Source organism: Oryctolagus cuniculus, chromosome 12 (genome assembly GCF_964237555.1).
Source record: "Oryctolagus cuniculus chromosome 12, mOryCun1.1, whole genome shotgun sequence".
NCBI classification, from domain to species: Eukaryota; Metazoa; Chordata; class Mammalia; order Lagomorpha; family Leporidae; genus Oryctolagus; species Oryctolagus cuniculus.
Genome location: NC_091443.1, coordinates 24,513,917 through 24,657,702, shown reverse-complemented (window position 1 = coordinate 24,657,702; position 143,786 = coordinate 24,513,917). Strand labels below are relative to the sequence as shown.

The 143,786-nt window shown below is 44.9% G+C and overlaps 2 protein-coding genes across 3 annotated transcripts; one reads left to right on the top strand and one right to left on the bottom strand.

Annotated features, from left to right (window-relative positions):
• Positions 1 to 56,819: 56,819 nt before the first annotated feature.
• Positions 56,820 to 137,403, top strand: FRMD6 (FERM domain containing 6). Of its 2 annotated transcripts, none has more exons than XM_051822842.2 (14): positions 56,820 to 56,966; positions 96,773 to 97,017; positions 106,060 to 106,150; positions 108,972 to 109,051; positions 110,066 to 110,142; positions 113,758 to 113,944; positions 116,428 to 116,583; positions 120,278 to 120,343; positions 121,093 to 121,161; positions 123,012 to 123,186; positions 127,452 to 127,787; positions 128,874 to 129,005; positions 132,191 to 132,282; positions 134,438 to 137,403. In XM_051822842.2, the coding sequence occupies exons 2-14, from the start codon at positions 96,919 to 96,921 to the stop codon at positions 134,720 to 134,722; spliced, it is 1,845 nt and encodes a 614-aa protein (XP_051678802.1). In that variant the 5' UTR covers positions 56,820 to 56,966; positions 96,773 to 96,918; the 3' UTR covers positions 134,723 to 137,403. The 2 variants fall into 2 exon arrangements, with proteins under 2 accessions (XP_051678802.1, XP_051678801.1); XM_051822841.2 differs by having other exon boundaries at positions 108,972 to 109,075.
• Positions 137,404 to 142,112: 4,709 nt separating this feature from the next.
• On the bottom strand, positions 142,113 to 143,525 carry LOC100348796 (large ribosomal subunit protein eL36). Its single transcript, XM_070053671.1, has one exon. The coding sequence runs from the start codon at positions 142,495 to 142,497 to the stop codon at positions 142,141 to 142,143; it is 357 nt and encodes a 118-aa protein (XP_069909772.1). The 5' UTR covers positions 142,498 to 143,525; the 3' UTR covers positions 142,113 to 142,140.
• Between the last annotated feature and the right edge of the window lie 261 nt (positions 143,526 to 143,786).

The following is a 143,786-nucleotide window of genomic DNA, read 5'->3' as shown; positions in this document are numbered from 1 at the left end:
CCCACATGCATGCTTATAAGAGCCGGAATGCCATGCGTAAAAGAAGGTAGTTTTTCATGAAGCAGTGTCACCGGGAGTGTACGTAGTCATCCGTGTATTTATCCTGCCATGTGATCAGTACAGCAATGAGCGAATGTAGGAGCTGGGAGGTAAATCAGACATGCATCCCACTGTAGAAAGCTTCTCTTAGGTTTATAAAGATAAAAACTATGCATTCGTGACTAGAAGATGGGGCAACATATGGTACATGCACCTATACAATTAAAATATTTCCTGTTTCAGAATGGGAGACTGACTGAAAGCATCAGGAGAGGCTTCCTGGAGGAGATAGCATCTACTCTGATGACTCAGTTGGGTTTGGACAATACTGATCTCGGAAAGGGGAGACTTCCTAGGCGAAAGGAGCTGGGGCCGGCGCTGTGGCTCAATAGGCTAATCCTCCACCTGTGGCACCGGGACCCAGGGTTCTAGTCCCCATCAGGGAGCCAGATTTTGTCCTGGTTGCCCCTCTTCCAGTCCAGCTCTCTGCTGTGGACCAGGAGTGCAGTGGAGGATGGCCCAAGTGCTTGGGTCCTGCACCCACATGGGAGACGAAGAGAAGCGCCTGGCTCCTGGCTTCAGATCAGCGCGGTGCGCCGGCTGCAGCGGCCATTGGCGGGTGAACCAACGGAAAAGGAAGACCTTTCTCTCTGTCTCTCTCTCTCACTGTCCACTCTGCCTGTCCAAAAAAAAAAAAAAAAAAAGGAGCTGGGCTGAGCAGAGGCAGGAGGGAGGAGACTTTGGCTGCAACATGCGAGGTGCCCAATGGAAAGGCAGCTCTGCCACCTGACACGGGGCCGCCCTGATGATCACTCAACCTCCCTGGCCCCAGTTGGGGATAATAGTGCCTGCTTGCTAGAGCTGTAGGAGGAGCCACTGAGCTAATCCATGTAGAACATTCCTTGATTCTCTGAACCTTCCATCTGAGTTACTGATGAGAGAGGTATGGAAACTCCAAGACCAGGTGGTCTCTATTTCACTCTGATTCTAAGGACATAGTATTTGGGGCCATTGAGAACTCGGGGAGGGGGGAACCTGAGAGTGGAAGCCAGCTCTCCAATGCTGCTGTGCCTTTAAACCTGGGGACAGTTTGGAGAATGGTGTGGAGAGAGACAGAGGCCTGGAAGCCAAGACACCTCTGAAAACGCAGGGCTGCCCCCAGCCCTCCGGCCCACCCTCTGCTTAGCATGGACTTGGAAGGAGAGGGAGAAGCCATTTCGTGCCATCTTTGCTTTATCTCCAGTGGAAAATTCCCCTGTTCTGAATTGCCTTCACCTCTCCTGCCTTCTTTGAGAACAAAAGGATTAGAAGAGAGGGCGAGAGGAAAACCTGACTTTGCTGCAGAGAGGAGAAAGCCACAAATAAATTAAAAAACACCAGGAATCAGCATTATAATCCACAGTCACGACACTGAGGGTGGTCCCCAAGCCTTGGCCCCTCGCCTCCCCGGGTCCTCCTGATTCACCCTCCTGAGACAGCCACCTGCTTCGGCTGTGGCTCTCCTTTTTGCTTCAGGCTTGGTGGTTGGGTTCTGCATTATAACCAAGTTTCCTGGGAAAATTCTCTTTGTTGTATGCTGGTACCCTGAAGGTTTCCTGGGTCTGGGGAGCCGCTGGGGTCTCCCTCCCAGCGCCCTCCTGCCAGCCCCATGCTCCTGATTTTCTAGCATAATAGAGGTATCAGAAGACTCCCAGTCTCAAAGCGAAAACCTCTGCCCTTTAGGAATTCAAGGGGACATTGTTCTAAATTTTAAAAAATTATAGCACTCTCACTTTTTCTTTGAAAAAAAATTTCAACATGCAGACAGGTCGGTTCCTTCCTGAAGCCTGTCTTTGACTTGCCAAAGGAAATGAGTTCATTGAACACAGGTGCAGTTATTACAGTGGACAGCAAAGGGAGGCTTGTTTCAGAGACATATTTCAGAAGAGCACCAGTAATTGGGACATAATTTATTTATCAACAGGAATCCAGAATACTCTGACCATTGATTTTGGAAATCAGTTTGTCTCATGCAGAGGGCTTTGGCCAAGGTGAGAAAGACTAGGAACGGATTTGGAATTACAATTACCAACAGAAAGTTTCCCGGTGGATAATTAACATGCACTGGCACTTGGCCACCAACATCTGGGTCTTCCTTCGAGGTTCCTAACACATCACTTTGTGTAAGAACTTATTCATAACATCATAGAGACTCCCCACAGTGAAATTGGCTTCCATGATAAGCCTTTATTTTTCTGCAATCTAGAGTTTAAGGCAAGGGTTTCATCGACCACATCTAAGTGCAGAATTTCTTTTTGGCTTATTCAAAACATTTGACTTTGCCTGACAATAGGAAGAAACATTGTTTTTAAAAGGACAGACCTTAATTATGTAGGCAGGTCGCCTTTCTCTGAACCATCAAACCCTGGCCATTGCCAAAGGCAGGGAGCCAGATGAAGTGGAACCATGGTTAGAAGCCGGGTAGGGGTGTCAAGGGCTTGCAGCAAGCAGCGGTTGCCAGTAGCCTGGGTTAGCGCTTTGCATATTATTTTAATGACCTATTAGCACTTGGCTTTGAAGTGAAAATTGAAGGAGTACCAGAGGCTATGTGGGCTACAGTTTTTAGAGCTGAAGAGTAAGGTGCATTTTTCATGCTTGCTTTCCTAAGCAGCCTGGTGCCCAGATGTTGACTTGAAAACTTCCTCTCCTAGCCCAGGAGTTTCTCCTGGCCTTTCCTGGGCACACCCTCCCCAATATCAGGGCGCTCTGGGCAGACCTGAAGTCCAGCTTTTAAAGACTGCCACAGGGTTGGGTGGATGGCAATCTGCCATTCCCCAAGGGACAGCCTGCTCACTTGCACCCCTAGATCTAAGCTTACTTATGTCCCCCAAGGCCACCTCTCTGGGACACCTCTCTGAGGAGGACTTTACTGGGCTTAGTGTGTCTTTCAGGACAGAAGACATGGGGCTCCAGCGGGAGGTCGCTTACTTTCCTGCACTTTCTTGGCCAGAGAAGACCTTGGCAGGAGGAAATGGTTGTACATTAAACCTGCTTTGCCCTGGTTCCCTTGCTTGTCCAGTGGTTACCATAGAGTTTGTGTCAAAACTTCTCCCTTCTGTCATTTGAAAAAGAACCTGGGAATCCATTCTGTTTACGGATTTGCATATTTCCAGAAATGTAGAGAGAGGCTCAAGAGCTGCCTCCCAGCTTGGCTGCTGCCTAATGAAAACCCAACTTTACACCTGTATTATTCATGAGACTGGAGGAAAGCCTGGAGACCCTGGGGATGTTATGAAGCCATCATCCATCCATAGAAGGCAAAGGTTGAGGTCCTGTATCTACCAATATGCAGATAAACATCCGTTTGGGCTTGGGCTTGACAGCATAGGGTAGTTGTACTAGTCTCTGTCATAGCTTAGCTGTTTCATTCATTTGATCATTTGCTTCGCCATTAATGGCCACTGATTTGAATTTTTAATTTTTGCTGCATGCACCACTCCTGTGCTTCCTCTGGATTAGATGGTAAACACCAGGAGACGGATCATTTTGTCAGGCCCCATAATGCTGAAAGTACCAAAATCAGCATCCTGAGCCGAGGGCTGGATTCCCTGCTACTCACAAATGCCTTCCACAGCATCCAGCTAGCCACTTCCCTGCGTGTTCTTCTAAATAGAAATTCCCAGAGGGTAGATTGGTCTCTGCCAATCACTCCTTAATGTGAATTACTTCCATTAGACAGCCAGATGCTCCAAAAACTAGAACTGACTAAGGAAAATGGAAGCACTTTCGATCCTGTGCAACCCTAGCCTACTGAGGAAAGACTTTGGGGCCCCCAGGCTCTTTGTGTGTGCATGGGGGGGTATGGGTGTGGTTATATGCAGGTATACGTGTGTGTGCATGTGTGCCAAACCCAGGAGAGGAAAGCATTGAAAAGAGATTTCTCACTGCTCCCTGTGACTTCCATCTGTGGCCAGATGCATGTAGAATTACATTGCTGTGTGTGAAGGCATGATTTGGAGCAAGGATAGGCAAGCTCTGTGCAGTCACGGTTTTTTTTTATACAGCACACGGGCTAAGCGGAGTCTTTGCATTTTAAAATGGTTGGGAAAACATGAAGAGAAGCATGCTGCTTTATGACACATGGAAATTATATGAAATTCGAATTTCAGTGTCTATAACTACGGGCTTGTTGGAAGGCAGCTGTGCTGATTCACTGATGTATTGTCTATGGCTGCTTTTATGCAGGGATGGCGTAGTTAAGTGGTTTCAACAAGCCCACATGGCCTTTAAACTCTACATTATTTACTACTTCCTCCTTTATGAGAGAAGTCTGTCAAACCCTGATTTAAAACAAAGGTTTTTTTGCTGGTTTCATTTTAACTTTAATACCTTTGAGTGAACAGCTTTTTAACATTCATAAAAGGAGCAAGCAGTGTTTCTTCCATTTCAAAAAAAAAAAAGTGTACGGAGATAGTTACAGGGATGTCCATTCCAATACAAAAATGAAATTTCCTGCCTAACCACAGGGTCTTAGTTAGAGTGTGGTACATCTCTACATTGATTGATATAGAATCATATATTGGTGCTGCAGTCTGAGTGTTTGTGTCCCCTCTAGAAAATCCCTTTGGAGATATCCTAACACCCACGGTAATGGAATTAGGAGGCAGGATTTTGGAGAAGTGGTGGGATCGCATGAATGGAATTAATGTTCTTATAAAAGAGACCCCTGAGAGCGAGCTCACTCTTCTATAGGGTGAAGACATAGCAAGAAGGCACCATCTATAGCCCTCTCCAGACCAAATCTGCTAGCACTTGATCTTGGACATCCTGGCCTCCAGAACCATAATAAATTTATGTGGTTTACAGGCCACCCAGGCGTCAGCATTTTGTTATCTCAGTCCTGAGAGAGAAGTGGCATGGACCTGTTCCCAGTATTAACCCTTTGAGCAGCATGAATCTGTGAGCCACGTTCCAATCAAAGAATCCATACCAGAATTTAGATGCGCTCTGTGCGAACGGTGGGGTCTCAAGTGTCTATTTTCTTCTTTTTGTTTCTCTGTATTTCTAAGTGGTCTCCAGTGAGTACATATTACTCTCATGAAAAGGAGAAATATATCAAGAAAAACATTTTCTTCTGAGTAGGAATGGATAGAAAGATAAGACAAAATGATAAAGCATTTAGGTGTAGCTTCCTTCCCTTGGGTAACAAAGTTGCACCAAGAGGTAGTGGAGCCATGGCCTTGGCCTTAAACTTCTCCCTGGGTGTCAGAAACCAAGTCTGCCAGTCACTAGCTATGCAATCGGGAGGGAAAACTACTTGTCATAACTGAGTCTCGGGTTTTCGAAGTTCTCAAATAAGGAAAATGACATCTCTTAGGGTTTTTTCAAGCATTCATTAAGATAATGCATACAAAACAACTTACACAGTGAGACATCTAAACATTAAAAGCTATCAATTTCTCACATATCTTAGGGAGAAAATATGCTATAAAGATGGCCTGCCTTCTACAGGTGATTTCTCCTATAAAAAAGAAAAGTCCCTGAAATAAACTCTATGCGGTGAGGATCGGGGAAGGCCAGTGAATGAGTAACAGGGCAGCAAAGGGGCAGAAACAGCATCTATCCTGAGGGCACTGGAGCCGTTTAGAAAAGGCATCGGCCTTGCCATTGAGTCTGGAAGCTTCCGTTACTGCTCACTGAGCCAGGGAAGAGAGAGTAGGCAAGGGAAGGATGTGTGTATGTGTAGGGCGGTGCGCGTCTGGCAGGAGAATTGCTCCTATAACTCACAGTAAGTAGTCGCACACGGTGAAAAGCAGCAGGGATCCCTGGGTGCACATTGCGCTGGAGTACAATCGATCAAGACATTGAGCCATCACCACGTATCTAATGCTCTTTTCCCAGTTCAAGTAATTCCCAAGGAATGCTTGCACACGCAGGGTCAGAAAGGAGAAAATGATTACTCCAAGTGTTGGGGCAGCTGTTTAGCCTGATAGCTATGATGCCGATTAAGACACCCACATCCCACTTTGGGGTGCCTCAATTCCATTCCCAACTGCAGCTCCCAATTCCAGCTCCTTGCCAATGCACACGCTGGGAAACAGTAGTGATGGCATAAGCAGTGAGTCTCTACCATCCACGTGGGAAACCTGGGTTGAGTTCCTGGCTCCCAGCTTTGGCTCAGCCCCGTCCCAGCCATTGTGGGCATCTGGGGAGGGAACCAACAGATTGGAGCTCCTTCTGTCTCTCTGTTTCTTTTTCTGTCTCTCCAACTCTCAACACATACATACATACATACATACACACACACACACACACACACATGTTAAAATAAGCTAAAATATTATTGGGCCGGGAATCAAAAGAATCACCAAAAGAATGTTCTAATGACGAGTTAGAGAAGGAGATCCTAAGAGCATGACACGGCGGGAAGAGGAAGGGAAGGTTCCATGGTCCACTGTATTGCTGCAGACAGACACCCTGGAGTGTCCCTTGGATATGACAATGCCCAGGGGAAGTTTTGCACTGTGCTATATCCTTGTCCATCTTATTTCCAGGAAGTACCGCTCTGAGAGTTCTCTTTCCACCCTGATGCTCTTCCAGGCTCTTTCCCTACCTACTCCCAGCCTCTAAACCACTGCTTGCTATTAATACTAGCTAGTAAATACAGTCTGTTCTTTGGGGTCAGATCCTTGAAGCGTCAGTGGCCTGTATGAACTGGGACCTCAAGATTCATGAGGGGTGACACAAACATGGATCGAAAGCACAGGCATCTCTTCAGGAAATCCGCTCTGTCTCCCCCATGCCCTAGTTTGCCACCTATCTAGTTCGTTACGAGTCATTACTTTTTCTATGTCAGCAGATTCCTTTACATTTGTTCTTCTTTGCGTGATGTTACTTATTTCAATTTTAGGATAAGTTTGCAAGCAGGATTTTGCTACATCAGAGGAGGGAAATAAATCCTTTTCTTAATGTATTCATGCCTGAAGCTGATAGGGTCTGTGTTATTACATTGTTTTTTTCTTTCCCTTAAAGATGTATGTTCTTGAGACAGCAAAGGGAGAGCATCTGTCTTAACAGGCACCCCCTGTGAGGCTTCCTGTCCTTATTTGCATGATAGGCAGCCAGTAGACCAAGGCTGTGCAGGATTAACTCCTGCAGGGTGTGGGCTATGCCTCTGTCTATCGCTGGGCCACTGCTGTAACTGGAGATTGTATGTGGCCCTTGCAAGGATTGGTAATGTGGTGTGCACTGTGTATTTTGAGATCTGCGAAGGGGAAGGCAATGGACTCACAAAATATCACTTTGTTCATCTCTAACGGGAACTGAAGTGAGTGGTTCGGGAGGAGCTAGAACCCTTGTGTCCCAGAACTTCCGTCCTCCCAGCTGCTGGGGACGGATGCTCTGAGCCACTGCAGAGTGATCGTTCAGGGCCCAGGTCCCATGCTCCTGTCTCCTGAAGCTCCGAGAAAGGAATTGGTGCTGTAACTGAAAGCTGATGACACAGCCAGAAGTAAGATGAGCCAATCCCCAAGGGTCAGAGGAAGTGGGTTCTGTCCTGGGTAGGGTGCGAGCCGTCCTCTGCCACAGCCTCGCACCCCAGTGTGATGCTACAAGGCGTCAGGTCTTTGAGTACCTGGGTGCACCTCCTAGGGCTCCTGGCATGGCAAAACAGTACTCCTCTCATTCCTCACATCGAAACTCACTGTCACACACACCCAGGGACTCATGCACACATATGAACACTCACAACTACACAGTCACACATGCACTTGCCTACGAAGCCTCACACACACGTGATGCATGCACACTGCCACACATGCAGTTATGCGCACACACTTGCCGAGCTCTGTGGAGTCCCAAGCCTCCTCCTCCCCCCTCTGGCCAAGTCATGCTCTGGCCTTCAGCTAATCTCTAGGTGGTGTCTTTTGGCCTTGGTCTGTGGGGTATTTCTTTAAAAAAAAAAGATTTTTTTTTATTTATTCAAAAGACAGAGTTACAGAGAGAGAGAGAGAGATCTTCCATCCACTGGTTCACTCCCCAAATGGCCACAACAGCTGGAACTGCGCCAATCCGAAGCCAGGAGCCAGGAGCCTCTTCTGGGTCTCCCACACAGGTGCAGGGGCCCAAGGACTTGGGCCATCTTCTATCCCTTTCCCAGGCCATAGCAGAGAGCTGGATCAGAAGTGGAGCAGCCGGGACTAGAACTGGTGCCCAAATGGGATGCTGATGCTTCAGGCTGGGGCTTTTAACCCACTGAGCCACAGCGCCAGCTCCCGTAGGGTATTTCTTCCCCAATGTGTCTAAGGTTGTGGCTGGGAAAGGAAGGCAGGCGAGCAGGCAGGTTGCAGCTGGGGAAAGTGGGAGGACAGAAGGAAGGGACTGACTTTCCCTGTCTTCATCGGCCGGAGTGTTTCCCCCTGGGGGGGGGTCTCTTCAATCCCTTCCGGCTCCAAGCAAACCACAAGACCCTCAGTCCTGGGTGCCTTATGGGAGAGTGTTGTGCATCCAGGTGGAAATCGAGACCCCAACCAGCAGGGCAGATTCCTAAAAATCAAAGGAGGAGTCAGCCCTGGCTCTCAGGTGCAATTCTCATCCTGACCGCCGACAAATGACAACTTCCATTTCCCACGTTGTCATTCGGTCTCAAATATATTTCTTACTTACTTTGCTCTTTTCATCACCCAGGATGATTAATAGAATAGAATACAGTTGTCATATCATTGTGAAAATTTCAAAAATATAGGGAAAGGCGGGGTCTCCCACAGCAGCCCCTCCTTGGAGATCCCACTGTTGGCGGGTACGTAAGTGGCTTGTAGCCTTTTTGGGGCCCCGACATGTGGAACCATACTACACAAATTATCGTATACTGTGCCTTCCTCCCCACTGAATCAGGTCTTAAAGGGCCTTTAATTGGGTGGTTTTTAAATAAGACAAGTCCCTGCCCTGCCAGGAGGGACCTCTGTGCCCATTTCTGCCAGTTGCCACGCTGCGCTTGTGGTTCCGGGAGAAATCCCGTCTCTACCTCTCCCCATGTGATGGTCACAGCCATGGCATTGCAGCGGCTCTGGGCTCCTGCCTGAGGGCTGCGGCCACGTGAGCACCCACAGTCATCGCACTGTAATTATCTGGAGGTTCTGGGCAGTTTTCTGTACATCAGATCCAGTAACACACAAACAGGAGAAAACCATTATGCCCCAAACCCAGCTATTTCCTCCCTCCCACGCAGCATTTTTCTGGGAAAAGGAGCCGGCAGGAAGCTCAGAGGAGGTGTGTGATCCCCAGCTGGGAGCCAGGATCAGGCAGCAGGCGGGGCCAACCCTGGGCAGAACAAGGACCATGAAGGCTTGACTTGAGGCCTTGGCCTTGCAGAGCAGCCTGGTAAGGGGAATACCAGTTTTAACCAAACTTTCTCCTCCAATCATGGTTCCATGACCTCCTGGCTGTAGAACCATAGGCTAGAAACTTCTCCTCTGCACCCCTCATCCTTCTCATCCAGGAAATGGGTATATGGTTGCCCCACCACCACCATGGTGTGTGCCAAGGGTAGAGAAGGAACCCTGCATACACGTACACAGGGTCTTCACAAAGTTCATGGAAAATGATCATTATGCAAAAACTATGCATGGACTTTAAGAATGGCACCAAAATATACTTATCTTTTATTTTCTTTAAGATTTATTTATTTGTTTGAAAAGCAGAGTTACAGAGAGGGCAGGGTAGGGGTGGGGGAGTGCTTCCATCTGCTGGTTCGCTCCCCAAATGGCTGTGACTGGGCTGAGCCAGGCCAAAGCCAGGTGCCAGGAGCTTCATCTGGGTCTTCTTGGGCAGAGGCTCAGACACTTGGGCCATCTTCCATTGCTTTCCCAGGTTGTCAGCAGGGAGCTGGGTTGGACGTGGAGAGGCCATTGAATGGGCGCCCACGTGGGAATGCCAGCAGCACAGGCGGCAGCTTAACCTGCTGTGCCACCACGTTGGGCCCCCGGAAACTCATCTTTTAATTCCATTTCTTTTGTTCTGAAGTCTCCTCATAGATTTTCTGATTTTTTTTTCCTATACAGGCATACCTATGATAAAGTTTAATTTATAAATGAAGCACACTAAGAGGTTGACAACAATAATAGAATAGAACAGTTCTAACAACAAACTGTCACAGAAGTTCTTTCAAACTTCTCAATTGCTTCTTTCTGGAATCTTCCAGATAATATTCTGGGATTATGGTTGACAGCAAGTAATTGAAACCAAGCAAAGTGAACCCACAAATAAGGCTGTGACTACTGTAGAAGCCATTACAGCTGCCCTGTGGCGTCCTGTGACGCTTCAGGGAGAGAATGCACGCAAGGTCTCGCACACGGTACCGGAGACGTGGCAATGGCCGAGGGACCGGTCACCTCTCCTTCCTTCTCTCGGAACTCTGGTGGCTCCACCCCTTGTCTGAAGCCACCCTTGCCCTGCCGGGCCCCTACCCCGGAGCGTGCCCCTGGCTGCACCCTCTCCTCTCCCTCTGACCCCAGAGCTCAGCCTTGAGCCTGCCGGAAGCTGGCTTCTCTCGGTCCACATCTGTGATCTGGTTTCTCACTACGAATGCGTGTTAGCACCTACTGTGTGCCAAGCATCAGGACACGTGTGAAGGTAGAGAGAGACGCCGCAGCGTGACAGCGAATGTTCTGGTGAGAAGGCGTGGCTGGGTGCCTTGGCAGGCATGCGCACCAGCCCTTCAGTGGCTTCTCTCTCCAGGGCATGCCTCCAGCTCTGCCATCCAGACCTCCTGATGAATGTGTTCTGGCATCCATTACATATTTCATCTCCGAGCGCACGTTCTTGTGTTCGGATCATCGTTTTCTCGTAGTGGTTTTTCAAGGCGCCTAGGAATCAGCCAGAAATGCGCTCTAGGGCCAGGACCCAGTCTGAGGTCCTCACCAGGACGCCTGGTTCAGGAAAGTCCGGGCTGTGAGGGCCAGGTTCTCACTAACGTCCAAGAAAACCACTGTCCAAGCTCATCACAACAGCCATCGCCCTCTCACTGCTTGTATTGGTGTCCTTCTTGTCTGCCATGTTCCAGGTTTTGATTTGGAGTGGGGAGGGGCATCGTCTACATTTCTAAGAGTTCACAGTCAAGAGACAGAGCAGGTGGACAGTTAAAACCCCCAGGAGTGAATTCTGCCTACTTGGCTGTATGGAGGGCTCTGGAAACTCCTGGGATGGTCTAGGTGGGCGGAGCCTCCAGGCGGGGAGGGGGCAGAGGCGGGGACAGAGGAGGCGGGGCATTCTTGGGCGGGAGACAGGGCGTGTGTTTCATCACAGTGGTATTAAGGAGCTTACAGCCTGCTTGAGACTGGAATTTGATGTTCCCTGAGCTGGGGAGCGCGGGGGAGACTTGGCTGGCGGGAGATTGGTTAGTCTGGATGGTGCAGGGCCTTGCCTGTCATGTTAGGGATTAGGGCTCCGTGTTTGTGGGTCTTAAGTATTTAACATGGACCTTTCTGAAAACGATGGATCTTCTCTACTGAAAGAATGCACATCCACACCAAGCTTGAAGACCTGAGGTCCGTTCCTGTGTCTCTGTTCAGGCAGGAGAGAAGCCCCTGGAAAGTGTTAGGCAGGAATGCCGTGTGCAGAGGAAGGGCTGGAGGCTCTTGCGCTGCAGGTGTCTCTGGCTGCAGAGTCACTCTGGTGTGAGGGTCGCGCACCTGCGCTCCACCTGCGGTGCCAGCTGACCTCGGGTTGGCAGCCCCACCTGCCTTGGCCTATGCCCAGGCTGGGTCTCAAGCAGAGAGGGGCGGCGGTGGATAAATGCCTGTACCCTGCTTTCTTCCAGGCTGCCACCCTCCAGCCACTTTGTCTTCCAGAAAATTCTCAAACCTTTCATAAGATGACAGCCCCCGTCCCATTCCCTTTTTTATAGCTTTTTTGCAAATCATCAATGTTTAGTGACTGTCAAGCAGAAAAAGAGATAAGGGCTTGTACCCAGCCGGCCATTACGAGCTAGATGCCTATTTAATTGTTTTGTACCACTTAGAAGCTTAAAATGTTAACTTTTGAAATAAATTTTAAGCTTAAGACAAATATGAAATTGGGATTAACTGATCCACATCCCTAAAGTTCCTACAACTGGGTTTAAACATTAAAGACTCTTAAAAATCACTTTTCACTGGCCAAGTATAATTCTGTGTCTGCAGGGTCCCAGTTTAACAGTCCCCACAAAAGCCAAAAGACCCAGAGGTATCTAGATTCCTGGAGTAGGGGTGATGCACACAGTTGGGGTGCTTGGGCTTCCATCCTGGCTCCCGTTCCTGACTCTAGCTTCCTGCTAATGCATAGCCCGGTAGGCAGCAGGGGATAGCTCAAGTCACTGGGCCCCTGCCACCCACATGGGGGACCTGGGTGGGGTTCGGGGTTCCAGGCTTTAGTCTTGCTCAGCCCCTGCTGTTTGCAGACATTTGGGGAATGAACCAGCAAATGGGACCTCTGCCTGTCTGTGTATTTCTCTCTGCTTCACTACCTCTCAAATGAAAATAAATTAAAAAATTTTTAATATCCAGAGTATGTGGTATGACTCTAGTTTATGTAAAACAGGGCAATAGCCCTGACTCTGAGATTTGCAAAAGTGTATATATTCCCTCTGATCCCAAGGGTAAAAACTATTTAAGTTCTCTTCAGGACTAGGAGGACAAAGCCTTCCAAGTTCATTCAGATGTTTGTTTTTGAAGTGGTCCATTGACTGGAAGGAAAATAAAGTGGTGGCCTTGACCTTGACTTTTCTTTCAACCTCTGGTCATGGCATTGTGTAGACAGGGTTTTAGTGGACAAATTGGACAGGGGCCCTGCCAGCAGGAAAGTGTGCCCAGACACAAAACGATGGGAAAGAAATCGAGTAATCTTTAGATTGCTTCTTGGCCCTGTGATTCAGGAAAACCACTGTTTGTGGTCTCTGAGTATAATCCTCAAAGACAGTCAAGGCCAGGAATCTTTTCAGGGAGGGTGGGGGTTGGAGAAGGGGTCGAGGGAGAGGCAGAAAGGAAAGTACACATGGAAAATTTAGAGAATTATTTTAATTTATATTTCCCTAAAGTCTTGTGGAGGTTTATTGTGTTTTTGTTGTTTTGTGCTGTTTCACCCACATATCCCATCAACATGCATAGAAAGCTCTGGTGCTAGAACGAGGGACTGTGGGAACTTCCTCTAAATCAGTCTGTGGCAGGGACTCAGTGCCTTTTTCTACAGGCATTCAACATGTTGGAATCACCAGGGCAGCGTTAAGAAAGACTGATGCACACAGGCGTTGGGCTCAGCAGTTAAAATGCTGCATTGGGGGCCATCATCTCATGTTCAAGGCCCAGCTCTGCTCCCAGTTCTAGATTCCTGCTGCTGTGCACCCTGGGATGCTGATGATGCTGATGGCTCGGGTACTTGGGTTCCAACCACGCGTGTGGGGCACCTGGATTGAGTTCCCATCTCCTGGCTTTGGCCTGGCCCACTGCAAGCTGTTGCAGGCATTTGGCAGAGCAAACCAGCAAATAGACAATGTCTGTTTCTCTTCCTCCCTGTCTCTCTGCCTTTCAAGTAAAATACATTTTTCCCCAAAAAAAGGCTGGTGTTTGGGTCCCCCCCTAAAGATTCTGAGTTAATCTGTCATGTGACATGGCCATCAGAATTTTGAAGGTCTTTCCAAAGGCTTTGAAAGTCAAGAACCTCTTCATTTTCTCACTAGATCTTCTACCTAAATGTGCACATGAATTACCTGGGGATCCCATTAAAATGCAGTTGCAAATTCAGTAGGTCTGGGTAGGACCCAAGAGCCTGCATTTCAAGCCATCTTCCAGGCAAGGCATAAGCTGCTGGTCTAAGGACCACACTCTGAGAAGCAAAGGTGTGGAGATAGCTGAAGTCTGTTTGAGCCGTTGACACCATTATATACCCAGTTGCCAGATGACCTGCTTTTGTGTATCACTGTATTAAGACTCCAAACTCCATGCATGATGGTGTAAGTAGCTGAGGGATTGTTATGCAGCCATGAAAAGTTAACACTAATGAACAGTATACAGTAATAATGGGAGAATGTTTATGTCATGTTGAAAAAAAAAGTGGCAAATAAATCTTAATATGATCACAAATATGTCAAACAAAAAATGCATCGAATAAAATGAGAAGAATTATATCAAATGTTTATAGCAATCATGATGATGATATTTTTCATCTATTTATAGTTTTCTATAAAAGTGTTCTATAGTGAATATAGTTTTTTTATTTAGTAAATATAAATTTACAAAGTACAGTTTATTGGTTACATTGGGTCCCCCCCCCCATAATTTCCCTCCCACTCACACCCCTCCCATCGCCCACTCCCTCTCCCATTCCATTCACATCAAGATTCATTTTCAATTACCTTTATATACAGAAGATCGATTCAGTATATATTAAGTAAAGATTTCATCAGTTTGCACCCACACAGAAACACAAAGTGTAAAATACTGTTTCAGTACTAGTTATAGCATTACTTCACATTGGACAACACATTAAGGACAGATCCCACATGAGAAGTAAGTACACAGTGACTCCTGTTGCCGACTTCACAATTTGACACTCTTGTTTATGGCGTCAGTAATCTCCCTAGGCTCTAGTCATGAGTTGCCAAGGCTATGGAAGCCTTTTGAGTTTGCCGACTTCGATCTTATTCCGACAGGGTCATAGTCAAAGTGGAAGTTCTCTCTTCCCTTCAGAGAAAGGTATCTCCTTCTTTGATGGCCCCATTCTTTCCACTGGGATCTCACTCGCAGAGATCTTCCATTTAGGTCTTCTTTTTTTTTTTTTTTTCTTTCCAGAGTGTCTTGGCTTTCCATGCCTAAAATACTCTCATGGGCTCTTCAGCCATATCTGAATGCCTTAAGGGCTGATTCTGAGGCCAGAGTGCTATTTAGGACATCTGCCATTCTATGAGTCTGCTGTGTATCCTGCTTCCCATGTTGGATCGTTCTCTCCCTTTTTGATTCTATCAGTTAGTATTAGCAGACACTAGACTTGTTTGTGTGATCCCTTTGACTCTTAGACCTATCAGTGTGATCCATTGTGAACTGAAGTTGATCACTTGGACTAGTGAGATGGCATTGGTACATGCCACCTTGATGGGATTGTATTGGAATCCCCTGGCACGTTTCTAACTCCACCATTTGGGGCAAGTCCGATTGAGCATGTCCCAAATTGTACATCTCCTCCCTGTCTTATTCCCACTCTTATATTTAACAGGGATCACTTTTCAGTTAAAATTTGAACTCCTAAGAATAATTGTGTGTTAATTACAGAGTTCAACCAATAGTACTAGAACATAGTTCTATAGTTAACAATCACTGTCATAGCAGAGTATTTTTCAGACATACCTAAACTCATAAGTTGAGCTAATATGTTAACATTTCATATATCCAATTTTATGTCTGCATCTGTCTACATCTTATATTAACAATTAAGGTAACTAAAGTAAATCTCCTCATGTAGCTGATAAGAAAACTCTAAGTGATACAAGTGTTCATAATTAGACAGCTAATCATTCACAGAGCTAAGATAAAACTCGTCTCACTGTCATCCTGTGGTCTTTTCACTGAACTATTCTATCTCTTTGTACAAAAAAAAAAAAAAAAAAAAAGAATTGTCTTTGCTTCTGTTGAATAACTCAGGTAGTGCTCCAGGTTACACCAGCCACGTGAGACAAAGAACAGAGGTCTGTGTCAAATGCGGAAGACCTGAATACTCATTTTGCCTTGCCACATAACCAGCTATGTGGCCTTGGGTCAATGCATTGCTTCAATTAACTGAAGCTTATATTTTTTGCTTGTGTAAACTGCATATTAACAGAAATGCCACTTTGATGAGAGGAAACAGTAGGCACTCAATGAATGATGACTCAGCCTCTGTAGACCTTGATTTGCTCGTCAAAGAATGCAAGGAGAGGCCTTCAAACTGGTAAGGTTGGAGAATGGAATGCCTAGAAGATCTATAGAAACAAGGCCACTTGGAATCTCTCTGTATGTTAAGTTCCTACCAGTTCTTAGCACTTGTCCAGGCAGCGCAGTTACAGTTAAATACAGCCCGTACAATAGGGTATGTGCCATATTGGGAAATATCAAGAGTGCTTTGAGAGTCCAAGACTGGCTGTAGTGGAGATGGGGATAAGGTGGATTCTGAAGGAAGAAAAAGCTATTCTGGCAGAGGGAAGCACCGGCCAAAGCCATGGCCACATAAAGTCAGGCAATGTCAGGGCCGGCTGGAGTTTACATGGGAAGGGGTGTGGAGAAAGAATCCAGATTGAGATTGTTTGTGGAGGGCTTTTTGAGCCACAATGAAGGCTTTACGGTTTAATCTTTGAACCGAGGGGCAATGCGATCAGATTTGTGATTTAAAGATTAACTCTAACAGCAGTGAGGAAGACGTGGTGGAGGAAGGGAGGTGAGTTGGGAGGTTATGACAATAATTGAGGCCGGGGTGATGAAGAAGCACACAGGGGTGTATTAGAGACCTGGACGGGGCTTAATGATTGTTTGCCTGTGTGGGTGTGGGCGGGGAATGAGGGAAAGGAATTCAAAGATGCCCATGACCCAGACAGGAAATAGAGGAGGAGGAGAGGATCGGGATGAGAGGAGTGAGTGTGTTCGGTTTTTAGGTGGAGCACCCAAGCAGACAGATGGGGCAGATTTGTGGTAGGCGTGTCTGTCTCTCTGGAGGGAGAGGGAACATGGGATCCGGGTGTGAGCGGTGAAGTGGTAGGCAGGTCCATCTGGATTTCTGAAAACACCAGCAAGGTGAGAGAGAGGTCTCCAAGGCAAAGTGTCTCCAAAGGTGGCCCGACTCAGCTCTGCCCGTGTCATGGTCCCCTGGAGCTGGCCTCTGTTCAAGGCCCAGTGAAATCCTACAGGGCACTTTCAAAAATTCATGGAAAGTAGAATTGAAAGATAAGTCCATTTTGTTGCAAAACATTTTTGAAATTCATATATAAGAGGGACCTTCAAAAAGTTTATGGACAATGACTATAATAAAAAAAAACTATGCATCAATGTCAAAAAAGTTTTTGTACCAAGGAACCTGTTTTAATTCAATTTCCATGAACTCTAGTGTGTCCAGAGAGAGAGATGAGCATTTTTATCATAGCAAGTTCCTCTTTTGCCCTTTGAAAACCTGAAGAAAGCCATAGACCTGGTAATAACCAATGGAAATAGAAATAAGGTGAGACACATATGGAATTTTATTATTGTAAATGCTAATCTCTGTTCAGTCTAGGATTATATATATATATGTATATATATATATATAATTTTTACTTATTTATTTGAGAGGGAAGGAGAAACAGAGAGCTCCAATCTGCTGGTTTACTATCCAAATGGCTACAACAGCCAGGGCAGAGCCAGGCCAAAGCCAGGAGCTGGGAACTCAATCTAGCTCCTCCACAGAGTGGCAGGGCCTTACCTACTTGAGCCATCACCACTTCCTCCTGGGGTCCACATTAGCAGGAAGCTGGAGTCGGAAGCCAGAGGTGGCTGTGGAACCCAGGTGCGATACACATATGGTCCCCTATGCAAATGTCATTTTAGTTTTTCTAGTAACCATGTTTTGAAAAAGTAGAAAGAAACATGAAATTTTAATAACATATTTTATCTAGTCCAATACATGCAAGATATTATAATTACAACAATAATCAATATAATAATTGTTAATGAGATACTTTCTTTGTGTGAACTTTACACGTAGAGTTGAGGCTGTGCTCAGACGTGACTACCATGGTGGAGGGGGCAGCTACAGACACCTCCCTCCCAGCCTCCCGCCTTGAGAAACCCACACACACACCACAGGCTCCTACAATTGCAGGGTTGCTCAGAGCTCAGCTGGCACATCTGCACTTGCTTAAGAACTCGCCTCTGGGATCTTTCGGGTTGTTGGAGGCTGGGTCTGAAATCAGTTGACATTCTTCAATGTAAGGCTTCCCATTAAAGATTCTAGTCACATGGCACATAACCTACGCCATAGAATAATTTGTTCTTGCAACTAAAAGAAAGGACCAAACAAGCCTTTGCCTTCTGTGATTCTGCAAGGGACTGTCTACTGCCAAAGACAGATTTTTCCATTTTTGTGGGGGCACACTGCTGGTTGCAGACTTGGGTTATTAACTGTGGGTATTATTTCCAGACCTATAGAAACAGTTACGGGCAGCCTTCTCTGGGCGAACGCCCTTAAGCAGGATTTTTAGTTCAGGGAGCTGTTTTCACTGCTTTTGGTGGTTTCCGTTCCCAAGACAGTGGACACAGACACATGTCAGAGAAATGTCCAAGAAAGTACTCTCTTCCCAGACTCCTTTGCGTGGTTCCTTAAAAGCAGCGCCCGCCCACAGAACTCTGCCTCCTGGATCTCAGGCCGACGTATTTTTAGACACAGTGTCATGTTGTATTTGAAAGAATGAGCCTTCCTGTAATTGGACTGTTGGGATGACTTGGTTGTGGTCTCACATAATTACAGACCCGTGACAAGGGTCTCCGGGCCATCAGCGTATTTTCAAAGCCTCTAAATCAAGGGTATGTGGTTAATTGCTCACAGGTGTTTTCTTGTGCTTTTGAATACACGCAGTCTATGAGTTCTACAAACTTGGCAGAACTAAGGGCCAAAGGCTGAGGAGTTTTGTAGATTTACTCAGCTAATTAATCAGCGGACCAGGGATTCGCCTGCTCCATCGAGGGAGTTAAGCATGTGAAAGATGATTGAAGGGGTAGTGTGTGCTTTTGAAGGAGAGTTTAAAAGGTAAACAAAAGGAAAGAAAGAAAAATCTGAGTATGTTTTAGGCCCTGAGAGCTCAGTGGCTGGTTGTGGCTGCTCTGCAGAGAGAGGGGGGCTCTGGGTTCTGCAAAAGCGCAGGCTGGATCAAGGTATGGATTTTCCCTTCCTTCCTTCCTTCCTTCCTTCCTTCCTTCCTTCCTTCCTTCCTTCCTTCCTTCCTTCCTTCCGACAGGCAGAGTTAGACAGTGAGAGAGAGACAGAGAGAAAGGTTTTCCTTCCATTGGTTCACCCCCTAAGTGGCCACCACGGCCGGTGTGCTGCACTGATCCGAAGCCAAGAGCCAGGTGCTTCCTCCTGGTCTCCCATGCGGGTGCAGGGGCCCAGGCACTTGGGCCATCCTCCACTGCCTTCCTGGGCCACAGCAGAGAGCTGGACTGGAAAAGGAGCAACTGGGACAGAACCGGCACCCCAACTGGGACTAGAACCCACGCCCCAACTGGAACTAGAACCCGGGGGGTGCCGGCGCCGCAGGCAGAGGATTAGCCTAGTGAGCCGCGGCGCCGGATTTTGACTTCTAAAACTGCATAGGAAGTCCCAGCCATGCTGATGACACTCCTTCTGGCTCCTACTTATTATTGGTGCAGTGGCCTTGGGAACTATAGGAATGCTGATGAGAGGCATTCTCTACTCGATTTGTTTAGAAATTCATCCTAAGCAAGTAAACGTGACGTTATTCTGTGGCCTAACATAAACCCCCAAAGACGGGCTCAGTAATCGCAGTGGCTACAGATAATTTCTAAAGCATTTATCCACAAGAGCGCCAACAGGAATGAAGTTCATTTGATCATTCCCTTCCACGCGGGGAAGCTAGGTGGAAAATTGTTTTGCAATTTAGTTCAAGGAGCAAAGATTAGAAGCCTAAGGAGAACTGGCTGCTGATGGTGACGGAAAAGAAAACTATGTGGTTCCTGCCCTCAAGAAGTTGACACTTGAGAGAAGAGGGAAAAGCAAATAGACAATTGTAATTGAAAGTGCTAAATGTTGTTGAAGAGTCTTGATGCAGCCAGCAAATTTTGATGGCATAGCAACTGAGCCGAGTTATGAAAAACCCGATATTCTAGGGAGACTATGAACCAGTCCGAAGAATTAAATAGGGAGGGGTAGATGTGAGACTGGAGGCACAGATAGGCTCTGGAGAGTCTTCCCTGAAGATGGGGAGACCTAAGCTTGCACACCCTCTAACAGGGAAGATCCACAAGAGATGAAGAGCCTAGAGAAATGAGGGTACTTCAAAAAGTTGATGGGAAAATGGATTTAAAAGACAAAGCCCATTCTTCATAAAGTTTTTGAAGACTGGTCCTACAAGCAAGTCTTGGGAAGTATGGGTAGAGAGGGCCTAGTTTGATGTGTTGTTTGGAAATGGAGAGAATGATCCGTTCACCACTAGGACTGGCCAAAAGGACACAGGGGGAGGGCCGATGCAGTGAAGCTTGTGAGAGGGCGAGAAGTTGAGATGTCTCGATGGTCTTACGAGTTTGGGTGACACAGAAGGTGATGTTAGTTGGTTAATGCAGTGGTTCCAGTCCTTGGCTGTATGCTGGAATTATCCAGGGAACCTTTAGAAAACTGATGGGGCCATTGCCAGGAAACCCATCTAATTGGTCTGAGCAGCAGCCTCAGCCTTGAGACTTTTAAAAGGTACTGGGGTGATTTTAATGGGTTGCCAAGGGCGCAAGCTACTGGCTTAGATTACAAGGGGTTGAAGAAAGTTTTGAAACAGCACCAAGGAGAACAGAAAAAGGGAGCCAAGGATCAGCAACCTACTTGTTGGAGCAATCTCAGAGATCAGCTGAGTCCTCAGATCACCAATTTATGAGAGTCCCAGTCTGCAAGAGGTGTTTTTCTCTTCCCAGCAGCAGAGTTCAAGTGCAGGAGGCCGGTTCCCGGGCGGGTGCTGGTAAAGTACACGGCCTGAGAGACCCGAAGCCCAGAGCAGGTTTAGGACATTTCCAGCAGCCTAGACTGTGCTTGGAAGAAATCAAGGAGGAAGCAGCCACCCCAGTTCCGCCATAATCCTGTGTTTCCATGAGTAAAACTCCTCATAAGCAGGAACACGGACCAAAAAAATTAAGGCAGCTACTAGAGCTCCTAGGAGAACCTAAGGAACCAGTTATTCCACTACCTATATAATTAGTTTCTGGATAAGCTAGAGGTGATTACGTGATCATTGTAAATGTGTACAACGTGACATGCAAAGAACTGCATTTCATTCCCCTTCCTTTTGGAATTTCACCTTTTATGCCCAAGAAATAAAAAGCCACGATATGGTTCAGGATGGGTGCAGCCTTCTCATTTGTTAGAAGCTTCTCTTAAATCTTTTGGAGTGCTGGGTTAGTAGCCCCTGTATTTTCCCCGGAGACAGACAGCAATGCTCTTGCTAAGGCAGTGACCTACTATTGAACCGTTTGCATGTACACAGTGACTCATTGTTCTGGAAAAAATTCCCTGTTCTCCACATGCATTTGACCTACCTTCGGAATGTGGGAACGCCGACCTTATATGTGATAGCCTGGCAGAAAAGCAGCTCTGTCGCAGAGTTCACTGCCACATGGCAGGCAGAAGGGGGGCTGCGGGGAGAGAAGGCAGGCATAGAGAGGAGAAAGAGAATGAAGACCAAGAAGAACCGAAGTCTCCCTTCCACCTACAGAATTGCCCAGTATGGGAGAACTGGTTGAGTAAAGGTCAATATGGTAGAACTGCATTACAGTGAGATGATCAACACGAATATGGATCTATTATGTAAAATACATTGAATGTGTCATATTGCCACAGATGCAAGGGGGCTTCAAAAAGTTCAGGGAAGATATGCAGTATAAAAAAGGTACCAAGGGGCCAGCACTAGTGGGTTAAGCTTCCACCTGCAGTGTTGGCATCCCACATGGGACCGGTTCAAGTCCTGGCTGCTCCAGTTCTGATCTAGCTCCCTGCTAATGTGCCTGGGAAGGCAGCAGAGGATGGCTCGAGTGCTTGGGCCCCTGCATCCACTTGGGAGACCCAGAAGAAGCTCCTGGCTCCCAGCTTCAGCCTGGCCCAGCCCCAGCCATTGAGGCCATCTAGGGAGTGAACCAGCAGATGGAAGATCTCTTTCTCCCTCCCTCTCTGTAACTCTTTCAAATAAATAAATAAATCTTAAAAAAATAATGAAGTGCATGAATGAGAACAGGCATTTATCCTAGCAGTTAAGGTGCTGGCTAAGATCCTCATGTCTCGCATCCCTATATCTGGGTTTGATTTTGGGCTTGGGCTCCAGCTCCTGATTCTAGCTTCCTACTAATGCAAACCCTGGGAGGCAGCAATGATAACTCAAGTAATTGGACTTATGACACCAGTGAGGGACACCCACACTGAGTTCCCTGCACCTGAAAAAGAAAAGTTAGGAGAGATAGTTTATGTTTCTCAAGTCCAGAGATTGCCTAATACATAGAAAAATAATAACAACAATGAACATTTTTGTCCTTGTATGTGTACAGAGTGTTTCAATTATACTAACCCATTTAATCACTTTCAAAAACACCATAAGACGGGTAATATTACAACCATCCTTTTTTAGAGATAAGGCACTGGAGGTACAAGGACCTTAGGTAACTTGTTCAAGGTCTCAAACATAGAAGGGTCTCCCATATGGGTGCAGTGGCCCAAGCACTCAGGACATCTTCCCCTGCTTTCCCCAGGCATATTAGCAGGGAGCCAGCTGGGAAGTGGAGCAGCTAGGACACAAACTGGTGCCCATATGGGATGCCAGTATTTGCAGGCAGCAGTTGTATCCCTACACCACCGCGCCAGGCATCCCCCCATTCGTGCACTTTAAACTGAAACAAGCCATGCATAAACGCATGACCATCATGAGCCACTTATGCACTAGTATTTACTGAACATGTATTATATGCCTTCACTGGGCCCCCACATATGTGGTATCTGCCCTCATGGAGCTATAGGTCTGTGGAGAATTCTAATATTGACACAAAACATGAAATGTTTAGAAATGTATGATTCATAGTTGTGGCAAGGAGTTTAAAAAGGAAGAACCAGGTATTATATTTGACAATAGCATTCTGTGGATAAATTGTCTTACCTTTATTAGTTTGGGAGCAAGACTTTTCCAAGGATATGCACTTAGTTAAGACTTGAGGGTGAAAAGAAACTTGTCAGTACCTAGGGTGGGGCAGGAGGGGAGAAAGGAGGAGATATGGCAGACCATTCCAGAATCCAAAAGAAGGCCAAGGCAGGTGATGTTAGGGAGCCAAGGGATTAGTGGTGAGTGATCTAGAATCATGTTTAAAAAAAAAAGTAGGGAAACAAGAGTACAGGCTACCCAGAGATACTTTTGGAAAATGTTCCTCTGGCTGCTGCGGGCAGAAGATATGTTAGAAAGGCAAGTGTGGACAGAGACAGGTTGGGAAGCTACTGGTGAGTGGGTCAACAAAGAAGTGATGGTGGCTTGGGAAGCCCGAAGTGACAGTGAAATGGACAGGACTTGAGAATGGTTTGAATGGGAAGGGTGAGGGCTGAGAAGTGTGGAGCATGACTCCCCAAGTTCTGGCCTGAGGTTGTGGGGAGACTGTGCAACCATGGACAGCCATGAAGACATCTACAGGAGAAAGAGCTTAGGTTGGGAAAATGCTTATGCATTATTTGCTCTCAGAATCACTTAATTGAAGTGGAAATTATTTTTATCTATCACCTTCAGTAAATTATTATTATTATACTATAAGGGCTTTTTATGAAAAATTAATAGTCTCATCTGACACAAAACATATATACGCATATATAACACATACACACATGTAACAGATACACACATATAACATACATGCACATATATAACATATAACTAATGCATATACACACACACAATATCGAGGAGGTCCAAATAATCCTTGGACTCCCTATGTTTAAAGAATTTCTAATAATTGGTTGTGTGAGACAAAAGCCAATCAGTCATCAGGTGGTTATTGATTATTTTTCTGTCATCATTGGAACTTACTGCTCTGTAGATAACAGAAATTCTCATGACAGAAGTTCCAAACTAGCTTCCCGGTCTTCATTTAGTAAAATGAAGAATCTTCTTGTCTTTGTATTAAAATGTAAAACTACATTTTATGAAGTAGCAATATGAAGGCAGCCTCACTTGTAACAAATGTCCAGGAGGCCAAGGAACAACGTGACCACTGATAGAGTCTCCCTTACACAAGCGCTTACTGTGAGTGGCTCTTTAATTGAAACAGGCTTTGATGGATGAAGCAGGAGGAAAAGGAAGAGGAAGACTAATGAGAAGAGGAGGGAGAGAAGAGAAAGAAAGAAAGAGAGAGGGAGGGAGGAAGAAAAGGAAAAGAGAAGAGGAAGAAAATTCCATTTTTCATCTGTAATAAGTCTGAGGCCAATAAATGAAGAAAAATAGCATCTGGAAGAGTTGTCATCAACACAGCAAGAAAGATTTGTTTCAGAGTACTCTGCGAAGCAACGCCCCTACCATCACTACCCCACTTCCCTACCTCCTCTTAAAATGCCAGAGCCAGCTGGGTAATCAGAGACTGTCCATGAAGGTTTACAGCTGAGGGACAGTGTGTGACTGCAACCTAGGATGAAGATCCATCCAGATGTTTGGGGAGTTTTGTGATTTCTGGCAGCTGGTCCCCTATAGCCACCCAAGCTATGTCAGCTACTTCAAATACTCTCTGAATATCTGAAATATTCCAACAGCTGGATTCCATGTGTTTTCTGTAGGGTATAATATTACTCCCTGGGGGAAAAAAAAGGTAGAATGTGTGAAGAATAATGATCTTGAGACTACTAGGCCAGGCCTTTCCTGATGACAACTGTATAGGACAACCCAGTAATTCCCCTGTGGTCTGTAGTGTCACCTACACCCTTTCCATGGCCAGAGATGAGCAGCAAGAAGCCATGTGATCAGACGAGTTAGTTCACCTGCGTGAGTGCCAGGTGTCTCGCCTATGAAATGAATGGTGGCTGCGAGGTTGCTTCCAGGCCAGTCCTGCAACTTTGCCTCGCCTCCCTGGGCATGCTCTGTTCCGTCACCCTGGGAATCGGCTGCCTGCCACTCAGCATGGTCTGTAAATTCTGCCTTTAAATTGGTCTGGGTACATCGCCTCTAAAATTTACAACTGGATGAAATAAATCCATCCAGGGCAGCTAATTAGCACAAATCCAGCTGCCAGCAGTAGCTTTGGGAGGGAGTTCTCTAAGGATAGGGGGAAACAATTCCCCCCAGACCATAAGGAAAATTCCACTGAGTTGGTGCCTGGTGGGGGACTGGTCTCCAGGATGGAAAGCAGAGGAAGGTGAAAAAGGCATCATTCCAAAGTAGCAATGCCTTAAAGGCCCCCTGTGTCCTTCTGTTAAAATGAAGTTAGGCGACACCATTGGTCTGGGCCCTTGAGCTGGCAGCCAACACGTCTGACTCACAGGGATGCCCCTCTTTGTGGGAGCCTTGCCCTCTCCACCAGCCTTGCTCTGGGTGGATTTCTTTGTTTTGCTGAATAGGGGCAATGCAGCCAGCAGAACCCAGCAAGACACAGAAATGCATAGCCCCAGGCCAGCACCACTCTTGAAAGCCTCCCGTATTTCCCAAGGGCTCCCCCTGAGCGTGGGTGACCGACAGTACCATGGGCTAAAGTCTCCAAGCCATATTGTTGTAGACAGGTTGCTGGTTGCAAGCTGGCAGCAGCCTGAGAGAGCTGGGCAGGGCACCCACACTTGTCTTCAGGTTCGGCAAGCACCAGGGCCAGCGCCCAAGCAGGAAGTAGCAAGTTCTGGGAGCAGCAGCGTGCAGAGTACCAGGCTCGCCCGGGTTTGCTGATAGATCCGACCCTGCTGGCTGTGACGAGGCTTTGCAGCACCACATTCCAGGACTGAAGTGTCATTACTTGAGACGCAGAGTGGCATGTGGCCACGCCACCGTTCATGGGCCCAGATCAGCCTATAAAAGGTGGAAACTGCCTTTTAAACCTGGCCTTTCTGAAGTTACCTGCACATTGCACGTGACTTGGGCAGGGGAAATAAGCCGGGCTGCTGGTGCTCCAAGATGTGCCGCAAAGGCCCTGAAGTGGCGGCGCTGGATCCCTCGCCTGCCCTGACGTCCCCGCTGGTTGGTCTGTGTAGGCTGAGGCTCCTCAACCCTGGCTGCCTGCATGCCTTTCTCTAAGGATGATGACCTGACAGTGGGAGCCCCTAAGGCTCGAACTCGCTCGGCTCCACCCGCACATTCACCCAAGGACAGGCAGGCAGGCGATCTTTGGCTGGACCTGCGTGATGGCCTAAGAGCATTAACTCCCCTGCGGGGATAGCATTGCTTCCAGATTCTGGCCTCTCTGACGGAAAGAAGCCCCACACACCGAGGGCTGGTTTCTGTGTTACAAGTCTTAGTTTGCATGATACCAAACCACGTCTTTTTATTTTTTTATTTGACAGGTAGAGTTTAGACAGAGAGAGAGAGAGAGACAGAGAGAAAGGTCTTCCTTTCTATTCGCTCACTCCCCAATTGTTTGCTACGGCCGGAGCTGCGCTGATCTGAAGCCAGGAGTCAGGTGCCTCCTCCTGGTCTCCCATGTGGGTGCAGGGGCCCAGGCACTTGGGCCATCCTCCACTGCCTTCCCGGGCCACAGCAGAGAGCTGGACAGCAAGAGGAGCAACCGGGACTAGAACCTGGTGCCCATATGGGCTGCCGGTGCCACAGGCAGAGGATTAACCAAGTGAGCCACGGCGCCGGCCCCAAACCAATGCCTGTTAAGGAGGTAGGAAAACACAAATCAACCCGTGTCAACGTAGATCGATGTGATGACCTCTGCTTCAAGATTGGAAAACAGAGATTCTGCATGGTCCAGCTGAGGCTGAAAGCCACTGAAGGTGCTCCGGTTAGACCTGGAAGCTCCCAGCTTGTGTGGTCAGCAAGGGGACAACATTAATCCTATCGTGTATCAAGCAAACCAGAGCTTTCTTAGACTGACAAGGGAATTATTAAAATATGGAGAAGAACAGACCTCACCATTCTCTTGCAGCCATCATCAGTGGTGCCACGTCTGGCTGAAACAGGAAGCCACTAGCTGAGGACTTGAGGAGTGTTACAGGTGCACTGTGAAAGCGAGATTGCCATCCGGAAGTGTTGCTGTGTAAGCACTTAGCTCCTCTAACGAGATTGTAGGAGAAGTCCTAAGTCTCTCAGGCTTTAGTTACCTGTGGTTATTTCTTTCCTTGTAATTATTCATTTCTAAAGTTAATTTTGCATACATTTTTTTTGACAGGCAGAGTGGACAGTGAGAGAGAGAGAGAGACAGAGAGAAAGGTCTTCCTTTGCCGTTGGTTCACCCTCCAATGGCCGCCATGGCCGGCGCGCTGCGGCCGGCGCACCGCGCTGGTCCGAAGGCAGGAGCCAGGTGCTTCTCCTGGTCTCCCATGGGGTGCAGGGCCCAAGCACTTGGGCCATCCTCCACTGCACTCCCTGGCCACAGCAGAGAGCTGGCCTGGAAGAGGGGCAACCGGGACAGAATCCAGCGCCCCGACCGGGACTAGAACCCGGTGTGCCGGCACCACAAGGCAGAGGATTAGCCTAGTGAGCCGCGGCCCCGGCTTGCATACATTTTTTTAATTCATTTTTTTTTAAAGAGCATCCTGTTCTTTACTCTCTGACTCCAGCCAAATTGTGAAAGGCTCAGGCTCTGCATCTGGGGCAAGGGCACCTGCTGGGTGCGGCAGTCTGGAGAGAGATGTAGGAATTTGCCTCATCTCAACAAGGTGCACATCAGACGAGTTCTGGCTCTCACCACGTTTATGCCGATGAGGTCAGATTGAAATGATCCCTGAAGGCTGCTCTGGAGAAAATCAACCTCCCAGCTTCAGCTGAGAGTTGCAGATGACATAAAGGGGATGGCAGTGATTGCGACTCCTGGCACCAGGTCATAGGAAGAAACCTAGAAGAAAGTGGCTCCTTGGGTGTTTGTGAGAGTAACATCCTTCCGTAGTATCCACTGATGGAGTTCTCTTCTGCCCTGGAGCCGCACTCTCGAGTCAGTCCCTGGCCAGCCCTGAACTCACACAGACAGTACAAGGTCAAGTTTGGTTCCAGAGTATTTCCTCTTATTCACAGTACCCCAAAGATTAATCCCAAACCAAGCATTGGGACTCCTTCAGTCTAATTCTTCCTCTACTCTGAAACATTGTGTGGCTTTGTTGTAAGATCCTAAGTTTTCTTGGATGCACAATGAAAAGACCTGCTCCTCAAAAAAAAAAAAAAAAAAAAAAAAAAAATAGGACATTAGCTTTTAAAATCAGCTGACCTCTGCACATATAGGTAAAAGCAACACCTTTGGTATACAAAAGGTGAGAAAGCAAAAGGCAGTTGTTAAATCAGAAATGGGGCCGGCACCATGGCGCACTTAGTTAATCCTCCACCTGCGGTGCTGGTGTCCCATATGGGCACCGGTTCGAGTCCTGGCTGCTCCTCTACCAATCCAGCTCTCTGCTGTGGCCTGGGAAAGTAGAAGATGGCCCAAGTGCTTGGGCCCCTGCACCCACATGGGAGACCAGGAAGAAGTACCTGGCTCCTGGCTTCAGATCGGCGCAGCTCCAGCCGTTGTGGCTACCTGGGGAGTGAACCAGCAGATGGAAGACTCTCCTCTCTGTCTCTCCCTCTCACTGTCTGTAACTCTCTCAAATAAATAAATAAAATCTTAAAAAAAAAAAAAAAACAAATCAGAAGTGATCTTGGGGCAGGCGCTATGGCTCAATAGGCTAATCCTCCGCCTGCGGCGCCGGCACACCAGGTTCTAGTCCCGGTCAGGGTGCCGGAATCTGTCCCGGTTGCCCCTCTTCCAGGCCAGCTCTCTGCTATGGCCAGGGAGTGCAGTGGAGGATGGCCCAAGTGCTTGGGCCCTGAACCTGCATGGGAGACCAGGAGACACCTGGCTCCTGGCATTAGATCAGCGCGGTGCGCCGGCCACAGCGCACCAACCACAGCGGCCATTGGAGGGTGAACCAACAGCAAAGGAAGACCTTTCTCTCTGTCTCTCTCTCTCTCTCACTGTCCACTCTGCCTGTCCAAAAAAAAAAAAAAAAAAAAAAAAAAGTGATCTTGCTGGAATTTCTGAGCCTAGTTTAAGACATAAAATGAGGTCTTCATGTTGTAGAAATGCTGCCTGAACACACACCAGTTCTCTGTCGTGTTTCCCATTCGCCAACTGAAGAAACAGCCTTTAAAATAGACTCCTGAATCCCACAGGTCCAAGTGCGCAGATGTGTTAGGTTTTGAAAATGAGATGCCCTGGTCGGTCATCCTGAAAGCCGTAATTCTGTGAATCACTCTGCTCCCTTTCAGCTCTGTCACCTTTCTGATTTTTGCAAAGGTCATGGACATTTCCTCCTGCCTCCCTGCCTCAGGACATGCTGCTGCTCCCATTAGAAGCCTTCTTGTTTCATCTCAACTTGGATGACACCTTGTCATCCTTCAGCTTCCCCAGAAATCACGGGTTCCTGGACGCCTTCCCACCATTGCAGTCCCTTCCCCACGTCACAGGCACCTGGGTCCTGACCGCAGGACCCTATGCTGTGTCAGCAGGTTTTATTATCTGTCCCTCCCACTAAGCAATGAACAACCTGAACGTTAAGAGACTGGGTTCACTACAGTCCAAGTAGACATTCAGTGAATGCTGAATAAAGGAACAAATGAATGAAAGCAAGAAAACACTGGCATTTATAAGGCAAGAACAGCCATTTACTGGCTCTGGACATAGATTTAGAGAATTTCCTATGAACTTAACTCTGGTGTTTCTCAACTTAGAACCGGTAGCCCTTACTGGGAACACCATGGGTGTTGCTATTCAAAGACTGGGATAGAGGGAAATTCGCAGGATCTGGGTACTCCAAGTGATGGAAGAAAAAGTAAATTAGCCACCAGTGCTGTGGCGTAGTAGGTTAAGCCTCAGCCTTCAGTGCCAGCATCCCATATGGGTGCCGGTTCTAGTCCCGGCTGTTCCACTTCCCTTCCATCTTCCTGCTAATGTTCTGGGAAAACAGTATGAGATGGCCCAAGTCCTTGGACCCCTGTACCCACATGGGAGACCAGGAAGAAGCTCCTGGCTCCTGTCTTTGGATGAGCCCAGCTCCAGCACTGTAGCTATTTGGGGAGGAAATCTGTGGGTGGAAGACCTCTCTCTGTCTCTTCCTCTCTCTCTAACTCTGCTTCTCAGATAAATAAATCTAAAAAGCAAAAAAGAGTTACTTAGACCTTTCAGTTTCTGAACTCTTTTCCTTTTTCATTTCTGGTTTTCTTATTGCTGCCTTCCCCAAAGCAAGATGAACTGTTGAGATGAGCATGTGTGGGTATGTTACCCCATTGTGGAATCCATAGTCCTATGTCTGTGCCATGGCTCTCTTATGAAACACCTTCCACAGGGCACTGCCTGGCCAGTGGACAAGAATACCATGTGGAACTGCTTCAGTGCAGTGCCAGGAGCCCAGAGACGTGCTGCTCACTCATCCTTCCAAACACAGCGCTGACACAGCTAAACACCAACACTGTATATTTTACACTCTGCAAGTTGGTAAAATGAATGAAGTCCAAATGAGAATTGAGGAAGATTGGGAAAATGTGTCTGGAAGGCTAACTTGCCTTCCTAAAACTCACAAAAATAATGGCTTAGTCCAATCTTGCACAAATTAAAACTGTGTAACTAAACACATTGGGAAAGTGTCCAGGTAGCAGGAAAATTGTAATGATAATAAAAGTTATACTGTGTAGCCTGAAAACTGTGAAGACAGTTAACATTGTCTCTCCTGTTTTGTTTAAAGAACCAACATTGTCATAATTTTTTGACATTTTGATTCATTTTTTAGAGATAGAGTGTGTGCCCATCTGCTGGTTCACTCTCCAAATGCCCACAACCAGGGCCCGGAACCAGCAGCTGGGTCTCCCACATGGGTGGCAGAGGCCCGGCCCGTTGAACCATCCCTGCTGCCTTCCACTATCTCCAGGAAGCTGGAGTCAGAGTTCAGAACCTGGGTGTTGAATCACCCAAGCCCTCTGGTGTAGACAACAGCGTCTTAACTGCTAGGCCAAACACCGCCCCATTATCGTAATTTTTAAACGGCATCCCATCCTCCCCACTGTGTCTCCCGCAGAGTCTGAACCAGAAGGGAGGGAAGCAGAGCGGTGTGAGGACACCTTCCTGAGCAGAGCCAGTGTTTTGACCCCTTGGAATCTGCAGCAACCTGAGTGTTTCCAGTGAGATGAACTTGTGTGTGTCGTGAGTGGTGGTGGTGATGGGGGAAGGCTGTTTATTTGTCTTACTTAGCAGAAACTAATTCAGAAGAGGTTCAATCATTTCTACCATTGTATCTTCTGAAAATAAGTGACTGACACTAAAAACAGAACCTAAAAGTTCTGATTTCTAAATCTATATCTGTTCCATGGTCCTTCTGCGGTTCCCTATTTTTTTTTTTTTTTTTTTTTTTTTTTGTGATGGTGGTTAAAAACAGTAGAACTTTTTCTCCCCATGATAGAAAGCAATATCCCTGGACCCTGACTGGAACTGAATTTTTCTGGCTGCACAATGAGCTGCTTTAAAGTAAGTTACAATGGACTTGGGAACTTGTAGCTCCCTAGCACCAACCCCATCACTCCAATGTGAAGGAGTCCTCATTGTTCTTTGCTACAAGCCATTCACTTCTAGTTCTAGTTCTTTGTAGAATGTTCTCTCTCTTAATGGTTATCCAAACCTTGTCTTCTATCAGGTCCACTAAGGGTCATATCATTCCAGTAAACTTCCCACATTCTCTTCTACACAGGCTAACTGTGCCCTAAATTCCCCCAGCACTGTCTGAGTCATTAATCCTACTCTCATTTTCTCGTTACTGAATTATGAGATCCTGAAGACCTCGGCCATGCCTTGTTTTGAGGGGCTCTCATAGCTGAGGCTCATGCTAGGCATTAAATAGGCAAGATAAATATTTGTTCAAGCAGCCAAAAAAATCATCTAATCCTTGGTAGTACTCCAAGGTTTGATGAAGGGCAAGATAGCGTGATGGAAAGCACATGGATTTCAAGTCAGACAGAATTTTCTAATCTCCCTTGGCCCCAGATTTTCTGTGTGTGTGTGTGTGTGTGTGTGGTGCTTTTTTCCTGTAAATAGGAATAAGAATACAGATTTTGCCGGGTTATCAGGATTAGAAATAATACATGTGAAATGGCAAGCACAATGCCTTCTGTATGGTAGGTACTGTAAATGGTGATTGCTGCTGTTTACCCACCAAGATAGGAAACATAGTTCTCCTGTGTGTGTTTGCCAGAAGGATGAAAGAATGTTAAGATTTTTCTGATCGAGGGAAAATAAAAATAATTAATCATATTATTTGAATGCATGATCGGGGAACTTCAGAGGGGAAGTGGGAAAGAAGGCACGCCGTTGCGGGTTTGCCTAACTCAGCAGCAGCAGGGCCAGACCTGGGGTTTTCTGTGCAGTGAGCGTAGTAGGAGCTACACCTCCGTGATGAGAGGGTTCCAGGCATATTCCTCTGCAAATCACTCATTCCATGCTCAGGACTTGTCACTCCTCCCTGCCACTCTGGCTTGACGTCAGATTAACAAAACACTCACAAGACATTTCAAAAGACGATCTAGAGGGAACGGGCTACATCATGATTTAACTTGAATTAAAGGACTAGTTTTAGTTCCTTAACATGTTGGCATATATGCCGGAACTTCAAAAGCTTCACAGAAAAATGGACAATGACTTCATTTTGGTGCACAAACCCTTTTGAAAATGCATACGGTTTGTTTATGATACACATTTTCCATGTATTATGACAACAAGTTTTGAACCTCAGGCTTTTTTTTTTTTTTTTTTTTTTTTTTGGCATCAGAATAAAGTCAGGCTTTTCATGCCACCTTTCCGTGAACTTTCTAAAGTGCCCTGGTCTGCACCACATGATAATATTCTTGGTGAGTAATCCTCCTCCTCTTTTCCTCAGTGGATCTGATGCCAAAACCTTTGAGTTAAATGCAAACCAAACACAATTGCTACTTAATCAGCTCTAATTACCTGGCAGCCTAAACACTTAGGGTCCTTTCCTTTCGTTTTCAGCTACTTCAGTGATTTGCAGCAAATGAAGAGTGTGAAGTGTTCTGGCTGTGTGGAGAGCCTGTAGCTTGAATTCAGGTAAGTACCCTGTGCAACAGAGTCCTGTCCCAGAGACTGAGCACTTTATAAAGCACTGGAGAAGAAGCCCACGTGGCTCCAGAGCAGAAATCTGCGAGGAACTGACTTGTTGCCTGTTCTTGAATCAGAGTCCCACGCACATGTCCCAGCAAGGTTTCCCCATTTATGAACGTGAGGGTGACTTCTTTGGAAAGTTATTTGTTATCAGGAGGTCTACTTAGATACATAGTGCAGGGATTGAAGACACTGGCTTTCGAGTCAGAAAGACATGGTTGTGCTGCTTATCAGCTGCTACTGTGGGCAGAAAACCTCTTTATTTCTTACATTTCTCACCTGTAGAATTGGGTTAATATTATACCTAGCTCATCAGGTCACTGTGAAGTGAAGACTAAATAAGGCACCTGGAACATCACAAGTACTCAATAAATATTAGCCAAAGTTTGTAAGCTTCTATAAGCTTCTTATAGGGGGGGAAAAACCCAAATAATTCAGAATCCAAACTATTCAACCAGTAGATAGGCATAGGAGGCCATTTTCGATTTTAAGGGAATTCTTAAGTTGGCTTTCACTTTAAATGGTCACAGTGTGCCAAAAGATCTGATATTCAGTTGATTCACAGAATCTCTGATTATTTTTAGCATGCCTTCAGAATTGCAACCATCAGTGTTCTCAGCGTATCATATTTCTCTCCATGACATGGAGCTCCCTCTCTCTTAGCAATCTTACTCTGAGATACTGGGACTGAATGAAATTGAAAGAGGACAATAGTACCAATTCTTAAGGTAGCCACTTTTCTTTGGAATTCCCTGCCTCACTTATGTTCTTCAATTATGTGAATTGCAGATCAATCATCTAAGTTTCTTAGATATACTAGGTCTTCAAAAAGTTCATGGAAAATACATATTAGGAAAAAACTCCGCATAGATTTCAAAATGATTTATAGCGAAGTAACTTACTTTGTGATTCCATTTTCCCATGTACTTTTTGAAGTACCCTCCTGTGTTTGTGAATGAGATCTAAAGTTCTAAGTAGCTGGAAAATGATGATTGACAGACACAGTTTTCCAAGGCTTAAAATGTTGCAGATGAGGATTACACCAAGTCCCTGGAAGGTCTAGCCTGACGGGGCACCTTGGTGCACAGGTGACTGAGGCAGCAGTCCAGAGGAAATCAGATTTAAGACAAGTAAAAAATGTGGAGGGATCAGACACAGAGAGACTGCTGTGCCAAGCCAGGAGATGGCGGGATGTGCAGATTTGGTGCTGGCTCTCCAAAGACCACACCAGGCAGGTGCTCTGCCATCTCCATTCCTGACGTTGAAGAATGGACGTGGCTTCTGGTCTGCTCGTCTTCCCACTGTGCCCTCTCTCCTTTGGCGTTTCCATCACCCAGACTGCATCTCCCCTTGGCTCGCCGCTCCATGCTTTACCCAAACAGAAAGTTGATGCATTAGGGCATTTTACCACCAGCCACTGCACAGTGAGTGTTTGAGTGGAAAGACAGATGGATGTCTATTTCCAAGAATTCAGCTGGATTGTGTTATTTTTCTTAACTTTTGATATGGAGAAGATCACGCCAGAAATTACATAATCATTTTTTAAACCTGAGACATAATTGACATACCAAGAAATTTACCCATTTTAAATGTTCAATTTAGGGGGTCAGCACTGTGGCTCACTAGGTTAATCCTCCGCCTGCGGCACCAGCATCCCATATGGGCATTGGGTTCTAGTCATGGCTGCTCCTCTTCCAGTCCAGCTCTCTGCTGTGGACCGGGAGGGCAGTGGAGGATGGCCCAGGTGTTTGGGCCCCTGCACCTGCATGGGAGACCAGGAAGAAGCACCTGGCTCTTGGCTTCAGATCAGCGTAGCGCTGGCCGTAGCAGCCATTTGGGGAGTGAACCAATGGAAGGAAGACCTTTCTCTCTGTCTCTCTCTCACTGTCTATAACTTTACCTGTCAAATAAAAAAAATGTTCAATTTAATGACATTTTGGAAGATTTTTAGGGCCCATAATCATCACCAGAATCCAGTCTGAGAACATTTCAAACATCCTCCAAATAACTCTAATGCTTGTTTCAGTCAGTTCTCTTTCCAGTCCCCAACCTCAAGGGACCACTAGTATACTTTCTTCCCCTACGGATTTTCCATTTCAGTGGAATCATAAAATGTGTGTTTTACACCTGTCTTCTTTCACTTAGCATGATTTTGAAGTTCATCTATTTTGTAGGGTGTATCAGTTTTCTCCATTTTATTGTCAAATAGTGCCCCATGGTTGGCCCCATTGGCACCCCATGAGTGGATGTTTATACTGTTTCCATTTGCTTTCATGAGTAATGGTGCTGTGAACATTCACATACCTATCTTGTATGCATATGTTTTCGACTCTCTTGGGTATTCCTAGTAGCAAAGTTGCTCGGTGATATTATAGGCTTAACTTAAGAAGCTACCGAACTGTTTTTCAAAATGAAAAATATTTTACATCCCCACCAGGGACATATCAGAGTTCCAGTTGCTCCACATCCCTGCCAATACTTCTTACTGTCTGTGATTTAAATTGACACCCATTCAGTGGGATCCTAAGCAGTCTACAGTGGCTAGCATCCACTTACCAACTTGAAATAGACTCTTTGGTGTCTGCACAAGAAGAAAAGGGATGCTTAGTGGTTATTTTGTGTTTTAGCCAAAGAATTAGAGTAAGTGCAAAAGAAATCACACACCTGCCGTGGGCAGGTGCGGTGGCTCAGTGCTAACAGTCTTCTCCCAACAGCCACGGGGCCGGCTGCTTCTCCTATGCAACTCCCCCTCGACTCCAGCAAATGGAAGTAGGTCCCCTTAGGATGAGCCTCTTGTGGCTGATGGTGTCATTTTAAAGAAAACAAACTACTGTAGAAGTTTCCTATTCTTTATTTTCCTCTCAAGAGGATGAGATTGGGTGATAAATTATACATGTAGAAGAAAAGGAAAAAGCAAAGAGCCCAACAAGTTGTTACCTGCCCACATTCTGCACACGAAACCAGCAGTTCCATTTTTTTTTTTTTTAATATCATGAAACGCATAGTTCTTGAGACAGTTTATAGTCCCCATTTCACAGGTGAAGAAGCGCAGGCTGACACAGGTCAGGGCAACTGTGTAGGATCACAGCAACAGCGAGCGAGGGCATCTGGATCCAAGTGGAGTTCATTTCACCGTGCCAAACAAACAGAGGCAGACATCTTTAAACAATGGGGAAGAGAAGCAAGGTCAATGCCAACTCGCCAGCCAGTCCAACAATGGGATTCCAGAAGGCAGCAGTCTCCTGGTTCAGGGCTTCCACTCATTTCCACGCGTTGCTCCCTCCGATGTATGAAACAGTCAGAGCCTGGGTGCCAGGTGTCAACCTGGAAGCCTCAGGAGGCTGGTGGGGAAGTGGACTCCTTGCTGGAGAGACACTGTGATGGGCTCCCCGCTGAGACGAGATGGTGTGTTCTGAGTACCTGCCCAGAGAGTGCAGAGAAGATCCACAGGGACGTTTTTACCACCCAAGGTGAGAATTTCCAGAATTAAACTGGTACATTTTTTGAGTAATCATTCTGTTTCCCTCGGGTATGAGGGATCTCTACTGATGTCATTGCCACCCACCACCACCTGGCATCTCTGCATGGTGGCAGCTGGAGCAGGCATGGAGCGTTCGCAGGAAGCTGCCCAGTGTTGGAAGGAGCTCTCCCAGAGACACACGGGTCCACACCGCCTGCACCTGCGTCCTCAGACTCCAGCTCGGGGAACATTTGGTCGATGTGTCCCTCGTTCCACTGTTTTTCATCAATGTTTATAGGGCCGTCATGGGGTGTTATCTTTATGATGTCTAACTTGACGAGCTCCCCTAGTCCTTAGAGCATCAAGTTAGGGGTGGCTCATGCTTAGGTGAGGAGTGTGATAAGAGGGACAGGCTATGGGCGATGAGAACATGAGTAATACACTGTGAAATCCCTTTTTCTCACAGTCAACACATACTCTGGTAATTGGGGTTCATTTTGGATTTTACCAACTAAGTCTTCCGGTTGTAAAGCTTTAGATGACGCTGTAGCTCTGGCAGCAGGCTGTGTGGCTCACTGCAGGTACTTAATAGCACTCACCTTTCGATGGGAATAAAAATACCAGTAAACACCCCCGGGTCTAACAGGAGAGGAGAAGCAGAGAGAAGGGACGACAGGTGTTTTTGCTAGAGCACATCTTATTGGTGCACCCAATAGAGAAATAATAATGGTGGCATGATCAACTCTGCCAGGAGATGTGAATGGGGACCTGTGGGGGTGGGGGGACCATTCCCATAACCAGCTGAGCTTGGGGAGCACTGAGTCAAGTTTCCTGTGGAACACCAAACGGTCTTCAGTGCACAAACGGTGCACCAGGAGCCTACCAACTCGGGGTGCTGCGGGGAGCATTTCCTGAGCTGCTAGCGAAGAAAACCGTTCCATCTCTGGGACATTATGTCCACCAGTGCAGGAGAGAGGCTGTGGAAACAGCGCAGTGTGCTCTGGGAATGCAGCTTCTCCCCGTCAGGTTGCCCTTTCCACTGCCACCATCCTGTCTTTCCAATGTCGCCGCGAGGGACCCAGGCTGGGAAACACACAGAGCCAGCGGATGCATTGAAAGGGATCCGTCCACAAACTGTCTCCTAGGAGCCCAACAGGACGGCTTCATCCAGGTACTCCTGAGGGTGGTTTTGGGTGAATGGAGCATTTTTCAATAAAAAGCAAAACTAACTTTATCTAATAACTAAATGCACGGAACCTGTCTGGCCCTGGATTCCAGCAGGCTCACTGTCAGGAGAGATTCCAGGGATGTGGAAATCTGGACGTACTAAGGAATTATTATTAATTTTATTAGGCATAATAATGGTATCTGATTATATAACAAAATGTCATTTATTTTATGGAAGCATACTCAAGCATTTAGTGGAATATCAGGATGTCCAAGATTTCTTTCAAATACTTCAAAAACTAAGTGAATGATGCAAATAAGGCAAATGTTAGTAACTGCTAAATCCAAATAATGGAGTACATGGGGGATTTTTTCTATGTCATTTTTCTGTAGGTTTGATTTTTTTTCAATATGAAAAAAAAAATTTAAATGCAAGATTTTCAGCCCCAAGTCTACCAAAACAAAGTCTCTGGAGATTGGGCCCAGGGGTCTGCTATTGTTTCCCTCCTTTTAAAAAATGTGCTATCAGGGTTTTTCAGTTGGGAAATCTGTGATGCCGGTTCCCTCTGGTCCAGTATGGCCTTTACACCTTACCTGGTCATTCACAGTCCAGGACATGGTCTTTAAGCTCCAACAAAGCGATGAATGTAGCAAAAAACCCATGTATCAAAAAACCCATGTAACGCCAGATACACAGGTTGAGGCTGCAGATGCTAGCTAGATCAACCATCTCATTAAACACGTTTAGCACTTGCTTGTTGTTGCTGATTAGTATTGATGTTTACTGTTTGCAATACAAACACAGCTGCACATCCTTGAATTAAAAATGAGAATGTGAATAACTATTTGCCAAAATTAAGAGGTAACCATAAAATTATAATAAAAAGCAATGCTATGTTTTACGAATAAAGCATGTTAAAGCGAACAACACAAATAACATCTCTAATCAATTCCCAGCATGTGTGCCTAAAAATAAATTCCTTAGAGACAATGAACTGTTTATGATTAGTGCTCCATGTCTTCCAGAAGGGCTACCGAGGTTCGATGTGGATGTAGCTTTTAAAAGGATGCAGTCAGGAACACAGGAACGCAGTGCCTTCAGAATCCATGATACTGATCCAGATCATGTATACTTTAGAGAGACTGTGGCTCCGCACTTCATGGATGCTCTGACAGAGGCCCACGGAAGATGCCTGTAGTTCACTCCATCTGCAGTGCTTGGACCCACAAAAGCAGCAGCCAGGTCCTGTGCCCTAACAGCCACTAAACCTGGTTCTGTGAGCTGTTCTGTTTCTTCTTTTATTATTATTTATTTATCTAAAAGTCAGAGTTACACAGAGAGAGGAGAGGCAGAGAGAGAGACAGAGAGAGGTCTTCCATCCATTGGTTCACTCCCCAGTTGGCTGCAATAGCCGGAGCTGCGCCAATCCAGAGCCAGGAGCTTCTTCCGGGTCTCCCACGTGGGTGCAGGGGCCCAAGGACTTGGGCCAACTTCTACTGCTTTCCCAGGCCACAGCAGAGAGCTGGATCAGAAGTAAAGCAGCAGGAATTCAAACCAGCGCCCATATGGGATGCCGGCACTGCAGGTGGCAGCTTTACCCGCTACGCCACAACACCAGCCCCTCTGTTTCTTTTGTATTGGAATGAGTATGTAACTAAACTGAACAATTAATATATTTTCATACACTGAAATGAATATATAATTATTTTTTTAAATGCTTGTTTGTTACCACTTAGAATTATGCAGCATACCACAAGCATAAGTAGTACCCTTATTACACCTTGGGTTACATCAACAGCAAGAATATATCATATCCTTTGCTAATAGGCAAGAGAGGTTACATCAATAGCAAGAATATATCATATCCTTTGCTAATAGGCAAGAGAGGGGAAAATTACTCTCTCAGGGAAAGAAGTATACTGTAATTATATTAGCAATGACCTGTATCTAACACGGTATCTAAACCAGAATGGGCACCAAATACCTATCTGTTTGAATAAATGAATGAATGCTTATCTGAATTTATATCCATCCCCTATTCCCAAAACCAATTATTTGTCAAGGTGAAGGCTTTGACCAGAGCTCTTAACCCATGAAAATTAAATCGTTGAGCCTGGCCCTTTTGTTAGAGACATAAAACTCAGGATATTCAAGTACTCTTGGAAAATCCAAACACATTTCCATTTACCAATGAAATTAAAAAAAAATTGAGAGAATTTACAAAATACATGCATATTAGTTTCTGACTTTTTTTTTTTCACACATTGGGAAATTCTCGGTCATGATTTTGGAGGCAACTTTGTGAACTGAAAGCTGCATCAGAAAGATGAGGCTGGCACCCTGGCCCTGCCACCAGTTAGCTCTGCGGAACCTGGCAGTCACTGATTGCTCAGCTTCAGATGTTTTCCTTTATAAAGTGAAAAGGTTGGAATGGGCATTTGGGGCAGTGGTGAAGCTGCCCTGTGGGAGCCCTGCATCTCATATAGGAGGGGCTGGGTTTGACTCCCACCTCCAATTCAGAGTCCAGCTTCCTGCTGATGTGCACTCTGGGAGGCAGCAGGCTCAAGTACGTGGTCCCGGCACATGGGAGACCTGGACTGACTGCCCTCCTCCTGGCTTCCAATACATTTTAAAACTATTCTTTAAAAAATGAAAATGTTAGATGAGATGATCTGTGTTTTCTTCCAGTTCTAAAATAGTCTATTTCCAGACTCACCTGCTCCCAGAGTCTCCTGACCAGGACCTGGTGTTAAGCGTCAAGTTCTTTACCAGTTTTACACTGGCAGAGTCTGGCAGACTCTCCATGGACCCAAGGCCAATCAGAACCACGTGAGCCCAGGTACTGGCAAACCAAACCTCTGGCCTCTCCGCCAAGGCTCTTACTTGTTCAATGTTGTTTTTCAATTTTTTTAAATCAAGAAACATGTAAATATTCTCATTTAATATTTTGAGTAAGTTTTATCAGGAGGCAGCATGTGTAGCTTTTGAGGACATACTCCATACTCAGGCTGGGTTTGATCTGACTTTAGAATTTAGGACACGAGACTTTGTGCCTCAGTCACCTCATCTTTTTAAAGTGATTATTAAAAGAGAATAATGCTGTGTGCTTCACGGGTTTCTTGGGAGGCATAAGAACTCAATGAAAAAAATACTTGCAAAGCACTTAGCAGGGTGTCTGACACATAGTAACGAATAAAGCAACTATCATTTATCTTTCCCACATATCCCTTATCTGGCGAAAAAAAATTCTTGTTTTCCTGCTACAGAACACAATGAAACATCAGTTGGCTCTCGCTGCTGACCTGTGCGCGCTCCCTTTGCACAGTGCATCAGGGAGGCAGGTGAAGGCCACGGCCGTGTGGCTCCCCCACCCACCCCACAGGTCCCATTGCTCTCTGCACTGACTAACCCGCGTTGCTCAGTGTGGCGGATTTACCTCCACTCGACTGATTTTCTCCCCAGCCGTGTGCTCTGGGCCCATCCTGGGCAGCAGTAGGAAGTGGCAATGCTGACTTGTGTTGAATGTGGCTGGGAAGTCCCTGCCCAACTGGCATCTTCTGTTTTCCCAGGCCGAGGAGGTCATCGCCTGTGGTTGAAAAAGGAGAAAGCGCCACTTACTCCATGGGAGTCCGCATTCAGATTAACTCTGGAAGGGAAAGGAGGAGGTAGCCCTGGAAGGTCTCCCACAGTCCAGGGACTAAGCTCATTCCCACGGGTCTGCAGTGGCTGTTTCCATGTTCCCATTTGTGCACCAGGAGTGGGGGTGCTCAGGCGAGACGGGGAGAGCCCCTTCCCAAAGGGCAGAGAATGATCGAGGCACCCGTGGAGAAGAGAGGGCCAGATCCATTCTAAACCATCTCACGTTCGTGAACGGTAGATGGTAATCGTATTTCACATTTAAACAATGAAGTTTCTTTTTTTCTTTAAAATAGCTGGCAGGAAATTCTATTTGTGTGAATGTCTCCTGTCTAAGGGAAAGAATAAACATTTTATCAACATTTTAAATACAACCATTAGATCAAAATGCTTTAAAAACTGATTTTACTCTGTAATAAACCAATATACTCCCATTAGTATATAAATGAATTATGTCAAATATGTCATGTGTCATGCATTTTGGGGACACAGTTTTACCATATATAAGGACACATACATATATTTACTTTTTTAAAAATAATAGCAAGAATGGGGCTGGCACTGTGGTGTAGCAGGTTAAGCCTCCGCCTGCAGCACAGGCATCGCATATGGGTGCCAATTGAATTCGCAGCTGCTCCACTTCTGATGCAGCTCCCTTCTAATGGACTGGGAAAGCAACAAAAGATGGCCCAACTCCTTGGGCCCCTGCATCCATATGGGAGACCTGGATGAAGCTCCTGGCTCCTGCCTTTGGTCTGATACAGCTCTGGCCATTGTGGCCATCTGCAGAGTGAATCAGTGGATGGAAGTTCTCTCTCTCTCTCTGTAGCTCTGCCTTTCAAATAAAAAGAAATCTTAAAAAAAAAAAAAAAAGGAATAGCAAGCATGATATCATGGGCTAGAAATAGTTTAGGGGAAAAGGGGACTGATCTAAAGCAAATGGCATGTTATCAGCACAGCACAGTACCGTTAGCAACAATATTTTACCTCCACAGATACTCGCAATGCCATGTATCTAGAAACAGTGGGATTGAAGAACAAGGAAAATGTTTTGTCCCCTGTTCATTAGTACAGTGAGTCACCGGCCTTACCAAGGAATTAAATTTTGAAGCAGGCATAACAAATGGTAGGGTGCTCCGGAAAAGTAAGGATATTCTCTCTCTTTTTTTGTAAGATTTATTTTATTTGAAAGGCAGAGTTACAGAGAGAGAGAGAGAGAGAGAGAGAAGGAGATACAGAGAGCTCTTCCACCCACTGGTTCACTCCCCAAATGGCCACGATGTCTAGAGCTGGCCTGATCCGCAGCCAGGAGTCCAGGGGCTAAAGCACTTGGGCCATCTTCCATTGCTTTCCCAGGTGCATGAGCAGGGAGGTGGATCGGAAGTGGAGCAGCTGGGTCTGGAACCAGTGCCTATACGGGATGCTGGCGTTGCAGGGGTGGCTTTATTCATGACATCACCTGTGCCAGGCCAAAAGTGAGTACATTCAGTTTACAAATTGGTATTTTCACATTTGCATGAATGTATTCCATAAATCCATTACAGTTTGATTCATCTTTCCTCAAATCCCCCATTAAAAGGATTTTGATGTCTATCTTTTCTTGAAACTTAGTGCTCCAAGATACTAAGAATGCTGAATTCTTTCCATGGGTAATGAGCAGAGTGTGACAAGACAGCATGGTGCCAAACCCCCACTTCCAGGGGGAGAGTGGCTGGGTCTCCACCACTCCTTTCAGACTGGCAGCCTCCAGCTCTGGGTGGTTCTGCATTGTTTGCATTCCTCTGGCCACTGCTCTAGAAGTCACAGCTCTTGTCACAGGCTAGATTTTACAACGTTGCTCCAGCAATGATAAATTAAATTACAGGGACTAAAGGCAAAGGTGATTCCCAGGATCTGCAAGTCAGTTTCCCATTTGTAACCTGAACTGTCTGACTTTGTCTAAATGGTGTATGTGGCCCAAAGGAAGCAATGGGAGAAACCGGAGGAGAAGGGCTGCATTGCAGAGAGAATGCAGAGGGGCGTTGGTCATTCTTTCTTTAGCCTGATCATTTGAAGACACCCGCAAGCTTAAGCTGGTGCAGTGGAGGGGGTGTCATCAGCACTGTCCTCCTGACTTCTTCTTGCCAGGTCGCCTCATGGTATTTTATCATTATTTTTAAAAATCGGAAGTGGGCTGAGAATTTTGTTCCCAGCCCTTCCTTCCTTCCTTCCTTCCTTCCTTCCTTCCTTCCTTCCTTCCTTCCTTCCTTCCTAGATTTATTTATTTATTTGAAAGGCAGAGTTACAGAGGCAGAGGCTGGTTCACTCTTCAGAGGGCTGCAATCGGCCAGAGCTGCACCAATCAGAAGCCAGGAGCCAGGAGCTTCTTCCAGGTCTCCCATGTGCGTGCAGGAGCCCAGGGACTTGAGCCATCTCCTACTGCTTTTCCAGGCCACAGTAGAGAGTTGGATTGGAAGTGGAGCAGCCGCGACTCAAACCGGCATCCATATGGGATGCAGGCACCAAGGGAGTGGCTTTACCCACTACACCACTGAGCTGACCCCTCACAGCCCTTTCTGTTCCATGTATACATCTGGGTGTGAATGAGTTTGAGTGGGAATATATCTTGGGTGTGTCCCCCAGTTCTCTCATCCATAGCTTGCTGTCTGAGAACCAGACACACTTGGCCAAGAAAGTAGACTTCCCAGTGTCCATTTTGTTGTTGTTGCTGTTAATGGAAACTATGTCCTTCCATCTTCTCTCACAGAATTTTTTTTAAAAAGAAAATTATTTGGAAACTCCATTACTAATGTGCCATTTAATTTTAAGCAACTTGTATGTGACCTGATTTCCTTGTTTGTGACATAGGAATTATGATGATAACTATCTTACAGGGTGGCTGTTATGATTGAATGATAATAAACTTAAACTTGGCACTGTACCTAGAACACAGTAAGTGATCAGCAAATCAGCCATCATTATTTTAAATATACTCCATTCCCAGAAACTACTTTTTTGAACTTGTCATTTGAATAACAAAATACTATCTATCCATGCTACCGTGTTTGAATCTATGAGATGTCACCTTCCAAAATCCTGAATAAGTTAGTGCAGTAGGGATGAAATTTATTCCTGTAGATATGAGATATATGGATGTTTATTAGGCAGCATCCAGAGTAAATCTCTGAAATGGAAAGAGGCAGGCACCAGGAAAGCTTGTATCTCCTGTTTAGTCTATATTCCATTTTCTCAGAGCTGCCTCTCAGCATAATTATGGAAAGATTAATTAAGTCTCTGATTTATTTATACACCATCGGATTGATGTAGAAGTTTCTGGGGGACTGGATGCAATTATGTTATTCACTAACACTGATGGTTTCTGTTGCTTTGTCTTTAGTTGAATGGCTTCTTATTGGCCAAATTAATAATCACAGTTTTGGTTACTCCATTCACATCACAGGACATTAAAAATAGGAAAATCTTCCCCATTGTGAATTGGATGTGCTGACGTCAATGTCCTTATTGTGATTAAAAGAAAAAGATTGCTAATCATATCTCAACACAAACCCTTCCCTACATGTTTATCTGTTGGAATACAGTGGTGACATCACAGCACCTGAAGCATTGGGGGGCTTCAGACATTTCAAAACTATTTTAAATTTGGCCTCTTCATGTGAGACTTGCTCTAGAGTAAGCATCAACAGGGCCCCTACCCATCCATGTGGTCATGAATGAGTGAAAGAATCCTTTGGGGTTTGCTGCTCTTACCTGAGATTCTCAGCCTTGTCACTGTTTCTGAATGGTTCTGATGCTTTGCCAAGTTCAGAAATTACTGTCTAAGAGAAACCAGCTAATAAGGCTACCTAGGAATCAGGTAATGTGGAAAAGCACTGAATGATCTGTTTTTATGAATATTCATTGGTTTTGCTTTTCATGAGAATTTGAATATATCTGATCACATAATATATTCTTTGCTATAACTGCCAATGCTGAGATGAACAATGGATGCTTAGAAACAAGAAAATGGGTTAGCCCAAATTACTTTGATCAACATGTTTGATGCAAACAATTTTTGGTAGCCCTAATAATCAACGTTTAATTCTATATATATGGCAGTGGCTATTTGCTTAAAACACACTATTTAATCTATTAAATATATTCCTACTATACCACTTAAAACTAAAGTTTAGCAAATTAAGTCATTGTAATTATTATCCATTGTAAGAGCTAATATCCACTCATGCCTGGTTATATTTTAGATTTTATAAAAATGCTTTATTAACATAACTCTTCTCCTTTGAGACTAATTTTAGTTCAACAAGTTGATTCTGATATTGATAAGTGAAAAGCTTGTGTTTCCAACTTTTTTCTTCTTTGACCTCATTATGATTAACCTGGGACTGAGATAAATCTTTCTCTACCTCTGTTAACAAGGATGTGTTCTGTCATATCAGAAATTCTGCTGTCAGAATTAGAAATTATATCAATGCAAAAACGAATGCTTTTGTCACATAAAGGAACCATCCTATGTACCTTGAAAATCACCACATGCTAAAATAAAATAAAATAAAGGTAATACAGGAAGATGTAAACTCTGCATCAGGTTTGGGGCTTAGGAGAAATCTAAGGGGGAGAGGAGAAGCAGAAACTGAGCCCAGACACCTACCCCCTGGTTCCATCTCCTCCAGCAACTCTTTTCCACAGACCTGTGGCAGCCTCAGCCTGCATCCCTGGATCGGATCCACGACCTATACTCTAACTTACAGCGTCCCTAACATCCCAGTCAAGCTGACCCTTAGGTCTGTGGTTCTTAAGCAGGGGCAGTAATTCTGCACTGTGAGAGGTTGTCCCCAGCACTGTAGGAGGTGTGCAGCATCCTTGGCCTCTCCCATCTCTAGCTGCTGGCCAGTAGCACTGCCCAGCTTACCCTACTCCCCACCCCCGTGAAGCTGTGACAGCCTAAGATACCTCTAAACAGTACCAAGTATTCTCCTGTGGGCCGTCAGCCGCTGCTTGGGGACCATAAGTGGCAAAGTAAGGTTTATAGACTCCCTCAAGTAACCCCCACCTTTACAGATGCTGTTATTTCTTTGATATGGCCATGGACCCTTCATCTCACAGGCACAGACTTGAAAGCTTAGACCAAAGGTGCCAGCTTGGTAACTTGGGTGGGAATGCATCTTAGTTCAAGTGCAACTGGCTAGCCAACAACTGCAAAGAGTTGGTTTTCAGAACCTTCTCTGGTCTGCTCAGCAGGGAAGTAATAAGAGGCAGGGGATTGCAGACAACATAAGTGGGCCATTAGTTTTTTTTTTTTTTTTTTTTTTTTTTTTAAGAGGGGGAGGCAGACACTAAGAACAAACATCCAAAGCTTGCTTCCTTTCCCTGGAGCCATTCAGCCATCTGTACCCAGCGCCTCATCAGGTGTGCTCCTAGAGGTAGTACAGAACGTTCTGCTGGTAGAAGAGTCTAGGAGATGTTGAATATTTAAGAGGAATAATTCAAATGTACGGTTCTAGGATAGGAGATTAGGTTTTGGTGTTTCTCTTTTTAAGCTCTGTGTCCCATAGACAGTGGGTCCTCAAACACCTGCTAAATCAATCAATAGATGAATGAGGGAGAAGGCCTCAGTGGGGGTTGGGAGAGGAAGATGGATGATGAAAAAAAAAAAAAAGCTGGTCAGAATGGCTTAAGAGAAAAGAAAAAGACACAGAGAAGTCTGGAGGTGGAGAGAACGAAAGCCCTCGTAAGAAAAATCCCTGACCAACTGCATGAGAAGCAAGACAGGTTAGGGACTAAGAGCAAGAGGTGAGAATTAAATTTCCTGGGATCAGATTCAGGTGCCACCACCTGAGTTTTTTTGTTTGTTTGTTTGTTTGTTTTTGACAGGCAGAGTGGACAGTGAGAGAGAGAGAGACAGAGAGAAAGGTCTTCCTTTTTCCGTTGGTTCTGTGGGGAGCAGCTGGGAGCAACTCGGACTAGACTAAGTTACTGGAATTAAGACTTATTCTATGCATCTGCTCTCCCACAATATGGCTCTGGGAGAGGAGCAAACAGCTTCTACCCAGCTGCCTTTCACCAACTTGACAAGCTGCAGGAGCTGCTCCTGATTGGAGGAGAGCAGCGTACTCGGCGTGTGGGTAGCAGAGTTGGGATTGGCGGAAGAGGACTATAAAGGAGGAGAGAGACAACATGCACCAGGAACATCTATCTGAAGGAACACCTGAGCAGCCCCCGAGAGAGCCGGCCGGCGGTGTGCCGCTCCCCCGCGGAAGTGGAGAAAAGTGGCAGGGGCAGTAGCCAACCCGGGAAGAACCAGCAGCAAACCCGGGGAGGGCCGAGCAGACGAAAGAACAGCGCAGGGTCCTGTGTCATTCCTCCACGAAGAGGGGGAGCGACATAATGGTGCTGTGACTCGGATATGAAGCCTAGGCAGGGTTTAGTGTCGTTCCTCCATGAAGAGGGGGAGCAACAGGTTCACCCTCCAATAGCCGCCGTGGCCGGCGCGCTTTGGCCAGCGCGCTTCGGCCGGCGCACCACACTGATCCGAAGCCAGGAGCCGGTTGCTTCTCCTGGTCTCCCATGGGGTGCAGGGCCCAAGGACTTGGGACATCCTCCACTGCACTCCTGGGCCAGAGCAGAGAGCTGGCCTGGAAGAGGAGCGACCGGGACTAGAACCTGGTGTGCCGGCGCCGCAGGCGGAGGATTAGTCTATTGAGCTGCGGTGCCGGCTCACCACCTGTGTTCTTGAAAGACCTCAGGCATCAGTAAATCAAGGATCTCAACAGTCTCCCTCTCAGGGTGCGATGGGGGACCTGTGTCTGCAGAGTCACTGCAGGGAGGAGGCTGGCAGGAGAGCCACTGACCGCGCACCTGCAGGGCTGCCCCTGGAGGAACTGTTGTCTTGGTGATGTGTCTCATCGACTCATTTACTGATTTTCCTTGGGCTTATCTCAGTGACTTGAAGGCAAAATGAAAGAAAATGAATGACTGAGTTGACCTGAATTTTGGAATTGTTAAGAAAGCTGGATTAGAAGATCAAGGGGACTGGGACATGAGGCTACCCCACGGATTAAACTGAAAAAGAAAGAAGTAAAGCCAACAACTGGCTAATAAACTCAAATAATTGGGAGGGGTTAGGAGACTGAAAGGCTGGGTCAGACGACAAGTCTGGAGGGAGATATTAAGGACAGGATGTGGCAGACAGAGCGACTTCCATCTGAGGAGACCCACCTGGAGCCGCTCCAGGCGACACAGGGTGTAGTTAAACCCCACATGCAGGGGGAGGACACAGCAAACGAGGCAAGGCCACTCTTGTTCCCTGCGCTGAACTCCAACCATTCTGTTGCCAAGAGGATCTCCTCAAAATGTTTTGCTGGCAAGGCATTCAATAATTAGTAACCATTCTCATAAAATCCCTCTGACACCTTCCTTAATATCTGTAAAGGCTGTTGAGTGGGGCTGAGTAGACATAAAACATACAATAAGGAACACTAATAATATATATAATATATATGCTGAAAACGGACATAAAACATACAATAAGGAACACTAATATAGAATACTGATCATGTATCACATACTATATTGAAAAAAATGAGAATTAATTGAACTGGAAGATACTTCAAAAAGTTGTGGGAAAATGAAATTTAGAGATGCTTATCTTGATGCAAAAACTAATTTGAAATCCATGTGCAGTTGTTTGACAATATGTATTTTTCCACAAACTTTTTGAAGATCCTTCATATAAGTTGTCCACTAAATCACCAAAAGTCTTTTAGGGATACTGTCTTATCAATATCTGCTATATAGGTCCAGGAAATAGCTCAAAAAACTATGAATCTTGTCCTCAATGTATCTCTCTTCTCTCTGCCCTATCTCCTACTCTCTCTCTCTCTCTCTCTTCTTTGGGGTTCATTCATTCATTCAACAAATACATGTCAGAAATTATTCAGATGGTAGGACCACAGCAGTCACAGCAGTTAGAGAAGTTAACTATGCTCACATAAAGCTTAAATTCTGTGTGGTTTTTTTTTTGTTTGATTTTTTTTTTTTTTTTTTTTTTTTTTTTAGGCAGAATGACAGAGAGAGAGAGAGGGAGAGACACAGACACACAGAGAAAAATCTTCCCACTTCTGGTTCACTCTCTGAATGCAAACAACAGCCAGAGCTGGGGGGCAGGCCAAAGCAAGGAACTCCATCCATATCCCATGTGAGTGGCAGGGGCCCAAGTACCTGGGCCATTTTCTGCTCCCTCCCATGTGTATTAGCAGGCAGCTGGATCAGCTGAGCAGCCGGGACATGAACCAGCAGTCCATTCTAATCAGCAGCTTAACGTGCTGTGCCATAATGCTGGCCCCAAGCTTAAATTCTAAAAGGAGATATCAGTTGATAAGCAAGTGAACATATTCATCAATAATTTCAGATGGTAAAAGTGGTGAAAACAATAAGTAATGTGTGAAATTTAATATTCGATACTGATTTGTATATTCAGTCTGCATTCTATGTAAAATTGTCATATATTAGGTATAGATCCCCATAATCCTAGAAGAAATTGAGGAATAAGCAACAAAAATTACTATCCAATATGAACTATTGACATAACAGAAAAGCAGTAGTTTGCGGATCCTTAGAATGTTTGGTTTAATTAAAGACGAATCACAAATATACAATGAAGTTTTAACAGAAAGCATGTGTAATAAGTGCCTGCCCCACTGAGAGTCTTACCTGTACAGATATCTGGTTAAGAATACCCAGAACTTTTTTCCTTTCTGTGAAAATTAACATCTGGATCTGAGATCCCTCAAGAAGAATCTCCTAATCCAGGATTTCTTTTTTTTTTTTTTTTTTCAAAAATTTTAAAAGGTTTATTTATTTATTTGAAAGGCAGAGTTACAGAGAGGCAGAGGCTGAGAGAGAGAGAGGGAGAGATTCTTCCATCTGCTGGTTCACTTACCAAATGGCTGCAATGGCCAGAGCTGGGCCCATCCAAATCCAGGAGCCGGGGCCTCTTCCAGGTCTCCCACACTGGTGCAGGGGCCATCTTCCACTGCTTTCCCAGGCCACAGCAGAGAGCTTGATCAGAAGTGGAGCAGCTGAGACTCAAACCAGCACCCAAGTGGGATGCTGGTGCCGCGGATGGAGGCACTCCGACAGCCCACTACACCACAGTGCCAGCCCCATCCAGGGTTTCTAATTCAGACTCCATCGTCTAATTACCATGTTCTTTCCTTGAAGAACTACAGTGTAAGATTTTTGTTCAGTTTCAAAGAATGATTTAGCAAACCACACTTGGCAAAAAGAGATCACTGGGGCCGGCGCCATGGCTCACTAGGCTAATCTTCTGCCTGCGGTGCCGGCACCCCAGGTTCTAGTCCCAGTTGGGGTGCCAGTTCTGTCCTGGTTGTTCCTCTTCTAGTCTAGCTCTCTGCTGTGGCCCGGGAAGGCAGTGGAGGATGGCCCAAGTGCTTGGGCCCTGCACCCGCATGGGAGACCAGGAGGAAGCACTTGTCTCCTGGCTTCAGATCGGCGCAGCACGCTGGCCGCAATGCACCGGCCACTTGGCGGGGGGAACCAATGGAAAAAGGAAGACCTTTCTCTCTGTCTCTCTCTCTCTCTCTCTCTCTCTCTCTCTCTCTCACTGTCTAACTTTGCCTGTCAAAAAAAAAAAAAAAATCATTGGAGCCTTACCTTAGAAGACCATGTGAATACTTTCAGGTGTTTGGTTCTACAGCCAAGACCGTAAGAGAAAATGTAGGTTTTCTCTAGGATCAAGGGAGAAGTAAAACAAGGATCCGATGGAGGATTTTCTCCTTTTAATCCAACCGGTTAGTGTAACTAGCGTACCAGCATCTTGCCTTACAATCAGAATCCCATCCACTCACAGAATAGTATTATGTCCCTTGGAGGCCCACCAACCCAGAGCCCTTTAGTCTAAGTGCTTTTCCTATGAAATTCCGGAGCAAGGATGATCCTATTTGTACTTTTGTTCATCCTTCTTTTTTAAGAAACTAAAAACATTTAAGGGCACATATGTTGTGCCTACTATATCCTCAAGAGAACCAAATTAAAACAGACTGGGCAGATTTCCTACACCCTATTCACAAATGGAACTTGGGTTAGTCTTCTCTAGAGAGCGGGCGGCGGCCAGGCTGGGAACGCATGTTCTAGAAGTCGGGTGTTGTCATCTCCTGCTTTCCCAGCTCACTGGTGTCCCAGGCACAAATCAACAGGATGTCCTAAAACACTGAAGAGAATCTCAGTGGCCCCTGGCATCCATAGTGTTGTCCTCTGTGTTTGACAGTGGCTCCTGCTGGAGTGTGAGCTCAGAGAAAGATAATCTGTTGGCGTGCACCAAATGGCCACAGGTCCTGCTGCCTTCCCTCGCTTCTCTCTCCCCCTCTGCAGGAGGCAGGCATGTTTGCTTCCAGCTCCTCCCAGAGCAATCAAGGAAAGAGAGCTGAAAAACCACCCTGGAACCTTTAGGACCCCTTGGATAGACGCAGAGACAGAGAGCACACATTGGTATTCTTTTTTTATTGTAGAACATGTGCTTTGGTCTCTCCCTCTGGAGGAGAGCCTTTCTACTTATCCTCAATCTTTCTCTGCATTATGCAGCAGTCCTATTTTTGCACAGAATTTCTCAACTAGTGTTTGAGTTAGCAGCAGTATCCCTTAGCCTGCCTCTGCCACTCTGCTTTTCAGCTCCTAGACCTCAGTGGAGTTCTTGCCGCCCCCATGTCATCCCACTTTGGACAACTCGCACCTTCTCACAGGAGTGAAGGGCAGGGCTCAGCCTTCAGAGCCTTATCTAAACATTCATCTTACATCTGTAGTAAGGATCCAAGCTCTTAAGAAGCCACCAAGTGAAGCTTGTGGTGGAAGCAGCATGATACAAGAATGGAAACAAAGCAGCTCTTTAAATATGTCCCCTGCAAACTTTTCTATTCTGTATAAAACGAAACTGTGCTTGGGAAATCAAGCATCCTGCTTTTAAATCTTTTCACAATAGGGGCACCACAGCAGAATTTAAGGGACTCAAATCTCTTTTCTTGAGGTGGATTGCCACATAATATTAATCCATGTGCCGTGCTGCCACTGCAAAACAGACATACACCTTGACTTCAGTGGGTTTATGGCCCAACACATTCCTCACAGGTTGAAAATAACCTTACGTCAAAAAGGTGGAATACACCTTAACCTGCTGAACACCTTAGCTTAGCCTAGCCTACCTTGAATGTGCTTGGATGGCTTACTTTCACCCTACACTTGGGCAAAATCATTGAATAGGAAGGCTATTTTACAGCAGTGCTGAAGAGCTCAGGTCATTTTATTGAATCCAGTAAACCGGAGACTGTGGGTTGCTACCCCCCCGCCATAGCATGGCTGCCTGGGAACGGTGCTCACTGCTGCTACCCAGCATTGGGAGACCATATCCTACTGCAGATTGCTAGCCCAGGAGAAGACCAGAATTCTACTGGATGCATCTTGCTTTCACACCATCAAGTTGAAACATTCTAAACCAAATCATTGAAGGTCCATCTATATTTGCAGTCCTGATAGTGGCTCCTGGTGTATGATACTTACAACTGATTTAAGTGACTGATGGTCAATTTTGCTGACTCTTCTTGAGCACAAAAATCTCTTTTGCTGTGTGTATTTTACAGAATGCAGCAATATACCAGCTTAGAATAATAACAGCATTTTAAATGTTAGTGAAAATCAAAACCTCGATTACTGTACTATTTGTTTCCATGTGTGATTCTTCTATCTTGTGGTAGTTAAAGGACGATTAACACCTTAGAGTAGAACTTAATAATATTTGTTTAAAGCACATTTTGTTTTGCGAAAAATGAATCTCAGTAATTACCAAAAAGAAAAATGTACACAATCTCTTTATCATGACCTTTAGTCAGAATGATGAACAGTATTTAATTTTAGTAAAGAATGCTTTAAAGCCCAGTATGCCAAGTCATTGACTTCTTTCTTAAATTGGAAGTTATATTTCAGCATTAAAACAGACTCTAGATTTCAAATAGTCTTGAACTATAAAGACGATAAGAATAATCAATTTTTTTCTAATATAGTAAACTAATCTTCTTGCCAACATACTATCCTGGTGGAAGTACTTATAAAAGAAGGTGAATTATGGCAGTTCCTGCCACCCACATGGGAGATCTGGATCGATTTCCTGGCTTCTGCTCAGACCAGTCAGTCCCAGCCATTGTAGGCATTTGAAGAGTGAGCCAACAAATGGGAGCTCTTCCTGTCTCTCTCACCCCTCCTCCACTTTATCTCTGTATGCTTTAACTGTTTACTTGCCTAGCTGTTCCCCCAATGTACTATAAGATTCTAGAGTTGGTGTTTTTTTTGTTTGTTTGTTTTTGACAGGCAGAGTGGACAGTGAGAGAGAGAGAGAGAGAGAGAGAGAAAGGTCTTCCTTTGCCGTTGGTTCACCCTCCAATGGCCGCCGCGGTTGGCGCACCGCGCTGATCCGATGGCAGGAGCCAGGTACTTATCCTGGTCTCCCATGGGGTGCAGGGCCCAAGCACTTTGGCCATCCTCCACTGCACTCCTGGGCCATAGCAGAGAGCTGGCCTGGAAGAGGGGCAACCAGGACAGAATCCGGCGCCCTGACTGGGACTAGAACCCGGTGTGCCAGCGCTGCAAGGCGGAGGATTAACCTAGTGAGCCACAGCGCCGGCTGATTCAAGAGTATTTTTAAAATTTATTTATTTGAGAGAGAGAGAGAGGGAGAGCGAGTGAGCAAGCACTCCCATTTGCTGGCTTACGCCACAAATGCCTGCAACAGCAGCGACTGGGCCGGACAGGGCAGAAGCTGGCACTCAATCGAGGTCTCAGATGTGGGTGGCAGAAACCCAGTTACTTGTGCTGTGACCACTCTCTCCCAGGATCTGCACTAGCAGGAAGCTGGGATTGGGAGCTGAACCCAGGTATCAAACCCAGGTACTCCTATGTAGGATGAGGTCTTCTCCTCTGGCCACGTGCCCACCCCTTGATTGAGGGGGATTTTTACCTGTGGATCCCGGGGTCTAATACTTGGCCTGGTACTTGGAGGTAATCTCTACATTTATGAAATGAATAACCTTTTTTTTCTAAGAAAAACATAAGTACAAAATAGAGTTGTATTGATATTTAAATGCTATGGAAAAATTAGTAGTTTAAGATGTTCAAGATGATGTTGCATTAGTGGGCAATGTCCTACATTTTGGAAAACAGCTCATCCTACCAGTGAAAATAAAACTATATCCCAACATGCAAAGAAATCATAAAATTTAACTGTGAGTTATCTACAAAATTGACTTCTGTTTTGGAGTAAACACCACAACACATTTCCTCTGATAAGAAATATCTACAACCATCCAACCTCAGCTCCTCTTCCGTCTTTTTCCAAATCAATTCTTTCAGCATTGTGTGGTGTTATAGGGGTTTATAAAAACTGATTTGAAGAGTTTAAAGTACTTAATTTAGTAAACATATTATGTAAGAGCATAGGTTTCATGGTTTTCATTAATATAACCTCAGAAAATATAATACTCAGAAAATATTCACATAAATTTTACTATGATTTAATTCTAGAAAATAAACTCGATTTTAAATGCAAGTTAAAAAAACCCGTTTAAAATATTTTGATCTTTATATTACCTATTTTATACTTGCAACAATGTTTCATATCTAACAATGTGTTGTTCTTCATCTGCTACATTTTGATTCCTGAAACCTTAAAATATATCAGATTTAGGGACTGTCTTCCAAGATGGTAATATACAAGGATGCTTCAAAAAGTTTGTGGGAAAAGTTAAAAGGTAAGTTCATTTTAGTGCAAAAAAAAAAAAATTGAAATCCATTCATTCAAGGGTTCTTCAAAAAAGTAAAGGAAAAATGCCTCTTACAAAAAAAAACACCCTACATTAATTTCATTTTTTTGCACCAAAATACTTATCTTTTGTTCTATTCTCCCAAAAACTTTTGGAAGAACCCTCACATTTCTCATTTATTTTTACACATGGATTGCTGGGTTAGCTCATTAAGCAAAGTTATTACCTTATCAAGTACTATTTAATACACTCATTCTGAATGCAGCCGAAAGGTAAGTTGCCGGGACAGTGCGACCCTCCACTTGTAAATGCCTACAATGCGGAAGTCCACTGTTAACCGACTTTTGAGTTTCCGTACCCTAGGTACAGCTAATTTACGAGGCAGTCCCTCTCCACAACGGAGTGAGAACTTTGAGCCCTGAGTGCAGTATCCTTGTGAACTGCCTGCCTCTGAAGGAATCACCCATGGTGAAGACAGAAGATGAGTTCCTAACCCTGGGTTCTGAGGTACAGCGCCTGAACGAGGCAATCATTCCAAGCGAGCTTCAGCTGTAATGAATACAAACTCTGTTTCTTTGGCATGCAAACAAGGCATCATTTCAACCAGTGACAGCCAGCTTCACGTTTTACGCTTGGATCAAAGGAGCAGGGCAATTTTAAAGTTGGCTTCTGTTAGCATAGGTCGGGTTAGGGATCCTGCGCTTTCTCAGGCCCTCGTCCGTCTCAGCCAGCTGGCAGAGCAGGACAGTCGTACAGCTCGGCCCTTTAGTAAACGGCCCAGCAGGGGCGTCTCTGTTACCTCCGGCAAGGCCAGGGGTCACTGGGTCAGAAAAGTCAACGGAAGCCCTAGGAGGGCCCCGGCCCGGGAGCTGGAGCTCCGCGAGCCGCGGGCCTGGGGTCTGGGCCGGGGCGGCGTCTCTCCCCCACGCGTGCAGCCCGCAGCAGCAGGTGCAGGCGGGCGGGCTGAACCCACAGGTGTCTCAGTGTTATCACAGCATCCTCCCGCCGGCCCCACCCACCGGGAGGGGGCTTAAGTATCTCCGACAGCCCGTGTCTCCCCGACGGGCTGGCGAGGCGGCGTTAGCCGGGGAGGCTCGGCTTCCTCGGCGGCGCCCCTCCAGCCAGACCCGCGACGCGCGGCGTCCCCGGGGCTGGGAGGGCAGGAGGACGCGAGGGGAGAGAGGAGTCACGAAACCTCTTCCGCCTCCTCACAGAGAGGCCTCCCCTCAGTTCCACGGCATTAGTCAAACGAAGCCCAAGCCAAACAGCCGCCCCCGGCCGTCGCGACCGGCCAGCTTAAGGAGCGTCCCAGAGGAGCAGAGGCCCCGCGAGGGATACACCATTCGGCCAGAAGGCGGGGGGAGGGGAGGCAACAGTGTCCCCTGGCGCCCAGGCTCTGTCGCACGGGGCAAGGCCGCCACTTGCAGAGCCACACCGCGGGTCCACGTGACGCTCGTCTCGTGGCCCAGGACCCCGGAATCGGGGCTTCCTCCGCTCGCTCCCGCCGCGGACGTTCCGCATCGCCCCCCGCAGTACGCTTGGTAGGATCCGGGGCGGGGCGGGGTGGGGTGGGCCGGCGCTCCACGTGCGACCGCGCGATCCGCGCCGGGTTCCTGCGGCTCCGCAGCCTCTGCCGCCACCTCGGGGCGGAAAGGGGCGGGGCCTCAGGGGCGGGCCGGGGGTGGAGCCTCGGGGGCGTGGCGGAGGCGTGGGCGGGGGGCGGGGCGCTCCTGTGGCTGCTCTGGCCCGGGCTCTGAGAGGAGCTGGGTAGGTTCGGCGCCGGCAGGAAGACGCTGGGGCTGACGAGAGTCCGACGCCCGGTGCTCGGGACTTTCTCCGAGGTACGAGCGCCTGGGGCCTTCCTGGACTCCCCCACACCCAGCCCGGCCGTGACGCCCGGGCCGCCCGCTGTGCCCCCTGTCGGCCCGGGGCGGCGGCGGCGCCGGGACGGGGTTCGGCGGGGTTTCGGAAGTCGGGAGTCCCGGCGCGGCAGAGCCCGGTCTCCGCGTCTTTCTTCGCCTTCCTGCTGCGCTGGGCGTCGGGCAGCGGGCGGGCGGGCGGGCGGGTCGCCTCTCCGCGAGTCGGAGCTCGCCCACGCTGAGGCGGGAGGACGGGGCCCCGGGGCAGCCGGGCCGCGGGGGAGGCGCGGAGCTGCGGGGCCGCCTGGGCGGCGAGGGCGGGGGGCCGGGCCGGGCCGAGGGCTGCGCTCCCGGGCCCCCGGATTTCAGCGCTCCTGGCGCCGTCCGTCTCGCTCGCCGGCTGGGACCCGAGCCCCGCGTTGTTGGCGGGGCTGTGCCGGGCCGCCTGTTGTGCGCGCGCGGAGGCCGGGCAGCCTGGGCTGCGGGGAGCGACCCGGACCCGCGCGCAGCCTCTGCCCCTCGGCCCCTGGAAGTGTCCGGCCGCGAGGGCTGGAGGCTGAGCTGGGACACGGGTCGGGGGCACGGCCTGCTGACTTGAGGTTCCTGGGGTGGTGGTGGGGGGAGCTGCGGCGCGCAGGCCGGACCCCGGGCTGAAGAGACCTCCATCCAGCCTGTGCTCCGGGCGCTGTCAGCAAGGACAGCTAGGGCCCCCCCTGTGGGCATCGCGAGGCTTAAAACCCCCGCCTCGAGCCCCGGGACGGCAAAGCCTTACTGGTGAGGCTGTTTTCTTAGGGCTTGGATGGGTGGAAAGCTGTCAAAACAGGCATATTGAAAAGTTGCAATGCTAGCCGGCACATTTTTCGGACCATGCAGTTGTGTAAGCACTGTCCAAAAAATGCTGGCTCGTGTACCCCCTTCCACCCTTGCCGGGCTTTCTTTGTTGTTTTCTTCTCTCGTTCTCGTGTGTGTGTGTGTGTGTGTGTGTGTGTGTGTAGCAAGTGTCTGTTTTGCTGCGTTTCCCTCGGGAGCTGTGCACTGCCCGCAGCGGGGAAGGAAAACTTGAGGCGGCGTTCTCGGGTTGCTTTTGACTTTAAACCTGCCTTCCCCTGCCTTTCTGAACGTGGAGAGAGAAGCTGTCTCTTGCTGGGTTTCCCACGTTATGTTTCCTTCCCCTTCTTCTCTGGGACCCGGGCGATGTTTGTTGCTGCTTTTGTAAGCATCTATTTCAATTTAGGTTTTGCACGAAATACTCCCTGTAGCCACAGGGTGTAGTTGAGGGATTAGAAAATACTGTTGGAGAAAGCCGCTGGTGGCTTCATTTTCCAAGAATGTAAGCCATTTCCTTTCTGTGATTTCGGGGAGTTGATATTTCACAGCATCAAAACTTGGTGGGGAAATTTTTCCGTAATACATCTGTCATTAAAAAGCCTTGTGACTTTTGGGTTTCCTTCTTAAAGCATTGCATAAATTTAGAATTGGCACTGTTGAAGGGTAAGCAGTTTTTTTAGTATCTGGAGCATCAGGAGACGATTGTGGAAAGTAGTTGTAACAAGCAGGCGGTACAAATGGTCTGCAGGTTGGAGTGTGGGGGAGGGAGAAGACCAGAAGAGGCAGGAAACCAGATGCCGTTGTCCTTTGTGGTATAGAACTCCCCACACCTAATCCTTTTCCTTGGGTGTGGTTTTGAGAAATCAGTTTTATTTTAAAAATGAAAATACTTAACAGTATTTTCTTGAATGCTGTTTTTCAGTGTGTTGGTAAACACGGAGGGTTCATAATTTCATATTAAAATGGCCCTTTGGCAGAAATTATTAGGTGAAAAGGGTCTCGCAGGGGCTATCTCGTGTCAGGTTATCTGCAGGATAGCTTCTCCAGAAAGCAGACTGACTGTAAGCTGAACTAATTTTCCGCGCTTTGAGTTGCTGGTGAGAATCCTGGTGTTCGGACGGTGGTGGGCCGCAGGAACCAGCAGTTCTTCCAGTGCTCAGAACATTCGAAGGCAGGGAAGTCCCTGTCTGGTTCCAACTCCTCCTTGTTGAGGGCAGCAGGGGAAGCTGCCAGCTTCAAGTACCTTAGTTGAATTTGAAGATTGAAATGCCCCTGGCTCTGCAGGAAGACAACAGAGTGAAGACAGTGCTTTTGAAAACAGAATGCCAGTGTGCTAGGTGATAGTCCTCTAGCTGCAAGTGAGTTCTCCAAATGATGGTCATTCTGCTGGGCTAGCGGTATTGGGGGAGGGGGTTGTAGAGTATTTTCTAGTTTCTGGAGTTTGCGCCCGCAGTTAACTCTGCTTATAAAGCTTTTGGCTTTCAGAACTTATGACATAATAGCTGTGTAGCCTTTGTGGCAGATGCTTGAAATGAAGGTTTCAGACAGAATTGTTTTTGACTGAGCTGTCAGGTTCAGAGTTGAGTGCAAAGGAGGCTCCTGTCTCAACTTACTTTTTTTTTTTTTGATAAAGTGCTTCTTTGTAGTTTTCATCTTAGATGCTACACATTTGATTTCTAGAGCTGTGGTTAAAAAAAAAAAACCTGCAAACAATTACTTTATTACATGAAGGCCAGTACCAAGAAAAGATTAATTCAGTCCAGATGTAAAAATGTATGTGAGTTTTAGATTTGGATGATCTCAACAAGTTTCCCCTTTTGTTGATGAGGCTGCCTGGATCCCAGATGGCATTCACAAATTATCCCTTAGTTTTCTGAGCTGCAAACCAAATTTCATGGCTTTCTCTTGTCCTTTTAATATTGTTTTTGGTCTTCTAAAGGGTGGAAAGCTTTCTGCATTTATACAGCAGTGATTTTTTTTTACTCATTAATGCAGGCTCAAAAATGCTTCTGTGTAGATGAGGAAAAATATTTCTTTAATAAGTGGGAAAGCAGGAAGTATTCGGTGTTGTATCCTTATGGGCAAAGCACAGCTTTGGCTTTCACTTACACCGTCCCGACTTTGTTGTTTGAAACACAAGGAGTTGTGATTGTGATTGGCATCTCCAGCAGCATCCTGCTGTAACACACTTTGTGGTTTCAGGGGTAGCAGCTGGTATGATGCTCCTCAGCCTGTACCTCCCTTTTTGTCTGGCCAAGTCTCAGCAAACACAACCCAGAAGAAAACTTGAGTGTAATGGAGTTTGGAAGCGTGTTTGTTGCATACTTAAAGTAACATAGTTTTGGGAAGCCTTAGTGTGATGATGTCATTATGCAGTTTGAAAGTTGACCACATTGTGATTGCGTATAATAGACAGTCAAGAGGAGGCAGGAGGATTAGCAAAGAATCAGTGAAGGAATCTTCTGAGTAATAAAATTTTGTCTAAAGTAGATCCTCCCTAAAGCCCAAGCGGGAAAACTGGCATTGTTGGTCTCCCTGGTTAAACTTTGATAAAGGGGCTGGTTGAGAGCACTTTTGTGAGTTGCACGTTATCTTTAGGAAGAGGCTTTGGGGGGCCTTTACATAAGTTAAAGGGATAATTTGAGAGCCTTGAAATCTAGGATATCTAAACTTAGAAGGGTGAGTATTCAAAACAAAGCCGAGAGGGAGAACTTTAGTTTAAAAGGAAATTAGAGAATAGCATCTTTTCTGCTAAGCAGGGAGAATTACAGTGGTTAGACTAAGGTGCCTTCTGTGCACAACACGGAGGAGGGCTGCTAATTGATATTTATGCTCAGACCCTTGCCTGCCTCGGTGTGGGAAGCTAAGTAATGTGCAGGGACTGGATGCTTAGTAGCAGCCCCCCAACCTGCTCCCCCAAGAGCCGCTTCCCCTTTCAAAGACTGGGAGCAGTTTTTGAGCGCTAATGGTTCTGCCTCCGATGCTGTGGGATCAGAGGGACTCTATAACAGTAATGGCTGGAAGTTTGTATCACGTTGTGGGTGAGAAGCAGCCTGCCTGCTGATCTTTTAAAGTGATTTAGTGTTGTAATTACTTCAGATGCACGCTTGTATCCTGTCACTTGTTCTGTGTATCAGATGGAGCAGTCAGGCAGGCAGTGTGCCACACTGATCAAAGAGGAATTGTGGGCCTCTGAGAAGGGGAAAGAAATCGTTGATCTGACAGCCGGTTACAGTGCTGCAGGGAGAGAAGAATGCTGAAACTCGTTCACAGGGGAACCAGGTGTGGTTCCCAGGTACAGGCAGCATTGGAGTTGTCTGTCCTAGCCTTTTCCTGAGTGTCTTTCCCCGCCCGCCTAGCCTCAGCCAGCACAGTTCAGTCTACACAGGCAGAACCTAGGCAGAGATTTGGCCAGTACCCACATCTTTGTATGAATTTGTTGGGTGAGTGGGATAATTCTGCTCAAAAGTATCTTTTTGAAACCCTTAGTATTCCAACAAGAGTGTCAGATTGTTAAGTCAACAACAGGAGTCACTGTGTACTTACTCCTCATGTGGGATCTCTGTCCTTAATGTGTTGTCCAGTGTGAATTAATGCTATAACTAGTACTCAAACAGTATTTTTCACTTTATGTTCTGTGTGGGTGCAAACTGATGAAATCTCTACTTAATATATACTAAATCGATCTTCTGTATATAAAGATAATTGAAAATGAATCTTGATGTGAATGGAATGGGAGAGGGAGTGGGAGATGGGAGGGGTGCGAGTGGGAGGGAAGTTATGGGGGGGGGGAAGCCATTGTAATCCATAAACTGTACTTTGGAAATTTATATTTACTAAATAAAAGTTTTAAAAAAAAAGAAACCCTTAGTATTCCAAATGGATCTTTCTCAGATATTTTTAGGTTTTTTTAAAAATATAACTGAATTTATAGCCAATTTCATGTAAATGAGAAAATTTTCATTAAACGTGAGCAAATTCTGAAGGAAAACTTGAGGAGATACAGTGAAGTTTCTCACGTAGCTTTTCGGGTGCTTTTTCTGTCTGCACATACTCAGTGCACTGTAGGTCATTTCCTCCCCGCAGGTAGCAGCATTTGTGCTGTATGGGTAGCTTTTCCTCTTTGGTTCCTGTGGCTTTATTTCTTTGAACTTGCTGCTGAATGATTACATACAGCCTGGACAAAACACAGATCAGAAGCATCCAGACCAAAGTGGCAGCTAGCATCCAAGTCAAGAAAGAGGACACTACTTGACCCCAGGAGCCTCTCCTTAGAGTCAGCTCTATCTGACTTCTGTTGTGAGTTAATTTTAATCTTTTTCTTGGGCTACATTTGAATGCAATCACATAGAAGTTCTTTTTTATGTCTTCCTTGGCTCAACATAATGTCAAGTTGTATATCCAGACTCATAGAGGTAGTAGTAGTTACTTTTTTTGTTATTTCTATGAATGAATATATCCTATTTATCTATTCTGTCAGCGGACATTTGGGTACTCTGGGCCTGCTGTATGGCAAGTGATCTTTTTTATGACCCTAAAAAAGTTGGGCACTTTGGGGTTGAGATTAAAGAAAAAGATGTAAGCTTAAAAGAAAAAAAATAACTTCAGAAATATGATGTGAGAGGAAAAACATTATCACAAAAATACTAAAGTTTCCACTCAGTCCACAGAATCTCAGTGTTGTAGGGGTAAAGTTTGGGATATACCAACTGGAGATTGTGAAATTTCATGGAGAACTGGGAAGAGGAAGGGGTCCTTAGGTGATATCTCTGCAAGCCCCATTTTTATGTGTTTTCTATTTGAGAGACAGGGAGACAGAGACAAACTCAGAGAGCTCCCCAGTGGGAGCAGCAGTGGGTCAGGGCAGGAGCTAGGCGCTGAGCTGGATCTCATGCATGGGAGGTAGGAACCCAGTTACTCTGAGCAGCCATCAGTGCTGCCTTCCGGGGTACACATTGGCAGAAAGCTGGAACCAAGGAGCTGGAGCAGGAACTGAACCCAGGTACTTCGGTGTGGGACGCACCTGTCTTACCAGGAGGCTAAACACCTGACTTGGAGGCTCTATGAGGTTGAGCGAGTGATTTGGAATCAGCCCATGGTGTTACCAAGAGTGGATGCTACTTCAGATTTGGCCTTTTCTCTTCTAGTGCCATCTGCTTGTTGGAGAGAGAAGAGACCAGATCAGGGCAGTGCTGTCCTGTATCGTAGGGAGCATAAAGGCTGAAACTCAGCTGCTGCCCTGTAGTCTAAGCAGTGAGTCCACTGGGAGGCTCACTGATTGACACCACGGTGTCCCGTGGCCCTGTTCAGATGGGTTTAAACCTGCCCAGAAGAAATGAATCTGCAGCCCAGTGAGGTAGAATTTTACTTCTACCTGCTGTACGGCTACCCTCCATATGCAGCTGTTGGGATTTGTGCACCCCCTTCTTCCCCTAACTGGTATGGCTCCCTAATGAGTCTTGGGGTTATGACTAGTAGGTGATATCTGAAGGTCCGTTTTGATTGGTTGTTTCATTAATCATCAGTGATCTAAGAAGGACACTCATTTCAAAGGATTGCTGTCTAAATGTTTTCAGGATAGTTCATTCTTAGGAAAATATTGCCAGAAAGATTTTTGGGAATTCCTCCTGCCTTTATGCTTCTCCCTCTCTGAACAGTTCCTCCCTTTATCTGTTCTTCCTTACCCCCTGCCTTCCCCCAGTCAAGTTATATTTTAAATATCCCCCCAAACACTCAGTGTCTGCTGAAAACACCAGTGAAATTCTGATGGGGGATGTCTGGTGTTCCCAGGAAGCACTCATTGTAAAACATAGGATTATGATCTCACTGACAGATCTGTTAGATGAAGTGTTTGCAAAGGAGAACTATTCATGTATTCTTTTCACATTTCCTTAAAGAATAAAGGATATTTTCATGGTTTAAGAAAAGGTCAGAGTTTTGGCTTAAGCTCGTTAAAAGGTGAAGAAAGGTAGAATTGCAGTTTTGTATATGTGTAATAAATATTTCCTGTTTGAATGAGATACTGCTTGTAACAGCAAATATTTATGGGTAGTGTTAGAAACTAAAATAGGCTTACTGTAGGTGCACAACTTTGAGAAGTTACTCAGGGCAGCTACTTCAGAAAAGACAGCATTGGAAAGAGGCAGTGAAGTATAATGGTGAGAGTGAGATTGCTGAGGTCAATCTTCTGGGGTCCGAATCCAGCTTTTTTTTTTTTTTTTTTTTTTTTGACAGGTAGAGAGAGTTATAGACAGAGACAGAGAGAAAGCTCTTCCTTCTGTTGGTTCACTCCCCTAATAGCCGCTACGGCCGGTGCTGTGCTGATCCGAAGCCAAGAGCCGGGTGCTTCCTCCCGGTCTCCCATGTGGTTGCAGGGACCCAAGCGCTTGGGCCATCTTCTGCTGCCCTCCCGGGCCGCAACAGAAAGCTGGACTGGAAGAGAAGCAACAGGGACCAGTACCTGGCGCCCCAACCGAGACTAGAACCTGGGTTGCTGGCGCCGCAGGCAGAGGATTAGCCAAGTGAGCCGTGGTGCCAGCCCTGAATCCAGCTTTTGCTATTCTCTAGTGGGACCCCTGGGGAACTTACCTAATCCTTTGAATTGCTTTTTCCTCATCTGTAAGATGAAAGGTAATAATCAGAACATCCTTCTGGGATACTTACTGTTACTAAATGAACTAATATGTGTAAAAGTAGTGATACAGCCTTTTTTTTTTTTTTTTTTTTTTTTTTTTTTTTTGACAGGCAGAATGGACAGTGAGAGAGACAGAAAGAAAGGTCTTCCTTTTCCGTTGGTTCACCCTCCAATGGCCGCTGTGGCCGGCGCACCACACTGATCTGAAGCCAGGAGCCAGGTGCTTCTCCTGGTCTCCTATGCGGGTGCAGGGCCCAAGGACTTGGGCCATCCTCCACTGCACTCCCGGGACACAGCAGAGAGCTGGACTGGAAGAGGGGCAACCGGAACAGAATCCGGCACCCCGACCGGGACTAGAACCCGGTGTGCCGGCGCTGCAGGTGGAGGATTTAGTCTATTGAGCCACGGCGCCGGCCATTGATACGGTCTTTAATATATAGTAAGTAGCCAAGTAATGTTAGCTATTGCATGAGACAAACAGAAATGATGTGAAGGACTTAGTTTAGTTGGTAGTCCTTGAGCCTTTGTTCACAGGTAATCTATGGGATTTTATCATAAATGTAGAGAAAGATGGCACTCAGCAGACAACAAACCCTAATTTTTCTCAATTACAGTTATTGGATAGTTCATGTTACTGCACTAGGAACAGCTGGTCTGTCTCACTGATCACTAATTGATCAAGTTATTTTTCTAGATTGTCCCCCAGTTTCCAGCCATCTCAGTTCCCAGCTTCTGCCTACTAAATAATAGTATTTTTATAGATGCCATAAAGCAAATCTGTAGACTTACAGTGATTAACCTGTGAAGTTAAACTTACAGAGTACCAGTGGCCTGCGTCTTTTTGCTTATGCATCCTGTAGTTTTATGTGAGCCTGTTTCAAGAAGCCACTTTGGTTGGTATGGGCAGTTGTTTATTCCTCCCCTCCCACTCCCACAAAATTGGCACAGTTTACATAACATGTGGGTCAGACCCCTTTACAGTTGGCTGTTGTGAGGCCCACAGTTTAAGATTTTAAACCACTTGTGTAAAGGAAATTAATAGTTTGAAAGTTTCAAAGGAAGCATTAAAGAAAAAAAACACTCAAGCATATTAAGAAGACACATTTACATATAAACAGTGCAATTATGAGCTCAGCAAAATAGGCACAGGTCCTCCACAAGAATCACGCTGGATCATTCAGATCTGCTCATTAAAGGAGGATCTACCCCAGATGACCCTGTTCCCTGCTGTGTGTTGAGTGTGTGAGGTCTTGAACTTAGTGATCTTTTTAAAGTGTTAGGTTTACTAAGTCCGCCAAAACCAGGTTTTTTGTCTTTATGAAGTATTCAGGCTGTGATGCAGACTTTGTGGAATTGCTGCCAAAGTACTTGATGTCTGGTCAGAGGAACAAAATACATGTGTGTGGAAGGGTAGTAGATGTACGTGTTAAGCTGAGCCCTGGTGTTAGGGAGCAGGATCAAAGATGGCCAGAGCTTAGAATGTCCTCAGCGTGCCTGGGGCTATTGGAATCCTGCTGGGCAGTGGAGTCAGGCTGAGATCTTCCCATCCTTCAGATACACAGGGGCTTCTTTTGGAACAACAAAATTGCTCAAGTTTGAATAAAAAGTTTCAAATACTGAAACACTAACTAATATGAAGTTTCAGTTCTTAAATTATAATTCATTTTGTTCTTTCATTCATATAATCTATGCCTAGTGTATGCCAGAGATAAGTTAATGAACAAAATAAAAATGTCCTTCCTTCTTAGAGCTTATATTCTATTAGGAGACAATAAAACTAACAACGTAAATTTAATGGTGTTTTGGAAGATACTCAATATGATGGGAAGAGGAAAGAATAGAGAAAACCAAGGGACATTAGGAGTGAGGCTTCGCTGAGGAGCTTTCTTGAAGGAGGCAGTAAGCCCCTGGGGGCCCGGGCAGAGGGGCTAGAGAGGACTTGAGATGGAAATGTGCCGGGGGCTGTGCAGGAACAGTGTGGAGGCCACTGCATGGAGCACAGAGAACCAGGGAAGCAGTAGCTCAGGAGGTCAGAGAAGACATCTGGGTGGCCTGTCTGAACCCTTGTAAGGACTGTGGTTTTGCTCTGAAGGGAATGGGGCACACTGGAAGCTTCTGAGGAGAGGAGTGAGGTGTTTCGACTTGGGTTTCAGTAGAATCACTGGCTGTGTGTTGGAAATAGGAAAATGGAAGAGCGTGGTCAAGGGTAGAAACAGGGACCCAAGTGATGCTGTTGGCAGTGGAGGAGGTGGTGAGAAATGGTCCAGATTTATTTTGTAGGTAGGACCGACCAATAGGATTTCCCAACCAGCTCTGGGGGAGAGGAGAAAGAGCAATTGTGTGTCATAAGGGAGTCGCCATCCACTGAGCTAGGGCTCTTTGGGAGTGGTTTGTTTGGGGAGGGTAGCCAAGAGCTGTTTTGAGCACATTATGTTTGACTTCCAAGTGGAGAAATTGAGTAGGTTGTTGGCAGTAGAAATCTGGAGTTGAGGGAAGAGGGCCAGATGGGGGATACAAGTTTGGAAATTGCCAACAGTGAGTAAGTTCACATGAGCAGTATGTGTAGACAGAAAGAGGTCCATGGACCCAGTTGGGTCATAGATGTATTGACAGTATGAGGAGAGTAGATGTCCCAAGTAATACAAGAAAATACTTTAAGCCAAAGGAAGGAATGCACATATTTTCAACATAGTGGACCAATTAATTGTCTCATTCCTGGAGTAACAATGTTATCATTAGAAGAAAGTGTGAACTCTGTGGACGCACACAGTGGGGAGGAGTGAACCATGAATTGTTTTTCTAATTGTGATGATGGTCTTGGACAAAACTTAGGTTGTTTTTATGCTGTTCAGGGTCAGGGAACCTTTCTTCTGCCATGGACCATTGGGATATTTATAACATCATTTATGGGCCATACAAAATTACCAGCTTAAAAATGAGCGTGCTATATGAATTTATCAGATTGCAAGTGCTGCCTGCAGTTGCCTCAGCAGGGCCAGACAAAATGATTTCATGGCCTTACCTGGCCTGCCAGCCCAGTCCTTCCCTCTCCTGCGGCTCAGAGATTGAGTTATAGGGGGATGAGCGGAAAACGAAGAGGATAGGGGAAATTCTGAGACCATTCCTGATGTGAAGTAAAAAAAAAAGTCTGAGTGAATCCGTGGGGTCACGTGCTGCTGTGAGAGGTCAGGGTTCGTGAGGACTCACGTGGCTCATTGGATCTGGTCTTCAGTGACCACAGTGAGCGGTGAGGATGCAAATCTCACTGGAGTGAGTTCAGAAGATGAAAAGCTTATGAAAAGTAAGTTATTTGCAATTCTATTTCTTCTGTTAGAAAGATTTAATATGGGTTGTGAGATACGGTCTAATACATCTGAGAAGATGTGGGGCGGGGCTTTGGAAAGTGCAGGGTCTTCAGCAGGCACTGACAGGGCTAGAGCCTTCGAACTTACCCCTGGTTATTACTGGCAAGACGCTAGTGTGCGGATTGCAGTCTGTTTATTTTGAAATAAAATAGCAGTTCTAATGCAGTTTTTGAATTCTTTATTGAATGTCTTTAGATGAGAACTGTAGCCTAAAAGCTCCTGCGCTTGTGTTAAGACGTGTTTCTTTGATTCTAACGAAGAAGATGTGTTTATTAACGCAACCTGTTGATTTTTTTATATGGAGAATGGGACTTGCCCTTGAAGTTGGCCTCTTTTTCAGCAGTGGTGGCAAAGTTGAGGTGACCAGACCACACAGGGAAGTGTTCTCCTGGCCTGCAAACTGTCATTCTCAGAGTGGTTGGCTCATAATAAGAGTTCTCAACAGCCAGAGCTTATAAACAGGGAAACTGCTTCTTTCATATTTCTTTCACAAAATTAACCCTCCGTGTACATGGGTTCTGAGTCCATGGAGTCAACTAATTGCAGATTGAAAATGTTTGAGAAAAAATTGTTATCGGTAATGAAGATATACAGACTTTTTCTTGTCATCAATTCCTAAACAGTGCAGTGTAACAACTACTCACATAGCATTTGCATTGTTTCAAGTATTCCAAGTAATCTAGATAGAATTTAAAGTAACCAGGAGCAGGCACATGAGTTACATGCAAATGGCACCCACGTTAGGTGAGAGAGTTGAGTGTCCTCAGAGGTTGGTAGTTGTGGGGGGTCCTGGCACCAGTGCCCCGGGATACCCAGGGATGACTGTTGATGACTTTGATCTTGAGTTGATTTCAAGGCATGTGATTAAGTAATTTTCATGGTTCTGTGTCTTAGATCATAATTATGTGCCAAGAATTTTCTCTTCTAGGTACTACCTTTGAATTCTGATGCTAGCTCTCTGTAATACTATCATCAAAACGAATCAACAAGTCTCTGATACTAATTACCTTTTCTCTTTGTAAGCTTATTAAAATGTTAACAGTTAGGCCTCTAATACCTAAGTAATGTTTTTGGATAGTTAAAAGCTTAGAACTATTGGTAGAATTGAAACTGTGTTACACATATTTGAGTGTTGTGTGGTAATAAGAAAATGTATAGTATTAGTCTTCAGAAAGTTGCTAATTATGGGAAAGAGCAGGAGAGGGCAAAGAAGATTTCATTTGCGGTGGATTATGGTACATGTTTTTTGAGAAGTGGAGCCCCAGTGATTATGTGTGTTTCTAGTGGGTTGTGGTATACACACATAATGTCAGCATTCTCTTAGGTACGGCTATGTCAACACTGTTTTATTGGTGTCATTTTGAATGTTTTTTCAGCTGCAACCTACAAGCCGTTCTGCAGTTAGTTAAATGAATGTAATTGGCCTGTAACAGAGAAGACTTACAAGGCCAGTGTGAAATAATTTGGCAGTGCTCAGTGTTCCATGGTAGATACCGGAGTGTGCAGAGGTGTAAAACTAAGCAAATTTTGCAACCCTTGCTGGGTCTTTTTAAGTCAGTGCCTCCAAGATGAAGTCCAGATCTCTTAGCTTGGAATTTACCATGACAAACCAAAGTTCCAAGCCTGTGGCCCACCAGCAAAATTGACTGCAGACTTGTTTCGGTTTTCACACAAGGTTGAAAGCATTGATTTGCCAGTATTTAAAGACCGAAACATTTTACATTATTAAAAAAATGAACTTTGTGCCTGTTCTTGAACTGTGGAAGGGCCTGAGAGTGATCTGCTGGAGTAGCATACCAGCTTCGTGCCTTACCTGGGTGTGTTCTCTGCCACCGCTTCCCGCTGCCTCAGCACCCAGCAGCAAGCCTCTCCCAGCTTTGAAGCCAAGTGGCTCTGCGCATTTTTCATTTCTCATGCTTTCTTTGTTGCCTGCCCCTTTAGGTACATGAATTTGCTGTCCTTGTGCTGTAGGTACACAGTTTTCCATTGTCATCTCAGAGTTCCTCAAGTCCAGCCAAAGTGTTCTACCATTGCCCTGTGTAATGCACGCACACTTAGTCTAGGTCATGTTTCCACTTCTGGCTTCTCGCACCCCTGCACCTGGGCTGCGTGTTGCCCACCGCTATAACCTAGCACGTGCTGCTTTCTATAGGTATTTCCTAACTCCCCAGCTGTGTTACACATTTCTTGAAAACAAAAACCATATAAATTGCTAGAGCCTAGCACATGTATTTTAGATTTGCTCGATAATTATTTAGATTTAGCTTCTAGTATATGTTAACCTGTGATTATAACGATATTGTGGAAGTACTAGACTATTTCAAAATCTTGTGTAAAATCTTTCTCAGATAGTGCTTTTGGGGCTGGTGCTATGGTGTAGTAGGTTAAGCCTCCTCCTGCAGCACCAGCAGCCCTTATGGGTGCCAGTTCTAGTCCTGGCTGCTCCACTTCCAATCTTGCTTCCTGCTAATGGCCTGGGAGAGCAGTGGAAGATGGCCCAGGTGCCTGGGCCCCTGTGCCCACGTTGGGGACCCAGAGGAGGTTCCTGGCTCCTGGCGTCGGATCATTCCAGCTTCAGCTGTTGTGGCCATTTTAGGGGGTGAACCAGCAAATGGAACACCTCTCTCTCTGTCTCTCCTTCTCTCTGTAGCTCTGCCTCTCAAATAAATAAATTTTTTTTAAAAATAATGCTTCCTTGGTTTATAGTGCCCATTCCTTTGTAACCTTGTAGTTCCTTTGCCATCACCTGTCAAAGTATTCTGTCACTAAACACCACATTTATTGCCAGTTCTCTGATTGTGAATGGACAAAGTTTCCAGGTAAAAGGGTCATTACTATGTATAACTCGGTTATTTTAAATATGCTTTTTTTGCTCCAATGACTGATACTATTTTAAATGTCTTATTTTTTTCATTCATCTAACAAAAATATACACCATCATACTTGACCTCATGAAGCTTCTTTTTTTTTTTTAAATCTGGAAGGCAGGTTTTAAAATAATGTATATAATGATATGATTTTGTTAAGTATACTGAGAAGTAGGGATGTTGTGAGACCCTATAACCGAGGGCTCTGATTTGGGAGTGGGGGCTGGAGTGAGGAGTACAGTAGAACTGACTTCTGAATTTCTTAACTTTCTCATATTCCATAGCCATTTGTAAAAATAATCAGAATGGAAAAACTTAACCCTAGAAAGGATGTAAGAGGCAATTTCTATAACAACCTAGTAGACATTTTACCCCAAAGAATTTGTCTGTTGTCATTGATTTGATGATAAAGAAAATTATAATTTAAAACTCTAGAATTGATTGTTTGGTACTTGAGTTAAACTCTTTAAATAGGTAAGCAGAAGACAAAAGGTGAATTGGGTTAGAAATTTCAGACATAGGGGCCAGCGCTGCAGCTCACTAGGCTAATCCTCCATCTGCGGCACCGGCACTCTGGGTTTTAGTCCCGGTTGGGACGCCGGATTCTGTCCCAGTTGTGCCTCTTCCTGTCCAGCTCTCTGCTGTGGCCCGGGAGTGCAGTGGAGGATGGCCAAAGTGCCTGGGCCCTGCACCCGCATGGGAGACCAGGAGGAAGCGCCTGGCTCCTGGCTTCAGATCGGCGCAGCGTGCTGGCTATAGAGGCCATTTGGGTGAACCAATGGAAAAAAGAAGACCTTTCTCTCTGTCTCTCTCTCTCTCACTGTCTAACTCTGCCTGTCAAAAAAAAAAAAAAAAAAAAAAAAGAAAAAGAAAAAAGAAATTTCAGACGTAGTTAACTTGTAAAGCAACTTTAATTTTATGAACCTATAATTATTTCAAAGGTATTTCTAGTAAGGACTTTTCTCATGGCTTTCAAAACTAGGGTATAAAAAAGCAAAGTTATTCTACTCAAGAGTCACTAATGAATAGTACCTTTATTTAATACTTCCAAGCTAATAAGTGAAAAATGTTGTTTATCAGTCTTACTTTGGAATGAAGTAATATGATATCGTGAAAAAACTCAGTTGTAAAGTTAATAACATGTGTATGTCAAAAAATAGAGTGGAATTTTGTGTGGCTAAGTTATTTTAGCACAATCATAAATATTGTATGTATTTTTTCCCAAAGGAAGTAGAATTCTATACTCAACTAAAGTCACCTAAATATAGTGGTAAAGTTAGTTTTTTGCATAGTTTGGTGTCACTGAAACGTAGGTCAGCTGCAGTGGTGCTGTTTCTGAACTCTCTGAGCAACTAATGTTACTTTTATTAGAGGAAAAATTATAAACAAATTAACATATATAGGAGAGTTTTAGTTCAAATATATCCAGGATTTTCAAATGTTGTATAAGTAAGATTTAAGGAACTCAAATTAGGGAATATTTGTTAAGAAATGTCAAATGCCATCTAGAATTTAAATTCTAATTACATATTTTAAAAATGAAAATAAAAACCTGTTTAGCCTCAAATAATCATTTTCTGAGCTCACAATCATTTTAGATCTGTGAAAGAGGACAATGAACTGATAATTTCTGAGACCAAGTCATTTGCTTTTATGGATGCCTGGAGGAGTATAAAGACAAAGTCTCTTGAATTTCTGTAGTTGAGTAAAACAGCAGAAAGAGCTCAGGGAGGTCATCTAATTTGTGACATAAAACCAAAGCGTCTTTACTTATGCTTTATGTGCTCTTCCAAACTAGGTGTTTTCTTGACCAGTAAGTGCTCAGGAAATTTGTAATCGGTGTATTGTAGGATCCAGAATAATGGCTTTTCATTATAATCTATTTTCTATTGAAGAGACTTGGGAATAAATTTTAAATTGCCAAGGGGATCGGAAAGGATGTGGGATTTCGTGGCAGGGCTTGGTGGACAGTATGTATGAGCTGAAATTTTGTGGCAGGGCCTGATGGACAGTGTGTATGAGTTGAATTGCATTTCCTAGTGCTCGAGTCCTGAGCAGGCAGGTGTACTCCTGACTACTGCTGTCACCAGCTTCTGGTCAGATGGTGTCAGTGTTAGGACATTTGTCAGCTTGCTGGTAGCCAGTGAGCTACTTGAGGACAGACAGGTGGCATGTTTGTACCTCTCTCAATTTCTTTAGCACCTAGGCCACACTGGCTCTTGACACAAGCTCAGCAACATTACAGCTTTTTTTTTTTTTTTTCTATCTTTGTGAGGGGAGGCATGACTGTCCTCTGGATGTAAACCTTCAGCGAGCCAGGTGTGACTTGATGTCCCATAAAAAATCCAAAACATGTTTTTGAAAATCCGTGTGCCTCTCTCTCATGTCTGACACCTGTGTAAAATATAACTCTTCCCACAGCAGCGATAAGTATCCAGCTTTGATGTTGGCACTGATGTATTTGCTTAGATTCTCAAGACTATAGAAAATGCCAGTTTTTAAAATTATCTATTTATTTGAAAGAGTGATGAGGGGCAGGGAGAAGAGACAGAGAGAGAGAGATCTTCATCCCTTAGTTCACTTCCCAAATGCCCACACAGCCAGCACTGGACAGACCAAAGCCAGGAATCAAGAGCTCCATCCAAGTTTCCCACTTAGGGGCAGGAGCCCAAATACTTAGGCAATCATCTTCCGCCTTCCCAGGCACATTAGCAGGAAGCTGGATTGGAAGCTCACAATAGCCAGGGCATGAACCAGGTACTCTGATATGGGATGTGATTGTCCCTGGCAGTGGCTTAACCCACTGCACAATTGCTGTCCCCTAAAATACAAATTTTGTTCCTTAAATTCTAAGACAGTTAAAACTGGGTGTTTAAACTTGCCAGTGTCGTGCAGCAGTAGCAGTTACCAGTGATCCCTGAGTGCAAGGAGGAAAGGTCGCTTGAAATGCCTTAGTTTGAGATTTCTTCTCTTCCCAGCCTCCTTTGGAGAATGCTTGTTATTTGTTTGCTTGCACCATGAGATTTCTGGGAGTTTAATAAACATCTACTGTGCACAAGTTTCCTCTGCTTTCCTTAGGTTGGCCAAGGCACTTTTTTTTTAATTTATTTGTTTTTAAATATTTATTTATTTATTTGAAAGGCAGAGTTACATAGAGGCAGAGACAGAGAGATGTCTTCCATCTGCTGGTTCATTCCCCAGATGGCCTCAGTGGCTGGAGCTGCACCAATCCAAAGCCAAGAGCCTCTTCTGGGTCTCCAGCATGGGTGCAGGGGCCCAAGCACTAGGGCCATCTTCCACTGCTTTCCCAGGCCGTAGCAGAGAGCTGGATCAGAAGTGGAGCAGCCGGGACCCAAACCGGTACCCATATGGGATGCCGCCACTGCAGCCAGCGGCTTTACTTGCTACGCCACAGCACCAGCCCCAAAGCACAGTCTTAACCCACTGTGAATACATACTTAACCATCACTGAGGTTTTCCTTCTTGGGTTGATCCGTGGTGCCATCCACTTTTGCTGTGGTAATCAAACTGTCCACGCTCTTAAACTTGGTATGGACCTCTGGCCATTTCACTTGACAGGGCCCTGTGGCCTGGGAATGAGATGATAACAGATGCTGAATTTTTTTATGCATGAGTTTTATGTTGTTCTTGACCCTTTGTTTTCTCCAGATTAAGGGGGAGGAAAGATGAAAAGGCTGGGATTGTTTCTAAGTGAAAGTCTTTGGTTACTGTGCCAGCCATCTTCTCTGCTGCCGCCTTGACCTCTTCAGAGATCTTTGAGTGTCACCTTCCCCTGACTTCTATTCCTTAACTCTGCTCTGTCTTCTGTGTCTGTTTTGTCTGATCACCTGTATCTTCTCTCATAGCTGGAAAAAAAAATCTCTGCTTATGATGTAGCCTATATTGAGATCGAAGGACTAGTAGAAAAGAAAATAGGCAAAATAATGTATGGAGATTCTGCCCCTTTCTACTTTATAAATAAAACAGTTAATTTTACTGTGTGTGTGTGTGTGTGTGTTATTGATAAAGTTATTTGATAAATAACTGTGTGTGTTAAATCCTCAGCAAGTCAATGAGGAGTTGAACTCAGGAAAAAATTAAGAGTATTTATGAAAGCTCATGTGTCTGTCCTCCACATCTGACTTATGAGCACAATATAATTCTTTACATAATATACTTAGATTTAATGTGAGTGTTGAAAATATAAATGCTTAAATTTTCAAACAATATAAAGATTAAGTTTTGATGATTTACCAAGCTATAAAAAGCACCTTTTCCTCAAAGAAGCCAATCAAGATGTTATTGATTAGGTCCATGAGGAATTTTTTTGAGAACCATGTAGTTTTGTCTTGTTTCAGAATTTTTATTTGTTTGAAAGAGAGGCAGACACAGAGAGATCTTTGAGCCACTGATCTGTTCCTGAAACAACTGTAAGAGCTGGAGCTGGGCCAGGAGGAAGCCAGGGGCCTGGAACTCAGTCCACGTCTCCTGCTAGGGTGCCAGGGACCCTGTCACTTGAGTCCTCTCCTACTGTCTTCCAGAGTGTGCCTTCCAGCAGGAAGCTGGGACTGGAAGCAGAGCCAGAATGCAGGATGTAGGCATCCAAAGCCATGTCGTAAGCACCTACCAAACACCCACCCCAAAAAAACAAATAGAGCATTTGATTATAATTTCAGTGATGTTCTCTCAGTTTTGAGATGCCAATCTATAAAATAATACAAGTTTTCATAAGTGTATATACATCTTAATTAATGATGTTTTCATGCCTCAGTGTAGCTAAAAATAGAGCATGATTAAGACTTCTAACTAGCATTAGAATTTACTATTATAATAAGTCACACTTCAGAAGTTGAATTATATATGATACTTGACTGAGGTCATGCTGGTAAAATATTGTTAGAAAGTGGAAGATGCTGCGGAGATGAAATAGCATATTTGAAAGTGCTTTAAGTTTGTATCACAATGACCTGTACGTTAATTTACTGCTAGTAAGTGTCAGCAAGAAACAGAAGAATATAGAATTATTAAAGAGTGCCAGCCTACAACAGAAAATTGATTCCTCTGGACTTCAAATCATGTGGAGGAGACGTCGCTCCTCTGGAACCACACTTAGGTGGTGGTACGGTACAGAGTAGCACAAATGACAGGGTGCAGTCAGGGTGCTCTAGAGCAGCAGAATTGATAGGATGTGCACTTAGGTATATGAAGGGGGCTTATTAGAGGAATTGATTGACGGGATAATGGCAGCTGAGCAATCCCACGAATGGTCATTTGCAGGCTGGAGACCTTGGGATGCTGGTAGCACTGCTCAGCCCAAGTCAAAGGGTCTTAGAACCGGGAAAACATAGTGTATAGTTCTCAAAGGGCAGCAACTAATGTCCAAGTCAGGAGTCAAGCGTGTCCCAGCTGTCAGCGAGAGACAGAGAGCCTCGAGCATTTGGTCTCTGCAGACCTCCAGCCGGTGATGCTGTCACCACATGGAGGCAGGGTCTTCCCACCTAGTCCACTCAGACATACTGATCTCTTCTGGAAACGCCCTCGGAACTTCAATCTAAAGTAATGCCTTCCCAGGCTTCTGTTCCTTAATCCAGCCAGACTGACAAATGCTGGTCACACACAGCACTGGTCAGGCTACCCAAGACCCCAGTAAAGATTAAGCACCATGAATTGTATATTTCCTTTTCTTAGAAACTGAAGGGATGTGAGCGTCTGTCTCCTTCCACTAGATTTTCTATCATTGTACTAATTTATGTGACATTTTGTCATGGAAAAGGAGTTTTTACTTGGATGATTGCATTTGATGTTTTAAGCAGTAGTCTGTTTTACAGATGAAGAGTTTAAAACATGTGAGTGGCCCTACACCTTTGCCTGAGAGAGTGATAAAAGCAGAACATGGTGCTCTTTTTCTTTTCGTTTCTTTTTTTTTTTTTTTGGACAGGCAGAGTGGACAGTGAGAGAAAGAAAGAAAGGTGTTCCTTTTACCGTTGGTTCACCCTCAAATGGCCACTGCGGCCGGTGCACCATGCTGATCCAAACCCAGGAACCAGGTGCTTTTTCTGGTTTCCCATGCGGGTGCAGGGCCCAGGCACTTGGGCCATCCTCCACTGCACTCCCGGGCCACAGCAGAGAGCTGGACAGGAAGAGGGGCAACCGGGACGGAATCCGGTGCCCCGACCGGGACTAGAACCTGGTATGCCGGCGCCACAGGTGGAGGATTAGCCTAGTGAGCCGCGGTGCCAGCCCGGTACTCTTTTTCTGACACCCAGGCCTGTGCTGTTGTTTTCCCCCATGGTCTGTCAGTAAAGCATTTCTAAAGTGTTTACAAGGTACGGTGCTACATTTTTATTCCTTGTATGTTTTTTTCTTTGATACTTCTTCCAGTCAATTTTAGTTTGTGCCAGATACCAAATCAACTTGCACTCTTCATTAGCTCATGTTGATTTTGTCATAAGGAAAGTTTTGTGTCTGAGCTGAATAAGATCATCTTTCAAAACCATCTCTCCAAACTCTACTTTCCATGAAATGCATTTCACCTGACATTGAATTTTGCCAAAATCAAGGTGTGTGCAGAATTTCACACTGTCAGTCCTTTGTTTCAGTGGGGCTGGTTACCTTGAAAGATTCTGTTTATAGGGTTGCTTAGAAAAGGGCAATTAAATTTAAATCAGTGTTTTGAAATGATTACACATTATATATTAAAGGGTGAGAGATTAAGAAGGTGGCTTGATTTACTCTAAGTTTAAAATCTTTAGGTTGGAATGAGGATCGCTGTGAGGTTCAGGTGACATGATCCTGGTGGTCATTATGGACACAAATCTGATACAAACCTTCTTAGAGGAAGTTTACGCAGGTGCGCACTTCACAGAAGAAACCCAATTTAGTAGGACAACATCTGCAGTTCTTTGATTCGGTCGTTTATGTGCCAGATGCTTTGCTGGCGGTTCAGTGATGACCAAAGCATGGGACTAGAAGCTAGATTATGGTTAAGCCGGGGAAGCAAGCAAGCAGTAATGCTGCGTGACGAGTTTAAGACTCTCCTTCGGCAGTTTTTAACAAGAAGTCTTGAATCATTCAAGAATTCCTACTTGGTGATGGCTTTGGTAAACGTGAGAGGCCAAATTTGTTTTTGTTTAATATCACTGAAAGTTACAGTCTTATTTTCCAAATCATTGTGACTTCCTATATTTTAATTCCAAGGTCTAACTTAAACTGCCTGAATCCATGAATTTAGCCAATGTAGCTGATTTGTATCGTGTTATTTTGTTTCTACCCTTCTTTGTGCAAGAAAGTACTTAAGGTAATATAGCATTACTTAATATATAAGTCACAGGGCCAGCGCTGTGGCATAGCGGGTTAAAGCCTTGGCCTGAAGCACCGGCATCCCATATGGGTGCCAGTTCTAGTCTCAGCTGCTCCTCTTCCAATCCAGCTCTCTGCTGTGACCTGGGAAAGCAGTAGAAGGTGGCCCAAGTCCTTGAGCCCCTGCACCTGCATGAGAGACCTGGAAGAAGCTCCTGGCTTTGGATTGGCTCAGCTCCTGCCATTGCGGCCATCTGGGGAGTGAACCTGCGGATGGAAGACCTCTCTCTCTGCCTCTCCTCTCTCTCTGTAACTCTGACTTTCAAATAAATAAATCTTTAAAAAAAAAAAGTCACTTCACTGTAAAGAGGTGCATTAGTTTTTAAAGAAATTTTTAAGAAGGTAAATTAGAGTAAAAATAAAGTTAACAGGCTTTAAGGTGGTCATTTGGTGAGTTTTACTAGGTGTCCATATGATCACATAGCCAGCACCCAGACAGGATTGTGGACATTTCTGTGAGGGCCAAAAGTCCTTTCTAGTTAGTCCACCTCACCTGGGCCTTCCCTGATTTTTGTGTCAGGCTCTTTCACGTGACATGTGTTTCAGATTCACCCATCCTGTGCTATGTACCACTAGTTCCTGTTGATTGTTGGGTTACATTCAAGTGTCACAATTTGTTTATTCACTTATTTTAATTAATATTTTGATTGTTTCCACTTTGTAGCTATTACAGATGTAATTTCCATGAACATATATGGAGAAGTCTTGGGTCAACATATCTTCTCATTTCTGAATTTCATGGTAAATGAAGGTTTAACCTTACAAAAAAACATCAAATTGTTCTCCAAGTTGGCTGAACCATTTAATATTCTTACTATCAGTGCCTGGTGTTCTCATTCCAATACCAAGACTTGGTATTGTCAGTCTTTTCAATCTTAGCCAGTCTAGCAGATATGCAGTGGTATATGACTGTGATTTTTATTTGCTTTTTTTAATGTTGAACATCATTTGTCACTTGTGTATCTGTTTTGGTGATGGGACTACTTTAAGTTTTTGGCCATACTTTTAAAGAGTTGGTTTTCTTTTTGGATTGTAAGAACTATTCATGTGTTCTGGATTTATGTTTTTAATCAGATACATGTTTAAAAAATGTTTTTCCCAGTCTGAGAATTCTTTGTCATTGTTACGTGGCTTTCAAAAGGAAGAATTTAAAATATGTTTTTCATGGTTCATGTATTTTGGGGCCCAGGAAACCTAAAGTCACAAAGATCATCTGTTAGAAGTTTTCTGTAACTCCTAGAGTTTTAGCTTTTAAATTTGAATCTGCAGTTCATTGGGGGTTAGTTTCTATTTAAGTGTTGAGGTAAATGTTTTCCATATAGAGGTTTCATTGTTTCACCAACATTCCTTACAAGTTCATTCTTTCAGTCAATTACCTGGGCACCATTTTGTCAAAAATTGGATGACTTCATACATGTGACTTTATATCTGGACTCTATTCTATTGGGTATTTCGGGTCTCCTTATTCTATTGACCTTCACTCATATGTTTATTCTAAGGCCAGTACACTGTCTTGAGTATTAGACCTTTTATTGCAGAATTCAGTATGCTAAACTTTGTTAAGGACGTCTTTGTCTATGTTCTTGAGAGGTATTGGTCTTTTTTTTTTTTTTAATTATCATTATGTCACTCAGTTTTGGGAAATACTTAGCCTCACTCAAAAAGTTGGAAAATATCCTCTTGAGTTTTCTGGGAAATTTTATGTAGAATTAATATTTTTTTTTTATATTTGATTGGTTTTATCAGGGAAGCCATTTGGGCCTGCAGTTTTCTTTGTCAGAAGATTTTTAACTAGAAATTGGGTGTATTTCATAGATACACATAACTCCTATGGTCTGTTTCTTCTAAAATGAGCTTCAGTAGTTTGTGCCCTTCAAAAAATTTACCATCTCATCTCTGTTGTTGAATTCATAAACTTAAATTTTTTGTAATTTTCCATTATTGAATGCTATGTTTTGAGAATTTGGACTTTATTCTAAGTTACAGTCTGATCCTTTCAGAACTTGCTTTTAGGCCTTGTTAGAGTCTAGAAGAACTTTCCAACTAGAGCTAATTAGCCTATACTACTAATGTGATATCCTTCAGAGTAAGCCATCTGATGCCTTAAGTTTTATGGGGTTTCTTCTCTCTGGCTGAGAGAAAAGAGTAAGAGTGAGAACTGTTCTGTGTCCAGTGAGAGCTCCAGGAATTATTTGGCAAATTGCCTTCCAGTATTCTTTCCTGTGCCTCATGGAGTTTTTTCACATAGGCCCAGATCGGTATTTAGCCGGTGATTTTTTTTTTTTTTCAGTATTTATTTATTTATTTGAAAGGCAGTTACAGAGAGGCAGAGGCAGAGAAAGAGAGGTCTTTCATCTGTTGATTAACTCCCCAGATGGCTGCAACAGCTGGAGCTGTGCTGATTCGAAGCCAGGAGTTTCTTCCGGGTCTTCCATATGGGTGCAGGGGCCCAAGCATTTGGGCCATCTTCCACTGCTTTCCCAGGCAATAGCAGAGACCTGGATCAGAGTGGAGCAGCCAGGACTCGAACCGTTGCCCATATGGGATGTGGCAGCTTTACCCGCTACCACCACAGTGTCAACCCCTTAGCCAGTGATTTGAGGAGACCTCCACTGTAGACCCTTGGATCTCCCTGCGTGCACCTATTCTGCCCCGCAACTTCCAGCTGCCTCTACCTCTCAAGGTTTGATCTCCATCTTCCTGTCTTAGCCCCTCTGAGTTGATGGACAAGAATTAGAAGTTTCTGAATATAACAAGTTATTATTTTAAAACTCCTTGAAACTGAAAGAAGTACTTGGAAAGTGTGGAGAGAAAAGAAGTACTGAGAAGCGGTGGATGTTTGATGCCGTGGTTAAGACCCCACTTGGGACGTCTGCATACCACATTGGAGTGTCTGGGTTCAAATTCTAGCTTCCTGCTGATGCATAAATTGAGAGATAGCAGGGTATTGTTCAAGTAGTTGATTTCCTGCCACTCAGGTAGGAAACCCAGATTGAGTTCTGTTGCAAGCGTTTGGGGAGTGAGCCAGCAGATGGAAGGTATCTCACTGTCTCTTAGGAATAAAATGAGTGGAGAGGGCACTGAGATGTTTTGATTTTGTTGTTGTTGGTTTGGTTTGTCTTTTTCTTAATTTTGTGTGGAATATGGTGCTTATATTGATTCTGAAATACGGTACCTAGAAGTAATTGCAAGTTTGTATATTGTCTAGAGCATGTGGTGCATAAGACTCTGAAAAGAAATATTTTCATGTTGCCAGAATCTTTGCTCTTAATGGTTTTAATTCACTAAGGTGGATAATTTAGAACTCAGCTATCTTTACATTTACCACACGTGGCTGCTTAGGCAACTGTCGTGGCTTATATTCTTGGAGCACATTATTTCCAGATTCTATAAAGATTGCATTTCATTAGATGATGTTTTTGTAAGAAAGCCTTTACAGGGAATTTTGTGATTTTTCTCTCATGACTATTGAGACTTGTATTGAAGTGGAAAGCCAGTAGATGATTTAAACCTTTTTCAAAGCTTTTGTCTGAGAAGGAAGGCACTTAGTCCAGTATACCCTAGAAAACCAATTACTAAGACCAGCACCATGTTGTCTTAATTCTTAATTTTTATCCAAATGTGAAAGCAGTGAAGGAGAAGTGGCAGCCTTCTTAATGATTTCTTTTTACTTATTTGGGAGGCATAGACACAGAGGACGAGCTCCTGTCCACTTGTTCATTCGCAGATGAACAGGCCCCCAACAGCCAGGCCTGGGTCTGGTTGTAGTCAGAATCTGGGAACTCAGTCTAAGTCTCCCATGTGGGTAACAGGAACCCAACTCCTTGAGCTGTTACTGCCTCCCAGGATGCAAATTAGCAGGAAGCTGGAATCAGCAAAGCCAGCATTTGAATTTGGGCAATTGGATATGGGATGTGAGCATTCTAAGTGGCATCTTAACTTCTAGGCCAAAGACCCACTTCAATGATTTTTTAAAAAAACAAAACAAACAAACAAAACTTAAATGATTGTGCCTCTGGATCAGAGATGAGATGATTCCAGGGCAGTTGCTGGCAATGTATAGTCTTTTGGGAAGGGGGCTAGATTAAGGGATTAGCACTGCTTGATTGGTATTGGGCAATGGTCCTGCCATGAACAGTGGATGACCTTGGAGCAGGCTGGGCATCGAGATTTTCCAGGATTGAAATATGTGGGTCAGTCTGAGAACTTGGTGCCTTGACAAAGTGACCTGAGCTACCTGAGAAAGCAGTACCTAGCAGAGGTAGGGTAGTTTCTGTTTTTCATTTGTTTGATTGATGTGTGCGTGTGTTTTGTTGTTGTTTTCAAACTCCAGCCTTTAAGGTCGAAGTATGCTTCAATTTTTCATGGGGGATTAACCATGTTAATGTAAGCTAAAGTATAATTTGGATTTCCTTCCTCCACACCCTTTAAACATCAGACTTTAAGTCTCTCTGAAAGCATCAGAGGATGATTACTATGAGAAGGAATGCTCTCTTGGCACAACAGAGGGCAACACACATCACAGGATCCGAAAATCCAGTGAATAGGTAGGTCAGAGGAGGTGACTTGAGTGGGCTCCTGAGTGACTCACTATTGGATTTTGTTGATTTCACACACTGGAGAGCCCAGGGCTTCACTGTTAAGGACTTCTTTCTCCTCCTGTTAAAATAAAAAAAGATAATAATTGAATTGATCTGATTGTGTTTTATTTCAAAACCCCAGTTGAGAAGAGTTACAGAAATAAGGCCTGCAAATTGGCATATGGGAAATAGAATGTTCTAAATAGGTGAGTGCCACTTGAAAATGAGACTGCACTCTGGTGGAGCTGGCAAATTCATGATAGTTACTGTCTGGAAGACAGCTGAGGGAATTAAACCCTGGGTGACACAGACAGGAACGAGCGTCTGTCTGGTTGACTTCTCTGACAGAAACATAAAAGGGGACAGTTCTAGTTTCCGGTGATGTTCCCTGCAGTTAGCTTAGAGTCTTGGACTTAAGTTTCTCCAGAATAATATAAGCCACCTCAGTCTCCTGAGCAACTTGGCTGAAGATTTCATGGCACCCCAGAGTTTGGAGTGTCACTCCCCAATTAATGAAGGCTTTGTTAGCACAGAGTATCTTTTAATGTGTTGGAGATAGAATCCCTACATGACCGTAGCAGTGGTAAATTGTTTTTGGAGCTATAATGAAGAAGCCATATATAAATGAACATATTTTTAATTATTTCCTGTAAGGGCTTCTGAGACTGTAAATCAGAGGTTTGTGCTGTACATTCACAGCACACCCGCCCTCCTGGGGTGGACTTCTGTAGTAACATAAAGCCGGATGAGTGTGTCCAGAGGAATCTCCTACTTTGAAGTCTGCAGAGTGTGCTTTTGATCTGCTTTTACTGTAAAGACTGGCCCCACGAGTCTCACTTCGCACCCTTCTGCACGTGTCTTGTTCATGTGCACTTGTGAGGGTGTGTCCTGTTGCAAATGGTGCTGGTCTGGGTGTGTCAAGGTAACACCTGAAGCTCAGCCCCAGATTTCTGTGTAGAAGTCTATAAATTTGATTCCTAGCATCTCAAAGCAAATTTCCACTTTTTTTTTTTTCACATGCAATCTTTATAAATCAGGGTAAGAGGCCATTTTTAATAGCATTTGGGTATGTTTAATTTAGTAAATCATTGTAGCATATGTCTCAACTTCCTATGTAAATTATCTTTAAAACATGAACTTTCTTAGAAGAGACTAAGCGACTTTATGCCCATGACAGTTTTTAAAGTAGAACTTAAAGAAAAATCCCCAAAAGGAAAACGCACAGCTGGGACCTAAAACTGACATGGCTCACCTGGGCCAGAGCCTTCTTTCAAGATGTCAGTTTTATTCATCTATAAAATTAAGGGGTTGAGCAAGGTCATCTCTGAGAGCTGATAGAGTGGTACTTTGATTATACTTTATCACATTTTTCCCATTAAAATATGTTAATTTGCATATATCATAAATTATAAAAATGTCTACAAAAGTTCAGTAACATTAGAAGCAGTAGGTTTTTTTTCATTTTCAGAGCCATGAAGACTATCATGAGATAGGTGGAATAATATTATTGTGTTAGTGTGTGGTGGACTATACGAGGGGTCCCCCATGGAGTCATCTACTGGATGCAGCAGGCAGATGTGGCAAAAGTTCATCCTTGGCCTGCCTCGTGTACCTGTCTAAGACGTAGTCACCAATGAGTGGTTGTTCACAGCAGTTTCAACCGCAGTAACTCTGATTTATTTTACCTTTAATATTGTAAAATGCACCCACAGAAGAGCATTTGTAATGTCTACATACATTTTAAACACTGATAGTGATAGAAGGACACCATTGGATTCATTACCAAGCTTAAGAAAACACACATTTCTCCAGAACCCGTGAAGTTCCCTACTCATTTCCGAAAATACCCTCAACTGCAGGACCACTCCAGCACCATTATTATAATTTTGAGTTAATCACTTTTTGACTTTATACTCTTAACGCATACTTGTCTATATGAGGGTATTTCAAACAGATGTGGAGATATGAAACTAAAAGAAAAGCTTTTTTCATAATATACATTTTCCATGAGCTTTTTGAATTCTCTCTCAAAATGAATCTTTATTTTCGCCTATTTTTGAACTTTTTACTCAGAAAATTAAAATCATACTGTGTGTATTCTTTTACCTGGTTACTTTTTTTCTCTTCACAGTATTTTTGAGACCCGTCTTCACTAATGTGTAGCTGTAGTTCGTCAATTTTCACTGCCTAGTTTTAATGTACCGTGTTTATCTCTTCTGTGGTCAGTGGACTCTCGTCTCTAGGTTGCACATGCTGTTATTGTCATGAGTTATTCAATGACATGGAAAACTCTTAGGTGCTGTGACAAGAAAGCTAGTAACATCCCAGATGTCTACTTCAATCTTTGTTAAATAATACTTTTTCAAAAAGAAAGCACTTCAGGGGAGAGGAAAGTGAAGTTAACATTAAGAGTCCATATATTTGCTACCAAATAATGAGAATTTCACAGCAAAATCATTATCTAGAAAACTGCAGCTCCTGTGTCAAAGGGAATTGAGTGCAAGTGCCATGAATAAAAAAATCAAAGATTTCATTGTGGAAGTTAGAAGCAGATGCTTCTGAGTTGGAGGGTTTTCCCTGAGAACAGCACTTTCTGTTGGTGATGGCTTGCTAGAAATTCATCTTGGTTGAAAAGATTTTTTGTGCCTGGTTGCTAAACCTGATAGGACTTTCGAATACAGATGGCTGTGAAGAAGTTTTTCATGGTTTATGATGGAACAAGGACACAAGTCTCGGCTCCCCTTTTCCTTGTGGTTTATAATTCCTGAATTTCACCTTGTTTTAGTTGGTGGTGGTCTCCTGTGCAGCCTCTCCCTTAGTCCCCCAACTTCCCTAAGGTACCCCAGTTTTGTTTTTAATGTCCATGAACCTCACAGGAAGGTGATCCACCCCCAGATCTAGAGGTGGGCTTGCCCCTACCCATTGGTGTGGAGGCTTGTGACCTGTCAAGGGAAGTGTCAGTATTCTTGTTTGCTTCCACTTCCTGGTTGACTTGGCCACACTGAGCAGTGCTCGTCTTAAAGTGGAGCTAATTCCAAGATGCCTCAAAGCGCACTAGGGCCTGGATGTCGTCATAAGGTACGCTGTCAAACCACCCCCAGTCTGCCCATCCTCCCTCCAGGCTCTAAGGTACTTGATTTATAAATTCCCCTCACATCATGAACTAGTCCTGTTTACTAGTACTTAACATCTGTGTCTGCTTGCCATAGGCCTTGCCATCCCCCTGCAGTATGTACTATCATCATTTGCAGTTTGTAGTTGTGGAAGCCGAGAGAGACAGGTGAAGGAGACTGCTCTAGGTCAAATGGGAAGGGACTAGCTGGATGCTAGTCAGACCAGGAAACTTGACTCTGGTATCTTCGTCTGAGTTTGATATTTTTGGCATTTGCAACTTAGTGCATCCCAACCAACATTTTCTTATGTTTGTTTCCTACAAGTTGCGTTTAACCTGAAACACGTGGAGACTTTTCCAGAAACTATTTTGTTGATAGTGTTGGAGAATAGTATTCTCATGTACATTTTCCCACTTAATTTACAGACAAAGAAAAATAGGTACCTTTTCCTCTGTAATAAACCTGCAGAAAATATTCAAGATGCTGTGACCAACACTGACCCTTTTGGAGTGGAGGGCGATGGTGGAAGGATGCCTTAACAGATTTTTAATCTTAATTGCTAGGGAATTTATTCACCTTTCTGGTGAACAAATTATTTCTTCCAGAGTACTGCTGTTTTCCTGTTAAAGAGCCAGTATTACACAGGTGCTGAGGGGGTCTTCTGGGCAAGGACTCTGGTCCTCCTGGGGGAGCAGGGAGACACCACACAGCTGTGCCCAGACTTGGACGTGTGTCTACTCTTCCAAGCAGTCTTGAAGACATTTTGTTCTTTGGGGAGCTGGCAGGTGGGATGCGACTTAAGGGAGACATTGCAGGTAGAAGGAACAGCAAGGCCAGACACATAAGTCTGCGAGCAAGAGCTGAGGACGGAGCCTGGAGAGGACCTGCAGTGACTCAGACTAAGAGCTGGAAGATGGTCACACTGAGGACAAATGGACCCCAGTGGTGAGAGATTGCTGGGCACAGCATTTAAGTGTTAGCCTGAAGCTGTGATGGGCACAGCCAGGTCTCACAAGGTGACGGGCTCACCCTGGCAGCGTTGTGGGGGATGGGTTTAAAGAATGAAATAGGACACACAGCATTTAAAACTCCACACAAGAGCACAGAAGGGATACACAGTAGAGAAAACCATTGAAGAAGAGTAGGCAGATGGAAGCAACATTTTTCTTTAGATATTTTGCAGAAGTAATCTTGAGAGAGTGAGCAACGCAGTCTTTCCCAGCTTTGAATCCCTGAGGATCACTTCTGTTACACTTCCTCTCCCCCTCTCTCCTTGGGCCTTAAATTTGGAAATCTTGTCTATCAAAACAAATTAAGTCATTTGTTTTCATTTTTTCACTCTTATATGTAAAACTAAGTGTGCTGTCAAAATAAGCACTTTAAAAATGGAGTTAATGTTACCTAAGTGAATGATCTTTTAATTTCTCTTGGGATGTTCCCATGGGCAAATGCACCATTTCTATCAGGCTTCATGAAATATTTAAAGATCTCATTATGTCTATGGACCGAAGGATGGAAGCCACCATATGATTTGGTTATCAGGATTAAGCTAATCACCGTTTAGAGAGGGTATACCAGAACTGTGCTTTGAAGGATTTTTAAAGTTTTATTTATTTATTGAAGGCATAATGACAGAGGGGGAGGTGTGCGCCCAGAGAGCTTGGTGGAGATAAGGGGAGAGAGACAGACAGACACAAATTTTCAGAAATATTCATTCCCTGATTGTTTCCCCCAAATGCCAAAACAGAACTGGGCCAGGCCAAAGTCAGGAGACCAGACACCCATCCAGGCCTCCTACTTGGGTGGCACTGCCAGCTTCCTCACGGGTACACATTAGCAGGAAGGTGGATCTGAAGCAGAGTGGGAACTCAAACCCAGGCACCGTCTTAAGTGCTGTGTCACATAACTGCCCCTTACATTTTTTTTTTTATTATTATTTGAAAGAGAACAAGTCAGACATGGACAGAGAGAGCTTCCATCTGCTAGTTTATTCCCCGTATGTTGCAACAGCCAGGTTGAGCCAGTCTGATAGCAGGTGCCCAGAACTCTGAGTCTCCCATATGGGTGGCACAAACCCATGTACTTGAGCCAGCACTCATTACCTCCCAGGGTGCGTGCACATAGGAAAAAAGCTGGATCAGAAACTGAGGAGCCAGTACTTGAACCATGCACTTCAGTATGGGAGGTGAGTGTCCCAGCCATTATCTTAACTGCTGCACCAAATGTCCAACACTGGAGAAATCTGTTTTTGTTCTCCACTGTAAAAAGGTGATGATTTCATTTACCCTGTGTGCTGCTGCCGCCGTTTTTCTCAGCCTTTTTAATTGAATAAGAGTGAACGTGGTGGTAGCAGGAAATAATTTCAAGGAAGGGGAAAACTTGACAGAGTTGGAGTCAGCATAGCAAGTGTTAGCCCAGGTTGCAAAACCATTGCCAAAGCTAGTGATTGGTTAAGTTCACATAGCAGGGCCAGAGCTGTGGCATAGCAGGTAAAGCCACCACCTACAGTGCTGGCATCCCATGTGGGCACTGGTTCACATCCTGGCTGCTGCACTTTGAGCCAGCTTTCTGCTATGACATGGGAAAGAAGTAGAAGATGGCCCAAGTCCCTGGGCCCCTGCACCTTGTGGGAGACCTGGAAGAAGCTCCTGGCTCCTGGCTTCAGATTGGTTCAGCTCCGGCTGTTGCAGCCAACTGGGGAGTGAACCAGCAGATGGAAAACCTCTCTCTCTGCCTCTCCTTTACTCTCTAACTCTGACTTCCAAATAAGTAAATAAATCTTTAAAAAAAAATTGACATAAAACAAAATTGTGGAGAACAGCCCACGGTGTAATGCTGCGTGCTGTCGCTGTGACTCTAGTCTGAAGCCCTCCAGGAACTGAAGGAAGTGCCTTAAGTTGCAGGCGGAGCTCCGATTCTGCATCTCCACAGTCTTGAGTTTGCACAGGTCCACCACACAATACCTCTGCTGCTTCTACCCTAGGCCGTTATCAGTGTTTCCTCCCACCCTTGCCTTTCTTCTGCTGGAATATACATGTCACTTCCTCCCTTATGAAATCCATGCTGATTCTTGCCCTCCCCCCAACTTCTCAGCCTTTTCTCAAATTCCAGTTTAGACAAGGAAGTACTAATATTTAACAAGTACCACGGACTCAAAATGCCTGTTGGCTTATGCTTGTTCATTGACTGGTAGGATGCCTGTGATTTTAGTTTTTCTCCTACCTCTTGAACATTCTACCTAGTTCTGTTCTAGTAACATGGGAGGGAGTCTTCAGTAAGTTTTTGGAAAATGCATGGATGAAAACCAGTGTGTGGACTTCAAAAGATTTTTTGCACCAAAATAAACATCTTTTAATTCTATTTTCCATGAGCTTTTGGAAACATTTCCGTAAGTGAAATAGGGTTGGTTTTTGAGCTATACTATTTATGATTTGGAAGGATAATGTGCTCAATAAATGGGTTTTTTCACTGATACTCTTTTTACATATTATAATTTACTTACCCATTCTGGTTTCACTATAAATTTTTTTTCCAGTTTTTACTTTGAGGGGTAAAACTTCAGTGAGTATCTTTGTTCACAAGTGTCATGTTCTTTGGTTGAAATATTTCCTTCCTGGCTCCCAGGAGTGGGCTTATCATGTCACAGGTACGAACATCGCTGTGACTTTACAAAGCCAAATTGGTTGCTGTGATTTACAGTACTAATCACAGCTTAGGACTGTATCTATTTTGCTAATTTTTCTCCTTACAATATAAAGTTCTTGACCTGTCTGTAACCAACATCCAGCTGCATATTTTATTAGAGTGTGATGAGCATTAGTTGTTATCACTTGAAATCCATTTTAATTGTTAGGTTGTTTTTCATTCCTAATCCCAAGGTGTAGCAAATGTCACTGGTTAAATACAGAAGTGAACTATGTTAGTTACCAACAGGAGAAAAAACACTATTTTAAAACAATCATGATAGGATTTAAGACAAGAATAGATAATTACCACCTTTTGTTAACAAAAAGTAGTGCTTCACTTGCTTTTCAAGGTAGAAAGACAGTGTGCTTCTTGGTAGTCAATAGTAAGTATTCTGTATCCAGCTCTGTTTTCAGTACTTCACATCTGAAGGACATATTTACTAATCTTCCCGACAATCCTATGGCCAAGGTGAGAGAAATGAGCACAAAGAAGTAAAGAAACTTGCCCGTGGGTGTTCAGGTCCCAAGTGTCAGAGCTGGGGTTCAAACTCCAGCAGTCCAGCTCCGAGACCAAGCTCTTGAGCAGCACGTTGTACTGCCTGGTGCCATAGTCTTTCTTTTCAGACTTCACCTTCCCATTTACTCTATAACTAGCCTGCGTTTCAAGTGACCTACACAGCCACTTATAGTGTAGTACTGTTAGTCAGATTATACTCCATGTTGGAGATCTATATTAGAATATATTAGGTTGTACCTAGTAATTAGCTTAATGGTTTTCCCTTACAAGTGTATAAAGTATGTCAGAAAATACTGTTATTTTTACTTAAATTGCAATTCCACTGTTAACTGATCAATTTCCAAATTGTATATCAACCATGTTTTCCAGTTATTTTGTTTGTAGAAAACTTTTTTTTTTTTGCAGCTACTATAATTTATTAGACATGGACAATACAGTAAAAGCATATTCAGCAAGATTCTATTAAAACACTTTGTGGTCTTTAATGAGACAAGATTATTTACCCATACATTAGTATTCAAGATGATGTATTCCTTTGTTACTCATAATTACTGTTAGAATTTTCTTGCCATTCAAATGATATAATCAGGCTTCTCTTTGAGCTTCTCTTTGCGTGGGATGGCATATTTGTTTGGAAAGTTTCTATCATGTGACATCCAAGTTGATTGTCAGAGCTCTAGGCTTGTAAGATTCTCACAGATAGCAGTCCAAGGAGAAGAGCAGCACTGTCTTTCCCAGTACTTGTGTCGCAAAATTCATGAAAGATTGCTGGCTTTGCTAGGTTTGCATGTTCTCTCAGACCAAGCACTGTAGTTCAAGAATGGGATACCTTATTGGCCAGCCTTGGCCCACATCTGTACCCTTTCTCACCTTTCACGTTTCCAGGGTAGAGAATACACTGTGATTTATATCCCCACTGGAAGCATCGGGGGTAGGAGAGGGGCACTCGCCAATGGAAAGTCAATGCAAGCAGAATAAAATAGTCCTCTACCTTCCATCCTTGGTCAGCCAGCACACATCATGCACACTCTTTCTCCATACATAAAATCTCAAAAAGGGGTAGCAATCTAATGTTGGGCCACTGCCCCATTTACAACCAACTGTACACTAGTCTTCATCAACCCAAAGTAGACCTCCCAAAGTCTAGCCCAGTTGTTGCATTTGACTCTAAGGTCTAGATCTCTATAGGTGTTTGTTGATCAGTTACAGATGTTCCTTCTCATGACCTGGCATCTCATGACTATTACTGAATAACACCTCCCACCAAGCAACCTGATCTCCAGTGGTTTATTATGTCATTTGACCCTTCCAAAGATCTTAGGAAGCCAGTATTACAAATATTTTATGAGTGAAGAATCGAGCTCAGACATTAGGTTACTTGTCCCAGATCATGCAGTTAGTATTGTGGGATCCAAATTAGGATCCAGGTTTGACTGAGAAGGTTAAGTCTGTCTTCTTAATCAGTATACTGTCCGCATTGTCTTTAAACACCTAGGGTTCAACCCTGTGGAAAATGATCTTAGTGTCTGCACAGTGCCTTGTTTATCTCCCAGAGCAATGATTGGAAGGTGACAAAGAGATGGCAACAAGAATCTGATGGTCTTTCCAGTTACTTTGCCTGAGATGGTTGAGAGATGGCTACTATTTTCTTTTTAAGAAAACAGTAACTGCAGAGCAGTCCTTGGAGCAGAAAGTGTTCAAGTAAGAAAAAATAAGTCCAGGGCCGGCGCCATGGCTCACTTTGTTAATCCTCCACCTGCAGTGCCGGCATCCCATATGGGTGCTGGGTTCTAGCCCTGGTTGCTCCTTTTCCAGTCCAGCTCTCTGCTGTGGCCCGGGAAGGCAGTGGAGGATGGCCCAAGTGTTTGGGCCCCTGCACTCGCATGGGAGACAAGGAGGAGGCACCTGGCTCCTGGCTCATGGCTTCAGATCAGCATAGCTCCGGCCGTGGCGGCCATTTGGGGGTGAACCAATGGAAGGAAGACCTTTCTCTCTGTCTCTCTCTCTCACTGTCTAACTCTGTCAACTAAATAAAAAAAAAAAGAAAGAAAAAAGTCCATAGTTCCAAAAAGGCTTATAAGCCTGCAAAGAGCATAAAGGCAAATTGAAATTGGGCTTCACTGCTTTAAAATATGGGTAACAAAATGTAGGACTCTCCAGGAACAAGTACCTGTGTAACAAGTGTCCTTAAGTGAGAAGTTTAGTGATACACTGCCCTAAAAACTGAAGTTTTGAGAAGGCTGAACTTCAAAAGTATACCGAAGCCAGAGGTTCAAGCCAGATTTCTGGCACTCATGTTACCGAAGGCATTTTGATAGCATTTGTAGAACACATTCTATATTTTTATTCCAAAGTGCTTGTTGCTACAGTATCCATGTATTTAATTCATCTATTTAATATATTAGCGCTGTTATCTGTTGTATCTTCCCTTGAGGTTGACATGGGACTTACCCATCAGAGACTGTGTGCTCTTAGCAGTCAGGGGCAGTGCCATCATCTTAAGCTTCTTGTCAGTGATATCTTTAACTAGATGGTGACTTGGTGAGTACAAGGGGAAAGTCTTCTATGTGCTTGCATTCTGTTTTTCAGCAGTGAATATTACAATACTGGGTGTGTATCATGACTTCTGTAAGTTTGTAGTTACTGAATTAAAAGATTGGGATCTCTGTGATGGGTTTTCCAAGGAGTTTTCTGCCTTGTTTTTATAGGTTATAAAGGTACCATATTGATTGTTGACATATGCCTTCCTCACCTTGCCTTACAGCATCCTGTCATCTCTTACATTTTTTAAGGAGACAATCCCAGATGAGACTCTTCCTTTGCCTCCATTCAAAATGAAACTGTGTTATGTGGGTAGGAAATTTCTGGTGTCCTCATTTTCTTTAAAATAAACTTTTAATTTTAGAATAATTTAAGATTTATGGAAAAGTTACAAAGGTGGTATAGTTCCCATATATCCTATATGCACCCAAATTTCCCCTGTTGTTAACATCTTACACGATTATGGGACTTTTGTCACAACTAATGAACCAGTACTGAAACATAAGTACACATTTGTATTCCATGGTGACCAAGTTTTAGAGCTTGTTTTCCACAAATTCTAAAAAATGACAGTGTTGGATGTTTGTGGGTGGCAACTTCCTGCTTAAAGAAAACTAAATAGCTTTTAACCAGTGGGGCTTATCAGGAAATAAAGGACTCATAATAATAAGCATTTAAACTTCAAATGGGAGAATTTCATAGCTTGACACATTTTGTTTGTAAGTTGAGTATTAATAAAGATGGCAGGATGGGCCTGTTTTCTTGTCTGGGAAACAGGTTCCGGCAACATGGCTGTCCTTCATAGATGATCTGAGATCACTGGATAGAAAAAGGTTGCTCTGCAGTAAGAACTGTGTCCTTGGAAGGCTAAGCTTAGGATAGAGAAAAAGGAGCCAGTAACGGAGGGGCTGATTTCTAGGAAGCACATTGGTATACATTTTCTTTAATTCTTTTCTTCAGGAATCTCCAACTTAAAATCAAATTTTACACTGATGTGTTTGTTTCTGAAATATGGTTATTTTGCTATTTCAAAGGGCCTTTTAATCAGCTTTAATGATGTCCTGGGTAAAGTAAAAGCTTAATCCTCTCTCTCCTTTTAGTTTACCATCCTCAAAGCAGAAAAAGCAGCACTGAAGCCGCACTGCTTCTTAGCGTTTCTGCTTATGTTGAATTTGCTTCAGTAATCTCTTCCAGTATTCTTTAATACTACATATTTGAGCGATGAAATAAATAAAAATGTACCCAAATGAAATTGGCAAATTATTTGAATGTAACACTTAACCATCCCAAACCTCAGAAGACATTTTTTCCTGTTTATTTTTTAATTTCTAAAAAGTAGATCAGTAGCAATACCAAGCTTTAATTGATTTAATTAGAAATGGAAAATTATACTACTAACTCAACTTGAAGTATAGATTTAAATAAAAAGAGTTATTCTAGGATTAATATAATTTGAAGATTTGAATTTAAGATGCATTTAATCATAGTTTATAATTTCTTCTTAGAAAGATTTTATATAACCAAACAGTGAGTGCCCCAAGGGTTGAAATACATCAGTAAATAGTGTACAATGTTGCCACAAAATGTACTTCTGCAATGGTGCACCTAAGAATTGTGATTTGTAGATGTAGTGGGTGTGTTTCAGGGAGAAAATATTCTGTACTCAAGTCAGACTTGTTTGAGAAATACTAAGTTGAACTTAGGAAGTTGGCTTCAGGACTTTTCAGAGACTTTAATACTTTCTGGAATTTTAAGAGGATATTTATAAGGTACAGTACTAAACTACTGAGTAAAATTTCTCTAAAGGGGGCTGGCGCTGTGGTGCAGCTGGTTAACGCGCTGACCTGAAGCGCCTGTTTGAGACCTGGCTGCTCTACCTCTGATCCAGCTCTATGCTATGGCCTGTGAAAGCAGTAGAAGATGGCCCAAGTCCTTGGGCCCCTGCACCCGTTTGGGAGACCCTGAAGAAGCTCCTGGCTCCTGGCTTTGGATTGGCGCAGCTCCGGCCGTTGCAGCCATCTGAGGAGTGAACCAGTGGATGGAAGATCTCTCTCTCTCTCTCTCTCTTTCTCTGCCTCTCCTCTCTCTGTGTAACTCTGCCTTTCAAATAAATAGAGAATTTTTTTTTTAAGATTTATTTAACAAATGAGTACACACACAGGTTTGACCACTTTAGGGACTTAGACTCTTGAAAGTGTTGAAGAATTTGTTCTTGGTTATATGATAATATGGTGCTATTTGCATATGTTACTTATCACCAATTGTTTATCTGCAAGATATTTTCCCTGTGTATACTGTGGAGGTGTTAAATCCAACCCTCAACTCAGTACCTACTATTAATTAAAGGAGTAGTTTCCAAGCCTGGCTACATGTCAGAAATTCCTGACCCTGAGGTTCGGCATGAGTAAAAATGTCACCACATTCAAGGTTCTGTATTTAGTGCAGACACCCAGCTGATTCTGATGTAGTGAACGTTGTTTCTCCAGATGGCGCTTTGCAACTATTGATATGAAAGCATGCACTTCTTAGATAGGTGATTGATTTGGGGTGCAATTGATTTGTGGTCATAGTAGACATGGATTATTCAACCCTCCTTTCTGGGGAGGACTGTAGCACTGACCTCCAGTGACTCCATGCAGTGATATTTTGACTGTAACCTCACATGAAGCAGTTGCTAGAATAAACATTTCTCTTAGCACTCAAGATACTTGTGTCCCACGTTGAAGTACCTGAGTTCACATTCTGGCTCCAGCCTCCTAACTTGAGCTTCCTGTCAAAGCAGATTCTGGAAGTAGTGGTGAGGGAGATGGCTCAATTGGGTTCACAACACCCACTAGGAAACCTGGATTGATTCCCCAGCTCCTAGCTTTGGCCCCAACCATTGCAGACATTTGGAGAATGAATCAGTGAATGGGAACTCTCACTCCGCATCTCAAGTAAATTAAAAAAAAAAAGAAAGGAAAGCAGAACTCCTAAGTAGTAATTTGGTCACCTTAATAAGGAAATAATAATCTTATAAATATATAAGATTACTATTTGTTTTTATTTAGTTTTGGCTAATTTCATTGGATTATATTTTAATTGTACTTTTAAAAGAAACACTAGATTGTGTTTACTCATTGTGTCATCTAAGAACATATTCTCTCCCCTCCTGGTGATAATGGCAACCTTAAAAATTAAGTAGGCTAAGTTCTATCGCATCTGTGCCTTAATTTATGTGAGCACTGATAATAGCTTTTCTGTGAATACTGTGTATTTTCTTTTGCATCCTACAAATATAGATGGTAAGGAACAATATATACAATGATCTGTGAGACAACTGGTCTTACAACATCCCACTTGAATAATGTTCTACTGGCATTAATATATGAAACACAACACACACTCATTAAAAGTAGGAAATACTTGTCACTCTTCAAGATCTTGCCAGTACAATGAGATGTGAAACAAAAGGAGTGATGGTTGAAAGGTAGAGATAAGATTTTGATTACTTGCAAACAAAATTGTATACATTAAAAATCTAAGAGAAGTTTGAAAAATACATTTAATAAACCAATTAGACATGAGAGGAATCACAAATCTATAGTTCTTTTATATACAAACAATGTTTGTTACAGTCTCTTGTTATACCTGTGTGTGCATTGCCTGATGAAACAATAAATAAAAAAATTAAGTTTGTGTTATCAGATTAGAGAATGATGAGCGAGCAGTGCCATGGCAACTGAGGGGAAGGGTGTTATAAGGAGGCCTTTAATGCTGTAGAGAGAGAAAATAGAGTGGCTCCCATGGGCAGTGCTGGTGGTCTGGAGATCACTGGCTTCCTTTGGCAGAGCCGAGTTGGTAAAGTGAAGGAGGTGCTTGAAGAATGAATGTCGTGTAAAAGTCAAGAGAGAGACTAGATTTTGTTGTTGTCTGTTTCTGTCATTTTGTTTTCAGAGCCCCTCATTGTCTCCCAAGTGAGACTGGACACACATCTGAAGCAGAATCTGTGTGTGTGTGTGTGTGTGTGTGTGAGAGAGAGAGAGAGAGAGAGAGAGAGAGAGCCCTGTGGACTCCTTGGATAGAGGAAGCACTCGTTGGCTTTGAGTTTAATTCATGAGTGTGAATGAAAGTTTTCACATAGTTGTTAGCAGACAAAGTGAAAAACAGATTTCTTGGGCTCTCATGGCTTAAACTGGGTGACCCTGGCTTGAGACCTTGTGTCATCCTTGTGTTCACGAGAGTGGGCACTTTACTGATCTCCCACCCTTCCCCTCACCAAACCTCACTGCCTTTGGGCATTTTTTTTTTTTAAACAGCTATGAAACCTACGTAGTCAAGCCCTACAATGCTTCTGCTGTCAGGCGTGTGATGAGGAGGAGAGTTTGGCTTTGGAGTGCTGGGAACCTGAGGCATTGCCGAGGACTCGGAGCCCAGCCCTGACCACTGGAGAGCCCATAACACAATGAACAAATTGAACTTCCATAACAACAGAGTCATGCAAGACCGCCGGAGTGTGTGCATTTTCCTGCCCAACGATGAATCTCTGAACATCATCATAAATGTGAGTAGATCCAGTTTGAGAAACGTTTAAACCCTGTGTTCTCACCATGACCATATTCAAGTTACCACTTTGTTGAGGGTGGAATCATTACAGAATGTGGCAGAACTGGGTATTGAATGGTCTACTCAGGTATAAACATAGCATTATCATTCAAGTGTAGCTGCCTTCAACTTTCCCTCACAGAGGACAGAAATAAGAGAATTTTGGGCACTATATTGAAAAACAAACACTTGATATTTTTAAACTTTTTATTGAAGTATCTGAATATGTTTCGAATGCTTAGAGTTGTGACCGACACACATGAAATGGCAATAATTTCTAGCTTTTTAATAGCCATATTGATTGTTTAATAGTCCACATCTAGCCAGTTTCAAGACTAGGGCATAGTCTGTACATTTGCACACCTAAGTGGTTAATTCCCATTTATTAGTTAAGAATCAACTCGCTTAGTTAACCTGGACATTGAGGGATATGACACTATATGTTTTCTTAACTTTTCAAAGTTGAGTTATAATTTACATATAGCAAAGTCTGGAAATATTAAGTTGCAGTTCAATGCATTTTAACTCGTGTACATAAACCTGTGTAAACATCACCCAGCTTGAAATACAAGCTTCCAGCATTCCAGAAAGATCCTTTGTGGCCCCTTCTAGTCAGTCACCTCCACCCAATGGCTAACAAATACTCTGACCTCTATTACCACGGGAGTAGAGTAGTTTTCAGAACTTCATACATCTGGAATTATATATTCTCTTTTGTGTTTGGCTTCTTTCACTCAACATTTGGCGCATGAAATTCATTCATGCTACAGCGTGTGACTAATTTTTTTTCATTATTCTGTGAATAAGCCCAATATATATTGATTACTGTATGAATAAGCCCAATTATTGATCTCCTCTTGGATCTTAGAATACTATGAATAAAACTTATAAATATTTTATATTCAAGCAAATATATATACTATTTCCGGGTTAATAACCAAGAGTGTATATATGAATCATAGGGTTTACATACCTATGTTTTGCCTTGGTAGACACTACCAAACAATTTTATGGTGATATGCCTAGCATTTTTCAGCTCTTTTCCCTATTATCAACTTCATTTTGTTTCTTTCAATTAGTAGTATTCCGATGGAATTAAGGAAAAAATTTCCTTAATGTATGCCTTGAAATAAGTTTCTTTCCTGTATGCTCCAATATTTTGAATCCAATAGCCATATAAAAGAGTACTTCTAAATGTTATACTGAATATATGTAACATTTGAATAGCATCATCAGAAAGTTTAGACAAGAAAGGAACCTACTTATTAACATAATCATTTTGGTTATTCTGACCACACTCTTTTGTGTTAACTTGATTTTTATGTGTAGGAATTGTCCAGGTATCAAACCTTCCTGTTTGATGGATTTTAGTTAGCATCCCTTGTATAAAGTGGTAAGGTATTAATTTTGCAGCATTTGATTTTAAAATCTAATAAAAACTGGCAACACTGAAATGTAGAAACTGGGGAAGAAATTAAAATATAGTTCTATATGCATGAATATGCTGTTTGAGTTCATTTATATAGTTCTATAAAAGATATTCCCATTAAAAATTTAAAATATCCATAATGCAGGGCATACAGCATAAATATTTAGGAACTATCTCTCCTTTTCTTTGCACCCAGTGGAATGTGTGCACATACACAAGGTACAGAACGAAACCTTGCTAGCTGCAGATACGTGGTGAAGACTACTAAGAGGTGACTAAACTTTCAAAGAAACCAATTTGTCATAAAATCTAAGCTGAGGGAGATAATTATGGGGAGCAGGTGGGAGGGTAGCCAGTCCATTTATTCCTATAGATCGGTGACCTCAGATCTTGAATATACATCAGTTATTTGGAAGAGCTTGTTAAGTATTCAGACTGTTGAACTCCATTCATTGGAGATGCTAATGTAGTAAGTTAGGTAGGATGTGGGAATCTGTATTTAAGAGGACCCCTAACCAGGGACCATAAATATTCTAAAATCTTTTTTTTTTTTTTGAGGTTTATATATTTATTTCAAAGGCAGAGTTACAGAGAGAGAGGGAGACACACAGAAGTCTCTCATCCATTGGTTCATTCTCCAAATGGCCACAATGGCCAGAGCTGGGCCAAAGCCAGGAGCCTGGGGCTTCTTCTGGTCTCCCATGTGGGTACAGGGACCCAAGCACTTGGACCATCTTCTGCTGCTTACCCAGATGTATTAGCAGGGAGCTAGATCCAAAGTGAAGTGACTGGGACGTGAACCAGTGCCCATATGGGATGCTAGTGCCACAAGCAGAGGCTCAGCCTGCTGTGCCACAGTGCCACAGTGCCAGCCTCAATACTCTAAAATCTTAAGCCAGACAAGCATCGATCTGTATACCAGCACCACGTTTGTTTCTTTCATTTCCCAGAGTCCTACTTATGGGATTGTATTTTTTGGCATCTGTCAGTGGCCTGACCCTTGGGAAAATACATAATGATGGTAAACACAGTAAATGTTGCTTGTTGTTAGTAATAATGTAAATATCAACATTGTAGTTGAGAGGCCGGTGCCGTGGCTCAATAGGCTAATCCTCTGCCTTTGGCGCCGCGCACCGGGTTCTAGTCCCGGTAGGGGCGCCGGATTCTGTCCTGGTTGCTCCTCTTCCAGTCCAGCTCTCTGCTGTGGCCCAGGAGTGCAGTGGAGGATGGCCCAAGTGCTTGGGCCCTGCACCCGCGTGGGAGACCAGGAGAAACTCCTGGCTTTGGATCAGTGCGGTGCGCTGGCCGCAGTGCATCTGCCGCAGTGACCATTGGTTGGTGAACCAATGGAAAAGGAAGACTTTTCTCTCTGTCTCTCTCTCACTGTCCACTCTGCCTGTAAAAAAAAAAAAAATCATAGTTGAGAAATGTTACAAGATTATTCATACTTTGATGCTAAAGTTGACTAGATTGCTGACCCTGGACAGGTTGCTTAAACTTAGTTATCTTGTTCACTTGTAAAAACAACTTATTTAGTACTTGTTTGGTAGGTCCTCAATTTGTATTAGTTTCCTTTCTGCCTTACCTTTATGAAGAATAATCGAGCAATGTGGTGTTGAGGAGACATTGACAGACTTCAAACACTAACCTGAATTCACATGCCATGTCTTAATGGCTTTGGGAAAGTTAATTAAACCAGCTTCAGCCCCAGTATCTTCACCTATTAAATGGGAATATTACCTGTGTAGCAAGGAAACTGAGAATTCGTGGTTATCACACATTTATCTGACACAAAGGTAGTAACTGCTATTCCAGTTTCTTTGCCTAGGCAGAAAAATTTTACACTTTCCAGTTCTCTTCTATTAGAAAATGAGTATAATAATCTCACAAGTATACCATGGTCTGGACTGTGAAGCCATAGGTCATGTTTAAGGTTTAGAGTCACAGAATGGTCATAGGTTGAAATCCCTACACCATAGCTGACTTTGCAACATTGTGCACATTTCTTAGCTGGTGGTGGTGGTGGTTTTTGTTTTGTTTTTTTTGGCTTTTATTTTGCTTTGGTTTGCTTTGGTTTCCTCATCTATGGACTGGAGTAACCTCACAGGGACATTGAGAAAACTTAAAGATGTCACGTACGTGGGAATTGTTCAGTCAGTGGGCCCTTAATTGAGTAGCACTCAATTTCTCGAGTTGTTTGTTCATTTGTTTAGGGTGTTCTATTCATGAAGTGAAAATGGGGAGTCTGAACCCACTGTGGGATTTAAAATTTCTTTTTCCATGGCAGATACTCTTTTTTTTTTTTTTTTAAGATTTATTTTATTTATTTGAAAGGCAGAGTTAACAGATTGTGACAGGGAGATATCTTCCATCTGCTGGTTCACTTCCCAAATTATTGCAACAGCTGGGGCTGGACCAGGCCATAGCCAGGAGCTTTATCTGGATCTCCCACATGGGTGCAAGGGTCTAAGTATTTGGGCCATCTTCTGCTGGCGCAGTAGTAGGGAGCTGCATCAGAAGTGGGGCAGCCAGGACTTGAAACTGGTGCCCATATGGCATGCTAGCATTGCAGGTGGCAGTTTTCTCCATTGCACCACAACGCCTGCCCCACATACAGACTCTTTGCTTGTGCCCAGGCTCTTGTCTAGCGAGCATTTGTGTCAAAAAGGGGCCACCTAAAGCAGATAGAGGTACCCAATTGCCAGAAAAACAAGTCAAAGCTGCAAGATTCCCTCTTTATACAAAATAATATCTTCTCGGGAAATAGCAGTTGATGTTTACAGAGTTTTGATATAACAAATTAGCTGTAGCAAGAACTATTTTACCAGCAGTCTCATTATTCTCTTCACTCCTAAGTATTTTTCTCAGCAAAGAAAAGATTGTTCCCTGACAGCTATAGTTGATAGAATGTTTTCTTTTTGCATATGGAATAAATTCATGTTTTGGTCATTCTGAATTCTACATAAGTTATACTAATAGGTATTTTAAATTATTTTGATTATTAGGCAAGTACTAAGTATGGAAATGGGCATTTTTAGATATGTTCATGGTAAATGTAAGAGCCATTTTTTTTCTAAGATTTATTTATTTATTTGAAAGGCAGAGTGACAGAAAGAGCAAGGGGAGAGAAAGGGGAGTCTTCCATCTGCTGGTTCACTCCCCCAAATGACCACAACAACCAGGGCTGACCCAGGCCAAAGCCAAGAGCCAGAAAATCCATTTGGGTTTCCCACACAGGTTACAAGGCCCCAGGTACTTGGGCCATCATCCGCTGCCTTCCCAAGCACATTAGCTGGAAGTTGAATTGGAAGTGGGACAGTTGGGATTTGAATCAGCACTCTGATATGGGATGCAAATGTTGTAAACAGTGGCAGCTTAACCCACTGCACCACAACACCAGCCCCCAAAGTTTGAGTAGGTTAAGGCCAGGAGTTACACGTCTTCACCATGACTGGAGTGAATAACTCATTTTTCCCTGGAGGATACTTTAAATATTCTTGCACAATAACAAACCATTGGCACATTCAGGATCCAATGCTGTTTTAATTTTGAAGTTCCATATAAAGTGTATTTTTAAGTAAGGTTTAACTCTTTTTCTTAATGCCTCATACTTTGTGGCACTTTTTAAAATTCCCAGTGCTCCTGAAGATTAAAGAACTTGAGAAATTTCACAGTCAGCTAAAATATAGCTTTAAAGACTCATACTATGCAAATACAGAGAACTCGAGCTTATTTTCACAGCAGCTAAGACTTCAGAGCCACAGCCTTATTTAATTATAGTTTTTAAACAAGAATGCTAGACTTACTTGATAGCTGTTAAAGAGCTTTATCCATAGGCTCCAAATACTTGATTTAAACTAGTAGAACAACCATCATAATTACACAGGATGCATGTAGGAAATGTGCAGCATGATTTGTCCAGCAGTCACTGAATGTTAGACATAGTTTATTTTGTACACATTTGTTTGTGGTTTGGAATTTTAACTTTTTACCCCAGGTCATCTTGGCTGCTTTGTGCCTGACATTTTAAAATGTAATTGAACTAAGGATTATAGGTATTGTAGAAAATAAGACATTTTAAATCTCAAATTTGTAGTATATGAGGGTACTTTAAAAAGTTTGTAGGAAGTGCATATTCAAATTTCACTTTTCCATAAATTTTTGGAAGACCCCTTATAGAGTTCAGCTTAAGGATTTTATATGACATTTGATACTTTCTCCTCTCCTTTATTGTTCTGTGTATTTAAGCTTACTTGTACAGTGCAATTATGGCAATATGGAACTCAAATTCAAGTCTTTTTAGTGAATGTTGGAAATAACATAGAACTTCTATAGCAAAGTGAGCCGAATCACTACCTGTACGCAAAGAGGGTGACAATTAGTTGTCATTGGCAAATCTATTCTCCTACTTGTATTGGTGGGTTTGCATTGATGTGTTTTCCCTGTATTATTGAATGCCACATTTATAAAATGGTTTGCTCAGTGAACTGGGCAGAAGTCAGTTGTCATGGAACAGAACCTAGGTAAGGAGTCCATAGGGGAAGCATTCTCGCCTTTCATTTGTAACGTATTTACTGAGTGCCTACTGTATACCCTGAATATAAAATAAGATGCTGTTCCAGCTCCATGGAGTTCTGGTGCTTCTAAGTAGCTGAATTGGTGCTGTTCTGGTCATCAGTGTCTTTGACTGTTTCCAGTGGGTGGAGTGCTTCTGGTTAGTTGCCATTTAAGTAGCAAAAGTGGAAAAGAACAGTGAACTCATTCAAGTTGCTGCATTTAGAATTATCACCAGTTATGAATTGCTTGCCTTTTAATTTTCAGGGGATCTGGGCATGTTTTTACTTTACTAATCTGGGTTCCATATTAAAGTATGACAAGTTGATTGCTTAGAGTTAACTAATGTAGAACTTATAATAATTTAAAGTGTAATTGGCGTCACTACCATTGAGAATAGGATTTGAAAACTAGTAGTACCAAGGAGGGGGGAAATGCTCCCTGTTTGTGAATAGCTATAATGATAGACCATCATATTGTACATAGCTTAATATTCATAAACATATTAATGCACAAATGAGTTGTGAGTTGCTGCCTGTGCCACCATTATCTAAATTACTTTCAGCTTCCTGTGATATATTTTCTGCTTCTTTAAAATGAAGAAATTAAACTGGATGGTCCTTTAAATCTCAACTCTGATAAACTTTCCTAATTCTGAACTCAACAAGCAGACTCACCAGAGTACTATCTATCCCCCAGCATTTAATTAAAAATTTGAGAAAGCATTAGAACTGTATCTTAAAAAAAAAAAAAAATTGAAAGACAGACTGGTAGCAGGGGAGAGACAGAGAGAGAGATGTCCCATCTGCTGCTTTACTCCCCAAATGGCCACAGCAGCTGGGGCTGGGCCACGCTGAAGCTAGGACTTGGAACTCTACCTGGGCCTCCTGCTTGGGGCCCAACCACTTGAACTGTCCTCTCCTGCCTTCCTAGGTACATTAGCAGGGAGCTGGATTGGAAGTGAAGCAGTTGGGTCTCAAATTGGCGCTCCTATAGGGTGACAGCTTAACCCCTTGTGCCATGCCAACCTCATAACTGTATCTTTTAAAGCCTGTTTTATCATTCAGTGTGTAATTTTTCAGAATAACTTACCATAGGCCAGCACCGCGGCTCACTAGGCTAATCCTCCACCTGTGGCACTGCACACCTGGTTCTAGTCCCGGTCGGGGCGCCGGATTCTGTCCCGATCACTCCTCTTCCTGTCCAGCTCTCTGCTGTGGCCCGGGAGTACAGTGGAGGATGGCCCAAGTGCTTGGGCCCTGCATCTGCATGGGAGACCAGGAGAAGCACCTGGCTCCTGGCTTCAGATCAGTGCGGTGTGCTGGCCACAGCGGTCATTGGAGGGTGAACCAATGGAAAAGGAAGACCTTTCTGTCGGTCTCTCTCACTGTCCACTCTGCCTGTCAAAAAAATAAATAAATAAATAACTTAGCATAGATTAATTAATAGGGGTATATGATTGGATTATAGTAAGACTCAAAGAGGATCTAGTTCAATTACTGAACAGATATTAGACAATAGCAGTTTATTACAATAAGTAAAAGCTAGGTAGACATTCATTATTCTGTTGTTTGAATATTTTGCTTTGACCATCAAGAGGGAAACTCTATGAAAAGTTACTTGCTCTGAATAGTTGTCTGGAAGGGAGATATAACATTGCCAAAAGGAATATATAAAATGCCAGCTTCACCAATCATCAGGGAAATGTAAACAAAAACCACAATGATATACCATCTCACACCTGTTAGCATGGCTACTGTCCAAAAAGCAAACATTAACGACTGTTGGTAAGGACTGAAGAAAAGGGAGCCCTAGTACACTGTTGGTAGAGATATAAATTAGTATAGTCATTATCGAACACAGTCTGGAGCCTCCTCAAAAACTTGAAAATTAAAATGCTGTGTGGCATAGCAGTCCTACTCATGGGTATATATCTTAAAAAAAGCTAAATCATGGTGTTGAAGTGATATCTGTACTCATATGTTCATTATAGCATTACTCTCCTCTCCTCTCTCTCCTCTCTCTCCTCTCTCTCCTCTCTCTCCTCTCTCTCCTCTCTCTCCTCTCTCTCTTCTCTTTTTCTCTCTCCTCTCTCTCTCTGTAACTCTGCCTCTCAAATCTTTAAAAAATAAATAAATAAATCTTTAAAAAAAAGTTTTTAAGAGAATATGTTTTATGTACTCTTCCCTCACACACAAAAATATATGTATGAGGTTATGTATGTTAGTAGCTCAGTTTAGTCACTTCACAGCTTGTTTGTGTATAAGCTTGTTGTTTGCCATGAATATATACAATTCTTATTTGTTAGGTAAAAACATAGAAATGTATTTAGTTATTTAAGATTTATTCATTTATCTTGAAAGAGCTACAGAGAGAGAGAGAGGGAGAGACAGACAGATAGCTTCTGTCCACTGCTTTGTTTCCCAGATGTCCACAACATCCAGCTGTAGTCCAGGCCAAAGCCAGGAGCTGCCAGGAGTTTCATCCAGTCTCCCATCTGGGTGTCAAGGGCCCAAATACTTGAGCCATTCTCTGCTGCTTTTCCAGGTCATTAACAGGGATCTGGATCAAAAGTGGAGCAGCTGGGACATAAACCAGCACCCATATTTGTGATGCCAGGCTTAACTTGCTAAGCCACAACACTGGCCCCATGAAATATAGATATTTAAAGAAAGAAAAGATATTTGCCAAATGAATGGTTTTGGTAACTTAAGGTGGCTCTTCTGGGTGACTTTAGAAGTGCTTGTTTATCATGCAGCATAGTTTGAAAGCCTTGTCCACCATATGATTTATGATTCTTGTGTAAGATTGAGTTGGTCCTTCATCACCATGTTGTAAAAATTGGTATTGTGCTAGTTGTTAATTGAAACACAGCCACTGATTAAAGTGATTTCCGGAAACCAATGACTGTTTTGCCGGAGTCGCTGTTGCTTCCAAGGCATGTGTGTACAGTGTGTTAGTGTGTGTGTGTGGACTCAGTTGAATTGTTATCTCCGTTTGTGCTTTGTTCCCCCATAGGTTAAAATTCTGTGCCATCAGTTGCTGGTCCAGGTGTGTGACCTGCTCAGACTGAAGGACTGTCACCTCTTTGGACTCAGTGTCATACAGAGTAAGTCATGGTCCCATTCCTGGGGGGAATGGGAGGAAGTAACATGTCACCAGGAATATTGTTAGACAACTTTGGTCAGAATATCTGTACAGTTTTCTTCAGTTTTAATCTAACATGATTTTTAAAAATCTTAACCACTGTATATTTCTTATAAGATTTAGGTTTTTAGGTCAGATATTTATTAGTTTGGACTTAAAAATTGGGTCTTCATTAGGAATCTAGAGTTCATGTTTTTTCATTTTACTGTTTTAATGAACAAAGCCTGGTTTTTATTTCCTTACTTTCAAGGACTAGCTGGAGCTAGTAGTCATTTACAATTTTTACATTAAAAAGAAATATGAGCATAATAAAACTCACTTTCCTTTTTAGATTCTCTTACTATTGACTATATAGCGTAACAAGGGACTCTATTCATTAATTTTATTTTCTGTTTTCTCTTTTACCCTTTTTCTGTTTCCGGTTTAGACTGTATGACTTGGAAACAATAGGGTCAGTTTCTGCCATATGCTTTATGTGGAGAAAAGTTTTAAGTATAGGACTCCACAGAAACTTTTTTTCTCCTATAATGTCTAGTAAGAGTTAAAAACCCAGGACTTAAGCACAACCTTTCCTTATAAGCTTTTTTCTTTAAAATTGGGCTTTAAATATTCTCTGGTCTCCTAAGCTCATTTTGCCAAAGAAACTTTTTTTGTGAAATGTCTTTAATTATACTTTGTACTTACTTGTGGATTATTTTCTGCTACTGGAATTGGTTTGCGTTTAAAGGCTTGAGAGATCTTGAGAACTTCATCGATACTGTAAAACGCTCACATCTGCCAGGCTGGAAGGTGGTGAATAAGGCCTCGTCTCCAAAATGTGAGCCGCTGTCAGTTCCTTTTCTAGGAGCGGCCGAGGAATGTGGAGCAGGGAGCTCAGGGGCACCCCAGCAGTGGCCACTTGCTCCTCTCAGGCTGCTGTGGTGTAATACGTACAAAGGCTTGTGGGCGCCACACCCCGCAGTCTCCTCTCCAGGGAGGGTCGGGAGCAGTAAGGGGCCTTTTAGATGCCTTCTTCTCAAAGTTCATTCCTGCTACATCTGCGGCCGGGATGGCGATCTTTGTCGTCCAATGAGCAAGGCTAAGAAAACCCGTTCATAGATATTTAGGTTTCAAAGGAGAGTTTTAAACATGAACTTCTGCAGGAGAGAGCGTGGAACAGTGAAAGAACATCACATGCAGCATGTGCTGACCTGGTTCTAATTCTGGTTCTACCACTGCCTAGCAGGGTGGCTGTAGACGCCCCAGCGCGGGTTCTCTCCCTGTCAGTGTGTTCACACGTCAGATGGAATCGGCTGCTCCGGCAGCTTTGCAGCATTGAGTGTGCCTGAGACCTCGTCACCTCCACAGCTCCGCTCAGACGGCCAGGCTGTGGCGATACAGCGGTTGCCTAAGGATGTCTGTGTGCTGCTGCACTGAGCAGTCCCACTTCTGTGCAGTCTGCTGTTGCCCCTGACAGGAACTGAGGCCACACGCAAGTGGGAGCTACCACTTGGAAACTGGATTTCAGCAGCATCTCCTTGTTGGTCTCTGGGACCTCTTGCTTCTCCATTTCATTCAAAGGAATCAACTCCCTGTGCCATTTATAGACTCAGAGTACTTCACTCTTCCTGTTCTGTTGTGGCGCTTTTCCAGTGGGACGCCCGTGTTCAGCCAGCAGTCCAGTGCAGCCAAGTGTTTATCCTTGCAGCTGTCAGAGAGACACATCCTTTCCAAAATGAACGTTTTGACGTAGAGCTCTCCATGAGGATGTCCCCTTGGTGATAGAAAAAAGGACTTAGTTTTAATTAAAAACGAACAAACAAAAAGGTATTAAAACTTTGTATGCAGTTGGAATACTGAAGGTTTTCTCTTATGAAGTAAGAATCTGTCTGAAAAGATTCTCTTTGGAAAATCTGGATATTTTTGGTTTTTACCAAATTGTTGTCCCTTAGGTTACTTTTACATAGGTTTTCAACTTTTGTTTTCTGTTTACTTTATTTACATCATCCCCTTAAGGGAATATTTTCCTGTGCATGTTTGTTTTCATCGGCTGGATCCTGAAGGCAGCGTGAGTGTGGTGTTTTCTCATTTTGTCCCGTTGTGTTTTGATGTGGGGACACAGAGGCGGAGGAGGACTGCTTCACAGAGCTTGTCAGGCTCCTCCTGCGGAGATGGCTCCTCCTGCGGAGATGGCTGTGCTCACCAGTGCTCTGACGCCTCACGCAGCACTGGCCGTGGCGTTTCTGCCCTGTATCCAGTGTTCTGCAGCTGCGGGAACAGTCGTCCCTGAGCTAACAGAAGCCCGTTTCTCTCAGACTAAATAACACCCATAATATTCAACATTAGACTCCAGGGACCTTAGGAAAGGCAGGACTGGAAACCATCCTTTCTTCTAAACATGACACATTTTAATGAGTATATCTATTTTGTGTTTGCAAAAGCAAAATGATTCATAAAGGATTTCATTCATGTCTAACCCACAGGAATGTTCATCTTTTTTTGTTGAGTTCTCCTGAAAGTATGTAGATTCAGAGTAAGCTCACATATCTTGAGGCTTTAAAAAAATTTGTTTCTTCATATATTCTTTTTTTTTTAACTTTTATTTAATGCATATAAATTTCCAAAGTATGACTTATGGATTACAATGGCTTCCCCCACATACCGTCCCTCCCACCCACAACCCTCCCCTTTCCCACTCCCTCTCCCCTTCCATTCACATCAAGATTCATTTTTGATTATCTTCATATATTCTTTTTAAAAAAATCTGTCCTTTACCATTGTTTCCTTTGTTTTTTAATGTGCAGACAATGAACATGTGTACATGGAATTGTCACAAAAGCTTTATAAGTATTGTCCAAAAGAATGGAAGAAAGAGGCCAGCAAGGTACGACAATACGAAGTCACTTGGGTGAGATTACATTTATGAGCAAAATTATTTTGATTGTTAAACAAATGCTTATTTTAGCTGCTATGCATTAGAAAAAGTCTTAATGCTTTATACAGTAGAAATTAGGAAAGGGAAATGGATTATTCTAAAATGCCACATTAATCTGCTATAAATGACTTATGGCTTATAGATTCTTGATGGCTGAAGAAATAATGCTGGATAGTAACTTCTTTTTAATAATTTAGAAATAATGATTTAAAGTGAAAAGCATGCAAAAATCATTTGCTCCTCTCTGGTGTCTATGTTTGTTGTCAAAACTGAAGTTCTAAAAGTTAGTAATTTCTAAATCGACTTGTACTACACTGGCATTTGCTACTTGTTATTTTATTGTAGTGGTGCCTTTATCTAGTGAACATCGGTTCCATTCATGTGGAAGAGTAGTCACAGGAAATTTACCTAGTGTTGCCAGGATTACCCTAGTAAGTAAGGAATAAAACCCCAGTATCTAATCCTAGATCCTCCAATTTGTGTTTAAGAATTCTTGGAATAAATGGGAAGGCTACTTCAAAGGCAGCTACAAAGTAGGGAACATGAATGTCTAAATAAACAAGCAACATTTTAGAATTCGGTCTGTGGAATGTCAGAGCAACAAGAGAACATTTGTAATTAGGAGCAAATGGTCACCACAGGGGACAGAGCTGAGCTGGGAGCTGGCACTCAGCTAGAAATTTCCGTGACATTTATTTTTATCTTCCCTTATGTTGTCGTTGGCGTAGCTTTGAATGAGAATCCAAGTCGGATAGTGCTGTCTTGCCTGTAACATCCTGGTTCTACAGGAACCAGGTGTCCATGTAGGACAATTGTCTGCCCACCAAGTTTGCTCACTACATGTAGATAAAGTGTTTCAGTGTTTTTAAGGATGTCCTACAAAAAATGTCATTTTGCTTGCTTTTGAAACCTATTTTGGAAGGAATTAAAGTCCCTTGGTTTGTATGTGTGTCTTTGTTTCAGGGTATTGACCAGTTTGGGCCTCCTATGATTATACACTTCCGTGTACAGTATTACGTGGAAAACGGCAGATTGATCAGGTAGGGGACGAGGAGGGATCCTAAGCCTTTGCTTCCCCATAGCACTTTTCTAGCATTCCCAGTCAGTTACTTACATTTATTGTCTCCCTCTGTTAGCGTATAAACTCTAGAACAGGAGTGGGTTTTTTCTGCTAATGTTTTTGCGTGCACTTGTGTCCTCAGCCCTTCATGCAGAGGTGTAGGATCCCAGATATTTGCTGAATGAATGAATGAATGATGTTGTGACTGTTGCTGGGAATGTTAACAGTATCATTGACACATACTTTCTGTACTGCATCTTCTTCATGAAACAAATCGGCCACCAAAAAAGTTATTTCTTCCAAGAAGGAGCTAGTGTTTTTATGAAGAGTAGAGAGATGGGTTCAAGAATTACTTTGTTTTCTCGGGGTGGGACGGGCCCGGCAGGAACTCTCTGTAAAGGCGCACAGGTGTTCATAGAGCCTTGTTGTCTTTTCTCATTGGGTGGTTTTTATTCTTCTCAATAGCTTTAGCTAAGATAAAGTACAGCGGCCCTGTCCTATGGGAATCTTAGATGCAGTTTGATAAGGGCAAGGAGCTGCTTTCTTTTTCTGAAGATGGGCACATGCACATACAGCCTTCATGACACAGATTCAGAACTCACCATTTCAAAAGTCCATTCAGTCATTTGCATAGGAAAGAAGAAACTTTCCTAGGTGATCTTCTTGGCTGATAGGAAATAGCTAGAAGTGTCAAACTGTTTAAGGCTTACTTATTTATTTGAAAATCAGAGTTAGAGAGGGATACACACACACACACAGAGGGAGGAACAGAGAGAAAGAGAGAGATCTTCTATCTGCTGTTTCACTCTCCAAATGGCCCCAGTAGCCAGGGTGAGGCCAGGCACAAACACAGGGACCATCTTACGCTGCTTTCTCAGGCCATTAGCAGGAAGCTGGATTGGCACTGGAGCAGCTGGGACACGAACCAGCACCCATGTGGGATGCTGGCATCACAGGCAGCAGCTTTACCAGCTACGCCACAGCGCCGGCCTCTGTGTCTGTTACTTTTTTTTTTTTTTTTTAAGATTTATTTTTTATTTATTTGAAAGCGTCACAATGGGACATAGAGACAGAGAAAGGGAGGTAATAGACACACAGAGAGAGGTCTTCCATCCACTGGTTTACTCTCCAAATAGCTGCAATGGCCAGAGCTGAACCGATCTGAAGCCAGGAGCATCGTCTTTTTTGGTTTTAAACTTTGAGATACCCTGTGTGATAGAGGGTTTGGCTAATGAGTTACATGTAAAATTAAAGATATTTATATTGTTGTATTGCAAATTAAAAAGTATTAGCCTATAAAGAATTTTTTTAGGGGCCAGCATTGTGGCAGAGCGAGTGAAGCCATTGCTTCCAACACGAGCATCCCATATCAGAATTAGCTGGTTCAAAGCTGGGCCGCTCTTTTTTTCTCTGCCTCTTCCTCTTCTGTCACTCTGCCTTTCAAATAAATAAATATATCAATCTTCTTTTAAAAATCAGTGGTTTTTTTAAGATTTATTTATTTATTTGAAAGGTAGAGTTACAGACAGAGAGGGAGATACAGAGAAAGAGGTCTTCCATCTGCTGGTTCACTCCCCAAATGGCTGCAACAGCTGGAGCTGGGCCGACCTGAAGCCAGGAGCCAAGAAGAGCCTCTTCTGGGTCTCCTGCCTGGGTCCAGAGGCCCAAGCACTTGGGCCATCTCCACTGCTTTCCTAGGCTGTTAGCAGGGAGCTGGATTGGAAGTGGAGTAGCCAGGACATGAACCTGTGTCCACATGGGATGCCAGCATCGCAGGCAGAGGCTTAACCTATGCCACAGTGCAGCCAGTTTATATAAATTTCACCCAGTTTACCTGGGAAGGGTGGAATGCCATGGAAATAAGAAAAACTATATTATTTAGCCATTAATTAACCCCAGTGGGGATAAAAATGTTTAATTCATCCCCCTTCTTCTGCCTTTTCTCCCCAGGGTTGAGCCAAGACAAACAATGTGTGATCAGCATTATTAAAAGATACGTTCTGAAAAGTACTCTGTTCTGAGGGGTGCTGAGAATTACATAAATGCTTTATATTTAAGCACTTCATACTTAAACATGGTCTTGGTACAAATATATATATGTAGACAGACAACCTGAAATAATGAGGCAAATAAGCCCATTGAAATGCATACTCACACTTTGTTTTTCTTCAGTTTTAGTCTGATCACAAAAGCATCCTCTTTGGTGCTTGGACATGTTTTTCCCCAGTCAGCATTTCACCCAGCATGTTTAGTGGGGGTTGTATTTATGATCTCAGTGGATTGTAAATGAGTCCACTGTTAGTATTCTTTTTTTCTTTTTTAATGATTTATTTATTTATTTGAAAGTCAGAGGTACAGATGGAGGGAGGGAGGGAGGGAGGGAGAGAGAGAGATCGAGATTGCGATCTTAGAGATCTTTCATCTGATAGGTCACTCCCCAAATGGCTACAATGACAAGGGCTGGGCCAGTCCAAAGCCAAGACCCAGGAGCTTCTTCTGGATGCAGGGGCCAGGCACTTGGGCCATCCTCTGCTGCTTTCCCAGGCATATTATCAGGGAGCTGGATCAAAAGAGAAGCAACTAGGACTCAAACTGGGCCCCATATGGGATGCCAGCATAGCAGGCAGCTGCTTTACCCACTATGCCACAGCTCCGGCCCCAATATTTCCTTCTGTGGAGACTATCATGATTGTCATGACATGTGCCTGTAAAATCAGAAAGTTATATCCACTTAATAAAACATGAGAAGCAAATTTAAGGAAAGCTGTTCGGTTCGATCTTTCTTAGGGAAATAAAAAAGTGAACACTATAGGCTATAGGCAAGCATTTCTTTTTCTTTCTTCATTTGAAAAGCACAGAGAGAGACCTTCCATCCACTGACTCACACCCCAAATGGCTACAATGGCCAGGGCTGGGCCAGACTGAAGCCAGGAGCTTCTTCCAGGTCTACCACATGGGTGCAAGGATTTGGGCCATCTTTCGCTTCTTTCCTAGGGACATTAGAAGGGAGTGCAATCGGAAGTGGAGCAGCCGGGACTTGAACCAGCGCCAGCCCTGGGCATCTTTTTTTAGACAGACATAGAAAGATTTTTTAAAAAGCCAGAGTGTTGTAGTATAGTTAGCTAAAAAAACAAATCAAAGCAAAAAAGACCAAAACATGGAAGCTGAGACTGCCCCTCAGACTTGTCCTTATTTGTCATGTCTGTAGCATTGTTGCAGCAAATTTATTTTAATACAGCCAGCAGATGCCAAGGCTTCTATTCTAATGCGCATTCAGTGAAATAATTACCAGACTGGAGTGGGATGAATCAGGCCTTTTTTGTCTTCTCTGAATGAATCAAATGTTACGAGCCTTGGGCAATGTTATTGTTGCTGTCTGGTGGCGTGGGTTGGAGTTCTGAGGCCTGTGACCTCAGTAAGGCAAAGGCAGTCATCAGGTGCGCAAGGAGGAGCAAGGACAGCCCCTTCCACGGAGGTGGGAGGGAGGAACAGAGACAGGGCTCTGTCACGGGGTGGAGAGTAGGGCTGGGGTTCTGTTTACGTGCTGTTGGATTGTTTCATCAAAACGTGCGTTCTGTTTTCTTTTCTTTTCCAGCGACAGAGCTGCAAGATACTATTATTACTGGCACCTGAGAAAACAAGTGCTGCACTCCCAGTGCGTGCTCCGCGAGGAGGCCTACTTCCTGCTGGCAGCCTTTGCCCTGCAGGCGGATCTTGGGAACTTCAAAAGGAATAAGCACTATGGAAAATACTTTGAGCCAGAGGCTTACTTCCCAGCATGGGTAAGTACTGTTTTCAAGTCCTAACACACGTTCTCTAGCACGGGTCTCGCTCATGGCGCTGCTGCCAGAGGGGGCGTGCAGAGGTCCTGGGGCCAGTGAAGCACTCTGTGACACCCAGGTAGATGCTGAACAGTGGAGAGCTCCATGACAGGGTGCTCGGACACACTCAGTCTGCTCACTACCTGGGGGAAAGAGGATGAGGCCCATCCGAGGTGTGGCCTGGGGCCGGAACTTGGCAGCTTCCTTTTGGCTGTCCCATCGACTCCTGTTAGAGCAGTGTTTCCCGCCTGTGAAGAGTGGAGCGTCACCCCCCGGAGGGTGAGACTGTTCATAGCATTCTCTGTGCTGGGAAGACAAGCACAAGCCGACTTCTTGCTCTTCCCTTGAGAAGAGGAGCCCCCACTGACGCCAGCGGGAGAGTGTTTGTTCTTCCGGCACTCCGGCACGCAGGGCCTCACGTGCACCTGCTCCACCCTGGCCTGTCCGTTGCTCTTCCCTCGCGTCCTGCAGTCCCTGCCGAGTCTGAGCCTCTCCCCGCGAGCTCCTCCTCAGAACGAATCGATACGCTGGTTCTTACACGTGCATCCTCCAGAGAGCAGCTTGCAACATGCTGCACGTTGGGTTGTTAAAGCTGCTTCCCACGTGCGTCCGTTAAGCCCCTTCTACCTGCCACCTTTTCCCACCAGTGGCCTCGATACTGTCAAGCTAGTGGGCAGTGTTCACTCCTTGTTCTGAGTCCCAGTGGTGCACTGGACCCCTTATCACTTAGGTCTTGGAAGATCTCACCTAAATTAATGCTTTTAACCATCACCCTAGATGCTGCCAACTCCCAAATTCGGTTCTCCTCCCTCTGTCTGTGAGGTAGTTGTTTATTCTGTAGGCAACACAAATTCAGAAAGTACTCAATCAAATTCTTCTTCCCACCTGCATTCTGTTTATTCCTTCTTAATCTCAGCAGGCGGCACTGCCACGCACCAGTTACCCAAAAACTTGAGAGTCACAGGGAACTCTCCTTTATCACCGGTCCTTCTCCCTGCCCCATCCAGGCAGCCATAATGCCCTCTATCATAGACACTGTGTACCTGCCACCTAGCTTGAGAAATAAAATTCTGATGCTTTTCTTCGTGTCCATTGCATCCACCAATCCCATGTCCCAGCTCTTAGCAACACGTACGGTGCTGCTGTGGAGGCTCTGCCTGCCCGCGCTTGCCCATGAGAAGACTGTGAAGCAAAACCCGGGCTTCCGAGAATGGCCTACAACCTCGCCCCCACAAACTCAGTGTTTCCTAGGCCGTCCTGAAGGACGGGCGTAAACGGACGCTCTTCTGCTTCACCGGCATTTCACGTGCAGGTGCTCCATAAGGTTTGTTGCCCAGCCTGCAGAGCTGCAGTGGGAGAAGAGAAGCCACAGAATGTGTCAGGTGCAGGAATGCTGCCCACAGCACGCGTTTGCATCTCTCGTGGCCCTTGGAGATACTCCTCAAACCTTGGTGTTGCGAGTCCGAGTACCCAGTTAGTGTGCCATGGGGCAGAGATCCTACTTCTTCCAGCCCGACAGCACCTAAGGCCATCTACTTCACTAATCTTAAAAATACTATTTTCTCTGAGATTCTTTGGACCAATGAAAGATGGACAAGTACTGATTTAGATTATTTCTATGTAAAAATCTAGACATAATAATATGTAACTTGATTTTTCAGCAAAACTGGATAATTGAGCAATAACTTGTCATATTTCACTGTGTTGAATCCTTACTAGGAAGAAACAGAGTATCAGTATTTATAAAACTATTTTAAATTAAATATTGTAATTTATAGTAGAATTCTTTCCATGCTTTATAATCGTCAACATAAAGCTGCTGGATACTACATGTGTTTGACATCTGAAAGATCAAACTGTCCAGTGAAGTGTAAGCCATAGTGAACCAGAGTGGAGTGTTGAAATCAAGTTGTTTCAAAGTACTCAAATAGAGTGTCCATGTCATTCTCTTATGTCAGAAACAAAAATGTCTCAGAGTCTCCTACTTTCTCCGGAGTAACATTAGAACCTCCCTTGGTGTGGCTGTAAATTTGACAAAAGGCAGATCCAGAGTGTAGAGGTTTGCTGACAGTAGACGTTTTCATAGAACCATTACTCTTGCAAGTATCATCACTGATGTGCACGAAACTCTGCACATTTGCATGGAGCACTTTCCTGTGACTCTAAAGCCAAGAGTATTCATTTTTTCCAGTGCTTGTGAATAGTCTTCCTCGATACGGATGGAGCAGTACAACTAGGCTGGCTTTTAGTTTCTAGTATTACTGCTTCAGCGTTGTCATAACATAACGTGATGGAAACACAGTAACAGTGGGAATCTTCTAATGGAAACCAGCCAGGGTCCGTGACCTATTTTAGATTCTCTTCCTCTCACCATTTCCGGGGTGAGGGGAGTGCTTACCTCCCTCCAGCAGATGTTGCATTGCACACCCCTTGGTTCCCAACAGGTTGTTTCCAAGAGGGGGAAGGACTACATCCTGAAGCACATTCCAAACATGCACAAAGATCAGTTTGCACTGACAGCTTCCGAGGCACATCTGAAATACATCAAAGAGGCCGTCCGGCTGGATGATGTTGCTGTCCATTACTACAGGTTGTACAAGGTACGGCCCTGCCACTCCATAGCATGGCATCTCCATGGGTGGGGGCTTCAGTTCTGCGGGAAACCGCTCCTTCCTTCTATTTTTAGCTACCGTTTGTAGTCATGGTCAGTCTTGGAGGCAGTGAGGCTTTGCCGCTGGCCTGGAAGCAGAGTGGACCGTCTGTCAGTGGTTCTAACAGGGAAGTCACAGATGGCTGCACAGTGTAACTCTGGCTGTTCAATGATTGTGGAGGCCTTTTTCTCCTCCCCAGACCTGCTTTTCTGCTTCAAGGTGGGGAGTGGGGGTTAACCTTTGTGACTGGTTTGATAATGATGCTTAATAGTGCCCAAAGTGAAGCATACCTGTGCTGCATCCATTAATTACAAGGTCATCGCCACAACCACCAGTGTTTCTGAAGTGCTGTGTTTATTGGGGACACTTTATTGTTGTATTCTAATCCTCACAGTGCTATAAGGAAGGGACTGTAGTCTTGGTGTTACTGACTAGGGAACTAAGGGTTTGGGGGATTATTAAGTAGCTCACCTGAGGTTGTCAGCCTAAGTGGCAGATCCATTCAGTTCTGGCCTCCGGATAGCAAAGCTCCTGTGCTTAAGCCACTGCACTCCACTCTCTGAAGGTCATGGCTTCCTCTGCTGTGTGTCTCCAGCCTTGTTTTCCTGTCCTGGAGCAGGGTCACACACCCAAGAACAGCTGGGGCCCTTGCCGGCAGTTGCTCACGCTGCTCTTGAGCTTGTCTTCTCGTCCACTCACCCCGCTGCCCCTCCCTGAGACTCAAGTGCCCTTTCATTGGTGAGAACTCCTGAAGGAGGTTCTCAAACCAGATGGGAAGAGGTGCCCATGGGCTGATCCCAGCAGGGCTTCTCACCGTGTGACCTTGAGCTGGTGATTGCACCTCTGTGCTTCCGTTTGCCTGTGGTTAGATGGGAACAGTAACATACCCACCTCTGCAGGTGCACGTGACTAAAGGAATTCATGGGTAAAGAGTGCTTCAGACAGTGCTCAGTGCTATGAAGCCTGACACTCAGCCTGCAGCTAACATTACTGTCAGTCTGTGCCTGCTACCTCATTCTTTAGGTAGGATTAGGCTGACCAGACCAGTGGAGGCTTGGGTAGGTCTGTGGACACCTGGGCAGTCTTCCTAGACAGTTCAGGAAACTTGATAAGGAGCCAATGCATGTGTTTTCTCTCTTCCATGCCCAAGAGATGCACTGCGCCTGCTCCCTCATCCTCGAGAGACATTCGTTCTTCTTTGGCTCAATTCCTAAATGACTGATTTGGGTTTTTTCCCTTAAGAGATTTCATTTGTAGCATCTCACTTTACATGAGAAAAAGCAAATATGTGAGATTTTTGACAATCAGTTTATTAGAAATATGAAGAATAAGTTGGAAAGGCTGTAGCTTTAGAATGGGATGTCTGTTAGAAACCCTGTGTCACTGCTCACTGCTGCTGGGCTACTAGGCAGTTGTAACTAGTATCCTGGGCCATTTATGAGTATTCAGTGGGAATACTACTGTGTACGTCACTGGGTTAAGGATTTGATGAGATAATGAGTCCGAAATAACAAGATGGACTATCTGGCACATTAGTAAGTGCTCAGAAATACTCCTTACTTCTTGCCTTATTTCCTAGGGAAGCTCGCTGTTTTAAACAATTCTGTTTAACATGAAGAATCTGGGGCAGGCATTTAGCATTGCTGTTAAGACACTGCTTGACACATGGCTTCATCCCACAGTGGAGTGCCTAGGTTTGTGTCCAGGCTCCATCTCTGAGCTCGTCTTCCTACTAACGTGTGCTCTGGGAGGCAGTAAGTGCTCCAGAGCTCCAGTCCTCTCTGCCCATGTGGAGACCTAGACTGAAACCCAGGCTCCTGGCCCAGCCTAGCTGTTGCGGACATTTGGAATGTGAACTCATGGATGTAAGATCTCCCTCGGCCTCTCTCTCTCCCTCTCTCTACCTTTCAAATAAATAAATTTTTTTAAATCATCTTTTCTAGTAAGGTAGATAGGTTTAAAGTGAGGTACTTCAACATTGCATAGAAAATGGCACTGCTGTCTGCTGTTGAAGCTGTTTAATGAAAATGTAAGGAAACAAAGTGGAGGAATAGGTGGTATTACCTGAGGGGCAGTTTCTATTCTTTGGAGAAATCAAGTGACTGCCATTAATTCTGGCATCATCTGGGGCTACGTACATGGAGGTAAGGTGGTCAAGATAGGGAACATTGTGATAAGAATGTTCTGACCCTTTCTCACTCATGCACACTTCATATGTGAACAGCAGCCCTTTGAGGAGCACAGTCTTACCACAGAAAGAAATCAGTCTAGTTGCAAAAGGAAACTAAGAAGTGATGGATGGATCTCCTGTTAGTCCTTCGACTGCATGTGCCAAGAAATAGCCCCAAAGTGAAAATAGGCCAGGGCCCCTCTTTCCTATGCCAGGTGAAGATGCATTTTCTAAAAATGTTTCTTCCCATGTTTATGGGAAAACTGGCACTAAATTTAATGAATATATGTATATTTGTTGTTTTTATTGTGAAATCATCATGAAAATAGTTACTTAATAATTTTATTTACCTTCTGTTCTGAACTTAATACATTGTATGTGGTTGTTACAGATGAGCTCTTAAAAGATGTGGCCAAATTTCAGAGTACTTTTAATTTTACAGTATTTTTTCTTAATCTTGTAGTTTCTTTCTTCCTTCGTTATTTCCTTCTTTCCTTCCTTCCTTCCTTTTTTATTTTTTATTTATTTATTTGAGAGGTAGAGTTACAGACAGTGAGAGGGAGAAGGAGAGAGAGAAAGAGAGAGAAAAGTCTTCCTTCCATTGATTCACTCCCCAAATGGCTGCAACAGCCAGAGTTGCACCAATCTGAAGTCAGGAGCCCAGTGCTTCTTCCTGGTCTCCCATGCGGGTGCAGGGGCCCAAGCACTTAGGCTATCTTCTACTGCTTTCCCAGGCCTTAGCAGAGAGCTGGATTGGAAGAGGAGCAGCTGGGACTAGAACCAGCGCCCATATGGGATGCGAGTGCCGCAGGCAGAGGATTAACCTACTGAGCCATGGCGCCCCCCCCCCTTTTTTTTTTCAGTGTATGCTTTGGCTAGTAGAATGGGTATCATGTCAGCAAGTGATAACTTCTTAAAAATAAGTATTTCTGAACTAACTGAATATAAGGCTTTTATGGCTTTATTATTCTCAGGGGAGAGCCTTAAATGTATAGTTGTTTCCCTCTCATTTCCACTTCAGAGTTGGGAATCTTGCCCAGTTTTAGAAACAAAAAGTCTGATGCATCTCAGGATACACTAGAACATTAGATTTAAAATTGTAATATATGAGAAAAGAGTAAGTATAAGATACCCAAGCAGATGTTGCAAAAGCACCAAAAATAGTCTTGTTTACAGGAGTTCTTGATAGCATAAGTATTTAGAATTTTTCCAATATGAAAGTGTATGTAATACTAGTAAAAAAACAGAAGCTTGGCATCACAGGGATGTAAAAAGTAGAATATACCATCATTGATGGAAAACGTGCTCATGATTTTCTTAAATATTGTAGGAGACTAAGGATGTGGAAAAACTTGAACAAAGATAATTTTTAAGTCATAAACTTTCCAGTCCTAAAGTTTCTGTTTCTTGGGTGCTGAATTTTCCACTGGAACGAGAAAAACATGTTTTTTTCACAAAATTGTATTCCTACAGGATAAAAGGGAAATTGAAGCTTCACTCACCCTTGGCTTGACTATGCGGGGGATTCAGATCTTCCAGGTTGGTGAATAAGAACTGTGTGTCCAGTGGGATGGGCCACATCCTAGGTCGACAGGGAACCTGCATGGTCCTGCCACAGACTCACCAGTCCACTTGTGGTCTCTGGCGAGCACAGGTATGGGCAGTGGAGTGTGGGTGGAGCGACCCAGCTTGGCCCTTGACAGTCCCAAGTCCTCTGTAACGGAAGCCAACAAAAGCTTAGCCCAGGTTCGTCACTGCAGACCACTGAGTGTGAAGAGAAAAATGACAAAGTTTCTGGCCAAACATTTTAATTCCCATTGTACTTTCCTGATAAAACTTGTCTCTTGAGTAAGTAGTACTTGACACCTCTTTCCAGGTGAACTAGTGCTGTTCTGTAGCCATCTTCAGGGGAAAGGGAGTCCTTCTGTGAGATACTGGAAATTGTAAGGGTGTGTCATCCTTGACGTAGGCACAGTATCCAGTTAGGAAAGTCCGAGTGCCTTGTCACATCTCTTGAATGCCTACATCTTTGGGACTTTTTATTTACATTTTGGCAAAGGCCAGTAGGGAGAAGATTGCCTTGGAAAGGCTAGTTTGTGCGGTCACACTGGCACAGAAGCTACAGGGTCGCATCAGTCATCTTTTAATTACTGTCTGCACTTCTCCAAAGTGAGCTGGGGCCTCCATCAGATTGTATTGCAGTTTTCTGGGAGGGAAGTCAGAGCCATTTTAGAGTATCTATCATTTTTCTCCCATTCATTCTATATGCCTTGTAATTCCTTCCATAGAATCTAGATGAAGAGAAACAGTTACTTTATGACTTCCCCTGGACAAATGTTGGAAAGTTGGTGTTTGTGGTAAGTTACCTGACTTAATACATCTTACTGGTTGATTCTTTTTGTTCATTTTTTAAAAACTATGTTGTCTGTCAGAGAAGTTTTTAAAATTTTTATTTTATTTATTTGAAAGGCCTAGACAGATGGAGAGAGATCACCTATCTACTGGTTTACTCCAAGTGACCCAACAGCTGAGGCTGGGCCAGGCTGAAGCTGGGAGCCCAGAACTCACTCTGGGTCTCCCACCTAGATTGCAGGGACCCATCTACTTTAACCATTACCTGCTGCCTCCCTGAATGTGCATCAGCCAAAAGCTGGAGTCGGAAGCAGAGCCAGAAATTGAACCCAGGAATGGAGGCACCCAAGTGACCTTGTAACCACTGCACTAATGCGTGCCCCACAATAAAGCTGAAGCAGGTGTCCTGGCACAGCAGGTCAAATTGCTGTTTAGGACACCTGCACCCCATATGGGAATGCAGTCCCAGCTGTTCTACTGCCAATCCAGCCTCCTCCTAATGTGTCTCGTAAAGTAGCAGAGGAGGACCCAAGTACTCCCTGCCACCCACCTGAGACATCAGGTGGAGTTCCTGGCTTTTGGCTTCAGCTGATCCAGCCTTGTGTTTCAGGCATGTAAGGTGTGAACCAATGAATAGAAGATCTTTCTCACTCTCTGTCTTCTCCCTCCCTCCCTCCCTCCCTCCCAGTCTGTCACTCTACATTTCAAACAGATAAAAATACTTTTGTAGTTTTTAAAAGTTGAAGCTGAAAGTAATTTGCTTTCTTATATTATTGTGCATGTGCTATCTTTCTTGTAAGATCAGTAGGGAACTCAAAATCAAAAAATTCTACAGCAAAAGAAATGACTAATTTTGCTATGTTTCTGGTCCCTACCACACTACCCTGAGTTACTGTAGTTGCACAAGAAATATGGGGAAAGTACAAGATGGGTTCATAAGTGGAATTACCACAAGAAGCCTGCAGCAGGAGGAGTAGCAAACAAAAAGCTGTAATCACAGGGCAGAATGCTCTGAGCGTGGGGCTTGGCTGGTTCTCCTGGAAGTTATTTCTTTTGAGCAAAGAATAAAGTGATATAAAAAGATGTTTCTATTAATATCTATTTAAAATTCAACATTATAAAGAAAGGTCTACAATTCCCAACAGGAAAGATACTTCTATTTTTAGAATATTGAGAATGATACTTTCTCCTTTATTAGAGCAAAGTCATGGTTTTTCCCAGCTATTTCTCTGCTTTGCCACCTCTGTCCGTTTTTTGATAGGGTTCAAAGAGTGACAGGGTAGTAATGCATACATCTGGTTGTCATCAAAATCCATCATTCTGCTTTGTCCAGAAATCATTGAAACAAATATGTGAAGGAGAAAACAATCACATATCCCTTGGGGAATTTTCATTATTTTTCCCTTTTTATTTGAAAAGCAGAGAGATAAAGATCTTCTATCTGCTGGCCCATTTCCCAGTGCCCACAACAGCTGGGACTGGGCCAGGCTGAAGACAGAAGCCAAGAACTCAGTCCAGACCTTCCCATGTGGGTCGGAGGTACCCACATACTTGAGCTATCGTCTGCCAACCAGGGTGCTCGCTAGCACCCTGGAATTGGATCTGGGACTTGAACGCAGGAGATGGGATTCAAACTTGGAGCTGAGACTCAAAGCCAGGCATTCTGCCATGGGGTGTTATCCCAGGCAGCAGTTTAACCACTGCACCAAAGCCTACCTCCAGCTTCGGGAATTTTAAATGGAGCTGTGTACTTCTATTTCTGAATCTAGTTTTCCGTAGTAAGTTGAAAGGGAGGGAGACCTTGGCAAACAAGAGGTTTTCCTTCCTGAATTGGGTTCCTGCTCTCCCTCCCCAGGGTAAGAGGTTTGAGATTTTGCCCGACGGCTTGCCCTCAGCCAGGAAGCTCATCTACTACACGGGCTGCCCGCTGCGCTCCAGGCACCTCCTGCAACTGCTGAGCAACAGCCACCGCCTCTACATGAATCTGCAGCCTATCCTGCGCCACATCCGGAAGCTGGAGGAAAACGAAGGTAACCACGGCTGTCAGGCTCCGGGCCGCACACAGTGCCTTTGCCACGCGTGGCTTCTTGCTCTGTAGCTGTCCTGAGCCTCTGAGCAGTGGGCTGTGGGGACGGGGGCCCTCTACGCAGAGAGCAGCATTTCTGCTGATAACTCATCACTGTCTTAGAAAGCAAAGGGGTAGGCTCAGCACCTGTTCAGAGTCTCTGAGGTCGCCTCAGTCATGTACAGTTTGTCAGTTTCCTGTGCGTGACTTGAAATCCTTGGAAAAAGCCGCCCTGTAAGGGTCCAGGATGAGAGTTCACCTGTGTCGTAAATGCCGTCTGCGTCTCAGGGCTCTGCGTGCACTGACATACCTGGTGCTGTTAGCCGCAGTGTTCTTTAACATTAGAGTGACACCAAGGGTGGGTCCCAGAGGTGGTTCTAACATCTCTGATTGACAGTTGGGAGACCCCAAGTCTGGCCCAGCAAGAGTGACAAAGGATTCCTCTGAGGATTTTGTCAGCCAGCCCTGTGGGGGCTTTGCCAAGATGCAGCTGGAACAGTGCAGTCCATGTGGGCCTCCTGTCTGAAACCAGTTTTTGAGTGTGAGTTCAGGCCACATCTTCCCTGCGGAATCTGATACTCAGCCTCTCTTAAACACACACACAAAAAAAACCTCACAGGTTTGTGTGTCTGATGGATTTGTCTCAAAAACCATCTCTCAATCCAAGTCAGGCCTCATTTGCAGATTCCCTTGTAACTTAGTAGCGATTAGAGCGTGAATCACTCTCCCTGTCTGTCACCAGCCTCATCCGTCTTCCGAGAGAAGGGCGTAACTCAGGTGTGCTGGCGTCCGCTGCGCCACACTGCTGCGTCCTCTCCCCAGTGACCCATCCGTGTCACAGATCTGTCTTTCCTGTGCTGACAGGGCTACCCGGAGGCATTCAACTGGAGGCAGACGTGCCGAGGGGAGCTGAGAGGCCAGCTGACTGGGGTGCAAGGCCGCTGATTCGCCAGGCTGCCTCACTCCTACATGGCCACCACAGCACCTCGAGATGTTCATTGACTCCTTCGGCTCCCTGCCTGCAGCGTTTGAGGAAATTCTTGCTTAGCTAACCACACAGGAAGCCCTTCAAAGCCCAAGAAAATTGATGAATCTCCTCCATGGGTTCTAAAGTAATATTAGAAGAAATTTCTGGGTCTTAGAGAAGCAAAACTTTGTTCACTGCCAAGCATAGAAGCAGATGTGTTTGAAGGCTTACCATAACAAAATGCAAACAGCAACAGTACAAACAAAAATATGACAGGAGCAAACTGGGTAATTTACAAAGAGCAGGCATGTATTTCCTCGTGGTCCTGGAGGCTCAGAAGACCAGCCCCAAGTACCAGCATCCGGCAAGGGCTTCCTTGCTGCGCAGTCCCATGTCAGGAGGAAGGAGGGTGAGGAGCAAGAGGGAGGGAGGGAGGGAGAGAGAAAGTGAAAAACCAGGGCTGCACTCCCCTGACAGCCCTCGCGAGTGACCCACTCGCGAGGACAGGGCCTGGACCCGGTCACTAAAGGCCCCACGTCGTGCTACAGTGACAACTGAATTTCACCATGAGTTTGGAAGGCCACATTCAAACCGTAACAGGAGAGGAGAGAAGAGGTGCTGAAGATACAGATTAGAGCTTTGACGTGCACGAGTATGGAGGCTTGTCTTTGTTTTCCTCCACTAGAGAAAGCACGCTTAGAGCCTTATCCTTAGAGATAATTCCAGGTCTGAGGAAGGGCCTGAGAACAAGGTTTTCTGGGCCAACTTTGCCCTGCACCCAGTTAGTTCACCCACATTTAAGGGCTTTATAATTCTAACAAGAAAAATCCTAATGCTCCTTGAGCATTTTTTATAGTGGGAAGTAATCAGAAGATTCTTTCAGAGGGGTAGGAGAGGAGAAACGTGCCCTGTGTCGTTTAAAAAGTTTGGAACCCGAGCGTGCGTCGCAGCTGGAGAGTGAACTGAGGTCCTGTGCCAAGGCAATGCGGTGCTCGCCCACTGTGTTGCGGTCCACCACCAGGTCCAAGCAGCCTGGCAGCGCCCGCGCTCCCAGAGCAGAACGCAGATGTGCCGGCCCCCTGAGCCCCTGACACCCAGGGAGGGCGAGTGGCACGTTTCTGAGAATAAGCTTCAGGAGACTCAGCCACTTCCCTCTGTCTGTAGCTGTGTGAAGCTGCTAAGATGTTTGCAGAGGGTACGTGATAGGGTGCTGGGAAGGGAGTGGAGCCAGCCCTGTGGAGCGCCCAGGCCGTGCTGACGTGTTGACAGGAGCTAGGATTTGCACTGGGAGCGGGCTGGCAAGCACTTGTTTGCTCGTGAGTGTCCTGAGAGGACTCAGGAACTGTGGACCACTCTGAACTGCAGGAAAGTTGGGAGGGAAGGGGCTGTTGTACAGAAGTAGAGGAGTTTTTCCATGTATCAGATGCAGTTTCTAAATGTCTTAGAACAGCAGCGGCAGGCTTTTGGCACAGCAGTTGAGTCGTACTCTGTGTCACGCGTGCCTGGGTTCTGGTCCTGGCACCTGCACCTCGGATGCATCTTCCTGCTGAGGTGCATCCTGGGAGACAGCGGATGATGTCTCAAGTGTCTGGGTGCCTGACACCAACGTGGAGACCTGAATTGTGTTCTAACTTCATGGCTTCCACCTGGTCCAGTCCTGGCTGTGGCATGCATTTAGGGGGTGAATTAGCAGATGGAATCTATCTGTGTATCTGTCTGTCTGAGTTTCTGTCTCTCTCTGACTTCCAAATAAAATGAAAACTAGTAAACAAAAAAATTTCAAATAGAACTCTAGAAAGACTTTTTTTTTAACTTTTTTCTTCTTAGCTTTTTCTCTAAGGACCACTGCGCTGTTCCTTTGAACCCGCAGGGAACAGGCACTGCAAGAGAGCTTGGCAGTCTCTGTTAGCAGCCCGCGTTCCCCCGCCGCTGAGAGCTGGGATGCGGAGGGGTGCACTGCTGGTGTGTGAAGGTGATTGCAGCTCTGGTGTCAGGTTCTGGTCTGCTTTCTTTATGGCTGCACATACCCGCCTTGTGTGGGAGCCCGGTTCCTGGGATGACACAGATGGAGCCCGGCGGTGTACACAGCTGCTCCAAGCAGTTCCTGGATTTTGCATCCTGGAAAGTGTATCTTATCTTGAGTTTCTCCTGCCATTCATTCCCTCCCTAGGGAACCTGTGGTGATTACACCTCAGAGCTGGATTCAGACATTAGGAGTCCAAGTATCTTCACTTAACTGAGAAACAAGACGATCAAATCCATTAGCAGGCCCCTGAGAACCCAATTAGTCTACTAGTTAGTAGATTCTAAAGTAATATCATGTTAATATTCCCCAAATGCACTTTCTGATTTTAACAGTGTTCTAATGTGTTTTTTCTCATTAGTATTAAAAAATCTAGGAAGCTAAATAAGCTGTTTGTTTTTTAAATTTCTGACCCAAAACAAAAAAGTATTTTTGTCGTCAGCTCTATGCTCATAGCTCAGTTGTCATTTTACACCTTAATGTAATGGTTAGTGTTTGGTAGAAAAGGGGTCTTTTCAGTGTCTTTGTCTTCATTAAAGAATAGTATTGATGTTAAAGAATGATTTTACCCATCAGAGGCCACATGACACAAACCATCAAACCAGCAGTGATAACTGCTTCCTGGGTAGATGAGAAAGCCTCACTGAGTTCAGCCTGCATAGAAAAAAAGCAGTTTTATATTCATAAAAATCTAGATTTTAGATTCTTTAAGAGAAAGTCTCAGAAGAATAATTTCATTTTTTGTTGGATTCAACAGCTAAAGCTAACAGCACACCAAAGTGAATGCATGGCTAAAATGAATTGTAATTAGCATAATTACATTTATGCAAGTCTTCTAGAGCAGTGCCTCTGAGGTGACCAGTGGAGAAGGACCAGACGTTAAAAATAGCAAACATGCCGTGGAGCCCAAATCACAAGCTCACATTAGTGGCAGTCCTGGCAGCGCCACGGTGCTGCGCGAGCTCTGAACGTTCCTTTGCACTTGCTGAGCCCTCCTCACCATAGGCCGATCACAGTTTGTGGACAGGAGGTCCTTTGTGACCCTGCTTGGAATTGTGTCCTCGGCCATGCTTGAAACTTCCGGACACTCTGGGTATCTTAACCACTCCCTCAGACCCGTTGTGTTGGTTTTTATTCACGTTGTTTGTTCTTAAGTCAAGCTCCTGCTTCCCATCACCGTGCATGGCTTTCCTCCTGTCTTGGTCGAGTGTAGTGACACGCCCTGTCCCCCCTCCCACAGAGAAGAAGCAGTACCGGGAGTCTTACATCAGCGACAACCTGGACCTGGACATGGACCAGCTGGAGAAGCGCTCTCGGGCCAGCGGGAGCAGCGCGGGCAGCGTGAAGCACAAGCGCCTGTCTCGCCACTCCACCGCCAGCCACAGCAGCTCGCACACCTCGGGCATCGAGGCAGACACCAAGCCGCGGGACGCGGGGCCCGAGGACAGCTGTCCCGGCAGCGCCCTGCACCGCAGGCTGAAAACCTGCAGCTCCATGACCAGCCACGGCAGCTCCCACACGTCTGGTGTGGAGAGTGGCGGCAAGGACCGCCTGGAGGAGGACTCCCAGGACGATGGTAATGGCGCCTTCCCGTCCCCGGCCCGCTGCAGCTCTCCCGGCTTTCTCAACTGCCCATCCTGCAGGATCCATGTCAGGGGAGCAGCCGAGTAGCAGTAATAGAGAAGTCTTCCCCAGTGACTTGCCCGACTTGCTTGTGTTGGGCTGTGAACAAAGCGTCCCTCTGGTCATGACCCTTTGAGCCAAAGGGTTGGGTGGGCATGGGTTCTAAGTCTTAGCTGTTCTATGGTGCAGAGGAGAGGTTAGTCCTGCAGTCCTGTCGGTAACAGTATTTCTGAATCCCAGGTGAAATAAGACAGTGGTTAGGACAACAGAATGGGGTGCATGACAGTGACAAAAACATCTTGAACTTCCCCTGGAGGAGGTGAGGCCGTGCCATTGAGTTAATGAGTACATTATTCTGTAAGTGCCTCCCATGTCACCAGAACTACCGGGAGCATAAAAGAAGCAGTGCAGAGCCGATAGGCACTCCCTCCATGTCACAGAGGGAAGAAGAGACCTGTGACCCATGCCAGCCAAACTGGGCATTGGTCTGCCTCGGCTGTGTTCATGTTTTTGCTTTCTCCTGTCTTAAGTAAGTGCTTTGGCTTGCAGGTGTGGGAAGATAGCGACCGTGTTAGGGACAACTGCAGACTGAGTGGGGTCCTGCAGAACTCGTCAGCTCTCAGATCAAATCACTGAAAGCCGGCAGCTGCGGGAAGGGGCAGCTTCACGAGGCGTTTGTTCTGTCATTGTCAACAGGCCTGGCTTTGTGTGAAGCAGATGGCCTGTGCGTCTCAGGAGGTCCTCTGTGTGTCACTGTGTTCTAGCAAGGCTGCAGGTTTTCTTCTTTCTTCTAAGAATAAGGCAGTGTTGTTCATCAGATCCTGGCATTAGGGGATACGCAGCTAACACAGCAACCCTGTGTCAGAGAGAACAAGAAGTGCCTGGTTGAGGGCTGGCCCTTGGAGTTTGCTGTTGAAGAGTCTCATGAGTAAATTCATTTTCAAATCTGAGTAATGACACAACTGCCCCCAGAGTGGGTGTGGATAATGGTGGCAGCTCTCTCCGGGTCATTAAGTGCCTTTCCCTTCTTCTGTGTCAGAAATAGAGATGTTGGTTGATGACCCCAGGGACCTGGAGCCGATGAATGAAGACTCTCTGGAAGTCAGCCCAGACATGTGCATCTATATCACGGAGGACATGCTGGTGTCACGGAAGCTGAATGGACACTCTGGTGAGCTCCCGTGGGACTGGCTCTCCTCTAGTCGGATCCACCTAGGCTGAAAAGCAGGTGCCTCTGAACGCAGAAGGGGTGGGTGGGGCTTCTCCACCATGAGCAGGGCCAGGAGAAGAGACTCCGAATCAGTGCCGTCAGCTACAGGGTCAGGTGCCCGCTGTGAAAGAGAAGGGGACAAGCACCAGCACTGGGAGTCAGCATTTTCTGCTCCCTACATTGTGTGAGGAGCCTTTATTTACTTACTTGCTTCTGCTGCTTAAAAATCAGAGTCCTATGATGTACCTGGAAGGGCCTCATTGTCACAGATGACAGAGAGGACAGTGCTGCGTGTCTAGAAACAGCAGTCAGGCCTCAGGTTAGCACAGTTCCACGCACATACAAGGAGTCTTCACCAAGTTCATGGAAAATGTGCATTAGGAAAAAACTACACAAAGCTTCAAAATCTGTGCACGAAAATCAGCTTACTTTTTCATTGTTCCCACGAGCTGTTTTGATGTCCTCTCACGCACTGTGGAAAGTGGACATCAGAGTGCCCATGGGGAGGGGCAGATAAGGGCTCCCACTCCCCTCCACGGATTTAATGTTGGTTATGGGGTAGGTAGTTTTGTAAATTTTTTTAAAGATTTATTTGAGAGGCAGAGTTACAGAGAGAGAGAGGGAAATACGAGAGAGGTCTTCCACAGGCTGATTCACTCCCCAAATGCTGCAATGGCCAAGCTGGGCGCATCTGAAGCCAGGATCCAGCATCTTCTTCCGGGTCTCCCATGCGAATGCAGTGGCTGAAGCACTTGGTCCATCTTCCACTGCTTTCCCAGGCCATAGCAGAGAGCTGGATTGAAAGTGGAGCAGCCGGGACTCAAATGGCACTCATATGGGATGCTGGCACTGCAGGCAGAGAGAGGCTTGACCTACCACGCCACAGCGCCACCCCTAGTTTTGTAATTTTAACTGGAAACAATGTAATTTATAATGGAAAGCCATTAAAATGATGGCTGTTTCAAAAGACTTATATGCAAAAAAAAAAAAAAAAAAAAGTGTGAGCAGATGCAGACTGTTCTTGAAGCCTGAGCGCAGGTGAGGTGGCAGTGCAGTGAGCCCTTCTGCTGCTTTCCGCTGGGGGTGAGAGTCGACGGCTCGATGTTTTGGGCACCTGGCTCTTGATACCACCTTGCCCGGTGGCAGTCAGGGTCAGGGTTTTGGTGAAGACTGTACAGGCATGGCGGCCACAGACACAGCTGCAGGGAACCCACAAGGAACCATAGCCAGGGCCGTCCAGTGCACAGGTCCACAGGCTCCCCTGAGGGTTTGTTCAGGGGCTTAGTGCTCTATGGAGGATAATGGTCTTTCTAGAGAGAAACCCTCTACTAAGCAGTTCGTACCAGTCCCCAGAACTTGGGCACCACCTGGAAGTTCTTAAACTGTCGACGTGTAAACCCCAAGTGGCTCATCTTTCAGGTCTCAGTTGAAATAATTACTGGAAGTGTAGTGTATACAAGGCACGTAATATCCACGAGGCACATGCTAGACACCCAATTGTTGTGACAATTTATTTATGTATTTGAAAGGCAGAGTTATGGGCGGTGCGAAGGGGGAGAAAGAAAAGATCTTCCATCTGCTGCCTCACTCCACAAATGGCCACAATGTCAAGAGCTGGGCCAATAGGGAGCCAGGAGCCAGGAGCTTCTTCTGGGTCTCCCATGTGGGTGCAGGGGCCCAAGCACTTGGGCCATCCTCCGCTGCTTTCCTAGGTGTATTAGCAGGGAGTGGGATCAGAAGTGGAGCAGCTGGGACTCGAACCAGCGCTGATAAGGAATGCCACCGGCACAGCAAGCAGCGGCTTCACGGGCTACACCACAGCACCGGCCCCATTGAGAGACATTTCTAAAGAGTTAAGGGAGAGAACACAAAAAGTCATTTCTGCCGACCACGAGCAGTTGGACAAGAATCTATCCCCGGGTTCGTTCTTTGATCCGGGATGTCCCTGAGGCGCTGTGCGCCCTTCTGGATCTCGAGCTTGACCTGCTCACGTGCTTCGTCATCAGCCAGAAGCGTTGCCACGCTGGTTGCTCACAGCCGCAGTTCTTGTCCGCACCTCACCTGTGAGACTGTCTTTGGGTAGGGGAGGGTGCTTCACCCGCATGCCACACGGTTACAGAGGAAAGCGTGTGTCAGCCTGGATTTTTGTTTGTGAAAATTTACTCTGCCCTGAGCGCTGAGGTGATGCAGACCTGGTTGCTAGTCTTACCTTGGTCTCTTTCTGGTGGGATCCTTGCCACTGTGTCCCTGTCCGTCAAGAAGAGACCCCACCCCTTTTCGTGCATTCAAACTCTCATGAATGGGTGCTGTGCTCAGCCCCATTTTATAGCAGCAGGAGCCTGAGACACTGGAAGGCCAGCTAGCCTGCCAGAACATGTGGTGATTTGTGGTGCGGGCCACGGTCCAGCCCAGGTCTGTCTCACTCCCGAGGCCAGAGCCCCGGTCCTGTCCTCCACACATCCACACACAACGAAACTGTTCTGCTGGGGCAAACTGAATGCCAGAGAAAACCACAAAGGCTGGGAAGGGAGGCTTTGAGCTGCAGTAAGGAGACGCCTACCGTCATTGTCCGTATTTCTGACTCCACGGGATTCACACTCGAAACCCCGTCCTCGGCTCTGATGCCCCATTTCCGCACTGCACTCTGTTTCCTGGAAAGAATGTACCGTCCTGGCTGTCCAGCACCTGAGACAGTTTCTCAGTGGTTTCTCAGTGCTGATAGTCGCTCATGTCAGAATACATGGCAGGAGGAGCCAGCGGTGTGATGCAGCGGGTTAAGCCGCTGCTCACGAAGCCACCATCTTATATCCAGATGCCCATTGGAGTGCCCATATGAGTTCTGGCTGCTCTGTTTCCGATCTTGCTCCCTGCTAATGTGCTTGGAAAGGCAGCAGAGGATGGCCCAAGTGCTTGATCCCCTGCCACCTACTTGGAAGACCAGGATGGAGTTTCTGGCTCCTGGCTTCTCCCAGCTCAGACCCGGGTATTGTGATCATTTGGGGAGTGAACCATTGGATGGAAGACATCTGTGTCTCACTCTGCCTTTTTAATAAATAAGTCATTCTTTACAAAAGAGGGAGAGAATATGTGGCAAGAGGTATGGCTAACTTGATACATTCATTGTGTTTTCCTCTGGTTTATCTCAGGGTTGATTGTGAAAGAAATCGGTTCTTCCACCTCCAGCTCGTCAGAAACCGTGGTGAAACTCCGGGGCCAGAGCACCGATTCCCTTCCACAGGTACTGAAGAAACTGGGCATTTTAAATTAGGAGCTGCAGTTACAGGCAACTGTACATAACCACTCACATTTATTATGTTTATACAAGTGAGTGAAAGTTAAAAACCTTCAACAAAGGATTCTAACTAGGAACAAAAATTCTAGTTGTGTTATCAGTTTGTTTGCATTTTATTTGCTAGTTCCACTTCTGTGTGAGTTGATTTTTATTTGGATGTATCACATACTTGGTTCCGTATTGCACATAGGTGGAAGCCAGTGTGCATGTGTGCATGCAAGTGTGGGGGTGTCCGCATGGGCTCACTGACCTGGACCTGGGAAGTCATCATCTCGCCCCGTGTGTCGTGGCAGACCACACGCTGGTCATTGCATTCAGGATGGACTTTCTAAGTGTGCTGAGCTGAAGCGTTTGAAGAGCTGCGATGGCGGTTAAACTGTCACGGCGTCAAACACTAAGATCCAAGACCCTGAACTCGTGGTTTCAGGCTTGGGCCTAGCCTGCCGCTGACGTGTGCCTCCCTGCACCTCCCTGCGTGGACTCTATCTGTGTCCTGTTGATGTAGTTCTCTTTACTTCCTTCTTCATCTTGCATCCTGGCCCTCTCCATCCCCTGCTTTTTAAACCCTCCCCCCTTCTTTTCTCAACTGCCCTTCCTTTCTCTTGCTTCCGTTGAGGTAACCATAGTATGAAAACGATGCTTATTAAACACATTCCTGAAAACTTGAGTCATCCCTGGAGCTGTGTGTGCAGCGTGGCGGACCATGGTGAGAGGTCCTGTGCCGCACTGCTGGACCCGCCCCAGCCCTGCCACTCAGCAGTGCCCCCCCACCCCAGGCCAGCACTGCTCCTGGGCACAGCCGAAACTCACATTCCACAGCCGCACCACGCGTGCCTCGAGGGTTTGTGGAGCTGACCAGGTGGTCCTGGGTGTGAAACCCAGCTGGAGCCTGCGAGGACTGCAGCCAGGCTTATGAGCAGTCGTCGTGGGCAGGGGTGTCACCCAGGCGGGAAACGTCCTGCTAAAGTGTCCTCCTGAAAGTGCTGCTGGCCGGCGCCGTGGCTCACTAGGCTAATCCTCTGCCTTGCCGCACCAGCACACTGGGTTCTAGTCCCGGTCAGGGCACCAGATTCTGTCCCGGTTGCCCCTCTTCCAGGCCAGCTCTCTGCTGTGGCCCAGGAGTACAGTGGAGGATGGCCCAGGTCCTTGGGCCCTGTACCCCATGGGAGACCAGGATAAGTACCTGGCTCCTGCCATCAGATCAGCGCGGTGCTCCGGCCGCGGCGGCCATTGGAGGGTGAACCAACGGCAAAAGGAAGACCTTTCTCTCTGTCTCTCTCTCTCACTGTCCACTCTGCCTGTCAAAAAAATAAAAAATAAATAAATAAATAAAAAGTGTTGCTTCTAGCAAAAGTGTGTGAAGCAGCAGACGTTGGAGACAGGACGCTCGCTTTATCAATGACGCATTAACTGCCTTTGCTGCATGTAATGATCTGAACCACTCTTCAACCTGGGACCTCCCCCAGGACGGCCTCCCGCGATGCTGAGTCCCAGCATCTGCCTCAGCCTGGCTGGAGCATTTGGCAGCCCCTCACCTCCTGGGGGCTCAGGCGCTGCCCTGTGGTCCTGGTGTTGCCTCCCCAGCCCTTTCATACCAGCAACACTGTATTCTGCCCAAGGATTCTGGCTTTTAGAGAAATAATTTCTCACACTGTGTTGCTTGTGTAACAGTTGTTTTGTTTTCCCATTTTTTCTTAAAATAGCAGCAAACGTTAGCATGAGAGTGTAGACTGACTCGCCATATCCTAGTGAAAAAATAAACAATATCTTTGCGTGCTCGGCAGAGTTGGGTTCCTCTTGTGTTTGCATCCTTAAAATGGAGAATAATAGCACCCGTCTCCCCGAGCTGTTAGAATGATTAAATGAGTTAATACATGCTGAGTGTTGACACCGGGGCCTGGCACATGGTACACATTTGGTGCTGCTTGTGTTGGGGGTGGTGTTGATGCCTGTCGCCACAGGGGCCCGCAGACCAGCACTTTGCAACATGCAGGGACTCCGTCACCTCTCACAGCACCCTGGCCAGCCTTGCAGGGCAGGTACACCACCCTCTCACTTGAGTCTGTTCTTTTAAGCGCCTCAATCTCCCCTTATTTTGCAGACTGTATGTCGAAAGCCAAAGACGTCCACTGACCGACATAGCTTGAGCCTGGATGACATCAGACTTTACCAGAAAGACTTCTTGCGCATCGCAGGTCTGTGTCAGGACACTGCTCAGAGCTACACCTTTGGATGTGGCCATGAACTTGATGAGGAAGGCCTCTATTGCAACAGCTGCTTGGCCCAGCAGTGCGTCAACATCCAAGATGCTTTTCCAGTCAAAAGAACCAGCAAGTACTTTTCTCTGGATCTCACTCATGATGAGGTTCCGGAGTTTGTTGTGTGAAGCCCACGTGCAGGCAGCCTGCTGTTGGCCAGAGGCTGTGGGAGCCTCTTGGGTTCTTTACATATTACTTGTGCCATATCTTCTTCACCCCAGACAGCTCTTTCTTTATAATATTTGTGATGGAAGCAAAAGCCTTGGGACGATTGCACTTTAAGTATTATGCAGAAGTAGAAGAACCACAGAGAATGTGCAGCAAGACAAGTCAAGTGCCAGAAGTTTATTGATCCTTGGGAAGGAAATGTGCTTTGCTGGTTACCAAGCCTTCAGACTGCAGAACCGTGGTGTGCTTTCTCGTTAGCTGCTTTCGAGTTCAGTACACGTAGCATCATGGTTTTTATCACGTGAGAAGTGGTGTTTTATTTGCACGTTATTTTACACCGCTCCCTCATGAAATAAACGCTCATGGTTTGGGGAGAAGAGCGAGAAGGTTCTCTCTTCTAACAGAGAGGCTGTCGCCTAGGACACAACCATGGCTGCCTCACTGAGGCTGTCCCAGAGTGAACACTAATAACCAAGTGATCAAAATCACGTGGTTCTAGAAAGCCAAAGATCTGTGCATAACGGAAGTGACTGCTCAGAGACAGGAAGACGTGAATGAAGCAGGAAGTCAAGACTGCATGCTGGGATGCCTTGGGACTCCCTCCAGCCTGGGCAGGGCCATGTCCTCCTGTTTGCCCCTCTAGAAACTTCTAGAATTCAGTTCAGTTCCTCATCCAAGTAACAGATCAGTTGTGTTATGACATGATGAGTTTTGTGGAGTTTGCAAAACCGGTGTCTGTTAAAGTTATGGAAATGTCTTAGAAAATGTTTGGGCTTGGTGATATTTTGTTTATTTTAATTATCAGGAACAAATTATGTTAATACTAGTTTCTGCTTAACCAAAATACCCTAATTGTATGTATACGTTATAAGCATATAACTACATGGGATTGTGTGTGCTGAGGTGTGTTTAGGCTTATGAACTCTTCATTTTAGCTTCCGTGCTGGTCGTGTTTACGTGGGATCCCTGTTTAATATTAAGGCTTCGTTGCTGAGTGAATGATACGTACAGACAATCAGTTGATAGCTGTAGAGCTGGAATGGCTGTTCCCTCCTGTGCCTTTGGCCATGATTCTCAACCCTGATTGCATAATAGAGTTATGTGGGGATCTTTTGAAAAGATAACAGAGTCGGGGTCTCACCCCAGACCAATTAAGTCAGTCTCGTGGTGGGGCCCAGGTGGAACTGCCTTTGCTCTCAGAGTGCTCCAGATGGAGCTGACCTCAGCAGGGGTGGAAACCGCTGACCCGAGGGTGTTTGCTCATGAATTCTGAAGCACACGTGCCGCGGAGATGCTGGTGTGAGAAGGGCCGATGTTGAGACAGCTCCTGGTGTGTGCTTTCGGACACGGAATGAAATGCAGCTGGGACAAGGAGTCCATCGCCCTTTGATGTACAGTGAAACAGTGTTGCTCGCACTTCAGGATGAGAACTGCACAGCACAACGTCTTTCTATGAGGTGTTTTTAATGATTTAGTATTTTACAGCATTTGTTTACCATATTTTGATATACCATTTTTTCTATCTGCCAGGTTTTAGTAAAAGAAGAAGTATATATTATTTTCTAAGGAAACAGTCATATTTTTGTACAAAACTGTGTTTTCAAGTAACAGAGAATTAGATATCGTGCACAGCAGAACGTAAGCAGTGTTACCCGTGGCTGGGAGTCAGTACTGCAGCCAGCAGAGACCATGAGCGTGTCCCGGGCTGCCCTCCTGTGTGGGGCACAGTGGCCCGTGAGCCCCATGCAGCTGGTTTCACCTGACACTTTAATTTTTTTAAAAAAGTCCTGTGGAGTCCTATGGTCATGAAATTATTTTGCTTTTTTCAAAGGCTTTAAAAGAACCAAAGTTCCAGATTTCAGAATGTATTTTTTTAAAAAAGTATCTCAGTCTCTGGCTGAAAGAATGAAGGGATCATCTAATGACCGTTCCACTCAGAGGTCCTTGAGTAATCCACGAATCCTGGTGAGCTTTGTACGCTGACAAGCCCAGCCCCGTCACCGTGCAGTGCATTTCCTTAGCCCGCAGTGTCTCTAGCAAAAAACCTAAAAAAAGACAATTAAGCAGGTGACGCTTTATACTTTATTTTCTCTCTACTTCAGCCAGAATCAGGTCTTCAGGGTTTCGCCGGCATGGTTGGTGGTTTTGCACACCCTGTTTGTAATTGAGTTCATGAATAGTCTTGTGGGTTTTCAAAAATGAAATGCAGTAAGGAACAGTTTCACTTTTTGATCCACTGCTTGCAGCAGAATTACATATATATATATATGTACACACAAACACTTATATAACTTATGTGTGTGTGTGTGTATATATGTATGGAAATTCACTTTGAATAATCTACATTTTTGTATTTGGAAATTATTTGAAGAAATAAAGGCAAAGTGTGAAGCTGTTATTTATTCTGCATTTGTTACATTTTCCCCGCGTGGTACTGCCGCCCTGCACAGCCACATTCGTATTTGCAACGGTGAGCTTTATATCCACACAGACTGTAAATAATCCTTTCTGTGAAAGGATCAGCGTATCAGGATCATACCAAAAGTATGTTTAAAAAAAACTGCATTCTTTTGTAATTATTTCTTATAGGTGTTTCATGGTAAGATTAGAGGTCAATAAAGTTTCTTTTTTTTTTTCTGCCTCTCAAGAGTCTTTTGTTACGAGCATTCATACATGAAACAAGAAGCATTTAGGATGGAATTTACTTTCATTGTGCTCTTCCTCCCTATAATGGAACACATTACAGAACAACCTAAAAGTGCCGTGTGATGGAACTCCCCGCAGAGCAGCCCGTGTAGTGGTGCTGGTGCTGAGAGCCAACGCCCACTGATGGCCACGTTCCAGGCCCGGCCCAGGCTGTCAGACCCGCACGTGTTAGCTCGCTTCATCCTCACAGTCCAGAAAGGCAAATGCTGTCCCATTCTCAAGGTAGAGGGCAAGAAACCAGGGCCGGCCCTTGCAGTCTCAAATTACAGGGCTGAAAGGACTCTTTAACGAATTATATTTTTAATTAAAATACTTAAAACACCCATCATGGGAGTGTTGGTTTTGATTTCAAAACACTAAGTGGCTGTGTTTGCATTCGGGAGGCTGGATGGGAGGGGGGGAGGAGGGGGGTCCCGTGACCCAGAGGGAAGAGCGTGGAGCCAGGAGTCTGCTTGGGATTCTGAGAAGCCCCAGCTCTTCCCAAAGGGAACCCCATTGCCTTTGCCAGCTTTCTTGTCTGTAATCTAAGGGACAGGAATTCAGCAGACACTTCAGTGAATTCAGTAAGCGGACAGGTGTACCACGTTGATGACCAGGGTCAGGGAAAGGAGGCTTTTTAAATCTAACAGACGTTTAACTTTACACTAGAGCCATTTGGCCTTCTGGAAGCCTATCGTCCAGAGCGAAAGTGCTCTAGTTGGGAGCTACTCCGGAATTTTACAGAGTGCCTGGTGATGTGTAGGCTGGTGCCAGGGGAGGGAAATACCTGATCAGCTGGGGTGTGTCAGGTGTCAACGCACCTTGCGTCCTTGGCTCCGCCTTTGCAGCAGCTGTGGCCCTCACGGCACAGCTGAGGAGACTGTTAAACTTGCCCGTGATGTTCCAGCCAGAGAGAGGTAGAGCAGAGTTCGAAACCCAAATCCAACTCAAAGCTTTCTCTTTTCTGCTGCTTACGCCATGTTATCCACTGCCTTGAGATAGGACTCAGAACCTAACGAGCAAGACAGATCGCACGTTGAGAGTGTGGTAGATGAAATGGATTGGCTCGGGGTGGTTTGAGCAGCCACTGTGTGTCAGACGTGTACGAGCAAGACGTGTAGTACGGGTGTTCCTCTGGCACTGAGGCGTTGAAGGCCTGGGCCAGGTGGGGAGTGAGAGACGGGAAGATCAGAGAAGGTTTTGCTGGAGAAAAGAGCCTTTGATGGCGCCTCATGGCATGGTGGGGTGAGGGACAGGCTGTCCAGGGCAAGGCGTGATAGGGACCCGCCTGGATTTCAGGGCGCATTTTTCACTTTAGCACTCAATGTCCAGCCTAGACATGAAAGGCCTTGGGTGCCCGGATGAGGACGCCGAGTGTCTTTCTACACAGCAGGGCAGCACTGAGGGGCTGCAAAGGAAAGACATGTCTTTGGAGTTGCAGAGAAATAATGGGTCAGTGCTCACAGAAGGTTGCAAGGAATCAGTGAGAGCCAAGAGGGGACAAGGGTCTCAACCAGGGGGGTGGCAGCAGGGAGAAAAGCAAAGATCCAACAGCTATGTAGGGAGGGGGATGGGAGACCTGTGCTGTGTGTCACATACACAGGTTGTCATCCCCTAAACTGTAAGGAAAAGCAGGCGATTTTCCTGTGCTTGGCAAAGACCTTGGGAAGACGAGGGTTAGCTACCACTGTATGTTGTGAATTACGGTCTGCGTGAATACTTGGAACATTAAAAATTGGCACTGTGGACGTCAGGGCTGGAGCCTGTAGACTGCACAATAGAATGACCTGGTGGGGTTAAAATGACAATGTCCGGTGCCCTGCCAAGAGCGCCTGATTTGTTTGGGTGCAGGGTGGCTCCGCAAGTGACACTGATGTGCACCAGGGTTGTCACCTCCTGGTTGAGAGCTGGGCCTGAGGAACAGCCCAGCCGGGCTCTCTGCCCCTGCACCTGTGTGATCCACTCTTGGGTGGGCTGGGCCTGTGGCAGATCTGCACACATTGTACTTGCTAACAGTGGCATTGTTTTCTTTTGTCAGTGAAACTGTCAGAAAATGGCGGCGTTGTCCGCGTGACGGTCTCAGGAAGTCTGAGGGCACCCATTCTAGAGAGGAGGGTGTTCCATGCCTGTGACTGGCTCGGTCAGAGGTGGGGGTTCTGTGAGTTTTCGAGTCGCCTCGCTGTCACGGTTTTATTGGCCTCATCCTCCCCCCGATGTTGTACGCAGGTGGATCCCCACATGGAGGTCTCATGAAGATAAGTCAGCCGAATGCCCCCCTCTGATGCCTCAGACGTGCGTTTTGAGTTGGTGGAGGATCCAGTCCCCTGCAAAGGCCTGCTCAGCCGCTGTGAAGCACTGTAGGTGATGAAGTTACAGACTCTCGAGATCCATCGAAGGGCGGTACACACGACCTGGCTATAATTAACCGACTCAGTACTTAAGGTGGGCGTTTTCCCATGTGCTGCCAACTGCCATCAGCTGAGGTCTCCTCCATTTATTACTGTCATTACTGCAGGAGACGGATTTCCCAAGAACAGACAGTTCCCAACCCAGGAAGGAATCATGTTCCACGTTTGCTTCTAAATTGGTTGGTTGACATTTACAACACACGTCCCCAGCTCCCCTAAGTAGCCCACAAATGCCTGTAAGGCAGGGATATTATTAGAGATGATTCTTCTGTGCATCCTTAACCGTCTGTCAAAGAAGAGGCCCACGGGGTAGATGAGGTAGGTAGAGTCACCCCACAACCAGAGCTGGTAACACCTCCTCCTCCCCTTGGACTGACAGCTCAGTCTCCGGGGAGGAGGATGTCTACTTCTCCTCGTACTTCCTTGTCCCACTATAACGAGAGGAGAACAAAGCTTTAGGCCAGCCGGGCACTGTATGCCAGTTTCTACCCTGGAGTTCCAGTGTTACAGGCCTGTGTATCTCCATCTTCATTCTAGATTCTTGACTTGAGAAGGATTCAAAGCCGAGGCGTAAATGCAGTGTACGAATGAGAGCAGGGTTTATTTGAAAGAGTGAATATACACACCTGAACGTGGGCCACCCCACACAGATGCTGTGATGAGTGGGCCAGAGAGTTGCCTATGAGAAGGGGGGGGGGGGGGAGGAGGCCAGAGAAGAAGCCATAGGCTTGTTCAAGAACAAAGCCCCCCTACCATGTTATCCGTCTCTTTCATGAGCTAGGGGGTGCTCTAATTGAATATACAAACAGAGTGAAGCATATTATGTGATGGGTTTGGTGGGGGTCTCATGGAGCCCCTAGAGTTTAACTTCCACATGGCCATGGTGTCTTCTCCTTTCTGGTCCCGGAAGTGATGGAGGGGCATCATGGGAAAGTGGGTGTAAGGAGGCAAAGATACAATGCAGAGCTGGCAGAAATTCTAGCTCACTCCTGCCTGCCGAGTTCCGTATCACCAGGACAGATGCTTCTCCTCATCCACACCCAAGACCCTAGGACACAGCTGCTTTGTGCTGCTCTGCCATCAGCAAGCTGGAACAAGATCCTGCTGATCAGCAGAGGTGGGAGGAAGAGGCTGGGTGTAGGAGCTGCCCTGTAAGAAGCAGAAGGCCAAGCTCTGCTCTTGCTCCACCCCAGAAGTGTGAGAATAAAATGCTTTGAGCCACAAGTTAAGGAGCCTATGTGCAACACCCACGTGAAAGTGTAAGACCAAAGGTCCACCGAAGGATTTAAAAGATGGCCTAAAGAAACTGACAGGCCCTGTTCCTGAAGGGGCAGATGGAGTAATACAAATGGCCACGTTTCCCATCAATTCCTAACTAAGTTCTGACTGATAGATCTATTTTCAGCCATGATGGGTGCTATGGAGACTAGTTTTATCCTCCCGTCGTAAATAACTCAAATAAACTGCAAATAAATGTGTTTGTAGCTACCTGGCAACGGGCAGAGAAACAAACAAGGTGGCCATTGTCATGGTCCCCCCATCTCACTGGGGACAGTTTCCAGGCCACCACACAGAGAGGAGGGATCTGAATGGTCCCAGTGGTCTCCCTGGATTGAGAAGGCAAAGTTGAGAATTTCAGCTGACCAGGCTGGATGCATTTCACAGGGCAGGGGCCAGCATTGTGGCACAGCAGTGTAAAGTCACTGCCTCTTGTGACAAGGGTATCCCATATTGGAGTGTTGGTTTGAATCCTGCCTGCTCCGCTTCTGATCCAGCTTCCTGCCAATACACCTGGGAAGGCAGTGCATGGTGGCCCAAATACCTGGGCCCCTGCCACCCATGTAGGAGACCTGGATGGAGTTCCAGACTCCTGACTTCACATGCCCAGGCCTGGCTGTTGCAATGATTTTTCGAGTGAATCAGGGGATGAAAGTGTCTCTCTGTGTGTGTGTGTCTGTCTTTCTCTCTGTCACTCCGCCTTTCAAATAAATTAAATAAATGTTAGAGTTCACAGGGTAGAGAGCCAGAGAAAGGAAGAGAGTTGCACAGAAAGAAGGCCTTGGAGATCAGAAGGCTGGCTGTGTGCAGCTGAGTACTGGTGAGCAGATCACCGTGTGGTGAGGATCTCCAAGGCTGGGAGAAAACCACAAGAAAGGAGCAGCATCGATTACTCAGAAGGGGTGAAGGCTCTTGAAAAAGTTTATGAAAAATGCATATTATGGGAAAAAAGCTATGCATAGATTCCAAAAATACTGTCTTTTTTTTTTTTTTTTTCGCGGACTCGTTTATTGGGTGGCGGGCGGGGCTCGGTCCTTCTTGGCGGCTGCCTTGCGCTTGGCGGCCGCCTTGCGCATGGCGGCCAGCACGCTGCTCAGCTCCTCGCGCTTCCTCTTGGCGCGGATGTGCGTGCCCACCCTCTTCTTGATGAACTTGAGTGCCCGTTTGTCCTTGGAGACCTTGAGCAGCTCCATGGCGCGGTGCTCGTAGGGGGCGAAGCCGCACACCTCCTGGATCATGTCCCGCACGAACTTGGTGTGCTTGGTGAGGCGCCCGTGCCGGCGGCTGTGCCTCGGCTTGCTCACGTTCTTGGTCACCTTGTGGCCTTTGTTGAGGCCCACGGCCATGGGGTAGCGCAGGGCCATGGCTGCAGCTTTCCGATGGCGGCCGGGGCGGAAGGACTCCAAAAATATTTTCTACCAATATAAGCTTTTCTTTTTTATTATTATTTGAAAGGCAGAGTTAGAGAAAGGCAGATGTAGAGAGGGAGAGAGAACGAAAGGTCTTCCATCCAGTGGTTCACTCCCCAAATGGACGTAATGGCCGGAGCTGGGACAATCCAAAGCCAGGAGCCAGGAGCTTCTTCTGGGTCTCCCATGTGGGTGGGAGGACTCGGGCCATCTTGTACTGCTTTCCCAGGCCATAGCAGAGAGCTGGATTGGAAGTGGAACAGCCAGGACTGGAACTGGTGCCCCTATGGGATGAGTACTGCAGGAGGCAGCTTTACCTGCTACACCACAGCTCTGGCCCCATATAAACTTAGCTTTTAATTCCATTTTCCACAAACTTTGTGAAGTACTCTCCTATTGCCAAAGGTTGCCATGCTCCCATCTAAGAAAGCTCTAAAACTAGCCTTTTAAAAATATTGAAAGAAAAGTACCATCAATTTAGAATTCTATACCAAGCAAAAATGTCCTTAAAAAACAAAGGTGAAATAAAGCATTTTTCAGGCACACAAAAGCTGAATTCAACACTGAAGATCTGCAGGACAAATGTTAATGGAAGTCTTTCAGGAAATCTACACAAAGAATGGAGTTAAATATGGATTTATGGATAAATATAGTTTTTTATATTTTAAATATCTTTACTATTTAAAGCCAAAATAAAAACAATGATTGTGGAGTTTATGACCTACATAAAAGATAAAATGCCTGACCATGATAGCATAATGAGCAGGAAAGGGAAATTCAAGTTTACTTTGCTAAGCTACTCACGCTGTGTTTGAAGCAGTGTAATGAACCATGATAACTTCAAAATATACACTATAAACTGTAAAGCAAACATTAAAAAAATCCATAAACAAGAGGTGTAAGAGATAAAAATGGAATAATACAATTTACTAAACCCAAAGAAAACAGGAATAAAAGGGTCAAAGGATATATAGAACAAGTGAAAAAAACAAATGGGAAGTTGACACACTTATTTTTTAATCAATATATTTTACTTGTTTATTTGAAAGGCAAGTAGCTGGAGAGAGACGGGGGCAGGGAGAGGGCTTCGTTGTGCTGCTGTACTCCCCCATACGTCTACAGCAGCCAAAGCCCAGGCGAGCTCTGCAGCATGAGTGGCAGGGACTCGGTCCCTGGAGCCGCCGTCTTCTGCCTCCCAGGGTCGCCTTCTCAAGAAGCTGGATTGGAAGCAGAGTAGCCAGGAC

What these genes read in the sequence shown, in the direction of transcription:
- LOC100348796 (XM_070053671.1), bottom strand. Translation starts at nt 142,497, where the DNA reads ATGGCCCTGCGCTACCCCATGGCCGTGGGCCTCAACAAAGGCCACAAG.
- FRMD6 (XM_051822841.2), top strand. Translation starts at nt 96,919, where the DNA reads ATGAACAAATTGAACTTCCATAACAACAGAGTCATGCAAGACCGCCGG. An exon ending in AGGCTTACTTCCCAGCATGG is followed by an intron (nt 113,945 to 116,427) that starts GTAAGTACTGTT and finishes GGTTCCCAACAG; the next exon opens with GTTGTTTCCAAGAGGGGGAA. An exon ending in GAAGCTGGAGGAAAACGAAG is followed by an intron (nt 123,187 to 127,451) that starts GTAACCACGGCT and finishes CCCCTCCCACAG; the next exon opens with AGAAGAAGCAGTACCGGGAG.